Source organism: Cyanistes caeruleus, chromosome 4 (genome assembly GCF_971803275.1).
Source record: "Cyanistes caeruleus chromosome 4, bCyaCae1.hap1.1, whole genome shotgun sequence".
NCBI classification, from domain to species: domain Eukaryota; kingdom Metazoa; phylum Chordata; class Aves; order Passeriformes; family Paridae; genus Cyanistes; species Cyanistes caeruleus.
In genome coordinates, this window is record NC_141704.1 from 59189343 (window position 1) to 59321268 (window position 131926).

The 131926-nt window shown below is 43.8% G+C and overlaps 2 protein-coding genes and 1 long non-coding RNA gene across 8 annotated transcripts; 1 reads left to right on the forward strand and 2 right to left on the reverse strand.

Annotated features, from left to right (window-relative positions):
- The first annotated feature begins 27282 nt into the window (after positions 1–27282).
- Positions 27283–100296, forward strand: RASSF8 (Ras association domain family member 8). 6 transcript variants are annotated; one of them, XM_086885005.1, is made up of 8 exons: positions 30985–31291; positions 31590–31662; positions 31985–32354; positions 63349–63429; positions 79862–80057; positions 91988–92877; positions 94832–94976; positions 96058–100296. In XM_086885005.1, the coding sequence occupies exons 5-8, from the start codon at positions 79955–79957 to the stop codon at positions 96177–96179; spliced, it is 1260 nt and encodes a 419-aa protein (XP_086741131.1). In that variant the 5' UTR covers positions 30985–31291; positions 31590–31662; positions 31985–32354; positions 63349–63429; positions 79862–79954; the 3' UTR covers positions 96180–100296. The 6 variants fall into 6 exon arrangements, with proteins under 6 accessions (XP_086741129.1, XP_086741130.1, XP_086741134.1 ...); XM_086885004.1 differs by lacking the exons at positions 30985–31291; positions 31590–31662 and adding an exon at positions 27303–27402; XM_086885003.1 differs by lacking the exons at positions 30985–31291; positions 31590–31662; positions 31985–32354 and adding an exon at positions 27283–27402.
- LOC111929840 (uncharacterized) lies at positions 78455–83292 on the reverse strand. Its single transcript, XR_015285688.1, has 4 exons — positions 82577–83292; positions 82308–82394; positions 81962–82194; positions 78455–80217 (listed from the first exon to the last, which is right to left on the reverse strand). It is a non-coding gene; the product is annotated as an uncharacterized LOC111929840 (long non-coding RNA).
- A 13345-nt stretch (positions 100297–113641) lies between the features above and the next one.
- Positions 113642–117933, reverse strand: BHLHE41 (basic helix-loop-helix family member e41). The gene is made up of 5 exons (XM_086885010.1): positions 117720–117933; positions 117399–117462; positions 117009–117116; positions 116690–116801; positions 113642–116565 (listed from the first exon to the last, which is right to left on the reverse strand). Exons 1-5 carry the CDS (start codon positions 117779–117781, stop codon positions 115553–115555), a joined length of 1359 nt encoding a protein of 452 aa, XP_086741136.1. The 5' UTR covers positions 117782–117933; the 3' UTR covers positions 113642–115552.
- Between the last annotated feature and the right edge of the window lie 13993 nt (positions 117934–131926).

The following is a 131926-nucleotide window of genomic DNA, read 5'->3' on the forward strand; positions in this document are numbered from 1 at the left end:
CCTTTTCTTTTTCTTTTCTCCAATCCCTTTAAATAGACTAAGAATGCACAGAGGGACGATAAAGTTCATGGATACCTTCGCAGACATTTCCTAAGAGAAAAGGGAACATGCCCAAACTTCAGAGTCTAAACCAAACAGGAAGCTAGAATTAACTAAAGAAGCCATTTTCTGAAGGAATTAAGGGACTGAGGCACACTTTCCTGAAAGCAGCTTGGTGTTTTCTGGTGGAAGTGACTGTTGCAGCCAGACAATTGCTCCAGGGAACTCTGCTTGGACCACCACTGTCTCTTCTTGCAGGAGCAGTGCCAGCCCTACCTGACCTGTCCTTCCATCTGCTCATGTTCCAGCAGGGCACCCTGAACCCACCTCTACCCTGTGACTTCTCTCCTGGGAGTCAAGCACCTTCCCAGTTCCTAACAGCACTGTGGAACCTGGCTCCTCACATTTCTCCTAAGGTCCCATTTCCTCAGGCAAAAACAGCGTCAAATCTGGGCAAATAACGTGTTTTTGTGACTCCCATATACTCATACAAATCCCTGCAATACATTTTCTGCTGTGGCACCTGGTCTCCCAGTGCTCATATCAAATTAAACTTATCCTTGCAATTTTTAATGAAATTCATCCATAACCTGGTACAGACACTTGAAGCTTACATTGGCTCAATAAATTAGGAAAAGGCAGAATAACAAGCCTTGGAACCTGCAGAAAATATATGTAGAGATTACCAGTCAAAGAGAAAGGGAAGTCTTTAGTCAATATTCCTGAGGCAAAAGTATTAAGGTATATATATTACCATGTATATATCATATTATGTATAATAATGAGCTGGCACAGCTTGCTGGCAAGTCACACTAAAAACACACACATTAAGAACAGCTGTCTCAGTTTTTTTTGAGCACTCGTCTTTCCCTGGATATTTTTACTAACCAGCAGCAATCCAAAACCTGTAATCCTTGTAATTTAACACTATTTGTTAAGTTAGAGATTATCATATTCAAAATATGTTCTTTCCTGGCTATGACAGGCCCTATGTCCTACAAAAGCTGCTTGCATGTAACAGCCATGCAAACAGGAAGAAAGATGGGAAATCCAATTATTTAAATCCTCATTCAAATGAGGCTGAGGAAGCCACAGCAATAAATCACCTCAAAGCACAAAATACACTTTTATGGAAAACCCAGGGTGGGTAAAGCAGCAGGAGAGAGTATGAAAATAGACCCTTCCTGGTGCCCCCAAAGAGGAAATTTATACAATAGGCAGATAGGGGCTAATGTTTACACAGGTACTGGAGCATGATTGTTGCAGTTAAACCCAACTGCTATTTAAAATGTCCAGTGACTGTTTGTGTTAAAAACTCTGATTGCCAAGTGCCATTTCTCTGATGGGGAAGGCCTCAGTAACATAATTTACATTTCCCTTGCCTCTGCATCCCTTCTTAAAGGAAGTGTTCAGTAGACATATGACAGATATTCAGAAAGACAAATGATTAATAATAAATTATATTCCTCACTGTCTCAACAGCTTGGCCTGCAGCAGGATCTTTCCAGAGGATGTTTAAAACCAAAGAGCATCAGCATTTTTCAGCAGATATACCATTATCTGGCTGGTTCTCTATTCCAAGGATAAAGACTGTTCCCAACATTGAAGCTGTCTTGGGAGCACTGATGAATGTCATTCTTCCTGCAGAGGCTCAGTCATGAGAGTGGATGTCAGGGAACAGGACACTTTGAGGCTCTGCCACCAGACCTCATCTGTCTGAGCCCCAGATGTCCTCTTGATATGGCAGAAATAAGAATTAGAGCTGCACTGAAAGCATACGAAGCCTAAAAGGAACCTCGGGTAGAACAGATGCTGTTTGCAAGAAAATACCTATTTATGTATAAATGTTTGGGATGTTTGTAATAAAAAATCACACAAGCCAGACAACAACAACAACAACAACAACAACAACAACAACAACAACAACAACAACAATAATAATAATAATAATAATAATAATAATAATAATAATAATAATAATAATAATAATAATAATTTGTATTTTTTAGCAATGAAAATCCAAAGCTTTTCAATGAAGTCCAAGGGAAAAACAAAAACTATCTTCCTTCCCTAAAACCTTACTTTAGTTTTGTGGAATAAAGAATCAACAATAATAAGAAAGTAAGTCTTTGACTAACCCAAATGATTCTTATTGGTCATAGAGAAACACTTTGGCTGAAAGGCAGTATTTAAGAGTCAAATGCTGTTATGGATCAGCTCTCTCTTGATAGCATAGCTATGCTGAAGTCGTGGTCCAGCTGACAGCATCCTGACTTTCACAGGTCACACAGGTGGAAACAAGGTCAAGTTGTGTTGAAAGCACATTAAAGTCCCTCATTGAACTGTTTTTCTCCCACTTACACAGGCAAGTTTAAACTGAGCTGTGTCAAGGTTAAATGAGCTTGAACCAGTGACCCAGACTTTAAATCAAATGGAGAGCCTCTGGTACCTAAAACCTTTCTGTCAGTCCCCTGTTTATTAAATATTTTTTTTCAAACACAGTTCTCACTAGCTTCAGTTTCAGGCACAGTTTCAGGCACCCTGAAAAGAGTGAAGAACCTGGAGTTATCTTAACAGACCATTAAAACCAGCGCAATGTCATGTTTTAAACCATTTCCCTATTCCACCATGATAAAGTAGCCTTACTGAAAGAAACACCACAGCAGCAGCTACAATTACACAACACTAAGAACATCCAGTGTGGGTCTGGACACACAGCAGCACTGAAAATATGTCAGCAGCTTTGGGAAGGAGAGACAAAGGGATCTTCAGAACATGAAAGCATTTATTTCCTAGTACTTTTCCAAAATAGTTCTAATGGATGTGGTGGTTACATATTCTTCCCCCTCAGGGCTATAATTTGGATTGCCCAGGGTAAATGATTTTGATAATGTTGCCCTGGCTTTCTGTGGTTGGAAATAGAGCTATTATTTCCAAATGGACTTTCTAAACAACAGTGGAGATGAGAGGCCATCAAATGAACATCTGCTGTGAGCCTTGGGGACACTGACTGGAAATGATATCAGAGGTGTTGTTTGAATAGGCAGTCAAAAAAATACCCATTCTGATTAATGTGTACAGGCATTAGTATCAATCATCATTTCCTTCCCAAAGAAAGACCTTGGAAACGCAGCACTTGAACCCAGCTGTAGACACTGCTTTGGACATGTTCATAATGTCTCTTTCAAAACAGAGCTTGCTGGGCTACTTTTCTTGACCTGTCAGGAGAATAGACAATAATGTGAAGTGTCCTGAATGCAGCTGATTACTCTAAACTGTATCTACACACAGAACAGAAATAAAAGATATTTCTCTTTCCCAGTAGAAATCAGCCACAGGAACTATTTATTCAGGGGAGAAAAGGGGGCTGGTCATTTGACATAAGTCAGCTCCCTTTGGTGTTTGCAAAACAGAGCAAGATCACAACACGCGAGCAGACTGAAACTGCAGCTGAATAAATTTATAGACTTGTTTTAAAAATAAATTGTAACATCTACAAGCAATCAACTGATGGTTTTGGTCCACTTCTGTCTAATCAGTGCTTCAATTGATGCGTCTCCTAAAAATACTTCAAATTGAAACTGTCAGATGTTCACAATATCTCTTCTTCTGCCATTAGATAATATGCAATCAGTGATTATGGGCAGCAATGAAGCTCCTTAATTCAATGACTACACACCACCTACTTTCCCATTTTGCTGACGGAAGATCCAGCTGTTTCTGGTTTGTATCAATGCTCTTCAATGATTGGCAAGTATAGTTACAAGACTAAAAATAGGAGCATTCTGCGTCCCACATCAGTCACCCTTTTGCAGCAAAAGAATTTTAGAAAGTCCTCGACCAGACCAGAAAGAATGAGATTTATTTTTAATAAGCACTAGACACACTGGTAATCACTGGGATATATTTTCTCCTAGTAACAAAAAATGACAACATTACTGGTGGATGAGTTGGCTCTTGGGCTGCTTTTCTTCCAATAAAATTATCCTATACAAGGAAACTTTTATCCTGCTGCATCAGTCTTTGAGCCAATACCTGCCTGCAAAGTGTCTTAGGATTTGGACCCTGGAAACAAACAGTTCAGTTGTTTTCTCATTCACTGTGCCAAAGCTTCTTCTGTGAGGTTATGTTCACTGTAAATAAATAAAGTATATGGGAAACTCAAATCAGAGAGGGCAGATTTGCCTTGAGTGATGCTGGGATCTGTGCCTTTCTTGATGTGAAAGGTGGTGACACATGCTTCAAACTCAGGCAATTATTGCTGTGACCAAAGACTAATCCCAACCCATGGATCTCACTGGTGGCATTGGGTAAGGATGAGTTAGTTAGCAGCATGCAGGTGTCAAAAAGATTGTACAGCAGAATCAAGTATGCCTGCTTTGAGGATAAGGAACATTATTAACTTTAAAATGCTGCAAAAAGCTGTTTGACCACTGAATTCCAAGAACTGAAGACTCTTTTATCCATGGTGTGTGCACGACAATGTTGAACACTGTCTCAACTCAAGGCAGTTTTCTTTAATCACTATTATTTTTAGATTGCTGTAAATATGGGTGCCTTGAAGCAGTGACTGATTATTTTAAGCATTTATTCCGGGGTTGTGCAATATGCTGAGCTCCATTGGTGTGTGTGCTTCTAAGTCCCCAAAGCTGTCAGCTTTCCTGGGGTGCAGGTTTACAGTCTGTGATGTGCCCAAGTCTTTCCCTCTCCTTCTCCCAGCCCTGCCACGCTGTCAAGGCAGCGAGGAAGCAGTGTGGAAAGCTGTGATGGGTTTTGGGGTGGGGACATCTCCTCATGCCCTTCCAGCCTCCTCACTGCCGTGAGCAGATACCAAAAGGGCTCCAGTCTAGCCTGAGGTACTTTATCTGACTTGTTTCTAATAAATACCACAGTCCCAACAGCAAATTCTTGCTGAGAACTATTTATGGTCAATTCACAGCCTGAAGAATAAATGCCATTACAGAATTAAAATACTTTTGAATTACAAAGCTGAAGAAATTCTGTTCTGCTTTCAGGGAGACCATACTAAATAAAGACGTTGCCTTCATCACAGGGCCTTTACTTGCAAATTCTTTCAAGGGGAGGAAGCAAAAACAGCACCAGCACTACCCCCAGGGATCTGCTACAGCGTCTGCCAGGTCAGCAGGGTCCATAAGATCCCCAGAGCCTGACCAGGAGCATTAAACTTCCCAGAACTTACTTCTCCTTAGAACTGGCCTCAGTCACCTCTGTGCTGTTGGTTGTCTCTTGTGATTGGTTTTCTTTCCTTCATCCCTGTTGGGTGTAGATTTGCTACAAGGAGTAAATAGTACTGAGCCAGGAATGCACCCCAAAATAAAAAAGAATCAGTTCAAAATACATTTAAATCTATCTGCAAGTCACAGGTATGGATTATGCTTCCCTTTAAGTCTAGCATTTGTGCATTGTGTGTTCATCTACCACACTGGCACTCAGAGGGCTAACAGGAACTACTTTCTAGTCTCTGTCCCAAGGACTAAGAGGCACAGAAATATGGGAGAAACCAGCAAAGGAACAGGGCTGTCCCAAACGTGGCAGTGTCAACTCAGAGAGATTGGTGTAGCTCAAAGCTGTGGTAAAGACAGTGCTGAAATGACTGAATTTACCCATGACAGGACAAGAGGGCTTTCCCCACAGATAGGTTCAATTTAAGGGACAAAGGTCCCCCACAGGAAGTAAAACCACATTCACTTCTGCCAGAAACAGGTAAATTCTCAGCACTATGGCAATCAAATGGGAAACTGGTATTTGTGGAATTGGATTGGAGGTTTAAAGGTACTTTAGGTCTGCCTGCTTCTTTGTATACCTTTTACAGCAAAGTCCCTCCAGCCTAGGCTCAGGTTTTGCCCAGGTCTATTCTAGATGTATAATCTACATCTGACAGGCACCACTGTTTTCCTTCCTTCCAGCCACGTTTGGAGCCTTTACACAGAACCAGATGAAGCTCCATGTGCTCATTAATTAGCCTTTGCTCAAATGAGATTTTCCTCAATTATTAAACCTGCTTCCCTTTGCCCCTTCCCCATTTGATTATTTTCTATCTTTATGCTCTTGGGAGATTTTCAGAGGTCTTGTTGTGAGGATTACAAAGGCAATAAGCAGATTATGGAGAAGCAGCTTTTTGGTGTACCCAGCATAATACAAATTAGGAGTGTTTATAATTTCATTCCCTTATCAGTTATTGCTGTGTGTATGCTGAGGTACTTTGAGGTCTCTAAATAAACTGAGAGGGACAAAGGTAACTGAATTATTTTAACTGGCACATTAAGGAACACACTTGCCAAATAAAAGATCATGTATACAATGCTGCTAATTAGCAAAGTTCATTTTATTTTTTAAAGAAACTGTGGGAAAAGGAGTGATCTTGTGCAGAAGGACACAGGACATCTGCAGGTCAAATTTATCTGTCTGTGAAAAGAGGACTGTGCCTGACTTTGAAGACACTCTGGTTTCTTTAGGTGTTAAATTCTTCAAAGCAAGGAGTGACTTCTCACCTAGCCCAGAAGAGTCAAAGTCTGAGCTTGATGAAGAAAACATTCATCTATTGCTAATTAAGAATAATACCGTTTAATATTTTTCCCGTTGCTGGGAAATTTACTGCATGCATTCACTTCATAGTGAATCTAATTTAAAGTAAAAATTCACCACCCTATCACCAGGAAGTCCAAAGAATGCAAAATTGGGTATTTTATTTCAGTGTCTTCCACTTTTGTCTTTGTGGCCCCTGCTGTGTTCAGGTGCCCAGACCTACTGAAGGATAGACCAGCTACTCAGGGAGCAGAACCTGTTCTGGTAGGCAGCAGTTCCTCTGACTCCAGGCATTCCTGTAGACAGCTGCAAAAAGAGAGGGGGAAAATTAAAAATTGATTGCTCTATCATGAAATAAATATATGCTCTGGCATTTGATTGTCCAGCAGAAGTGGTCAGGCAGCTATTTATATCACTAAGAATGTCAATAACAAGGTGCGGTGCACTGCAATAGGGGTTTGTTAATGAATTGATGAAAAGACAGTTATTTTTAGATTGTGAATAGGTCTGAGGAAGTGAGCATACAAAATTCACTGTGTTCAAGTTTACCAGCATTAAAAGGCATTCCCCTGTCTTCTGATAAAAACACACAAGTGTAAATGTCAAGCCAAGCCAGTGATGCCCTCTGACTTCTCTGAAAAGGCCTCGATTCTTTCAAAAGAGCACTGGGAGAATAGGCTGAATGACTAACTGGGAGATTGTGCTCTCTGGAAAATCCCAGAGATGGTGTTGAAATTCCCCAAGGGCAGGATGAGTAGAGATGCTGGGATCTGCACAACAACAGCTCTGCTTCGCTCCAACCCCACATCTGGGGCTTCAGGAAGGAGAGGAATAAGGAAGTCTTCCTCTTTGGCTTTTTCCCCCTTGAAACCTGAGCTGATTTTTAATGTATGTTCATGTTTTCCCTCCTTTTCCTCTCCACCTCCTGTTCACAAGGACATCAGTATTAGCACAGGGATGACTGCTGAAACCCACACTGCCCTGTCCTAGGTAAACATTTTGAGTTGGGAGGGTCAGAATCCATAGCCCCTGTGCTGACCCTCAGAGGCTGCTGCACTTTTTAAAGCCCCTCTCTGTGGAAGGAAGCACCTGGTGCCTGGATAAGACTTACAAATGTCTGTAATTCTGTTTGTTCATCCCTGTATTCCATAACCTTGCAGATCGTGCTGTCTCACTGCTCTGTGCTGGGAAGGGATGGGAGGTGTTCCAGGTGAGCCTGGAGACAGCACTGCACACCTGTGGGGTACCTGGGTAAAATATCCACAGGCAGATATAGGTTTTTCAATACAAAAATATATGGAGAGCACACATGCCTATGTCTTTTAATAGATACACATTGACAAGGTGTTTAAGGTTTTACATAACAAGTCAGCAATAAGAACATTAAAATATACTATAATTCAGGCTATTAGAAAGGATGACTGGGACATGTCCACCCCTGCAGATTTTTCAAGTCATGCTGAGGACATGCAGGATCATGCAAGGCTGCCTGATGATGTTTTTAGCAACTGGGACAGGTACCTCCTGGTCCTTTCTTTCCAAACTGGCTCAGCATCTCTTCCTGCTCTCAATGACAGTGACTGGGGTGCAGCCAGGCTGGAGGAGCCTCCCATCACACCCTGAAGACATTACTTAATACTTGCCCTCTGAAAGCTCCTACAGGTTAAGTCTTCCTGATGCCAGGAATTCTCAGCTGAACATCAACACAGCAATAACCTCGTACTCTCCATCCCCGAGGTGAACCCGGGCAGATTTGTTGTTGGTTACTAAAGGCAACTCCTCCTGATTGATGGTTTCCAGGAACTTTCCATCAGCAGGGTGGGGCAGGGGCTATCCTCTTTCCAGGGCTCTGCAGACAAACAGAGGCTATAGGAGAAAAAGAGGGAAACTGAATGACCAAAAAGGTACCCAAAGTCGTTCAGACTTCTGTTTGTGAGTGCCTTGTAACCACAGCAGCAGCAGCAGCAGCAAAGGCTCTCTGTGGGAGTTGGTAAGTGATACCAGTCGCCTGCTGTATAAAATAAAGTCAAAACAGAACAAAACAAAAAGTTCGTAAAACTCTTTCAGATCCATCCATGTTAAACTCCCTGCTCACTTTCTCATACTAAAGTCATCTTGGAGAGACAAATCTCTTCTTAAATATTTATCAGAAGAAAAGGGAAACGGTCTGAAAGAGATTTGCACAAAACCTGTTTATCAGTCCCAGGCGTGTGAGCTGATCTATCAGTCCTGCCATGGCTCTGGGAGCAGTTTCCTCTGCCTGGCTCATATACTTCAGGAGATATGGAAGCATTTCTGTGTGCACTTGAAATGTTGTTCTCCAGATTTATTCTCCTAGTATTTTTCTCTAGCACTCTTATTTGTCTCTTTTAAGGTCTGCTTTACATTACCTAGTCTCTTTGTGTTCCCTGCAGATGAAAAGCACATGCATTTCCACTCCTCCCTCATCATAATGCTGCCTTCTGAAGAAAAGCATCTCATGTGTTCTAAAAAACCATTATTATTATAAAGTTTTAAAAAATCTGTTGATGACTCATTGGGAAATAGTTAACAGCATTATTTTCCCAGCTTTGCTTTATACCCATTCAATCCTAGATCTTTCTGCCAAAATGATGCAAACTCTTTCTTGTAGGTGGGGCTGACAGTTCTATTGTTAAGATTGTTCAAGTATATTTACCAAACATTTGATATTTTAGCTAATATTTCCATGCTGAATAACTACATGGGAAAATCTTAGCCAGAAGTTCCTCTTATCTCTAAGACAGGGCTAGGTTGCATTTTGCCTTGTCAAAATACTCTGGTAATCTTTTTCAGAGAGGCCTTAACGCCCTTAGCCTTTGGAAAAGGAACACGAAATTTGCCTTTTTGAAAGCTTGCCCCAATTTATCGACATTAGGAAGTTTTGAAAAACTGCAGGCACCATTTGGCCAGATCCAGAGACCACATCACTCTGACCTGCTGAGTTTTTTGAAGGGCTATGGGATAAGAGAATGGAAAGGTCCCTGCCTGGCTCCTTCTCCTGGCTGGGTTGTCTCAGCTCCCTCAATGTCACTCCTCTCTCTTACAAGGCCCCTTCACACACCTCACTAATCTCACAGAAAGGGACTGGATGAGCTCTGTCCTAGCAGTCAGAGGTAGGTCCAAGGGCTAAAAGGCTAGGGGTTGGAACTAAAAGATTTTTTAAATCCCTTCCGACACAAACTATTCTATGATTCTGTGATTCCTGCTGCTCTAGCTCGTGGACGGGGCACCAGAGCAAACTGTAAGCCCTCCTTCCCTCCTGCTTTCCCAGGATTTCTCTCCCACTGAGCCGCATGAAGAAGGAAGCTACCAGAACTGTACAGCAGTGTGAGAAGCAAGATAAGGAACAAGAAAAGGAGATTTGGTTGTGAGACAAAACCTGAGGCAGAGAACGGAGTACAGAGGTTGTCTGGGGTGGGGAGAGGGAAGCTGGGCATGACATGGGGGTCAGGATGTGGCCCCTGGGACCTCCCTGTAGTTTGAAAAACCCACCCAAGGTGATGGGAGAACTCACAAACAACACTTGGCTGAATATCATCCCAAGAATGAAAAGGGAAAGCTGGAAAGACCATGCTACAGATAGGCAGGCAGAAAACTGGGCACTAGAACACATCCCTCTCTGGAGCCTGGAGAGGAAGTCAGGAGTCCACTGCTTTTCTTCTGTCAGCAAGTATCTGCTCCAAAGTGTGTCCTGCCTTGCCAGTGGCAAGTTCACAGTTATTACTGGCATTCCATAAGCCCAAAGAGCAGAATTGTTTCAGCAGGAGAGGGGCTCACTCTTCTGCTGCTGATGTTCTGTTAGCGGGGCTTGGAAGGGCAGAGGAGATGCTAATCCAGTGTAAAAATAGGAACTTGAAACTCAGAAAACTCCTGTTCTCAGTACAGATAATCTTGCTTCATGTTCCTTATGCATATCACAAGGGTCACCAGAGTAATGGCTTTTTATTTCTGTCCTTGTGACCCTCAGCACACAGACAATGGTTGTGCAACAGGGACCTGTTTGGTCAGGTTTATTTAATGAGGCCATTGCTTTCCTACAGCAAAAAAAGTACAAGGTCATGGAAGTAAAGACATGTTCAGAGTGGCTCAGAGAACAAGGGACCAGATAAAGGTTTCAGTGACCATGTAGCTTTTCCTGGCACTTAAAAAACTCTCTTTTCAGAGTAGAAATGATCTTTTATAATGTTAATGCTCAGTCACACCATTATCCCATACCACCCTATAAGCAGTACCCAAAGGTTTAAAAGCAAATTGGACCCCAAATCTGCCATGTTGGCTGCATGTTCCCAAGATTTCCCTTCATTTAGCAGCCATGAAAGGCTGTTTGAACTAAGCCATGGGACCAGCCACTGAAACAAATGAACAGATGAAACAGTGCTCAGGTTCCTGCAGTTCTGCTTACACTGCTACATTTCAGCTGTGCACGCCTCAGCATGGCTGAGGACCACAACAACCCAATCACTTTCAAAACTCAACAAAATGATGAAAATCAAAGGGCAGACCTTATCTGAGCAAGCCCAGCCAACTTCATATAAGCTACCAAGCACTTTCCAAGAAGGAGCAATGCTGGGTCCTTCCTCTGATTTTAACCTGTGATTCAGAATTGAAAGCCTCTGTTTCATTTCATTAATCTCTTCAGATATTTAACCTTGGAGAAATCTGTTTTCCCAAACTGTAACAATTAACAATTCCTTTCCAATGCCAAAATGTATCTGTAGGTTTGTCTTTTTGCCCACCAAACCAAACAAAAGAGAGTCATCCAAACCTTTAGAAAAACAGCCAGGTCAAGATCTTCAGGTCATCCCTTGGTGAGTTTGGGGCTGAGGGACAAATCTGACCTGATATACAGAAGAACCTCCAGTTTTTTTGAGTACTGCCTTCAGGCTGGATGTAGTTTAATTAAACCCCTCCACACTGCCCCTCACTTGTCTCCCACCCTCCCACATGTCACTCTGTGTCAGAAAGGGCCTTGCTGCTTTCCCAAGTCATTAAAACCCTGTTACTGCCCCAGCCTCTGGCAGGACTGCAGAGTGTAAGGACGGTGACAGTGTCCCAGGTTGTGGGACAACCCCTGGCTTGTGATTTTCAGTTCCCGTTGTATCCAGCTTGGAAGAGATTATTGTGGTGTTCTGCCTCTTTGCATCACACAGCTCATCATCACTTCCAGCTGCTGCTCTTTACAGTCCTGCAGTGACTATTTCTCTTACTACCATGTCAGGCACAGAACTTTCACCCCAAATCCCTTCCTCCATCGTCTCCCATTACCTGCTAGGCCTCACCAAGGCTAACACCTCTTCCCTGCACTGCCTCCCTTCATCACACAGATCACCAAGTCCCTCCATCCCATTTTTCTCAGCCTTTCCTGTGCTGTGTTTTATAGGCTAATATATCACACTGCAGCTGTAATATGCAGAGTAGCACTTCACTGCATAATTCCAGAACTGGATGCATTCATCTCTTCCCCAGTCACAGCTCAGAAAGCTCCTCTGAACAGATGATTAGTGAGTCAAGAAGCTTATTAGAAGACAAACAACACACCAAGGTAAAAGCCATAAACACAAAGCAAATTGCTCATGGCTGTGGTTCCTTCTGGTGCCAAGAGGAATAGGACCTTTAAAGCTGTGTTTAATGGCCTGGTCCTGGCTCTCTGTGCTCTCCTCAGGTTGTCATTCTTGTAGGCTTCAGTACAGAGCAGAGTTCAGCTTTTCTGTAACATCCCTGAAGACAGCGTGGATCTGTGCCTCAGTTTGCACAGGTCACTCTCTAATGTAATAATGTCATGTTCTGATGGTCCTGGATGGAATCCTTCCCCAGGTTTTCCAAGGTATTCAGCAGGAAACAAGTGTGGAGAGCGTCTCCTCCCCCCCATATTATGTCAATACAAAATTTTGGTTTTAACATGGGGTTTATACAATGCACAGAGGACCAACACAAGGTGTGTACCATTAGGGGTACATAATTACCAACAATAAACATTCAAAAATTGTAAGCTAGAACTCAAAACATTATGCAATTTGCACTCCAAAAAACCTCAATACTAAACATTTAAAACTGATGTTTTTTAGCTTTATCTAACCATAGGAACGAGACCCTGACTTGTATAGTTGTTTGAATGACGCCAGGACAAAGGGCTCTAGAGAAAACAATAAATACTTTGAGATATGTCAAAGTTACAGTTTTTAACCTGTGATCTGTATGTTCACAGAGTGTTTTTAAGGGGTCTGTAGAGGGTAACTAAGAAAAGCAAACCTATTTTCTGCAGTATTAAATCACTATACAGGAACTGACACTTCCACTGGAAAAGAAAGGTTTTAAGGTGCTGCAAATTGTAAAAGGTTGAAAAACATGTTTCTGGTGATTCTGACTGGAGCTTTCAATTATTCAAGTGTGCGAGGGCCCCAGTTCTACTGAGGTTAACTGGGATTTGTTCTAAATCCCACAGGTACTTCGGAAAGTTCAAACCAGAGTTTCTGGATGAATGGTTCCAACTGTGTACAATGTGCAGAGCTCTGATTTTTTTCCTTTTTTTTCCTTTTTTCTTCTTTTTTTTTTTTTTTCCTTTTGTCCAGTGGAGGTGTAAATCCCTATATATAGAATTTAGGCCTATGTACAGCAAGGCAGCATTTTTTGATTACATTCTGCAGCCCCTTTCCTGACAGTCCCTGAGCCTTGGCATTTCCACACAGGCTGCCTGAGCTTTTATAATGACTTGCTCCTGTCCTTCAGCTAATATTTCTGGGAGGGATTTCAGGGATCTTTTCTGGCTTGGGAGTAGTTAGTTAAACTGTCAAGGAAATGATGAATGGAATCTGCACCCATGTGTTACCACAAAGATGCCTTACAGACATTTCCTCAGATCTCAAGGCATCTGGCTGGGGCTTTCTTACGTCACCAAATACAATAGAAGAATAGTAATGATTAGCAGTTGTATAACAGCAGCACATTTCTCCAAGTTCTTTTTGCTTGGATGTTTATAAAGCTCTGCTGGAAGAGAAACAATAGTTCAAATACGAAAACTAGGGAAGAGGTGAAGTTTCTTGCTTAAGCCACAAATCCATCTTAAGTCAGTGCCCAACACACAATTCAGATTCTGTGCTCAGATCGAAACTTCCAAATGAAGGCAGGTTTTTATAAAAATGAGTAAAAGCAATTTTAGTTTCAAAACCTGAAGATATCTTGACAGTAGCACTGAAAAAACACATTCAGATCCTTTGAAAGCTGTCTTACAGTTCAGTAATTATGTGTATTAACTTTTCTGTGTGTCTTTCTCACATTAAAAGTTGCTCAAACCAGAAAATGAGCATGAGAAGCAATAAATTTAAAAAAAAAAAAAAGAAAGAAAATTGAACACCTGAAACTGTGCAAAAAGAAAACAAGTGATTCCCAAATTCCAACGTTTTCTTGGTGTTCCAGTTTTGCTTAAGGCTAAGTTACTCCTTTCAAGGAGTGACTTTCCTTTCTCCTTTCAAGGAAACATCCACAGGAAGGGCAAGGTTGCTCATGCTCTGAGTCAGGGTCTGTCACTGTGTTCCTGGGCGACCTGCCCAAATCCTGCCCCTGGGCAGGGCAGGAGGAGGCTTTGTGTCCCTGTGGTGTGGGATGATGGAGCCTCGAGTAGATCTTGCATGGAAATGCCTTTGCTCTGGCCTCTGGAACAAGCCTTTCCTGCCCCATGGCATTCCAGCCCTTAGTTCTTAGTGATGCCTCTTTGCGATTTAGGGAAAAAGCAGATCACAGTTTAAGTTTCTCAGGCCCTCTCAGGGGTTAAAAACAGAGAATGTTTGGGGAAAAGGTTTGTGCTGATGGTGCCTGTTGGGAGCCAAAGGTCTGGAAATGATTTGTGATCTCAAAACAGAAGACATCAGGTAGGGTACTCAATGCTGAACTTCGAGGGTGTTACTCTTAAATCCTGGAACTGGCTTAGAACTGCAATAATTAACAAAATAATTTCAGCATAAAGTGTGGGGTTTTTACACTCCTTCCCTCTGCCCTGTCCCTGTAGCCTAGTTTGGCATTGACAGGAGGGAAATCACTGTACACATTTCCTGTCCATGGGAGACACTCGTGCTGCACAGCAATGGCGTCCCTGCATCCCTGCCAGCCTCCACTCCCTGCCCCACTCCCAGAGTGAGGCACTGGCAGGAGCTTCCCTGTTTACACAATCCTGCTGACAGAGGCCAAGTCCAAGCCCAGAGCAACTGCCAGGGCCTCTCACGCTGCCTTTGCTCTTTCCTCCTCACTCTTAGCCATGGGTTTTCCATCCTGGTTTGCTGCAGCAATCTCTGCAATTCAGCTTTGATTCCCACTGAGATTTTTTTCCCCCTCTTTTTTCCAGTGAACAGCTCAACTCGATATTTCCCAGTGACCTGCAGGGATAATCCCAGCATGCTGAGTGAGGCTGAGGGATCAGACTTGCTCCAGTTCACATCTGTCACCTCATCCCTTGGCTGATGCTGGTGCTTCCCAGAGCATTGTTCCTCCAGTGCTTGTTACACTGAAGCATCTCTCTCCCAGGCCAAGTTTTTAGCCTCAGTGGCTCATACCCTTGCTGATGGAGTTTGTGTAGCCTCCAGGTTTGACTTCTGAAATTGCTGCTCACACGTTTTGCTGATATCACATGGACTGAGAACATCGCCACGCTCCTTTCACCACAGGTGATCTGGGCACCCTTGTATCCCCACGGGGTCATTTTAGTTGCAAAAGTCTAGCAGAGATAACTTAGGAAAGGGTTATATACACTGCAAACCTTCCCCAGGTCTCCTGGCAGGCCGTTTGCTTGATGGGGCACCCACTCAGGCTTTTTGCACATTTTTGTGATTGTGAAAGCTCTTCCACAGAGGAGCTTTTTATTTGCACATGGCTGGACAGCACTTGGCACATGCTAAGTGGCCTTAGTGCCGCTCCTGTGATGTGCTGCAGCCTTGCCCGGTAAATAAGATTCGATGTGTTTTTCCTCTGCTGATTTTTTCCCTGCTGTAGGCTCCACTGCTGTGTCTCTCCAAGCCACCTTCCCAAAGGATTATTGCCACTGGTCCATGAGGAACAGGCAGCTCCATCAGCACAGCTGTCTCACCGTGTGCTCTTATCAGCTTGGCTCATCACAGCAAGACCTCTACAACCTCCCTGGAATTTCTGGCAGATATTATCACTTCCCAGGTATAATACATTACCTTTTAATAAATTAGTATGTGCCTAACTTTAATGACCCAGGGAAAAGTAATCTTTAAATTGATGGTATCCTTTTAAAAGAATTTAACCAAAGATAAGTCTTATGTAAATTGTGCAGTGTGTTAGTTACATCCACCTTGAAATTACTGAACAGGCAGCCTCCAGCTTGTGGGAAATTCCAATTTTTTAAAGACACAGCATAGAGAAACGACAGTTCCAACTTTCCCTTCCATTGCTCCATGCACCACCAGGGGTGTTTGGGTCCACATCCCCTCTCTGGGCTATTTTGCTGCTGCATAATTAAAAAAATGTAATTCTGGAATTTTGTACTGCAAATTCATTCACAGCTGCACAAACAGCACTGCCCATCTCAGGGTCATAAAACTACCCTCAGTCACAGTATGGGACTCACATGAGCCCTGCTCCTGGCACAGTTTGGCCCTGACTGTGCAGGAAGCTCATAACAGATCCCATTCCATGTACCCATGTAAATTTGTCAACCAGTAACTGGCAGAATGGTGCTTCAGGAGCAGAGCGTTCACTCATTTTGTCTGTTTAGCTCACTGGAGCCTATGAAGGAGTTTAATTTTTCATACCCTTCATTAAAAGAGACCACGGGGAGGACAAATGAGCAAGCAGAGCCATAAATACATTACAGATGTGCAGAGTTTTCTTTGGGGGCTCGAGTCAGAAGTGATTTGGCTGGAGCTGTCTGACACTCGCACTGTGGCGTGGCTGTCGCACAGAAGGATTCCTCCTGTGGCACAGAGGGAAGGGCACAGAGTGTGCAGGCCCAAGGCAGATACCAAGGGCGCCTGATTGTGCCTGCAGACTTTTCCAGTGCTAGAGGAAAGCAGGGATTTTCTCTCAAGAGCTTTGAAAACTAAGGCTGGTCTGAGGGATTTCTGTGGCTGCGGCAATTAGGAAGATGGAAACACAAAAATTCACTTGGCAGGAAGCACAGGGTTTTGCTGACACTCCAGGAGTTTTCTCACAGGATACTGAGTGAAAACCATTTCCATCACATTCCCAGGTGAAGGCCTGCATTAGCCTGCCATGCAAGAAAGCAAATCATGCCCTGCTTGGGCTCTGAAACCATTGCCAAGCCCTGAAGAAAGAGTAGAGAAGGTGAAATTGGCCCCTTAATTTCCCGAAGACTGATGTGATGATCACACAGAGCCCTCAAAAAAGAATCTGTCAGTGTCACATGTTGAGCAGGGGACTCTTGGTTCAGGCCACCCCTTCCCATCCCTCATCCCCCTGCCTTTTCTCTCACGTATTTACACCGCAGGTTCCTGACCTCTCCTCTTCTTTGGGCCCGTGCCAGGCACAGTTGTTTGTCCTGATGTACAATTCCCCTGTGGGCTATTCCTGGTCCAAGGGGCCATGGATCAGGGGAATGACCCACAGGGACAAACAGCCCTGGCCCTGAACATCCCCTCTGGCTGCAGTCTATCCAGGCAGGCATCTCCCATGGGATGATCAGCACCAGCACTCTTTCACTCACATGGAAAGTAAATACTGACCATGAGAAAACAAGTTAAAAAGGAATACTTGCTCAGATTTGAGGCATGCCCTCCCTCAGTAGAAGTTCACAGTACCAAGCAAAAATGAGACTTCTGAGAGCTCCATTCATTTCATGGAAGAGATGCCAGGTTAGTCCTGAGGGCACAGGGTCTTGTGGGTATCTACAAATTGCTTGTGTTTAAAAAAAAAAAAAAAAAAAAAATCAAAACCATCTCAGATACTTCATGTTGGCAATTCTGAATTAAAGCATTGATTTTTTCAAAGCATTCCGTTTTGTAGTTTTTTTCAAGCTTATTATTACTTTGAAGTTTATAAACACTTAATACTGGAAAAGAGAAAAACACCCCTCATTTATCCCAGAATTATTTAGATCCTTGTTTTCATGATGAGAGTCTTTGGCACGGCTTATGGAAGATGAAATATTCACAAAGTGCAAGGCATAAAGAGGTGCATGACTTTGGCAAACTTTCCTCAAAAGGGAGGGGAACGTTGTTTTAGGAAGGGTGCCTTTGGATGAAAGAAAAACAAAAAGAAATTATGATGAAAGAAAACAAAAGCAGCTTCACAGCAGGATTTAACTGGCAAAACCCAAACAGCATCATCTTCTTAACCCTCTCACTACTAAGAAACAAAATTCTGTCTAAACCAAATTTTCCTTATAGTCATTCTGTCCCTCTCTATGTGTTCCAAGTAACAATGTCCTGTTATTCCCCTCCTTCACTTCTCAGTCTACAGGAACTATTCTTGCATGTCCCAAATGCCTCTGATTTCATTGCCAGCCTCTAAAATATTCACTGTACCATCTGGAACACCATTTCTCACCTGAATGTAAGCAAGAGCCTCTTTTGAATTGGGAGATCTGCACAGCATCTCTGAGATATGCCTGGATCAGCTGCACTATCTGAGTGCAAAGGGCTTATCATTACTTTACAAGTGGTGTTTGTAGAGCTCTGATAAACAGAATGATTATCTTATAGCAGCTTGGCTCTTCCTTTGTTCCTGTCTTTGGCTGAAAGGCTGGGTAATTAGTTGAGAAACCCTCTTCTGCTACAATGCCTACAAAGAGGGTCTTATTCAAAACCTGTTTTTCAGATTCCCTCAGCATATCAAACCTCACACCTCTGCCGTTTGCACACACAGGTCGTAGAAAACAAATTTAAACTGACCAGGAACAAAAGATCAGTCCACCTCTTTGTTTAGGCATGACACAAACCCAGCGACATGAAAAAGCAAACAAACAGCAGAAGTCAGGAGTAGGTCAGAAAAACAAAGAGATTAGAGGTTACTTGTTATTGCTTGAAAGAATAAAAATCGGCCTGAATCAATTTACTGCGTGTTTTCAGCTTTCCTGCTTGCCTTTCCTTACAGAGCAGACCCTTGAAAGCAGCTTGGAGCTGTGGGTTTACAGCAGGGAAGAAAAATACATCCAGTCAGTGTCAGAGGGCTGTGCCAGCATCACTTGCACCTCCCGTGCCCACATTTACATAGAAAGTTCCGGTGAACAAATTAAATGATGTCTATGTGTTGGAAATTTCTACCATGTCACGTTAACAGATCCGTTTTACAGCTGAATTACTCAGAAAAACATCAATAATTTAATAATTTTTCTGGTTTTTGACCAACTATATTTGATGCTAATATTTTTCCTGCTGTTTAGCATTACAGCCCTTATTCTGTTTTTACACCACTTTCATCCTCTTTTGAGGAATTGCGCTGGTGGGCTGCCTGACATAAAAAGACATAATAATAAAAAAATGGTACAACAATAATCAGATTTCAAGGAAATTCACTTACATAGCAGACTACCAGGCAAATGTAGGTACTTAAAAAAACAAACAGAGCCATTCTCTCTAAAGCTATTACTTTCTCTCTTCCTCTGCTTCCTCTAATAAGAAATTAAAATCCATCATGTTCAGGACATTGGAATATTCATCATTCTGTTCACTGGAGGGTTGTGCTTCAGGAGTAGTGGAGGAAAAACAAATGAAACCAGTGCTCATTTTTACTTGGTATACAAAATTAAAGACCAGATCCTCATTGAGTACAAATCATTATAGCTCTTTTTTGAAGCAATGCTGAACACGTGGCCTTGGACACAAAATGAAAATGACCCTTCTCCAGGCATTATGGTTATAAGTATGGAGGGGTTTTTTTTCAGTTATATTTTCACATAAGAGCACGATATTTTCTCCTGGGCAAAAATAGATTATTGCAGATCAGAGCTCCCTCTCACCCAGGAGAAGATGCCACTTGCCTTCAATCACCAGCACACAGCCCCAGAAAGTTCCCTCCCAGCAGGATTCTGCTCCTCCTTCTTGCAGGAAAGCCCATGGGGATCTGTGTCCTTCCCACATAGGGACCTTAGATAACCACCACCAGGATGGAATATGAGCAGCAACACCCCAACTTCTGACATCCTGCTGCAGCTCACCAGTCCTTCCCACTTACAAGAGATGTGGAGCCTCAAAAAGGGAACTGGCTGGGCCAGTTTTGGCTTGGTACTCAGCAAAAGAGCTGCTCTCACTAAAAAACTGCCCTAAAATCCTTCCCTAGTATACAAAAGAGTACATTGTGTTGGGATTATTTCCCAGAAAAGGAAATTAGCCTGCCCTGATCTCAGGCTGGGCCTGAGCTTACACCGCCACTGTTCCAGGACTGGCTTGGGTATCCCTACACCATGCTCCAGCTGTTCCCTTGGGCATATCCTAGCCAAGGCTGTGAGGGAGGCTCTCCCTTGTATCAGGATGCTGGAAAACGCACCTCCCTCATGCTCCCTGGAGAATGAGTGCTGGCTGTGCAGAAAACAGCTGGTGAGAGGGGATGCCAACCTCTGCTCCCTCCTGGGCCAGCAAGCCTCAGCCAAGATGTGGGATGTGTGGAGGTACAGCCTGGTTGTGACCCTGCTGCCAGGACTGCTCAGATCCATCCGTGCTCCCAGAGGACAAGGAATCAGGCTGTGGCACAACAAATTTGCAGGACTTGTGGCTTGGGGGAAGAACACAAGGCACAAACCAATACTGAGAATCTCCCACCCTGATTCACCACTGAACTGTCAGCCCCCCAACAGATAATTAGAAGCCAAGACACTTGACTGCTCAAGTTTAACACAGAAAACCCTAATCCAGCGAGGCCGTGCACAGGTCTGTAAATGAATGCGGGTTTCTGGATACAGCATCACACACGCTTACACGACTTCTGAAGATTAACAAAAAAGACACCATGTAAAAGGAAGAGAAGGGACAAGGAAAGCGCCAGGAAGAAAATTTTCAACCCAATAACAACCAGTTGATAATGCAAATATCTGAAACCTACTTTGCCAATTTCTTTGCTCTTTTTCAGTTTGAAGTAGACAGTAAGTGAAACGTCTCGAAAACAAAGGGCTTGATGAGAGGCAACAACAGGTAAAGCCAGAAAAGAGCTTTTCACAGCTCTGATTTCCAAGAACTTACTTGCAAGGCATAGAACTATCCAATTATCCTAAAACAGTCATCCAATTTGTTTCTCTGTGGGGAAGCTTGGCTCACTCAGGTCATAAGGATCAGGAAATTAGTTCTTTGTTGAAAGAGGGTATCTTGCCCTCTCATGTTTCCCAACCTACCACAAAAGCAAGGAGTGAGACTGAGAAAAAGACTTCACAAGACAACAGGGAAACTCTTTTTGACAAAGAAATGAATGTGCTGAACTCAGGTTAAATACAGACCTTGCAGAGTAAAGCACAAATTTTTGCTGCAACACAAATTGTTGCAAAAAATGAAAAAAAAAACGAAAAAAAAAAGTAAATTGCTGTAGGACAGCCTAAAACGTGTATGACAAAGTTTCTGGAGGTGCAGTGAAGTGTCAGTGTTTACTCCCAAGCTTTTCCAAAAATCCCTGAGAAGTAAAAAACTCTTATTTTTTCCCATGCAAAATTCTTAAGATGGAAACCTCAGCAGCAATACTTTATTCTGCGCTGGGTTCTTTTCTTTCTCCATTTTAATGTGTGTTTTGAAAGCCCTCTAGGCATCTATTTGCATTTTCCAAAAGCTTTGGGGATCTGGCCCTAGCTTACTTATAAAAATGGGGTTTAAGCTTGGAAATTATTGAGGTGTTTTTGAAATTTTGCACTCTTTGTATTTTAAAGTATATTAGCCTCGATTTTGCTGCTTCAGGGGACAGGTAATTCCTATAATTTTCAATAGAGATGAAATACTGTGCAGCAGGAGAAAATCAAGGGTCGAGAATTTATTGACAAGGTCAAAATTTGAAAGGGGTTTGGTGTTCCTTTTTATGTGCATGATGAAAATCTGTGCATAATAGAAAATCAGGCATGTCTTTTGGCACACCTGCCAGTTTCACAGAAGAGTAACAACAAAACTGATTTATAAACTGAAAGTGGATATAGTTATAAATATATTTAAATATATTGCTGATGAGCTGTATCTTACACTGGAAATTATAATTGTCCCTCATCAAAAGTAACAGTACCATGCCAGACCCTTTAAATATTCTTGGTTTTTGAACTCCATGGAAGGATATCTTACTATCCTAAAGTTTTATATCACACCTGGAGAGAGAGAGAGAGAGAGAAGATACCCCTGTTTCACAGGAAGAATAAGACAAAAACACCCATCCCAAAGAAACATTGGAATTACAAAGGCTTTACAACTTTTCTGTGCATTATAGAAGAATATTCCTGTCTAAATGTCCTTGATCAGAGAAGGGCACAGATTTCCAGACATGCAGCAAATTAACTCCTGCATTAAATATTACACCCATTTCAAGGGCACATTTCCAGGTTCCTAAATTAAAATCTTCTCCTTGTTATTCCCTCCTAGTTAAGTCAACTATTTTTGTCCCAATCATTGGATTTCTTTTAAGGTGTGAGTTTTTTTCTCTGCTGAGCCAACTCTTCAACAGAAGACTTGTTTTAAATAGTTCGATCTTCAGATGGTTTCTCAGTCTTTGCTTGGTGCAATGGTTCTGTCACCATCTAGGCAAGAGAGATGCAAGTCCTCACAGAGATATTAATTTGTTTTAGCTGATATCTGGTCACTTTCTCAGAGACACAGTACATCATTTTATCTCTTCTGAAATGCTTTAGATTTATAGTGGTACTTCTTTCCAGGACTTGGCAAAAAGGTGAAGCAAAACACTTGCATAAAACTTAACAGACAGTGCATTTTTGTTGTCATTATGTTCAAATTAAGTATCCGAAGACTGATAGTGGTAATTTCTCCTCCCTTATTATACAACATTTAGATTTCCTCTAATTTGCATTTTGGTTTCAGAATTGTCAAGGTTCACATCTTTCTCGCTTTTCTTTGTAACCATGGCAACTACAAACTTAGTTTTTTTCTCTAATGAAAGCCAAGAGTCTTGTGCAGTGATCTAAAGAAGACAGAACTTGAAGAAAAATACTTTAAAAAATTACGGTTTACTATTGACCATGCCAGGTAACTACTGATTTAAACAGGCCTTTAAAACATGGTTTAAAGGTGTTCATCCAAATCTTATAATCTTATGGCCAGTGCACAAGGATGAGGTCTGCTACTGCTGTTTCACTCCTCAATAACATTCTCCCACTTCAGACTTCAACACGTTCCTCTAACTTGAGTGAACTGGTGCATCTCTGAAGGAAGATGACTTTTTACTAATCAAGAAAAATCAGAGGAAAAAAGCCATTTATTAATGAACAGACAGAACCAGGCTCACCTGATTCCCATTCCTGTGCAGTAAACAGAAGAGCCACACTCATGAATATTGAGTATCTTGCCTGCCAGAACTGTAACTATCCCTGAATATATTCGTACTGTGCTTAGGCTGGACCCAGGAACTGGGAGAGCTACTGCTGGTACTGACAACAAAAATAAATTTGCTCTGGTTGTTTATTCAAGGCTAATTCCCTAGTTAGTGTGAGTTAACATTCACAGCCAGGTCAGATAGAAAAGGGAAGAATTTGGTTTGGAATTCTTTTTTGAGCTCATTTGGATCTCTTCCACAGAGCAGAGTCTTAAAATCTGCAGTCTCTGTGAGTATTCAGAATTTGCTGTGTGAAACAGAAATAGAACCTATTTCCCATCTTAGAATATCTGTCTTTTGAATTTCAACCATTTGAAGACTGAGATCGCATTTTTCTCTATATTGAACACAGCACATCACTCACACTCAATGCACAGCAAGGCAAGATCTAGAAAACACAGAGGAGAAACAACCAGGAATTATTTCTCCTCAGGCTCCAAGAAATAAATATTAACTGAAAAGAAAAACAAAACTAAGAAGAAAGAGTTTGAAGAATGCATTTAAATTTTAATCTGATGTTTGTTTGCTTCCCCTGAATATCAGACAGCAGCTCTATTTTAAAAGAAACCAGCCTCTTGAAATGTTCCTTTTACAGTTAATCAAATACACCACTGGACATAAATTAACCCCACTCCAAATTAGCTTGTTTTTCTGCTTGTTGGGTATCAGTTCAGATTTATTTGCTATGGACCAAATTCAGCAAAGTGCTTTGATCATGTAAGCAGTCCCACTGAAGCTATTCACATGCCCGGATATATGTACACAGTTAAATCATTTGCTGGATCCAGCCCTACTTTTCGTCAAGAAAACATTTGCAGGGACAAGGTTTGTTCTGTTCCAACCATGAAGAGTTTCTTGCAAATCCATGACAGTGAAAGCAGCGTTCATCATTTGTCACTGGCCACACAGGGCTGTTTCTCTTCCTCAGTGAGCCAGATTTTATAGTCTGGATTAAATTTGAAGAGCCCACCAAGACACTGTGTTTCTTAAGGTGAAATGACAGTGGCAAGGGCAGAGGTAGCCGCTGATAGATCAAGGAGAGGAGGAAATTAAGAAAGCTCAGAAACATTCTCTTCCTGGTTTTGTTCAAAAAGGCATCATTCTTGGAAAACTTACATAACCAAAAGGCATGTGGGCCTGTTTTCTCCTTTCTGTGCTCATTAAGAACACATGTGTAAGGCTCTGCAAGCTTTAGGCTGTGTGGTGTAAGGAATTCCCTGTGCAACTAGAATCCAAAGGGTGGCTTACTCCTTTTCTGGGATACTTCAATAACCTCTTTGGCAAAATCAAAGCAGGATCTTTATGGGAAAACTGCTTTCCTACAGATCTGAAAACTTCTCTGGCTAGATCCTCCTTACCCTCCTCCGGAAAAGTGTGGGAAAAAGGATTGAGTGAAGGTGAATGTGACACAAATTATTTGGGATTACATTAAAAGTAACAAAGTTAAGAAGTGATTGGGGTGGGCACCAGGAGTGAAAAACTGTCACAGCAGAGTCAGCCCACACCAGCCTGAGTTCCTGTCCTTGGCTGGTACAACTTAGCATCACTCCATAACATCTTCCTAACCAATTTTCTAGGGAAACAAGGCATCTTGTTCTTTCACAAAAGAGCAGATGGACTGCTATGTTATATAAGGGAGGTATTTGTACAATTTTAGCCCCATTTCATGACTGGATTTGAGCCTGGTTCCCCCCATTTTGCTCCAACGACCACTGTCATCTTCCCCGTGTTAGCCTTGGTCAAATTCATGCTCAAATTTATGCTATTGAAGCAACACAGAAATTCAATTTCCTCTTTTTGCCACCACCTCATCTTCCAAAAGAGTTACATTTTTGATGTACAAGATCACTCTTGAAAATGTATTTGATGCCCTCTCTGGACGTCCTGTCATATCAAGCTGTGCAAAAACTGCTCTGAAAAATGCACAAATGCTATTTTGAAGCAGCAGAAATGTGTTCCCTTCAATGACTTCATAACCAAATTGCAGAAGGGAAATAGGAAGAAATAAGACATTAGAATATTAAAAAATGCCAGTGCTCAGCCAGCAAGTCAAACACCACAATAGCACTGAGCATAAACATTTTATGCCTTGTTTGCATGTGCTGAACATTCAGAAATCTCTTAAATGTGGCCACTAATTTCCCCTCTTTAAAGGGGTGTTTTTAATTCACTAAACTTTCTCACAGGAAATTAAACAGAAAGTGTATAAAAATTATTTGTTGGGGTTGAGAAACTAATTGATGAGTGAACTTCGAGTAGAAAACACTATTTGATGTTGTGGCCCCTGGTTCTGCTGAACACCTGGAGCGGGCAAACAGACCTCAATGACTTATCAAGTACTTGTTTTCAGTAAACCATTAACTCCTTCAAAAAGGCTTTTCTCCTCCTAACAATAATTTCCCAGGTCATATAGCTTCAATAGCTTCCCAGATCATTCACTCCATAAGAGTCCCTGGGAAGCCAGAATTTTGGGAAAATTTCTCCCTTGAGTTTTATGGCTTCTGTTGTGTTTACAGGCTTCATGAAAAACAAAAGGAAGCAGTGGTATATTCTGAGAACAGCAGCCCTTGGGATCTTGACAGGTATGTTTGGTTAAATATTTTGCAACAAAGAATCTACCTACAATGGCTTTTAGGATGTTGTCTGACATTTTTGAAAGTCATAGTAAAAAATACGTAGTGCAAACAAATCTCACCCAGTAGAGTGGAGAACTGGTCATCAGCACCATTCCTTTTACCTTTTATCCCTCAAGTGTCGTTTTCTTTAAAGTTTCTTAAACGGAAGGTGAGTGTTTGTGTGTAACTGACCACAGAAAGCACATGGTCCCCAAGAGAATAATCTAACTTTTACAAACACACCTTCACTTCATGTTGTGCTCAGGGCTCTTCTCATACACTGCTTAGCACCTCTTCCTGTAAAAGAGGATAAAAAGGCCTAGACAAAGAAATAAAAGTGACAGCCTTCTGAAGACTTTTTCAGCAGGAACTTCGGAGGTGTGCTTACAAAAAATCTGCTTAGCAAAATGAACCCATGAGAAAAGATGCGATCATAACCCAAGATCCAGACCTATTAGGAATATTTGTACAAACATCCCCAAACCCAAATCTCACAAATATTTATTTGCTCGTATCTAAACTGAAGTTATGAGTGTAGTCTTGAAAATGTCCTCCATGTAGCACCAGCACAGAGTTGTGTGGAAGCAAAACCCTGCTCTCGGCTGAAGGACCAGGAATTAAAAAAAAAACACCTCCATAAAAACTCTTCGGGATGCTCAAAGCCCGCAAGAGGAACAGTGATAGCACAAACAGGAAAAAGAGTTCTTTTGATGAGATTCTTCTTTAAATGACTGGTGTGTCGTGGACATGGCACAGGCAGTTTTGGGAAGGCCACAAGGCCGGGGAAGAGCAGGGACTGACTGCTGCTGCTGCTCTGCTGCTGTGAACCGAGCGCAGACCCTGCGCCAGTGCTCACAGACAGTGAAAAATGCCTGTGCATCACAGCGAAGTTCATTTCCAAATAGGTTTCGGATTTTTTTAATGGTCATTTTCCCAAAACTGATTAAAACTTCATACTCAAAAACTTTTTGCCCCAAACAGCCGCCTGCAGTCTTTGCTGCTCTGAGGTTTATGAGGTTGGGTTTTGTTGCTTTTTCGTTTTTTTTTTCCGGGGAATTTTCCATCATCAAAATCCGAATCAGCCGCAACACAGCACGCTGTCTGCCGGTTAAAATCTCGTGGAAAACAGCAGAGCAACCTGAGGTCTCCGGCGCGGCCGGGGCTCGTGGGCTGTGGAGGAGGGCGGGCGGCTCCGGGCACGGGGCTCCCCTCAGCCGAGGCTGCAGCGCCTCAGGCTGCCGGGGCCCCGGCTCCGGGCACGGGGCTCCCCTCAGCCGAGGCTGCAGCGCCTCAGGCTGCCGGGGCGGCGGCTCCGAGTGCCGGGCACGGCTCGGGGGGCTCCACTCTGCCGAGACTGCAGCGCCGCCGCCTCCCGAGGCTGCCGGGGCGGCGGGGGCGGCTGCGGCTTTAAGAGCTCCCACAATGCCGCGCTGGCGCCCCGGTTCCGTTACATGTCTCCCCCGGTGAAGGGGAGCGAGGGAGCGGCAGGAAGGAGGCGGAGGACGCCCGCCCACCCCCGCGGCGCGGCGGGGCCGGGGGAGGAGCGGGGCAGCAGCGGGGCAGGGCCGCGCCGAGCCCCGGGCGCTGCTCCGGCCGCGCCGCCCCCGCGGGCAGCGAGGCGGGGCCGGCGGCCGCTGGCGCTGCCCGGGAGCCGCCGCGGGACGGGCGCCCGGAGCCGCTGCCGGCACGGCGAGCGAGGGGACGGGCGGTAAGTGCCGCTGCCCTACCCCGCTCCCCTGCCCCGCTCCCTCCCTCCGTCCTTCGCTCCCTCTCCCGGCTCCGTGTCCCCTCTCCGGCAGCTCCCGGCTCGTCCCCACTGGGGGGGTTTGCTACCCTTCCCTGCCCCCTCTTCGCTCGCCAACTTTCCCGTCCTTCTCCCCTGTTTCCCATCTCCCTTCGGATTTTCGTGGGGTTTTTTCTGGGTTCTTTTTTTTTTTTCTTTTCCTGTTTTTTTTGCTGTTGTTTGTTTTGTTTTGGGGTTTTCTTGGGGGTATTTTGCATTTTCGGCTCTGCCGTTGCCCCTCTCGCCTCTCCCCAGCTCTCTCTCACTCGCTTCTGTCCTTTCGCTTCTTCCTTCGCTACTTCCCCGGCTTCCTCCGGCTTTTCCTCTCCTGGCATTCTGTTTTTCTCCGTTGGGCATCGCGTGGAAAAGTAAGGGATATTTCTCGGTGTCCTTGAGGAAGGGAATTCAAAATCTACTTTTCTTACACAGGGAAATCCTTGTAGTAGTTTTCTTTCCCCTTCTCTTCCTGTCCCCGGAAAGAAAATTAAACCTATTTTTCTCCATTTCTTTTCCCTTTTGCTACGTGGACTGTTTATTTTGGTCCTTTTTTTTTTCTTCTCCCCCTTCTCCTGGTAGTGCAGGTTTGTTTCACGATTAATCTCTTTTATTCCTTCCCCAGCCCCTCCTCCCTTTTTCTTCCCTAGTAAGAAGAAAGATTAGAAGAAAATGTGTTTTGCCAGCAGGGAATGCATGAGACGTTTTGGTTAGGGTTTTTTTTTTTTTGCTTTTTTTTTTCCCCCTCTCGTGGGGTACTATTGATGAGAAAAGCTTAAGCAAATGCAGTGCGGTAGGACAATACAGAGGCATGAACTTTAAAGGGTAAGGAAATGGATTCTGTTGCTTGTTTTCTCCAGCTCTGTAGTGTTGTTGGGGAGGTCTGCTCCAGGGTCCGGATTGGGGTTGTGTTAGTCCGGTGTGTGCCAGCCTGAGTTGTTTTTTTTGTCCAGCAGAATGATGATTTAAATGCAGTCCTAAACTGCATTTAAGTGTTGCTCGTGGGTTTCGTCAGTGTGGAAAATGAGGAGGCGGGGGAAGGTTAGAGATTTCGGTGACCCCTTTGGAATTACACCTGTCACACCTTCCATCCCCAAACTGCAGGTGTGTCGGAGATGGACACATTTAACAAAATCACTGGAAACTGCTCGCATCCGTGGCAAAAAGTGCTGTCGGGGGTTTAGGAAGTCTGGTTCGGACCTTGTGAGTTTCTGCTACAGCTCTAGTCGGCATCACACGTTGGAATGGAGTGTTCGCCGGGCTGTGGGGAGCGAGCGAATCAATTGATCTCTGCAAAGACACCTGGTTAAGGGCGTTCGGGCTCCCAGCTCATTGTGCTGGGGAGCGGTGCGATTGTGTGAAGTGCTGTGAAAGTCAAGGGCTCTGTCTTTTCTCAGTAGAGAATACGTAGCTTGTGAACGAAGTGTCAACTCTTTTGGTGGGAGGTGGTTCTTCTTTCTGTTACATGGCCTCTTGTGATAGATACTGTTCCAAAAGATGAACGGCAAATAAAATCAGCCTTACTTTTTTTTTTTCCCGCTTTCTTTAAAGAAGAGAGAAAATTTAATTTCGGATTAACTTTTTGATTGATGATATCTCATTGGAAAGTAGGCTAGACATGAAATTGGAAGTACTTTTCTGTGTCGTAGAGCACAAAATTTTTTTGATACGGGATGAATTGCTGAGGGAACTGAAATGACTGCTTGGGATTCATCATATTTAGTTGTGTCCCCTTTAGGACAACTGAGAGATAAAGGTGGTTCACTTCTTACAGCTGAGTAATCTCTCCATCTTTTCCACCTTTGCGAGCCCAGCAGAATTTGATCTGTTGTTTAAATTAATCTTTCCTAGAGATGAAAAAGTTTGGGATAGTGGGAAATAGGAGGAGAAAAATACCAAGTCATATTTAGCAAGAAGTTTAAGTCTTTCAAAACTAACTTGAACTGTTACTGGAAACACCAGCAACAATTCTGAAGAGCCAAATTAAGGTGATTAATATAACTTCTTAAAATCTGTTTGAGGGAAGCTCTGAGAGGGAATGAAGGAGATTGAGTTGTTGAAAGTGCAGAGCTGAGCACTGAGGGTGCTGGGTTCTGTTCCTGCTTCTGCCATCGCAGGGCAGTGTGACCTCCTGCCTGAGCTGCCTTCCTGCCTGCACCTCCTGGGATACTGAGATTTCCCTGATTCCCTTAAGTGCTTTTTCACATGATTTATAAGAATAATTGCGTGTAAGTGTTCAGTTGTGGTTTTGATTGCTGATCAGTTAATAGTTTGGCTCATGCTAATACTCATTCTTGGAAAGTTGTAGGGATCTTGAGCATCACCGTTTATTTTGAGTGAGCCTGGATTTTTACATTGCTGCAAAGGTTTTGAGACTGGGGTTATTTTTATCCCCTGAATATCTCTGACAGTATCAGTGCATTCTTTTTCTATGGTCCCTTAAGTCTGCCTCAAGCTGAATATGAAGGACAGCATTGACCTCTCCAGAAAGAAATTGTTAAATTGAATTACAGGGTGGAAAACTGTCCTGTGGGGACTGGGCTGAGGACCCCCCTCAGCGTGATGCTTGCTGTTCCTGGTAATTTTATTTTGTGAGGTCTGTAATTATGAACTTAGCTTAGTCCACCAGTTTGCTTTCTAATTTTAGGATTTTTGCTTGGGTTTTTTAAGTCTTTTAAGACTTCTATCTTGACATTAAATGTGAATGTTTTATGGTTTTCTGGGGCTTTTTTGAATGTCTGGGTTGTCCTGTAATTCTTTTTATGGTGGGGTTGGGACTTTACAGTGTGATTAGATTTATTACAATCTCAGTGCCTGCCTTCCTGTAACTTTTGAGACTGGGATACTTAGTAAACGTGAGGCTCTAACCTGTTGATTGTCTCTCTTCAGTGAAAGGGAGACTCAGCTCTGCAGAAAGTTGTTATTAGGCAAGTATATGTGTGTTTGTGTGTACATGTGTACGCATGCTGTCCTCCACATTAACTTGCTGTCCTCCTGCAGATGCACATAGCCAGCTCCAAGATTCTGAATCTGGACAGTGAATCTAGTTTCAAATTCAGTTTCATAAATGACTAATTCTTCCTACCCTTCCCATTCCCCTTCAAAGCTTGTGGTGATCTCATGCCTGTGACAGGAGCGGTTTTCCTGGCTGATAAGGGGGATGCTCATGTTGTTTTCTCCCTTGACTGTTCTGAGGGCTGTATGTTATCTCCCTCTGTGCTGATAAAGTGTGGGGAGGGGGTTGCCTGGTCTGTGTGTGCCGAGCGGTGCCATCCTGCTCCATCTCTCTCTGGTTTGTCACCTGTGGAGCTGAGATCACAGAACTTGTTCTGCTTGGGAAGGGAAGGTGGGTTTGAGCTGTAGGTACAGGGGTTTGTCACATCTGCCAGGGGAACCGCGCACCCCTCTGGGTTGTTCCTTCATTTGGATCTCTGCAAGCATCTGGTCATCTTTGTGATGACATAAATAGGGAGAGTGTTAATGTATCCGAGAGGGCTCCAGGACAGGCGCTGTGAGCTTTCAGATGGCAGGCGCTCGAGAAATCCGCTTAATTCACCTTTCTGCTTTTGAGTCACTCCTTAAGGAGGGAGGACTCTGTTTACTTTCTTGTTGTGCTTGGAAAACGGGCTCACCCACAACAAAAGACCCTGTAATGCTTGCTGTAGTGTAGGATTATTGCACAAAAGCATCTTACTGTGCAGCGCTGTGGCTGCACTCGGTGTTGTATGATAACACATGTTTCTCAGCTGTTGTTGATTCCTCAGTGGCACAGACTTCAAAGGAATGCACTGAAAGAGAGCTGCAGCCAGGGAAAAACGGGGTTTGTTCCAGTGGCCTGTACCATCCATCTGTTTAAATACTTTGCTGAACTGTTCCAGAGTGTGCAGGCATCCAGTTAGGACTGGCAAGCAATTACAGCTGGGAGTAGAGCCTGCTGCAAAGAGACCACCTAGGGGAGGCTTAAGTGCTACCTCCCTCCTGTGGGTCAGAGCCTCTCTGCCCTCCCAGCCAGCCAGGGGAGATAAGGCTCTTCATTTGGGGTATCTTTCAACATGACATTGTCTAATTCCTAATGCTGTTGAGGATTTATTTATTTTTACTCTCCATGCTATCTTTAGCACAAGAAGAGAAGAATGGTAATGAGGACAGACCGTCATCTCTGTAGTCTCCTCTGTGTGGGTAGCAAGTTAGGTCTGTAAATTAAATGAATAAATATTTATTATTAGATAATTCTTTTTTTTTGCTGTTCCCAAAATGTGTGGTATAGTTCATAGAGAGTGATCTGTTGATCACTTGTGTCTCCAAAGGTAGTGATATACATTACTGGATTAATTTTATCTCCAAAATATAAGCAGTAAAGTTACATCAATTACTTGCTCTTTCAAATTGAATTCAGGGACTTCACAACTTCATCCACAATAACTGAGAAAACCCCGGTGAACTTGTGCATTATAATACAGGACAATGCTGCCAATTCCAAGTGTTATGAGTTATGTTTTTACTTAAATTCCAGTATTGGAGTCTGCTGTGCAAGACACGTCTACACCCGTCGTTGCTGACTGAATCTTCACGTCACGGCCTGTGTGTTCTGTGTAGTCCCTGATAGTGCAACTCAGGGGAAATACTAGCAGAGAGGCTGCAAGTAGTCTGTGGATACCCTGTGAAGATCCCCGAAGTTTTTCTGTGTGGGACTGACATTAATTTTGAGGATTGGAATGAGCACTGCAGATAGAGCAATGGTTTTTTCAGCTAAGAGGGTTTAACCTTCTTTGTCAATGACAAATGCTCATGTAGATGCACTAAGAGGATATTTGAGCTTGGAAAAGTTGGGAGGTACTCCAGGATTTGTTTTTCACCTGCAAGCAAGCAGCACAGCTTTAAAGGTAAGCTTGGATGTTGTTCTCTGCTGTGGTATTGCTCCCTCCATAGTAGTGATGTGACATCTATGCCTTTGAAAAGAGAGCTCTTTCTCTCCATGTTGGCGGTTGTGATGGTTTCATGGTGTTTTGGGACGTCAGATTTTAATGCCTTACTACCCCTTTGAGCAGAAGGGGGAGGGAAACTTCTAGAAATGTGTAATGCAACTGACTTTCAGCTTCTGCCCTTGCTCCAGGCTTGACATTGTAGTTTGAATTTATTTACTTGCTTTGAAAGCTGTACTCGGTGTAACCTTGAGTTTTACTTCCCTTACTGCAACAGTACCTGACGTGTTTCCAGCCTGTACCTTGCTGTGCCTCTGCATTGTCCAGTTTTAAACTGGCCAGGCTGTCAGTGCTTTCTTTGGATTGTGTTCTCCCTATGAATCTTCAGAGCTGGAACTTCCTTTTGCTTCAAGTGAACTGGAAGTGTTTTGCTAAAATATTTTTGGACTCCTGAAGTGTTTGTCAATGCTTCCAAGCTGTTGTTTGAAGGGAGTTTGGAGTTTCCAGAAGAACCTTTGGAAACTCTAGGTTTTACTGACTGTCAGCAGTTTTGTAAGCGTTGATAGAGGCTGTAATTCCACCGGGCAGCCAGATGTTTTGTGTCTGTGCTGAAGTGGGGAGACAGCATGGCTTTAAGGGTTGAAGGGTCTGCTGTTCTTGTTACAGGGCTGTTTGAAGATCTTCAACAGATCGGATCTGCTTTCTCTCCTCTCCCTTCTGCTCCCTCTTGCCATGCCTGTGCTGAGGGTGATTACCTCTTTCTGAGTAAAATGGCATTATTGAGAGCAAAGCATAAACTTGCTTTCTAAAAGATAGATATTTGCTTGTCAGTCTGTGTTTCTTGAGTACTAAGCTTGAAGCTGTATAAAAGCTGCATGTATCTTGACAATTAGTGAATTTATAGCAAAATAATATAGCAGATTAATTCTAACATTAATTCTGACCAGTGTGGCATTAAGTGAAATTTAGAAAGAAATCAGTTTTCCTTGCAGACAGAGGAGAGAACACTCACTGATGCAAATCCCCCAGTTCCATATTAAATTGCACCTTTTTTAGGTGCTTAAACACTTGCAAAATCTGTGTCTGTCTTTGTCTTTTGCCTTCACTATGTGACATGTGAGGGAAAGTTAAAAAGAACTCATCAGTGGCTGCACATGTCAGAGTCTTCCTTGAGAAGAAAGTAGGAAGATGCCACAGCTGGTAATATTTGAAGTCGGTATTGGGAATCAAGAGAGCAAATGCTTAAATGTGCCATTGCAGCTATGTAGCTGGCAATACTAACTAGCAGTAGTACCTGGAATAATAATTCCATCTGGAGAGAAACATTTGGCAGTGGTTGAACATCCTTGTCCTTGCCCACCAGGAAGTGATTGTGGTGATTTTTTAGGTTTGGTTTTGTTTTATTTTTGTTTGTTTTTTGGGTTTTTTTTTTAGACAGCTTGCCCTGGGCTTCATCCATACCTCCAAGTCAATCCAAGCAATTGCTCTGGTTTCATTGGGAGCAAGGACAGAAACTTTGAATAAGCTGAGTTGGAGACTTTGTATTTTGAGCAGTGGAAGTGGCACAGAGGAGCACAGAACTAACAAAGAACAGTCACACTGAATACAATGCAGAGTTTTCATGCAGTTAATGGGATTGGAATTGGTAACCTGATACTCCAAAGAGATAACAAAGGCTATTTAGCATACAAAGGAACATAGATTTTTATATTTTTTTAAAGAGTTGGTGGAGTGTAGCAGAATCTTTTGTCAGAACTCATTCTAGTGAACAAGTTCTGGCAGAAAGTGACTGAATTAACAAGAGTTCATGAAATACTCTGAATAGAAAAGGAATTTTCTTTTTTACTGTGAGCGTTCTTTCGCTGCAGTACTTGTATTTGCTTAGCAGTTTACCTGCTTCCCTCATGTCCTGTGAACTTAGCCTTTGTTTCAAACTGAAATATACCATAAATTAAAAGTCTTTGGCTTTTCTTCTTCCAAGAATGTAAGAGGGGAGCAAAACAAAATTAAATGTGCAAGGTTGTACCCTATGTTCCCTTATTTTCCAGGAACAGACCAGAAAGAGACCAGCTTGATACAGACCACAGCAGTGCTACTTGGGGTTAAGCTGTCCTACATGAGAGCACAGAGAGCTCTCTTTAGATGGTTTTTAGTGCAGTGAGGATGGACATCTGTGATCATCATCAGCTGTGAGAAAACCCAGTCCAACCTCATAACTCAAGAATTAAGATCATATCCTACTTTGGGCCTGCTGCTTGCCTCCCTTGTGGTTTTAGTGAATCAAAGGAACTTGCAGTCTGTGTGGGCAAGGCTGGAAGATAAGAGGCACATACCTTCAGGAGGCGGTGTGTGCTACAGGAGGAGAGCTGTGTGTGTTTGCTGTTGGCACGTTCTCTGTGCCATGGGTTGGTCATTTTTCTGAGGCAGAAATTAAGGGCAGAGGCTCACTTTTCTTAGGTGGGGTGTGAGAGAGCTGAACTTGTGCCAGCAGCCAGAAATTACAATTTAAAAAGTACTCTGGTGGTGGGTTTGATTTTACTTCAACTCTTAGCAAGACAAGGGGTTTGGGTCTATTAGGACTTCCTGGTATTTTGTTTGTAACTCATTGCAAAGCTCCTCATCAGCCTTGATCAGCAACCTGAGCTGGTGGAAGGTGTTCCTGCCCATGGCAGGGGCTTGAAATGAGATCGTTTTTAGGTCCCTTCCAACCCAGACCATTCTGTGATTCCATGGTTCTGTGTTGGATTTGCAGTGTGCCTTTTGAAACATGGGGCTCTTTCCCAGCCCCTGCTGTTCTCCTGCTGCCACGCTTTGTTCCTGTGCTCCCTGTGTGTGCCTGATGGCACTGCCACCCCTCTCTGCCCTGCCACCAGGCTTCCTAAACACTCCCTCACGACTTTGCGGCTTTCCAGGTGCCTCTCTAGTTGCAGCACAGCTTCTGCTTTTGGATGGGAGAGAAAGACAGCGGCACTTTCCCTTCCCATCTCCCAGCCACAGAGCATTCCTCCAATTCCTCTGCTGCTGAGCTATTTGGAGTGGAGCAGGGGGAACACTTGCTTTGCTGTTTCCTTGTCCAGGAGTTGGGTTTAACTTGCATGAAGCACCTGTCCTGTTGTGATCCTGACATCCTGTCAGTGCTCATTTCCCCTGTTCCTTGAGAGACGGTGTTTTTATTGCTGGCAGCTCTCTGCCTTAGCCTTCTAGGGAGGCCCAACCAGAAATTTTCTAGAATTCTTCCACTCTCTCCCTCCCCTTGTCCTTCAGTGACCTCTAACCACATTTTTATCTTTCTTGACAAGATGCTTAGTTTCATTTATCAGCTGCTTTTCCCTTCATTCTTCAGCTTTTGATTATTTTTCCAGGAGCTGCTTAGAAACATTAATGATTGCAGTTGTGCAGAACAGTTAAATACAGTCACATTCCTCAAGGTTTTGGTTTTTTTATTGTACTCTAATACTAAACTGCCTGTGGCAGGTAAATATTTTTTATGTACACTACTTGTCATGTATATCCATCTTCAGCAGAGGGTAAGGAACTGCAGTTGGCTGTGTTTTCATATTACAATATACCAATATTACTAGCTGCAAGACACCTATGTTTCCCTCCCTGAGCATAAACTAGTGTACTATGTTCTGACTTTTTTAAAAGCCATTTACATTTTCTAAATTTGTATTTGCACACTGTGAGATAAAAATTTGGCATAAATAGAAGGAAATTGCAAATACACTTTCCTGTCTTACCCTAGTGGCTTCCTACGTGCTTGGCAAATGCTCTGTCACATCTAGACAATATTATTTTGTTCTAAAAAACTTAAATATTACCTCAACTTTTATAAAAATGTTTGCTTTAATTGTGGATAGCAGAGTAGAGGATGACTGGATTTATTTTAATATATGCTGCAAGGGTATTTATTTCCTATTTTGCAGTGCCCTTCATGCTTGTCATTGTAAGTGTATGAGCAAAAGCCTAAATAATTGGAAATCTATATGCTTCCTGAGCATGGTTTACTTTAATAGTCCGCAATGATCTCTGGACAAACTGTATTTTATTTCAAAAGACCTCCATTATCCTCAGCTTGACCAGTATGAATGAGAATAGCATTCAATGTATACACCATTTTTAAGAATACCCTTCTTTTTCTTGCTGACATGGACATAAAGCATGTGGTAGGGTGAAGACAGTTCTGTAATAGAGTAGGAAATTAAACAAGAGGAAAGAAGAGGGTATGGCTTCAAGTTTATAGAGAGGAAGTTTAGATTGGATATTTGGAAGAAATTGTTCCCTGTGAGGGTGGTGAGGCACTGGAAGAGGCTGCCCAGAGAAGCTCTGGATGCCCATCCCTGGAAGTGTTCAAGGATTTAATGAAGAAAAGAATATTTAAATCTCTTGTGATGATGACATAATGTGTAGCTGTAGCGTTGAGCCTCTTCACTGCTGGGATTTCCAAATACAATGCAGATGGGAATCTCTGGTCTGATTTTAGTATTGGCAGGGGGAGTCATCTGAGTTGCTCCATTTAGACTTCAAACCTTAGTACAAAATTACATTGTGAACTTCCTTTGGACACTCGACCACTACTTATCAGCAGCTTTTTTTCCCGAAAAAATGAAAGGTGTGGCTACTAGATGAATAATTAGACCTTAGCAGTTGGTAGGTGCGTGTCCCATTCTCAGTGGGCGATACCGTTGGCATTCCCAGGATAATGTCCCTGTAATGAAGTCCAGCTCAGGAAGAAGTTCTTGATTAACTTGTGTAGCAGCATGACAGCCTCTGTTGCACCCTGAAACGCCCCTCAGCCAGGCTGGAGTGACAAAGGCACAGATGTAGAGTGATGGTGGCCAAACAGTGCCACCTGCGAGCCACCCTGTGAGTCACCGAAGCCGTGTGTGCTGTGGCTGTCACATATCCGGGGGGAAGTGCCTTTGAGAGATAAGCTGATTTACCTGGCACCTCGAGTGGGATAACAGCAGGCACGTAGCTGGGGTACAGCTTCTCTGCTGGCAAGAAGCTCAAGCAAAGGCAAATGTGACCTGGGCTGTTCTTATGGAATACTGAACATTTTAAGTGTCAAGGAAAGGTTCATCTTTTTATGGGAAGAGCTGACTGGAAGAGTCAGGTTTGTTACGAGGTAATTGGAGGCAGCCATGAGTTGGTACTTGTATCTTGTGGATTGCAGGAGCTGGGAAGGGTGTCAAGTGTAAGCCAGCAGCTGGTACACAGATACTGTGTGGCAAATAAACCACTGGCTGTTCTTCCATCTTTTCTTGCAACTTCTACTTTAGATTTCCCGCAGGATAGTAACTCTAACGCCAGTGCTTCAGTGCTGTTTGAGCATACAGAGCTTTTTGGGAGGTTTTGTGTGTTCTTGTGTGTTCAAAGTAATCTTGCTGTACAACCACTGGTTTAATTTTGCTCTGTGTTGTGTTCTTCTCCCTGTCTTCCTGAGTCCTGCGATGTTTTAATACAGTCCTGTACTTGTTGAACTAGGAAAAGGGAAATAACTATAGTGCTCCAGTATGGGTCCTTTTTACTACATCTGACATTCAAGTAAGACATTAAAATCTAGGCAAATCTTGAGTTTGATTTGGTTCATTTTCACACTCCTTTTCCAAAACATGTATTTTTGTCATATGATTTCCTGCAGTGGATTTATTTCTGATGTTGAGAGTTAACACAGACCTTCAAAAGACATCACAAAGTAAAGAATCAGTATTAGTTTAGAAGCTTTTACTGATTTTTTTTTTTTTTTTTTTTTAAATTTTAATTATACTGTAGCAAATTGGTTGGAGTATCCTTTGGGAAATTCTGTACCGTCAGTTCTATTAAAAAGAATTCTGAGTTCTGTTTTGCTGTGCTGAGCTCATCTTCAGGGTGTATAGCTGGTTACCTTGTAGTTCTTAGCACTCTTGAGGTGCAAATGGTGTCTGTTCTTCAGTACACACTAAACCCTGTGGATGTGTTGAGATATGTGCTTTCTGTGCTTTGTTCAGGTGACCAGGCATGTCCTATTTTATTTATAAAAAATAAAATATTATTTGCTCTCCTAGTACCTATTTGCTCATTGTCACCAATTTCACAATGTGTGTGAACCAGAGGCAGAGCTGATGAATTGTGCCTGCATTTGCTTCTTAGGGAAATTTCAGAGGTTTTGTTTTTTTCCCATTAGCATTTGCCAGATGTGGGTTTTATTTGAAAACAAGAAAAAAAAAAAAAGCTTAAAGTATGAATTTATGTAGGCCTGTAAAAATGTGTGCCTTTGTCAGCTTATGCTATTAAAAATATACTATATGTAGAAATTAATCTGTTGGTCTTCATGTAAGATGCTCTTACACTCATTTAATAAATGCTGAAGCTTATTTGAAGCACTGAAAATGTGTGTAGAGAGTGAGGTAAAGAGTGATTGGGTGCAAGTTAATTTGAGCTATCATCCCTGAACAAATATTGTGACACAAATCACTTAGGTAAGTTTGCTTTTATGTGTTTGTATGTTTGGGTTTGTCTCTAGGAACTGATTTGTGTTGTGTTTTGGATAGAGGGGACAGCAGAGCAGTTGTGATGGCTCATATTAAAAATTAGTGTGCAAACTTACGTAGGTTATTTCTATGAAATTCCAGTTGATTTATTCCACCTTGTGCCAGGCTGGGATAAAACCAGTTGCTTTCTTTGAGTCACCTCTGGTTGTCCACAGAGCTGAGGCTCCAACTCTGCCTGCAATGATGTAGTAATTTGTGAGCACAACTTGCTTAAATATGTATTCAGCATCAATAATAGGGGATACTTTTTTGTGCTTCATTAAAAACTCTTGGAATGCATTGGAAACTGGAGTAATTCAGTGGCTCTGAACTTCATTAACTGTAGAAGTATTTAAAGAAAGCGATTTAAGATTTGTCACTGGCTTAGGGCTAGGGGGAGGTCTCTGGGGTATGTCATTATTAATGACCATACGTAAAGAAGGCTTTAATTTTCTAGGGAAGCATCTTCATCCTTTGAGTCAGTTTTCAGACCCAGCTGGTGAAAGCAACTTGGTCTGAATAGAACACTGGCCTTGCTTTGAGCAGGAGGCTGGGCTCCAGCAGCTCCTTCCAGCCTGAAGGGCTCTGGCTTTTGGTTTATTTTCTTTTTCTTTAAGAGGTGTTTGTACCACACAGCCACTGTCATCTGTAATGGGATTGCCTTGCTGATACTGCCAGCAGTTAAGCCAGAGGGGTAAATAAATCCTTGCTTGTAAGTTATTTTTAAAGAAACCTCTTTTTTGCTTATCTTTACAGTGTTTCTATTGGATAAATGCAGAACATGTAGGATTTTCTTTGCATCTTGTTTTCTAACTGCTGCATAATCTTTGTTTAAATAGGTTGAGTAGGGCAAGTTATTACGACCTTCCTCTAAACTGTAGGGAAAGTTCTCAGCTCTCCAGGGACTGGATTTTTATATGGAATCTAATGATTCTGTACCTGAATGCAACAGACAAACAAGCTGTGCTTTAGGGAAACTTGTCACAAATGTATATATTGAAATTATTGTGTTGGAAAAAAGTTACAAACCTAGCAAATATTAGAGATGATAAAGAAGAGAAGGAAAAAATCTTCTATCCAAAATGCTTCTAACAGGATGCAATATTTGCATTTATGTGATGAGACCTATAACAAGGAGTTAAAATGCATGTTTTTCTATAGGAATGTTTATTTACATACTTGGGTTAGGTGATATGGAAAAATACATGCTTGGTAATGTAAATCCAGGATTTCAGGGCTGCTTGTTCACACACCAGCTTGCTTTGTGGAAGGAATAGTAGAGTGTGTGTTTGTGTCTGGAGTTGTCATGGAGGAGCCTGTCACTCCCTGGTGGTAACTCTGAGATTTAGAGAGCCACCACACTCTGGACCCAGCAGGACAAATCAGGCTTTCAGCTGCAAGCTTTGAAGTGGCAGCAGAAGAAGAGATTTTTAATGAAGTTGAAGGGGAATAAGTGATTAATATCCTGTGCTTCACTAGGTGCTACATCACTAGAATTTTTTCTTGAAATGAAATCCTTGATCAAACCATTCTGCTATCTCTTTATTTGTTGAGTGAAAGGGTTCCCCTTTGGCTCAAGTACTGTCATATAATTTTTATATAGTTGATGTTGAGTAGGTGGCTTGATGTACCTTTTTCATGGAAATCTGATTTTCTTCCTTTCAGTTAATTGATTTTTTTTCTTTTCTGGTAAAGCAATGCTAGAACATGCTATGAAAAAAAGGACAAATTAATTAATTCTTCACTAATTTTTACTAGGTGAAGTAATCTTGATAGAAGGCAATGACAGAAGGAATAGAGATAAATCAAACTTTGCAGGAGTAAGGAAACTCACTGAGTGGTCAGGTTTGACTGTGCAAAACCAGTCAGCAACTATAGCATCAGTTCTTAGAAATTTTGGCAAATACCTGAATGTGTTTAGTTATTTATGTAAAAACACCTGAATTGCAAAATCTTGAGTTTCTTAATTTAAAAACCAGTAAATAACAAGTTAATTTAATAGAACTTACATGGTGAGTTAGGGGAGGTTAAAAGGGAAATGTCAAGACAGTGGTGTGTTTTTGGCATCATCTGCTGATTTAGTCACGTACATCAATAGTTACCTACCTACCTTAATGACAACTTCTGTTTTCTAAATCAAGATTAGATAGAAATTTGGAGTCACTGTGGTATCTCAGGTGGGTTCTTGAGAATTATTTTGGTATCCCTTCCTGGTTTTGGTAAAATGTAAGACTCCATTTAACTGCTTGCTTGCTTGTCTTGGAAGTTTATGGTTTAGCTCCTTAGTTTATTTACTAAAAAGTGATGATCTGTTGGAATTTGAGCATGGGGCTCTGAATATGCACATATTGCACTGATTCTGCAGCCAGTGGCCCGGTGCCAGCTGGGGTGGGCAGAGCTGGAACTGAGCCACTGCTAAACACCTCTGCAGTCACAATCATCCGTGCCATGGGAAGCTGCTGTGCACTGAGCACAGGGGGCTGACTGCAGGAGTAGCACATCATTTGGATTGGATTAATTTTTTTTTAATTTTTTTTTGAGAAAATAGATGGGAATAGGAGGCTGAATTGCAGTAGAGGCTGTGTCTGTTGGGATGTGGATCTGCAATACTTTAGAGTGGAAATAAGCCCTGTGGTGTTTGGGTGCTGCCAGCCTTACACCAAGGTGCAGGCTCATGGCCAGAGCTGTTGTAAAAGCAGTTGTAGCAGCTCTTGTAAGCAGGTCCTGGAGGTCGCTGAGGTGGCATTCTGGGACCAGTAAGCCCTAATTACTGACCACGTGTGGGAGTAGAACCTGCTGGATCTTGGAGAGCCTCCTGCAGTGGGTCAGCTGCACACCATAGTATTGATGATACTGCATGGAAATGCACTGGTGTTACTGGGAGCTTTATTTTTTTGTAGACAGTGTTTGAAGACCTGGGAACTCTGAGCTTGTCATGTGTTTCTGTAGCATGCTTTAGCCAACTTTCAGCCATTTGTGTCGGTAGCCTGCTGAAATAAATGGCTTTTTGATGATGTGATTTTCTTAAAGGGATCAGTTGATTAAAGTGTTTCTTAAAAGTTCACCGGTCAAGCAACACTTAAAAATCCTGTCTTCTTTTGATGAGACTTTAAATAGCAGAGCAACTGTGTGCTTGCATCTATCCTTTTGAAAGGGGAAAAAAGAAGCTTCCATATTTTCACAGCAATATTTTAAAAATACCTATCATTGCCTGTGGAGGTTTTTCTAACTGTATATTTTCATGTGAGAATTTTGCATTTCCTTTGCAGTGACAATTTACAGTGGAAAAGCATGCTTATTTTTGGCAATCTTCTCAAAAGAACCCAGATTAAGATCTTTGACCTACAGCTGTTGTAAATGCAAGTCTTTTTGTTCTAAAGCCTTGCAGAGTTGTTCTCTTTTCGTGTTAATTGATTAAAATGTGTGCTGGGTTGGCCCAAGTTCCTCTTGCTAATTGGGTAAAATGAGACCCCAGAATAGATAGACAAATCAACACTGCAGCCTCCTTTTGGGGAAAGTTGATTGTTATTTTGATGGACTCTTTTTGCCTGTTGTGGGTGCACATATATATATATATATATATATATATATATATATATATATATATATATATATATATATATCTGTATTTGTGTGTTTTAGCCTCAAGATCCCTAAGATTGACACTGCACTTCACCATGTCTGTCTCAATGTTACAGAACAGATGGTTAATTCAAAACCAAGAGTATTAAAGCTGAGTAGCTAAATCTGATCTCCTAAAAACAAGGTTGCCAAAACAAGCTGCTGTATTTGATGTAGCTGCTGAATTGGTCTTTTATTTGCTACAAAGGCAAACCTGAGTCCAATGCCTAAATGCAAAGCAGTTGGTAATTTCCAAATTTTTTCAGCTTTTTCCAGCCCGTAACTTGAAGCAGCAAGTTGCTTACATATTGTAGGGGTTCTGGAAGAGAAAAAGGCTCGTTTCAAATCCATTGTTTTTTCTGGGCTTGTTGGTGTGGTCCTGGGTTTTTGAAGTAGCAAAGACAAACTGCAGCAGTGGAATGAGGCTGATGCCTGTTTTTCATGTGCTGTGATTTGCTTTTTTCCTGTATTTAGGTGGTCAGTGAAATGAGAAGAAAAGGGCAAATTGTCAGAAGAAAGGATTTGCCTGTAAACACAGTAATCCTTTTTCTGGTTGTCATCAAATCGGTTAGATAATTATAGACAGGTTGTGCTAGAAGAAACCTTCAAATGTCGAATCCAACCTGCATACCACAGGTCCTGGTTATTTCTGGACAGGGCCTAATAAATATGTACTGATAGAAAAGGGATTAAAGCATTTATTTCCTGGATTTACCCTGTTGGGATTATTTCTTAGGGACACAATTTCACACTAACATTCTTTCCTATTTTCAAATGAAACATGAGCAGGCTGATGCTCTTTATTTCAGTACTTGGGGGTTTAAACGCTTACAATTCTCATGTGAGCTACTGAAAGTCATAGTCACTTTTCAGGAATCTCTGACCTTGCAATCCATTTTCCTGTGGTGGATTCATCTTAAAAAGAGTGCTGTATGTGACTTTGGGGGGGTTATTTTTCACTTACATGGTGCTGTAAGATGAGCTCTTACATTTTTAGGACTACTTTATCTTGAATGATAAGGCATGGCATCAAGGTAGTGTGAACATTGTATAAAAATTGGAGACAGCAGCCAAGTTATTTGTGTATGTTTCTGCCTTGATAAATGCCCTAAAGTTTTTTTAAAAAATCAGGCTTCCTAATCTTTATTTGCTTTTGCTGCTTCTTTTAATGTTTAACTCTGTGAAAGGTGTCAGGCACAAACTGAATCCTTCCTTCTCTGATTTACACCACAAGTTTTGTGGACAGAATTGCACTTGCTGCATAAGCATCTGAAATTTTGTATTTTTTTGGGGCAGGCCACTATTTGCCATAGAGAGGATATTGCTTTACTTGGTTGCATATTTAAATGTCAGGGAAAATCTTTATTTCCTTGGGACTTTTGGGCTTTTATTAATGAGTTCATTTAGGTACTTTTTAAATTCTTCTTCTTCTCATTGTCCTGAACCCTTTTATTTCAGGGATTTTGCCAGCTCTGTTGATGCCATCAACCACATCCTCAGGCTTCTGGAGGTGATAGTCTTAAGAGGGGGGAGTTAATTTGAAATCTCTTTGCTGATCTGTGGCTTTGGGCATGGGTTAGGTGTTCACATCTCAACTTGAAATGTCCCCTTCAAACATGGTGGAAGAAGTGCAGGAAGCAGAGAAACCTTGGCAAGGCTTGGAGAAAGCGCCACATTAGGGAAGAAGTTGGCAGAGGCACTGAAGTGTCTGAGAGCAGATGGAGTGTTGTCATCAGCTGCAAAATCAATGTAAATACTTCCAGAAAATTACTCTTCCTCTGCTCTTGCCAAACAGAAGGAACAGGAGCTATAAAAACCATTGGCAAATTGTTTTAGTTGCCAGTGAGCACCGTTGCAGTAGGAATTCTCCCTTGCAGCACTGGACAGCCCCTGCTGCAGGAGTGTTGCATTACTGGTGATGAAATATACTTTTTTTTTTTTTTTGGTCCTTGTCTGAAGATTTACAGTTGGAAAATCCCACAGTTCTGCTGCTGTACAGTTCTGTTAGGTCGTATCAACAATAAAAATGAGGATTTTGTTACTGATTGTGCTGTATGACAAACTTCCCTGCTCTGGGTGGTTCAGCATGGGGCTGTATAGCAGCTATTTCATGTGTATTAGCATCACATAACTGGGAACCAGTCTGTCCTCCCAGATGCACAGTTTTGGGATACTGTCATGTTTATAAATGTGGTTGGCTGGCTGCTGCTGAATTGATGGCTCTGGTGCCTGGTTAGAAGGGGCTGGCAACCTCTAAATGAAAATGAGAAGCCACAAGGCAGGGTGAGTTACTGGATCACAAATGTGTGTGTGGCATTTGTGCCTCTCTTGACCCCTTATTACCCAGGAAAATGACTGTTGAAGTAAAGTGTGGAAGATGGAGAGCGGTTGGGTTTTAAATTCTGAAATCCCTGTTTGTACTGATCCAAATTCCATTTCCATGGAAACTGGAAGTTTAGTGCTCTCGCTTGTCAACTTCAGCTTCTGGCTGGCTTTGGGGAGACTAAAATTGTTCACTTACACTAAACCTTCCAGAACTGAGAGTCGCGTCAGGATATTAGCACCACATATTTTGTGGAGACTGGAAAATGATAACTATAATTCATGCATTTCTTTTCTGAGAGATGCTTAAATTCATCTGCTTACAGATCAGAAATCTGAATGTTCAGAGCCTGTGCCATGTCACCTAATTGTGGAATTGCCATGTGCATAATGTGTAAGATCATAGTTTCTGGTGGGGATGTTTCTTTATTGCTGGTGTGGTTTTGCAGGTGCTGAAGCAAGCCAAATTCATTTAATTAGCTGACTGCAGTAGTGCAGGTGTTCTCCCTTGCTGTGCACACATCATCTGCAGCGACAACTTTACTCCTAAAGACATCATCAATCCACACTCTTTTAAAAAAGCAACTCTGGGGCTCATCATGAAGATTTTCCGAGCTCTGGTGCTGCCCTTGCCAGCAAAACAGAGCTGCCAGGCCAGATCTGTCTGGAGTTTGTGCTGACAGAAGGGCTGTGCCAGGCCAGGGAGGGAAGCAGAAGGAGGCTGAACTTTCTGGGAGAAGCCCTGAAGGAGCTGATGGCTCTTCCTGCCTCTGAGTGGAATGGAACTGGTGAGATTGTGGAGACACTGAAGAATGTACCACTATGATGTGGAGCTGAGAACAGAAACCTGCAGTTCTTTGGTCATTCAGTAAGAGTGGGAAGGTAACTTTTCAGCTCTTGAAGCTTGGCTGGTGTAGTGAATCTCCTGCTAATGGTTTAGACATACTTGTATCAGGGGTTCCACTTTCATTTAGAGCTGCTTTGGGAGCATTATAATCACTGCAACCACCGTTTGAAAGCAAGTATTCTTTATGGATTGGCATTTCTGTGTTTCTGTAACTTTAATGTGCAAGAAGAGGCCACAGTAACAGTATATTGAGTGTGAGACTTGTAACCTGAAATTTTTAAACTTTTTTCCTGATGTAGGATAGTAGCGTAGAAGTAGTGTAGTGGTGCCTTTATGGGCTATTAACTCTGTTGGGGTGCCAATCCTGCATGTAGCTTCACCAGAAACAGTGATGCCAGTTCAGCTTTCAACAGGTGGATTAAACTGCAAAGTCTCCTCTCTGGATTTTAAAATATTCAGCTGTCAGTCAGGGCAGGTGACCTTCTTCCCTGTTGGTGCCATATTGCTTGAGCATAGCTGCTGTACTAGATGTGTTTGGATATAAATGTTGAAGGAGAGAACTCCTCTCACTTCTTTTGTGCAGTAATAAGGCAGTTTGAAAGAAGATAGTCTCTTTTTGGTAGGTAAATAAGACTACTTTTAAAACAAAATTAAAAAAAAAAAAAATCCTAAGCTTTCAACTTTGTAAATAAGTTACAGCAAGGTCCCATTTTGATTTTGGAAAATGAGTAAGACAGAAGCACTGCCTGAGATCTTGGAAGAGATGTCTTCCAAACACTTAAGGAAAAAATAATTTACAATTAAGAACATAGATGGAATTTTGTGCATTTTAAGGTTTCTTTTATTTAGCAGAAGTATCAGTTTGATCATTTGTGTATTTTTTTCTTCTGAAGCTCATTAGGTCAGAAAGATAAGTAGTATCAGGAATGAAAAGGGAAGATCATTTGACTTGCGTATACTCTTTTGTCGTATGCTGGAATTTGCTGGAGATCCATCTTCCTGCCTGGATTTCTTTAATTCCAGGTGTTTTTTTAGGTGCAGTATGGCAGGCTTGTTTAAGGGGAGGAAGATGAAGCATCACCACTCTGATGGCCTTGTCTGTCTTCAGGTAGAAGGTTCCAGGTTCATTCTAAAACTGGGCAACTCTTCCCTGCTGTGATGGCTGGAATTTGACTGGAACTTGCCAATATAAACCAGGAGCTGTGAGAAAGAGAGACTTGAATTTTTCTTACAGCACAGATACAGGGTTATGAGTGAAACAGCCAGAAATTAGCATAATTAAATAATTCTGATGCTACCTGTAAAGCCAAGAAATCTTATTTGTTTTTATTAAGAAATTTGCCTTCTGTTTGAAACGTGTTGCCATAATGATAATTTGGCAATGGCTTCTGCTCTCTGTTCCAGCAATCAGTAAGTCTAAAAGCTAAAGATAAGTTCTAAAAAGGTACATGTGCAAGGTAATAAACCTTTACTTAGGGAGAACATTCCCAAACTACCTACTAAACCACCTATTTACTTGCAGCTAAATGCTGGAACATCAAATAATCCAATGGAACTTCTAATCTTCTTTGAAATGTTACTGGAGGAGGTGCTTTAGCATAAAGAAATTCATTTGTTGTGCTGGTGTTTCTGATCTTGTACATTAATTTAAATGGAGAAATATAGAAACCTGAATGAAACTTCAGCACAGTTACTCTTCCCATGTCATGGGTGTTATTTAAAGGATAACACAGGATATCTGTGTGCCCAGCTGGGCAATTACTCAGCTGCTTGTTTCATGCCTGGTACTCAGTTCTCCTATAACTATTTGACTTCTCACCACTTATATAGGTCACAGATTTAAAGGAAAAAATAATGTAAAAAATCAATAATAATGAACAAGATGTGTATTAGTGCATGAAAGCCTTGTGTGATGGAAGTGTGTAATTACTGACTAGCTGAGAATCCTGTGATATTTCATTCTTTTTAGAAGTAGGAGTTATATTATGTTGTTCTCATTGAAAATGGTTTTCTGTCTGCACTGTTTAATGCAGTTAGAGCATAAAAGATTGTTTACCAGGCATTTTGTTACCTAGGCTCTCTTCAGTGTATGTATGCAGGTAAACAACTTCAGAAATACAGCAAGGCTGAATTCTTGATCACCTTCATGTCATATGTGTGGATAATAGACATAAAAGTAATCACACAGAAACAAATAAATAACAAAATCTGTTTTCTGATGCTAGTAGTCAGTTGGTGAATGCTGCAAGGAGCTCCTTTTCCCACCCAGAATCTTTGAGCTGAGATTGTCATTCACGTCATTCTTGGATGCAGTTTGCTCACCAATAGTCACTCTCCTTCCATTATACTCCTTATTTTTAGAAGGCTCAAGGAGTTATGTTGTAATTGAATTACTGTAAAGAGTGTTCTGATCCATCATCTAGCACACACTCAGTCCTGGTCAAGTGGCTTTTAATGGAATTAAAAATAACCTCATTAGTACTCGGAAGATCTGTGTTTTCCCCAGAATCATTGTTTAAGGATGGAAAAAACCAACAGCATGTCATAGTGTTGTGTTGTAACACAGCTGAGTGAAAAGGGAAGCACTCAGGATGCTCTGGGTCACAGATGTTTGGCCATTCTAGCCATAAAACAGGTACGGGCTTGTACTTGAGTGTAACTGGTTTTACTTTGTGTGAGGGCTTCATGTACTGTGCTGTGAGCAAAAGCAGACAAAAGCACCTCACTCATCCCTCTCCAGCCCACGGGGATATTGGTAGGGGCAGATCTGCAGTTACATTTGCTTCCAGAAGAAGATGGTAAATTCTGACTCTTGGCTTGGAGGAGATGAAGAGCTCCCCTTGCTGATGACAACACCGCCTTGGGTTGGAAAACTGGTTTTGCCTTGTGACTTAGCTCTTAATCTTATATTTCTAAGGTTTATGTAGACCATAAACCATGCTATAAAAATAGCTTTTGGCCTTTCAACTAATATGCATAAGAAGTCAATTCCGAAGTCCTTAGAATAGTAATTATGGTTGGTTTATGAGCACATGTCTTAAACTGATGGATTTCCCCTGCACCTCTTTATCATAGTATGTACACTGTGCATAGTTCCAAGTTTATTTTAGGCAGTATGTATTTAATTAATGTGGTTGGCTGAACAGAATCAGCCTCTATGCTCCAAGTGATAATTCCTTTTGGAGCCTAAACAGCTATTTGAGATATTGTGTCCTACTTTGTTTTTAACGTGAAACATTCTTAGAGCTTAACAGTGGTGTCAAGCCACTGCTTAGTCTGTTGTTTTCATTCATATGGAGTATAAAAATGGGATATTCCCTTCTGTAACTGCATTGGAACTTGCCTTTTGGGGTGTTTGGTCTCTGCTTTTACGTGGTGCAGACATGCTGGTCCTGTACTTGGATATGCATCTGTTGTAGCACTGAACTGGATTGCACGTGGATTACTTCTTCCTGCTGCAAATGGAGATAAAAGATTTGATCTTCCTCTTCCGACAGCAGCAACAGCTACAATAGTCTGAATGATGGTGAGCAGATTTTAGGAAGAAACTTTTCCCTGTGAGGGTGGTGAGGCCCTGGCACAGGTTGCCCAGAGAAGCTGTGGCTGCCCCATCCCTGGCAGTGTCCAAGGCCAGGCTGGATGGGGCTTGGAGCAACCTGGGGTAGTGGAATGGGTTGTGAGAAGATGATTTTAGGGTCTGTTCCAACTCAAACCACTCTAATTCTTTGATGCAGTGTACCACAGGCACTCCTCTCATGTTTTTCAGGCTTTTGGGTTGGTTTTGGGTGAGGCTTTTTGTAGCTGTGCATTATTGCTGTAACTTTAGAGCACCACCTGTTCTGCTTTATACTTAGGAAGAACTTCCTGAACTCTCTGTTCAGTCTAATTTTTGCTTCTTTTTGGATAGAAAAATGCACAGGGGATGTTTATTTTCCAAATACACAGCTTTGTTTTGGTGAATGAACATCCAGTTCTAAATGGTGCAATGACAATGATCATTTGTGTGGGGAAATGATGGTCTGGGTGTGTTTAACCCTTCAGGTTTCCCTGTGGGGCTTTACACCTCAGACTTGATCTATGCTGAAGCTGCTGCTGTGGGCAAGGGCTTTTCTAGGACATAGGACTCTGCCATGGTAAATACTATTACATTTAAATTATATTTTTGTTTCAGCTATGCAATAATATCCAGTGTATGAAACACTCTTGTATTCAAGTGCCAGGTGTCTTGCCTTTACTGCATTTGTCAAGTAATGTAAACCAACTCCACTTAATTTTGGGTAGGAAACAAGCTTGAAATGGAATAACTTTTCAGTTGGATTGTTACTAGCTTCCTACACTGGCAGAAATAAAATAATTATTTGTCTGTTAATGGCAAACTGTGAAGAAAATGCTGATTCCGATTTTAATGCATTTCCAAAACTTATTTATTAAGAGTTTCATAACAGCATACTTACCTGTATACACTCCTTTTTTATTATGAGTTCTTTTGGAGGTGACTGAACCAATATTTTTGTCCTATATTAAATCCATCTTAAAAATATTTTATGTAGCAAAGAAATAATTTCATGGTGATGCCAGGTCACTTAGTAAAATCTAGCAATTGTTCTCATATGGGGTATTATGTCTCATGCAAACTATGTGCTTTTCTACATCAAATTAATCTCAAGGGCAAGAAGGACAAAAATGACTGGAATAAATAGTTGAGAAGTATGATTTCTATTTACAAATAATAAAAAAGGAATGTCCTTTCTAAAATGTAATTGAGAAAAATTAATAACAAGAGTGTCTGGTTCTATTAATGTTGGTCGTGTTTGATAATTTTGTTCCTCTGCTACACATCAAATATAGATAACTCTTGTTACTCCTAATTCTCATCACAGTTGGACATGGCTTTAAAAAATTTAGCTCCCTCCTCTGAAGATCTGGGCTAATTAAACTTTCATTCATCTTCTGAAACAAAAAAAGTAGCGTTACACTCTGCTCTTGCCTTCTGCAGAGAAGGAACGTGGCACTCCAGGGCTGTTCTGCTGAACATCTGGATTTCCAAAGCCTCTTTCCATCAGTTGCAAAGTTGTTTCAGGTTGTATAATGTGGTTTTTTTTTTGTCCTGCTGAACTCCTGCTCTGGCCATTAGTGGCTCTCCCATTTTCCTGAATGCCTGAAGAACAGAGTTTCTGTCACCAGCACAGTGGAGTGAGGAGATCTTGACTCCTGAAGTAGCACATTCTCCTCATGTTGTGTCAAATCTTTTTGAGGTTTGGTTCATGGTGTGGCTGTGTTTAGGTTTTGGTTATTTTGGGGGTTTTTTGGGTTTTTTTTGGTGTGTGTGGGTCAGCTATTAGATGTTTGTATCAGTTCTAACAGGCTGTTGCTTGTGGTCAGGGAAGGCTTGCTTCTGAAAATGCTGATAGGAGGCTGAGATAAGCTGTGAGTGAGTCACGTTTGATTCCTGTGTAGCACAGCTGTGAAAGTCTTGCCTTGCTTTGTTTCATGTTGGTTTTTTCCCCTTTGTTTCTGAATGCCTCCCATGAATGTTTGAAAAATCTGATTGAACGCTTTGCCAACCACATTGTTGTAGTCCTTTTGCCAGAATTACTAGCTTTCCTGTGATGATCATGTACATACAACATTATTTGGAAACTGCTTACTTGGCCTCTACATCTCTTCCTTGGTGCCTCGCAGACCTGAACCAACACAAAGAACAAGGAGCTACAGTGCTCCTGAAAGAAATTTGGTAAAGGAAAGTAGTACTAACCTAAACTGGTAGATTTTGTGAGCAAAATAGGTCTTTTTGGTGACCTATTAAAGTTAAAGTGCTTCTGCATGGCACTGTTATCCCATTGCCCTGTGTTTTCTTTAGTACAGGGCATACAAAGGGCAAGTCAAAATTAGGCCCTCATAACCAGTTTGTAGAACACTGTTTTGTTTATGGAAATCCAGAGGTTACCTAGTTAAAAGTAGTTTCTGTTGGAAACTCTGATACTGGAAATGGAGAGGAGTCTCAATGCAGGGAGTTGGTGCTGTGGCAGAGGAACAGTCTACAGTATGGAATTATTTAGCTATAATTGATCAGGTGAAAAATGAATTATTTTTAGAGCTTCTGTCAGCAAAGAGGATTCTCAGTCACTGCAGCTGAATTAAATATTGTGTGCAACTAGTGTATTATGTTACAAGGAATGCTGTAGGTTGATACTTTTTTATAAAGTGAATAAAATTTTCATTGTTATAGATGTGTCTCTTCCAGCTGAAGAGATTGCCTGAACTCAGATGTTGTCCAGTTATTATAAACAGCAATGTCTAGTAAAAATGCTTGAATGTGGCTTTTAACTCAAAAAATTAAGATGTTGTTAATGTACTGAGAACTGGCCCATTTTCCCACCATGAAGTAGGATTTTTCACTTAGTATTTGGCTAATCTGAGAAACTATGTAAATGTCCTTTAAAGCTTTCGATAGTTCTAATGCATAACTATGCTAAGTCAACTGAGTTGGTGTGTTCTTAACATAATACTTAAGGATTATGATTAATAACTGAGTGTTCTTTGTGGTTTTTTTCACAAAGCACTAATTTAAAGAATAAGCTTTGCAGATGGCACCCAATGGTGCAACAGGAAAGCAAACAAAGAAGGAATACAAATGCAGACCTTCTAGTGATATTAGATTCTGCCCAGTGGAATTTTAGGTGCCTATATGGCATTTCCATAAGGAAATATTTGCCTGCTTAAGGGCATCATTGAGGCTCTTTGAGGTAATTACTGGTTTGTGCTGGTTTCTTTGGAGGTGGAATTGTCTTGTGTCCTTGTAGGAATTAGCAAAGGGATGAACAAACCAGGCAAATTCATGGTCTGCATGTGTCTTGAGTAACTACAGAAAACTTAGTGAGGATTTTCTTGTTCAGCTCCCAGCTATCCTGGCATGGGTTAAGTACTCCCAAGAGCTGGGCTTTTTGTTCAGGTGATTTCACCACTTGCATTAAGATGTATGAATCATTAAGAAGAAAAGCAGATGTTTTCATTAAATACTATTCAGAGAGGTAGTGCTATCCTGTTGGTTTGTGATGGAGTTTGGTCACTTATGCAGGTCTTGTGCCTACAGTTTGGTTGTTTCTGTGTCTCAGCTGTCCAGTGTTGTTGTGTACCCACCTGCTGTTTGGATGTAGTAGCAAGAGAGTAGTTTTAAATGAGTTTGCATTAGACTTTTTATAGAAACAAGCTGTGCATTTCTTAGCCTCCAAAAGCCTTTTAACATTGTTAGACTTGGTCATTTTCAAAGAAGGTTAAAATATTCTATTTGGCCTCTTTGTTATATTTGCAGTTTCATTGATCGTTGAGTGTTAGTTTCAGGCAATATTTACACTTTGCTATTGACTGTTTTGTAAGTTTTGTGTGTAGGTGGAATCCATTTGCCCCAGGGGAGGAAGCTATCCTAACTAAGGCTTTAATTAGCTGTTTCTTGGTTTTTACTGAAATTCTGGAAATTGAAAGTGTGAGAGCTCATCAGAACTGGTGTAATTTGGATGGGATCTGAGACAGTGTTAACTAAAATTGCCTCCAAATCCCAGCACAGGAAGGACAGGGAGCTGCTGCAGCCAGGCCACAGCAGGGACACCAAGGGCAGCAGAGGGATGGAGCAGCTCTGCTGGGAGGAAAGGCTGAGGGAACAATTGGGATTGTTCAGCCTGGGGAAGAGAAGGCTTTGGGATGAGCTCACTGTGGCCTTGCAGTGCCTGAAGGGAACCCACAGGAAAGATGGAGACTCTTGACAAGGGTCTGCAGTGACAGGACAAGGGGAAATGGCTTCACAGTGACAGAGAGCAGGTTTAGATTGGATATGAAGCAGAAATTGTTCCCTGTGAGGGTGGTGAGGCCCTGGCAGAGGTTGCTCTAATGTGTTTGCAGCTCTTTGGCTTTGGGCTGCACAAGTTTGGAACTCCCACATGGTGTTACACTGCATGGGACCTTTCCAAAGGGAATTTGGTGGGGTTTGCTGACCACTGCCCTCAATCAAAAGAGAGACAGTGCCACAGAAGTGTGAAAAGAGTGTAACAGATGCAATGGACTTTATTGCTGCTTTTCTTGATCTTGATTCTTTTCCTGTTTTTTCTGCTGATGGCAGCAGATCTCAGTCCCGCTTTTGAACCCTGAAGAAATTTTTCCATTTCTTCAGGCTTAAGTTGGGCACATAATTTTGGGTAATGAGTCTGACAGTCCCCTAACAAAACCAAGCAAACAAAAAAAAGTAAATAAGCTACTGGTTGTTCAACTGTAGGGAAGAGCCTTTGAATAAAAGTGTTGTCTTCTGCCTCGGTCTGACTCTGGGGTTAATGTGAGGACTTCATTAGTCAATTAGGAAAATTTAAAAAATAAAGTATTTCCTGCTTTGAAGAGCTTGTGAAGAAAAAGCTTTGGGGATATGAAGATTTTCTCTCATTCCACTGTTCCAGTACTTGGAGAGTCTGGTTATCTAGAATCACAGACTGATTTGGGTTGGAAGGAGCTTAAAAATCATCTTGGTCTACAGCAGGCCACAGGCAGGGATGCCACTAAGCTTTATTATGTTTGTTTTCACTTTGCTATATTTTTTAACCAGCCCATTATCTTCTTGGTTGTGACAAGCCCTTATGTGGTTACTTTCCTTTTTTTATTTGACCTAGTAGACTTGAGCGGTCATCTATTAAAGCAGCTTTTCCTTGTCTCCCATTCCATACCTTGCATCTCACCCCCAAAAATCTTTCAGAGAGTTCAAGTACTGACTGATAGGGAGGGGTCATGTTTGTATAAGAAGACTTGGGTTTAATGTTTACATTAGAATTAATTATTTACCTTTAGCAACCCCATTGGTGTGAGATGTGAGGAGCTGGATTTTAACAGTGACAGCATCAGCCTGTGCCATGAACTGAGTCATAGAACAGGACAGTAAAGTGTTGCTTTTTTCTTGGTTATTAGTGACTTCTTAAGTGTTGAGTTGTGTTGCCAATGACAAAAATGAAGTTTTGTAGCAGATGAATCAAGAACTTATGTACCTTTATACTATCAAATAAATAAATAAATTTCAGAGACTTTAATGCATAAACTGCATTTCCTGGTAGCTGATGATGTTTTGGCCCTTTTATCTCCCAAGTGCTAATTAACTACCAGTAAGTGTCCAACTAGAGATTGTAATTAGTTCTGAAACTGCTGTGCCTTGATCACTTTCTGCAGGGTTTCTCCTAAGTTAAAGTCTCAAGAGAGACAAATGCCGTGGCTTTTCTTCCTACTGTTTGGGGAGGAGGCAGTGGATTGCAATAATGAAATTAACTTTTCTCTCTCTCACATTTGCCTTACACTTGCACCTGTGTGAGGTCCAAGTGTACTTGGAATTTGTTGTACAGAGGGTTGATTAAATTTCCTTGGACAGAGTGCAGTAAATCCAGCAAAAATCAGCTTCGTGTTTGTCTTCCATTGACTCACGGGTAATTGCAAGGAAAGAAAAAGGAAGTTTGGCATCTTGTGACTACATGATGAAGTGAGAGATTAAAGCTCCACATGAAAAGAAATCTGTGATTATATAACAGCAGTAGCTGCTGTAAGATGTTTATTTATTTGGTTAGTAACTAAGAAATGGTGTATTATAATCCCCATAATATTTCCTCACACACTCTGGGAGGGGAACACAGTGGCACAGGACAGAGGCGTTGGATGAAGGACTGATGGAGAGTAGTCATCTTCCCCAAGGACAAATGCTCGTGGAGGAAGCTGGAAATCTGCAGGCTTTCAGGCCTGGCTTTGCTCTCTGCAGGTGCCATCTGTGACTGTTTTTTACAGCCATGAAACACGTAACAGCTGCACACTTCACTATTTTACCTCTTATTAGCCAGTGTGTGCTTTCAGTTAAAGATATTGAAGTTCATTAGATGGAAGCTATTTGCAGGCACAAGTTACCTGGAAGAAATTATTGCTTAACAAACCTACTGTATTATTCTTATACTGAAATAGAGTTACTTTGTGGGTTCAAGATAAACAAGAAAATGACATGTTGTTGTCCAATTTTCCATATTTTACATACATTAATGAAGTTTTTTTCAAGACATCATCTCATGTAAAGATCTCTTAATGTATTGATGATGAATATGAAGTCTCTTTGGCCCTTGAGCACTTCAACTTTGCCTTGTGTACCAAGGTGAGGTGGGGGTCTCATGAGTGAAAGTGATTTGTCCTGGTGATGTCCTTTCCTTGTGGATGATCCACTGGCATGTCCAGGGAGGAATTCACTGGCTCCTTTGATCCTCTCAGCAGTGGTTTCATTGGCTCATGCATATATATATATTGCTGGACCCTTTGTGAGCTTCTGGCTCTTACAAATGTGGATTTGATTCCTGCCCCAGTTCATTCAGAACTGGGGGGGTTCCATGTGGGCCAGGTAGAAATGGAGCAGGCAGGAAGAATGGTACAGTTCAGAATTTCCTGCTTTCCATGGAGCTGTGTGCTTTGGAAACAGGCAAAAGATGAGTTTGTGAAATCAAATGGAAGGCTGCAGCAGTGCACTTGCCTGCGTGGTGGCAGTCACAAAAGACAGCACTGCAGACCTTTGGAACAGGGGCTGGATTTCTGTGGCCTGCCAGGTTTTGCTGCTGAGAGCACTGTCTTAACTGCTTTGCTTTGTCCTGTGCAATTCTAAGAAGTCTGGAATCGGGGTTGTTAGCAGTGGCTTATGACTCCTTGCCAAGAAAAGAGTAATTGAAGTTAACTTTTAAACCCTCTGGAAAATCTCTGGTTTAGGCAAGAGCTGTCTTGTATTGAAAGGGTTATTTGGAAATCCAGAGTGATGTCGAATATACTGCTGATGTTACAGACAAGACTGACTTGACACTGGGTATTTTTGCTGGCTTGGGTTAATTCTAAACTGAACCAGTTTGAATTTACAAACAGTGACTGTTTAATCCTGATATCTTAATTATTAATGATTTTATGATATCTCAATTATATATGCTCCTGATGTGGGCTCTGCAAACTAGCCTACCTTGGTGCTCATACAAAACCAGGCCAAATCATCACACAAAGGGATGCTGTGTAAACAACCCAGAGAAGTAGAAAAGAAGGGCTTTCACTTGCAAAGATAGCAGCAGTCTTTCATTATTTTCAAAAATAGAACAGGCTCTCAAAAATTGACTATAGATTCTTATTATGATGTGGAAATGGAAATTGTCTGGCAGTACCTAGAAAGTGGAGCATTGTTTACTTAGCAATTGCAATATCAACTGTGAGCAAACTGGAGGGGCTGATGGTTTCTGGTTGTACTGCAGTCACAGGCTGCATGGTGAGCCACTGCTTTGCCACCAGCATAGTGTGGCAGGGACACCTGCTCAGTGGTAAAGGAATCATAAAATCTGAAGGGACTTTAAAGCTCATGTTGTTCCAACCCCCTGCCATAGGGAGGGACACCTTCCACTATCCCAGGTTTCTCAGAGCCCCATCCAGCCTGGCCTTGGACACTTCCAGGGATGGAGCAGCCACAGCTCCTCTGGAAAGGGAGATTTTGGATCATTTTTCATTAGCTCTACATGGTTTTAACTACACAAATGGAAATAAACCAGACTCTTATTCCACTGTGTTTTTTTCAGTTACTGTCAAATAGACTTACCCTCAAGGAAAGAAATGAAAGCAAATGCCACGTCATTGTACTTCTATTTTTATGTGCTACCCCTTCTATGTTACCTAAATACCTGGATGACTTGCCCAACTATACTTTTTCAGAGATGTGCATGCTTAATGACATACATGTTTTAACTTGAATTGTTCCTTTAAAATGGCTTCCTGTAGCTCTATTAATTAATAGTATTAACTAGTATTAATAACAAGAGCCAACCTCCAACCCGAACAGGTCAGTGGGTGTGTGAATAACCAGGCCTAATCCTGATTTCTGCTAAATGCTGCTTGACTGTATTAGTCTCTTGCTCTTTTTCTTTAAATATGCTTACTCATACCTGCTTTTTTGAGAACCAGTGCAAAAAACACGTAGTCATAGGTAGGTATGGCAGGAGTTTGCTGTGTTTGAAGAATTAGTAGTCAAGTGTGAAATTGTGCAGGTGAGGCAGGAATGTAAAGTGAGGAAGCTGCTCTCTTTAAATCAAAGGGCAGACTTGGGTTGACTGTGAGTGAAAAAGAAGTTTTCAGCAACAAAGCAAATTCTTGCCATGACTTTCTGTGTTGTTCTGTTGAATAATTACCTTGTGAAGTGAGCCAGACTGCTTGGAACCACAGTGGTGTGGCCAGAGCAGTGTTTTGGGAGGGAGTCCTCTGATCAGCAGCTTGTTGGAACCATTGTGCTTCCAGGGCTGCTGAAGGAAGCAGAGGAAAACCTCCTGTCAGTGAGTGTGAAACCTCAGTGCCTCCTGTGTTGAAAAAAATGAAGTCTTCTAGCTGAGAAAAAGAGAAGCTCCTGGTTCCTGTGCAATTCCTCTGGTGTTTTCCAGGCGTAGCTGTGGGGATAAAGGACTAGAGTAGGACGTGCAGGTGAGTCTGTGGGTGAGCTGTGATGGTTCCCTGCTGTATAAGACCCCCTTTTCATCCTGGAGTAATGGTTCCATGGGCTTTAATCACAGGGGTTGCAAAACAAAGTGTTAGTTCGGAGGAAGAGAAAGCAACGTGCTCTACCTGTGAGTATTCTGCTCTCATGTCCTCTGAGCTCATGTGCCAGGGCTCCCCTAGCTGTGTCATTTAAACAAAAAGAAAATAAATTACTTCAAGTGTTTTTCTTCTTTCTCTTTTCTCAACAACTGGAACTCTAAAGGCTTGGAAATGTATTAAATTAATTCAGTCCTCTTGTTCCTGGAAAGCAAATGCCCTTCACGTATTTGCAAGGAGACAAATGACAGGCAGAACTCTGGAGATCTCAGTCAAGACTTTTCCTTTTATAACAAGCTGCTTTATGGTTTTAATTTCACTCTTCTTGGTTCATGTGTCATGTTTTTTTGTAGCACTTGCTTTTCAACACCACAGAGCTTAAACTGGGATACAGTGTTTTGAACAAATAAGAAATAAGGAGTAGTTTAAGGCTGAATTTGAAGATAAGCATTTTTTCTTCTCTTCCTGAGAAGAGCTAAATAACAGAGCAGTAACAAAGAAGCACCTTCTTTTCTGGGATGTAAATGGTGTTGCCTCTGCTAACACAGGGTGTGGGACTTAATGGTGCAGTGAAGTCTGGGCTGGACAGGTCCTCTCAATTCTTTTTCAGGTGGTGGGTTGCTCAGGGAAGAGAGGCAATAAATTTTTTTTTCATCTTGTTATGACTGGCCACCTTCAACAGTCAAGTGAGGACATGAATAAATGGCTGCACTGACTCTTCATGTCAGTGAAGACATGAAGAGCTTGGTGTTCTTTATATTCTCCTAGTAACATGTCTTGCTTCCAGTTTGGATCAGTTTTGTCCCCACAGGTAAGAGCAGTAGCCAAAGCAGGGTGATCAGATCCTGTTAATTTGGGAGCACCTGCTGTTCATTATGAGTAGGGTCAGAAAGGACAGAAGAGTGAGCTGGCAGGAGGGAGAACTGCCTTCTCCTCCTCACTGGTGTGTCGCTACATTTTCTTGTCAGCATTTCTGTATTCTGTTTTCGCACCTGATACAAAGACACATCTGGCACCTGCAGAGCTCCATACCACAGGCTTGTAAATGAGACTCCAGGCCAGGATGCTGCCTGCACTTACTGACTTGTGACAGGCAAGCTCTCTTCTTGCTAGAAGCCAAACACCAATCCCAAGTTTATTTTTACATCGGTTATTATATAGCTGCTGAAGGATGACTTCTGATTGCCAGTGATGAGAAGATAATTGGGACCATCTGCCCCAGATGTGGTAAAAGGCCTCCCTAGCTGGCAGCACCCCATCCTCCTCACCACCCTGTCCAAAACAAACACACCTTTCATCACTACCTCCAGGCATTCACAAATCCATCTGTACTTTGGATATGATACTGTTTCTTTCTAGGCTGTGGCCTCAAGGCTAGTAATTCATAGTGGTGTAGGCTCCAGCTGATACCTGCAGTCTTTCAGAGTTGTCCTTGCCTTGATAGGAACAGAAGCTAACATCTTGCATCTCCCATTACCCACAAGAACTGACTGAAATGTTCTGACCTTGTTAACATTACAGATGTGTCTCTGTGGAGATAAGGACTCAAACTTTCTAAGCTATTCTTTCTGTATGTTTTTTTCTTCCTTGTGGCCAATTGTTACTTAATTCAACAGACAGGGATGTAATTTCAAAGATTTCCTGCTTTTAATCAAGAATGCTGTTTTCCTATATTTAAAAAAACCTCAAACACCACCTTCCCCCGCTAGCCCCCCAAAAGAAACACTCCAAGTTTTGAAAAGTGAACTTCACACCTTTTTTAATGCTCTTTCTCTGTAAGGTCTTTGTCAGTATGATAAACTGCTTTGTGTTTCCTGAACTTCATTTAAACAGAGGGTTGTTTTTGTTCACATGAATTGAGGAACAGTTTTGATCATTCAGTAAGCTGTAGACCACCTGTGAAGAAAATAAAACATGATTTAAGGTAAAAAGATTTGTTACCATGCCAATCTTGTTTCCCTTCCATGTGAGTGGAAGGGTCACAGTTGCTTTAGAAGTATGTGACTGAAAGGGACCACCTGAGTTGGAAAGTTATTTCTGGTTCTTCCCAATCCTCCTCTTGCACTGCAGACTATTGACTAATAAAAGTTCAGTCAAAGAAGTTTTGGGAAAAGCCTCCATGGGAACAGATCATCAAAACAGGCAGTTTGCATTTACAGCAGTCCCTCAAGTGTATGTTTAGTTTGGTGAAAGAATGAGCCTGGTTAGGTTTGGGTTTAGTGTTCTTCTCCCTTCTTTCAGAGGAGTAGATCTTTCCACCTGCTGGAAAGGGAGTTTCCCACCCACAGGAGGTAGAAATCTTACTGCTCTCTGTATTTCCACCCTCCCACTGAGTTCCCTGCATGTGCAGTGTGTATTTCCTCCTGATCTGAGATGCACATTGTCACCAGCACCGTTTCACCAGTGTGGAGGTGCCAAAACAGATGGATTGTATAGCAGGTTGGTCATCTTACCATTCACCTTAAAAAGAAACCTGACCTCTGGGGAAGTCCTTTTTTGTGGTATCTCTTAAAAGAAGCTCTTCCTCTGAGCTACTTGTGGCATTTGCATCTCCTCAGAGCCTTGCGGGAATAGACTTTTAATGTCTCTTATTTTACCTACTTCTGTTAATTATGTTTTCTTTGTAACTTTTGGTTTTTTGAGACAGTATGCCAGCAAATTTAGGCAGCAATTTATCTTGTATCCTTTCTAAGTTTCTATTAGGCTGGACTACTTTCTTGTTGGTTTGACTGATTTGTCTCTATTCCTGTATATCTTTGCATTTTCTGTGAGGATCTCCTTCTACAAGTACAAACTGGAACTGGGGTTGCAGTGTGAGAACAAAGACCACTTTAGTATTTGCCTTGGGACTTTCATGAAATAAAATACATAAAACATCTCCATTAAAATGTCTGGATTGATGAAGAGAAGGGGGGAAAAAAGCGCCTTTTCCTCCAGCAGTGGCTTGATTAATGGATTTATTGTTTGTACAGATTTTGTCAGGAAGCCATATGGCTTGAGGAAAACAAAGAGGAAGTGGCTGATGTTGGGAATCTGGTTTAATAGGGGTCCCTAAGGACAGAATGTGGCTCTTATCCTTACCTCCTTCCCACTCAGTTTGCAGAGTGGTCTGAGAAGAGCTTTAGGGTTTCAGTAGAGCTGCAGATAATGGAGCTCTGTTGAAGTGGAAGTTTCGGTCCCTGCTGCTGTAGATCAGCACCACGGCCACTCCATTCTCAGGTTCAGAATCCACTATTCTTTGCCTTTTGTATGAAGTGTCCTGGAGTAATTAACAAACAATAGTAATTGAAATGTTTACTGTCTGTGTATTGGCAGTTGATCAGTTTGCAGTAGATAAAGATAACTTTTAGCATCTCAAAGCTGAGTTTTCATAGTTTAGGATGAGATTATTTCTCTCTTCTCTCCCTCCCCCAGCAAAATTCAAGCATCTGTGCCTCTGGATTAACTAATTCACCATCTGTATCCTAAAACCAGATTTATTTTCCTAATCTAACATGTGTAAGTGGGGATTGGTAAGTAACTGGGGTTCAAGCACTGGTGATTTAACCTGATGTGGTGGGTTAGATGAATGTTCTGCATTTTCTATGACTGTTTGACCCTACTTAGTACTATGTGGTGAATAAACCTGAGTGGAGAACTTAAAGGAATGTTCTCTAATGGAACTGCAATCAAATACATTATAGAGATTTAACAAGCATATCTTCCTTCTGTTAAATTACAGCTTCTCAGCTGAGAGACATAAACTCACCAAAAATTATTCTGTTCATTTCAGGTCTAGAGTAAAAGGCCTATGTGAACCGTTAGTAAATGTTAGTGGGTCTGCAGAGTGGAAAGCACAAAACATCACAAAAACATATTCTGGCAAACCAGGAATTTAATTAATACTGGTTTATGGATGAAAGCTGCATATTCAGTTAGTCATGGTGAAAATTATGTGTGCCTGAGACTTTTGGAGCTCCTGAATGTGCTATTGTGGAGTTTTAGGCTGTAGTGAGAGAAGCAATTACTCCTATAGGGCTTTGATGCATCATGTGCATGGTCCAGTATTTTACAGACCTCCCTTCTTTCCAGATATTTTATAGGTTTTTGTTGTTTTTCTGAACTCTTATGATGTTCTTATGCTGGAGTTGGTACTTCTTACATCTATCCATTGGAATGATGTTAGGAGACAAACATTTTGTCTGGGCAAAATTCATTGTCTGACAAGAGTAGTAGAAGAGATGCTGAAATACCAGTGGAAAGTTTTTCTGATGTAGAGCTGTTTTTCCCTGCTGCACTCTATAAAGTTGCCATGTAGAGTTACACAAAAAATATATGTTCCTTTAAAATATTATCCAGAAAATCTTTGGTTGTGAAGTCTTAAAAATAACCACATCTCGCATGTTCTCCTTGGCTGTGCCATAATATTAGGCAATGTCTGTCACAATGATGCTGTTAAACATTGTTGTAGTATGCATCCCTTCCAAGCTGATTATTAGTCTTAATCAGCAGTTTGGGATTTGTTACCTTTTGCCCAGTTTGTTTGGCTGTTTGTGCATGCATTGCTCGTGATTCACTGCTGTGAGGGAGTCAGGGTGTGCAGCTCCAGAGCACTTGGAGGGTTTTACATCTGGAAGCGCTCCAGTCTGAGGATTATTTTCCTTAAAAAGAAAATTGGGAAAGAAGATTATTTCACAATCTCCTATATTTACAATTTACCAGTGGTAGATGCTTGTGACTACCTAATACAGTGTTTAGGGGATTTTGGGTTTTTTTTTCTAATGTTCTGGAAAGCTGTTGAAATGTTGTTTACCACATTTAATTATTTATAGCAGGAACATGTCACATCAGGTATAAGAACCAGCAAATTAAGAGCAGTATTCCACTTCTCTTTTGAACTGACTTTTGAAAAATAGAATACTGCTTGTGTATACCAGGCAGTTGTAGATCTATAGGTGCCAGGTGAACATTTGTGTTCTTCCAAAACATTAAAGGAAGGAGGGGGAATAGGAGTTAATCCTCAAGAAGGTTGTTTCACTTATGTATAGCAATATTCCTCCTTTTTTCCTTCTAGAAACTGCCCTTGTAAGCAGATTATACGCTGATGCTTGGAGCAGCAAGTCGAGCATAAGCAGACCTCTGTCTTCATCTGCAGGTAAGAATTCAGCACCAAAACCCTCCAAGAGAGAGTTTGCCTGCTTCCTTCTGAAAGTACTTGCACATAGAGCATTCTGAAAACTCTCATGCCTAAAGAATTACAGAATGGCCTGGGATGGAAGGGACCTTAAAGATGATCTCCTTCCACCCCACAGCTATGAGCAGGGACACCTTCTGCTATCCCAGGTTGCTCAGAGCCCTATCCAACATGGCCCTGAACACTTCCAGGGATGGGACAACTTCGTAAGTTCATCATTCCCCCTTTCTTCCTGTGACTAGAAATCTGTGCAAGATCCCAGTCCCCCTGCTCTATACAATGTTTTCTCTAAACAGTTGTGTTCTGGGCAGACCTGCCATGGCCCTGCAGAATTTCTGTCTCCTGAATGGTATCATCTCCATGGATATGCATCTTCCTGCTGTATAAGAGGGAGGCCCACAGCTAACTTGTCACTGGGGAGTGTGGAATGAGAGGAAGCTTTTGTCCTTGGCTCCTCTGCTTGTCAGATGATCCTGGGCAGCAGATCTTCACTTGAGAAGGAATATCTTCACCAAAAGGCTTGTCAAGGAATGGGCTCCTCAGGAAGGAGCAGTCACCATCCTTGCAGGTGCTCAAGCAATAACTGGTGCTTCTTCTTTGGTTTGGGTGACAAGATGGTGTTTGGTCAAAGTTTGGACTCCATGATATCGGAGATCTTTTTCAACCTTAATGATTCCGTGGCTCACTGTAAGGAGTTGTCCCCAGCTTAGCCACTCAAACATTGCCAAAAACCAAAAAAAGTTGTCAGGAAAAGTAAATAGTAGCAGGTAGTGTTTTTCCTGACATGATGAATCCTTGATACAGGAAAAATATCAGAACTTAGACTAAAACATATACTTTCAGATTACGCGTTGGTTTATTTTTCGTATTGGTTTGATTTTTTCAGTCCCCTGTTTCATGATGAGGCTGGTGAAGCAAGTGAGAAATACTGAGAATGCAGCTTCTTCTCTTGCTTGTCACCATTTACAGGCATTGTTTAACACTGATTTGCCTTTTGTGCACACATCAGCTTCTCTGTGATAGACTTCCATAGCAATCACACACCTTTTTCATTTCTGTGTGTATATTGCCATTTTACCACTCCTTCTATTGCAAATGCAGCATTTATAGCAGTATTCTGTTGATAACTGAAGCAGCTGAGGCACCAACAGAGCTAAATGAATTAAAATGCTTTGTTCATTTGCCACAATGATAGCTTGTCACATGCTCTGTGTATCAGAGGTACAGATAAGGATAAAGGTACAACAGCTTTATCTTACTACAGGAAAAGCTGAAGGAAAGCAGCATAGGATGGATACTTCCATTATCCTTAATACAGTGTAGAACTAGTAGAAATATCAATGCACATATATAAAATGCACTCTCTGTGGTGAAGAGGAGCTTTGCTGAAGGGTGGTACATGTGTGTGGATGCATCTGTCCATATGTACAGCACCCAAAATGCTGTGTTGCTAGAGTCTGGCTTCAGAATTGCCATAAGTTGCCTCATATTTGAGAAGTGTTTTGGGTTATTCATTAAAGTACTTTCAGCCCCACATTCTAGGCACCTTATGTGTCTCTTTAATGCACATCAGTGGATTGTTTCTAAAGCAAATATTTCCAGAGCATTAATTACTACCTTCAGCCAACAACATCATCTTGCTAAAGGGGTGTGATGGTTTCTGTGGGTCTGGTACCAGCCATGGGGACAGTCCTGCTGAAGCAGCACACAGAATTTAGACAGACACTGCTGCCTTATTTTTCCCAGGTGACACTTAGCCAGAGCATATATACATATGTATGTTAACCTGAAGCTCCAGGAAGCTTGGAATGTAGTGGTGTTGAGCCAGGTTTTCTTCTGCCAGGTTAAAATATTTAAGAATTTGTTGTTGACTCTATTTGAATAAATTCCTTTCAGTGGAGCGAGTTTGTGGCTGGCTGCCAGGTGACTTTAGTGTCACTCCTTTATTTGTCACTTTGAAACAAGTCATGTGAGTTACTGTCTCTGAATGATTTTATTGTATGAGAGCAGAAGGTATTTGCCTGCTGGAAATTCATCAGGATGGTGCCTGCCCATCCTCATACAGGGAGAGTTACTTATTTACCTTCACTTGTTTTGAACAAACCAGTTTGTTTTTTTTGCCTCAAGCATCACTAATGTAATTTGTTGTTGTTACGTGACTTTATTTTGCTGTCTGTTTGGGTCAGTCTGTAGTATGTGTTTTATTAAAACTTCTTTTTCCCCAGCTGAAATCATGGAGTAATAATAGATTTTTTACTTTTAAGGAGAGGAAAAAAAAAAAAAAATCAATTCACTTTTAGTCAGTGTTAATCAATAAATAGAATAATGAAAAAAGGAACAGAATTTATTCACTCTGGTAGCACAAGTGGACAGCAAATCAGAGGATTAACTTAGTGAAATACTTTTCTTTCAATACTTAAACTTTAAACATGAAAAGGAGACAAAAATAGACATAACTTTTTCTTTGAAGTTCAGAGTAGGTCTAACAATGCTTTAAATTGAATTAACTCGCACAAAGTCTTAAATACAGTTGACAAAAATTGTTTTGAGACCCACTTCAGAGGCTTTCACTCATGGGATGCCACTTCATGTTTTTCTGCATAGTGATACTGCATTTTCTGGGATTTTGGATAAGTGACAAAACCAGACTTTGTTGGTTTGTGAGCACTGAGATGTGATTAGTATCTGCCAGCTGTTTTGTGACCTGTGTTTGTCATGATTTAGATCCCTTTGATACTTCTTCTGGCTGGGCAAAAAAACCTGTGTGCTCCCTTCCAGAACCATAGAAGCAGAGTGCAATTCCCTTTTCATCTGAGTGCCCCAGCTCATGAATCAGAAAATGCTCCATTCCTGGAGCTCCTGATTTCCTGCCCTTCACCTTCCATTGGTATCCACTAAAAGGCATTAATAGGTGGGAGAAGTTCCTGGGTGTTCCCTGTGAGGATCTCTGGCTCAGGGAGAGTTTTGCTCTGACGTGCTGGTGAGCTCTGGTTGAGGTGAGGAATAATTTCAAGGGAAAAGCATTGCCTCTCAGGTTCTCATTGTGTCTCCTGCCTGTCTCAGCTTTGCTGGGTGCACACCTTTCTCCTTCTGCCTGGGCACTGAGTCACTGCAGGAAAAAAAACCAAGATTTCTTTGACAGTGGTCTCACTGGGATCCTTGAGTTTTGCTGCATCCCTTGCATTGCAAGAGATACTTTTTATCTCTTGTCTCTCTTCCTCACTCCAGAGCTGCACACTACACAAAGTGCTTCTTGTTTCCTTGCTGTCTGTGTTGCACTTGTTCAGACGGGTGGGGCAGCTGAAATTGAAGATACCATGGCATGTGCATCCATTTCTTTCCTCTTCCTCACTTGGTCATATTTTTATTATGTGCAGCTTCTTGCTTCCTCATTTAAGGCTTCTTTTCCTTTACTTTATAGTCCTGTGTAAATCTGTCCTTACATGAAAATCGGATCTTACATCCACATTTGAATGGTTTCTTTGTATTTGGAGCAGCAATGCTTCTCGTATTTGAAATGCATTTCAAGTTGAATACTTTGAAAGTGTTTATGAAGAAATACAGTGGTGCAATAGTTGGGGGAAAAAAATTTTCTTCCAGTGGTTTTTCAGAGTTGGGATTCATCTTGTGTTTGCCAGCTGAGGGCAAACTGGAAACGGAATGTAAGTGGAGACAGGGCGTCTGGAAAGGAGAGAAGTATTGATAATAAATGGCAAGGGGGGGGATGGTGTGTGGAAATGCCACTTAGATGAAGAGATGGTAGTCCCTGGCTTTTCTGCTTCAAAAATATTTGATTCTTGAGACATAGGTTGCTGCATTCAAGCCTTGGCTGCTGCAGGCAAACCATTTCCTCCTTTTTATTCATTAATTTATTAAGCTTTGGCAAGGTTTGCATCTTCTTACTTGCTGTAGAACAGTGGAAAAAACAGAATTATGCAATTCCTGTGGACTCTAAAGTTAAAATAACTTAGTTTGTGTTTTATTAATTTATCAATCACTAGGGAATTCTGCAATATTCTTATATTTGTAGTAGCAAAATGTGGAAGATCTCACCTCATGGGTGTTTAATGATTCACTGTCATTAAACATTTGAGAGGAAAAATGTGCTCATTACCCAATTCAAAAGTTTTCCCACTTTATTTACTGCTGTGTAAACATCAAACTGTAGTTTTTCCCAGCCTGGAACTGCAAAGATAGTATTGTTTTTTGCACTAATTGCAATGCATATTAGTCATTTCTCTGTCTGGCAGGAAAGAAACTCAGCTTTTTGGAGGCATGTCATTCTGATACAATCTCTTCTCTTTGTTCCATGTAGGTTTGGCAGTTCTGTAGACTGCTTCCTACAAAGGACAGTTGCACAATGTTTAAATATGAGAATTTCTGGGCTTTAAAGAAATAAAGTTTTGAATTGTATTTGTTAAGGAAACATGGTTTAGTATTTGATATCTTGGAGTGAGGAAGAAAAAATAGCAGCTAAACAAAGTGTAATGTATCTCATTTGTCAAATTGCAAAAATCTTACAAATACCTGCAAGTTAATATTCAAGTCATTCATAACTAAATAGGAAGAGAAATGTGAATGTCTGGCTTACCTCACTCTCTAAGTCTGGCTTTGTACTTTTATAAATAAGAATTTTATAATGAATAATTTAGGGTTTCTTTCATACAACTTTTTCTAGGTCTGAGGAGACTCATGTAGTTGGATTTTAATATAATGTTATGTTTTGGATGTTTTTATGATTTAAAACATATTGTTAGTGCTTTAAATTTTGCACAGTTTTAAATGTTTATTTGCTTACTGTCTTATGATTAGCACAAACTTTGTGTGGGCAGTTCCCCTTGAGTTCTTTCTAGTATTTAGATTGCTTGCTAGGTAACTGTGCTTAATAAGCCATTCTGGCCTCCTGATGTTACCCGGTATTGTACATTTCCATAGCTGCATATCAGTAAAGATTAGAAATCCCAGCAACCACTTTTTACTTGAAAGAAAACCGGCCAGGCTGTTTTTGTTAAGCTCCCTCACACAGTTCTAAATCCTTAACCCTGTCTGTTAACTTGCTCAGTGCTACCAGTGGCTCTCCAGACTGCACAGCCTCTCCTCTGTTTCTGTGGAGAAACAGAATCCACAGTCGCTGGGCTGTTTTCAAATAAGAAAGACCAGGGGAAATGAAAAATGTCCTAATCAGATCTCTTGTTTTTGGTTTGGGGCTTTTTTTTTCTGCTTCCAAAGAGAAATGCAAGCTGGGCTTTGTCCTTCATAAGCAGTGTGATGATAACCCAGAGAGTTCATCACAACAATTCATGCAGCAGTGCTGAGATGCTGTTTTGTTTAACTTGGGCTCTATGTCAGGGAGGCTTCAGGAAGAATTTCTTCATGGGTGATTAGGGTGGTTAGGCATTGGAAGGGACTGCCCAGGGAGGTGGCAGAGTCACCATCTCTGGAGATCTATAATGAAAATTGGATGTGGCACCTAGTTCAGAAGGTGGTGATTGGTCAAAGGTTGGACTCAATGATCTTGGAGATCTTTTCCAATGTTAATAATTCTGTGCTCTTCAGTACCAGTGTCTGGCACCCCAGACATCTCACAAGTTCAGAAAAAATGGTGAAGACCCACCATGATAGGAGGAATAATGATACAATTCCTTCTGGAGGGGGTGAGTGCACTTCCAGAAGGTCTTGATTATGTTGCCCATCTTCTGGGTGCTATTCAGGAGCTCTTTAAAGCAAAACTGTGCTTGTCTTGGCCTCTCTGAAAGGCAGCAGAACCCCCAAAGAGAAGGTGCACCCTGCCCAAGCTGTAGAGGTGAATAGAGTAAGCTCAGTCAGACTGAAAAGCAGTAGGGTCTCACCTGCAGAGCCTGATTGTGATTTGCATTGTGATTTGGTAGGTGCTGTGCAGTTAAAGAATGGAGTGAAGGAGGATAAAGAGATTTAACCAGTAGCTTGGTGAGTTGCACTTCCATGTGCATGTCTGAGGTGACTGGCGAGTGAGTCATGAAGCGTTCACTGGGTAAACTGAGCAAGTGAATAAGAAGGGCAGAGATCAGTGTGGAAGGACTTCCTGAAAATCAGTGGATCAAGTGAAGAAAGGGGAGAGCTGCTTTGCCCTGCCTGCATTTGGCAAGTCTGCTGACTCCAGAATTCTGTGCTGACATCATTGTGCTGGGCAGATGGACACAATGGGATTGCTGAGGGTGCAGTGAGGAGGAAGATGTAGCCATTAGAGCTGAGATGAAAGCCTGTGACTGCATGGCCAGCAGTGAAAGGCTCTGTCTCAGAAAGTGCAAAATGTAGATGCTGAAAGTAGTCTGAAAATACAGGGGGGAGTTAATACATTGAAAGTTGTGCTGGTTTAAAAATTGTTGCCACAGAGAAAGAAGGCAGGAGCAGGAAAATGAAAACTTTTTTTCACCCCGCTTGCCATATTTAATTTGACCTAATATCTATTTTCTATTGGCATTGCTGGCTGTGACTTCTGTTAATTGCTGTCAGTATTTTGGCAGAGAATCATGTTTTTCCTGAAGAGCTCTTTGCTGGGTCTTTCTATGAATGTGATACGTGATCTTTATAAACCTTCAAAGGGGAAGTTTATTTATTATGACGTTCAAATCTGCACTTCTCACTTCTCCCAGTGAGTTTTAGAGTTTAGGTGAGTTTCAACAAAACTTTTAGAGAATTAGTAGTTTAGAAAGTATGAAGTTTGTAACAGTTTCCCTAAAATTAGCTGAATAGAGAACTTAAGTATCCTCACCTCCTGAAGTAGAATTTGGTTCCACATCCATTCTGTGCAGTGTGGCCAGCTGGCCAAAGTGGTGTAGGCTTACCTTAGAGCCGCCTCTGGCACTGCCACAGAACTATGGGAATTCAGACTGAAAACTATGGGAATTTCAAACTGAAAGAGAGGGAAATTAGGTGAGATGTATGGAAGAAATTGTTCCTGGGGAGGCCCTGGCACAGGTTGCCCAGAGCAGCTGTGGCTGCCCCATTCCTGGAAGTGTCCAAGGCCAGGCTGGATGTGGCTCTGAGCAAGCTGCGACAGTGGAAGGTGGTCCTGCCTGTGGCAGGGGGATGGGAATGAGATAAACTTTTTCCAGCCCAACTTGTTCCATGATCCCATGAATTAAGTAATGTACTTTAAGTATTTCAGCCCATAAGATATTGGCTGTGTATTATGATTACCTCAAATTTTGCTCTAATAAAATTAACTGAGCTCACAATTGTCAAGAGAGGGGAAATACTTAAATGATCCAGCTGAGTCCTATAAATAGAGAATAGAAGAAGCAAAGAAGTTCTTTTGTGCCTGGGGAAATATGGAAGTAAGCACAGCCAAGTGTAAATTTTATAAAGTCATGGGTTCCCCCCACTCATTTATCTTGCTTAACTGTTTAAATACTCCTCGTAGTAATAAGTTCTGTTCTGTATTGCAGACTTTTCTAAGTTGCCAGGAGAGCAACTTGAAATTTCTTGGGTAATGTTTAATGAATAATGTAGCTGCTCACTGAATAAAACTTTGAGATGATAATTTTTTGAACAGTTATGTTGATTAAGGTGAAAGTGCCTCACCTTGTTTCTGTTTCAGAAATTGCATTTCATTACAGTGAGATTTCAGTAGTTGTGTCATACCATAGCTTTAAATCATGTGCTTAAGTGACTTTTAAAACTTCTATTAATTCAAATTTAAGTAGATTTCAGTTGCAGGATCCTGCAACCTTCAGTGCAAATTTGGAAGGGGAGGAATGGGCTCATTTGTATGCAAGGTTCACCACAATATAGAGGAAGAAGGTGTTGTGTTTTGGTCCATGTCTTGAAACGTGGTAAGTGTAACAAGTTTCTTGAATGGTTTTGTTTTTGTTTTTTTAGAAATTTGCCTTCAACTCACATTTGAGGTGCAGGGAATCTCTCTCTGACAGCTGAGACTCAGGGTGGCTGTAGTCTAATGACAAAGCAAATGCTGCATGTGGGCTGAAATGTAAAGATTCAGCCCTACAAAACTAAGAGTTAATGCAGGTCTTGCCAAAAGGGAGCAGATGAGCTCATTGCCTCATTAGTGTAAATATTGGCAATTACCCACGAATGTCTTCAGTCTCTCAGCTGGGCATGAGTGTTTGTGGACAAGCCACGAGGGGAGAGGGGAAAAGTTGAATGGGTGGAGCTGTGTCTTCCTTGGAACCAGTTTGGAGAATGACCTATTTTGTCTCCTTTGAAGCCAGGGCATCTCGAGGTCTAAGGCATCTTTGAAGTAAGGTGTGTGTGTGTTGTAGATTTTGTATAAATATTTCTCCTGCAATGAACCAGCTTGCTTATTTCTCTGTTCTTTGTTTTCTTTCACTCCCACACACTACTTAGACCATATTAGAGATGTATAGATGTGACTTCCACCTAACACGGCTGTTTATTAATAAAGTGCTGTGCAATAAAACTGTTTTCTCAAATGCACTATATATTTGCTACTAATGAGGAACAAATACGTACATGGCTTGGAAGACATTACAGTGCAGTAAACATCTGCCTGTTGATTGAGGTGATGAATCAGGAGATGTTCGTTTAACGCACACTTTTTTTTTTGAGCTGTTTGTCACAGCATTTATATGCAGTGCAGGCTCATTGGCTAATGTATCTGACAAAGGATATTCCTCTACCACAGAATAAATCTGTCCTAGCTGCTGTCTGAACCTCTGCTGTGCTGCCACCAGCTATCCTGCTGGAGCCAGTCCAGATGAGGGACTGGCCAAGGGGGTTGGAGGGATGGAGCAGCTCCGCTGAGAGCAAAGGCTGGGGGAATTGGGATTGTGCAGCCTGGGGAAGAGAAGGCTTTGGGGTGACCTCACTGTGGCCTTGCAGTGCCTGAAGGGAACCCACAGGAAAGATGGAGAGAGACTTTTGGCAAGGGCCTGGAGTGACAGGACAAGAGGCAATAGCTCCCAAGTGACAGAGAAGAGGTTTAGGTTGGATACAAGGAAGAAATTCTTCCCTGTGAGGCTGTGGTTGTCCAGAGATGCTGTGGCTGCCCCGTGCCTGGCAGTGTCCAAGGCCAGGTTGGATGGGGCTCTGAGCAAGCTGGGACAGTGGAAGGTGTCCCTGCCCATGGCAGGGTTGGAACTGGATGGGCTTTAAGGTCCCTTACAACCCAAACCACTGTGTAATTCTGTGACCCAGCCCTTCCTAGAACACTGGTCACCAGTGAGGCTTTCTAGGATGAATCCTCTCAATCCTGCCTCTCTAGGATTGTGATGTTTCATACGGACAATTTTGTTTGATAGTAGCTAAACTTGAGAATGAAGAAAAGGAATGCTTCATGTAAAATGAAGGTGATACTTCAGTCTAAATCCTGAAGCACATTCAGAGTTGGGATTTAGTGAGTAAGACTGCTTGAATTGAATTCACCCTTGTATCACAGTAACTCCTGTCTCAAGAGCTGAAAGAAGTGCTGCATCAGATATTGTTTTGACTTGCTGGTACATATCCTCAATATAATTCTCTTAAGTTTCAAATTTTTAAATTTCTGCTTTAGAAACTCTCTGACTGAGATCTAATAGTAGCAAGATTCCTTGAAACTCTGACTTGAGTGCTGTTACCAATTCCAAAACACCCCTGGATTTTTGTAACACTAGTCCATGTGGAGTTCAGATGTTGTTTTTAAATCTAATCTCAGGGAAAGGAGAGTATTAATTTCAGAGTTGTTGTTCCTGTTGAATTAATTCAAGTGCAAGGATGTCAAACTTACTGTTAAAAATGCAAGTTATGCTCTCAGCAGTGACCAAATACAAAGGAACTTCAGTCAGCCATCTGTCTCCTTAACTCACCTGCTGGCTCATTTTCTTCCCAGTATTTTGTCAGGATTTGAAAATGTTTTGCAGCGCAATTGGGTCAAGCCTGGTAGCTCCAAAGTGTTACAGACTGTGATAGGAGTACTATCACTCCAGCCATCAATCTGTGTTTGTGACAGCTGGTTGGAACTCACTTTTCTATGAAGGCCATGAGAATTTTGGACACAGTTCATAATTGTGAAGGTTTGTAACTATGTCATCACTTGTATCCCAAGTTAGATGAATGTTTTGTGCTGTGCTGCAGTTAAATCTTTATTAAGTGGTTTCTCTGGTTTCTTCAGATTGTCACATGTAATTGATTTAGATTAAAACACTGTGCAGAAGAAGTCCTAAAGGCTTAACATGCTTGCTGAAATCAGATATACGTCTTAGAATTAAGATAGTGAAGACAAAAATAAAGTTTCCAAGGTGAAATAATTATTTCAGGTAATAAGTGAATAGTTGCCACTAACAAAGTGTATCTTTGCAAGAGCTGACAAAAAGCGTGGCTGAATGCTTTACCTCCTCCTATCACTTCTCCATCCCCAAAAGAAAACAAATTAATTCCTTCTAGCTAATTCTCACCAATACAAAGAGAAGAGACAGTTTGTTTTTTCTCTGCTGTAAAGATTGCAGCTCAAGCAGAGATTGTAGCTCAGGGAGAGTTTGGGAATGTTCTGTAATTAGGCAAAATACCAGTTGCAGCATTTGTGCTTCAGAACAATGTTTCTTTCCCTCATTTTTTCCCACCAAATTGTTAGCTGTATTGCAGCAGGAGAAATTGCAGTGCAAGCAGCAGTTCCTGTTCAAGGCAGCTGAGGGTTCCTGGATGGAAGTCAACTGGTGATTTGTCTGGGAAACTGTGACTTGGGGAATTCTGGGTTATCCAGAGGCACGATTTTGTGCAGCCTTGGCTGCCAGAAACAACTGCCTGCATGTCAATGCTTGTACAAACTCCTGTGTTGGTGCTGTGCTGTCCTCTCACAGGTGAGGGGGTGTGTGTGTGTTGTGTGTGTTTAGGTATCATTTGTGGCATCAGGATTCTGGCCTGTTTGACACAGATGTCAGGCTATCATTTGGCCACTCTCATGGAGAAAAATTCCTTGGTCTTAAACTCTCTCAAGCTTGTTCTCAACACTTCTGTCTTCATGGTTGTGGGACCTCTGGTTTATTTGTCTCAAGCAGTGCTTATTATCTCAGAGCATTCTTCTGGAATAGCAAATGAATAACCTCCACAAGGGTTAGTCCCACAAAAAACACGCTGGATGCTACCTCAGTGTAAACACTCTTTTTTTCAAAGTCATGGGCTGATTTCAAACCCACAACCTGTTGCTTTCAGATAAAAGTTTTGCCTGCTGAAAACTTTCACTTGATATTTTTACTTCAACCTGCCATGAAATATTTTTGCTTGTTTACTGATGGAAGGCTGCATATCTTGTAGGGTATTTCTTCTTCATCAGTCTAAGGGAGGAGGCTTCTTGGTAAGTAATAGGGAGGTTATTTCCAGTAGCCAATTCTGTATTCGCAGTTAAATTCATCTGGAACATGTTACTTGGCTTCCTACCAGGATTCTTCTGGTGGGGAAGACCTTCCAAATGCATCCCTGTTCATGCTCTTCTGGATGGTTTATAAACTCTTTCTGGGTAGCTGGACTGGCTTCTTTGTGCTCATTTGTTTGGTATTTTCCAATCAAGACTTATTGGCACTGACTAATTATTCTTATTAATGGCTCATAGCATGGGTAGAACAGGCTGTTTGTCCAGGGCCCTACCTGGTGTCATAATAAGGAAAAACAAGGAGCACAACATGGCCATAGTGGACAGGGAATGGAAAATAAAGTGTAAATACCAAACTCCAAATGATGTTTGGTTATTGCTAATTACAGATGAAAGCACCCTGACTTTCAAATGTGCTAAACAACATGTTGGTGACTTGCTGGGGCTACAGACAGTCACTGAACTGGTTGGTCAAAATTCTGCTGCAGCAGAATTTTAGCCTTTATTTGAGGTGCATGATGCTTTCAGGTAGTCTGAACCTTCTAAAAAGTAGAAATAAGGTGAAATTGCCATCTTAGTTTTTACCTCTCAGGTTTCCTTGTGACTTAGTGCTTCTGGCAACCTGTCTTGCTAGTGTCTGCTTACTTAGTATTGTTTGTTATTAAATGCTAGAAAAATCCTTTGCACTTAGTCTGATCAGCTTGTCTTTTGTGAAGCTTCAGCCTTTTCTATATTTTGTAAACATGTTGTGGAGAGGTAGCTAAATATAGCATAATATAAGCATAATATATGCTATATATATATTTGTATGTGTATATATGTACATATATATATCTATATATATATATATGCTGGATTTTTTTTTGTTTAAAAACTGAAGAAATATCTGAAAAAGTAAGATCAGATCATCAGCCAGTTAGGATAAAAGAGGAATTTTGGGAAAATGCTTAACTCATGGTAAAGAAGGGAATTGAGGAGGTTTCAGGCAAGGTCATGGAGAAGTGGGGGAAAGAAGTGAAATGCCAGATTTCCAGTGCTTGGTTCCAAGCAGAACTATGTGTGGCTGTGGAACTGATGGCTGACAAACTGAGGAAAAGCTGTGATCACAGGCGTGCTTTGGCTTGTGTGCCTCTCAGTAAATTAGTTTTGCATTCCTATTCCCAGTCATTGCTGAAATAAGTTATGCATAAGGTGAACTGGTTTTGAATTTATGGGATTGAGAAACCTGAAGTGAGATGATTCTCCCCCCACCCCCCAACCCCTCCATTGTCTTCAGAAAGAGATTTGCATGATAATAGAAGTAAGGCTTATTTTGCCTCCTCTAACATAAAAGCACAGTATGCATTCTGGGCACAGATTTCAGGTTGAAAAATATATTTGGGGCTCTCAGATGACCCTAAGTGGGGGAGGCAAATCAGCTTTTACTGGTATGAAAGTTAACTGTCAGCAAATAAAGAACCAAATACCTATGAAGGAAAACCAAAGGTTAATAAAAAGGTGCTGCAGAGTTCTATTTGGGTAGCAGAGATAAGCACATGGCCATAAAAAATTCTGGTTTTCAGACCTCTCTGTGAATTTCTGCACAATCCTAGAAACAAAACAAGTCCTAGATCTATTTTTTTTACTTACTACAGATGAGCTTTGCTTAGAAACTCTTATGAGACACAATGATTTCAGCACAGAGATCAAACATTTCTGATGTATATTCTTAGTGGCAGGTCCCAAAGGAATCCTGTAAGCACTTGTGGGGCACATGGAATCCCAGGATTCATGGAGGAAAAGACTTCTGAGATCATTTGGTCCAACCTGTGGTTGATCCTCACCTTGTCAACTAAACCAGAGCACTAAGTACCATGTCCAATTGTTCCTTGAACAACTCCAGGGATGGGGACTCCACCTGCAGCCCTTTTATTAAAACACTCCTTTAATTCAGCCCTGCCTGTTGGTCTGAGGGATGCACATACCACAAATTCTTTATCTTATTTAGCCTATTAAAACTATTTGTCCTGTAAGAAATGAATGGGGATGTTTCCCCTGAGCTTGAACTGACTCAAAGGCACTTTGTTCAGATCATTTGCAGCTTTGGTGAATGCCTTCTTCAAACTTGGAAGTGTCAGCAAATATTTCCTTATTATATGATGCTTCTCTTTAGTCTTTGCTTTTTTTAAAGATGGACTGTAGGAAAACAAATGACCAAACCTGATCTGCACTGAGCACAAGCACTGTACATTGTGTGCTGACTGGGGGAAAAATGCATTTGCTGGCTTGCTAAATTGAGATAATACTGTGGATGTTGACAGACAGAAAAACAATTAGAGCTGTCGGATGCTTTGCTGACGTGTGCGTTGTCACATGGAGAGATGGCTTGGTTGGTGCCAGGAAATCTGAACTGTTCAACCCTCAGCAAGTTATTAAGTTAATTAATAAAGTTCCTTACAGCTGGGCTTGGAATGTGAGGTATGTTTATTTGTGAAGACAACTGGTCCAAGAATAAATAGCCGAGGTCACGGATGAGGCCTGTGAGGTGTTTTCTTCACTCACTGCTGTGTTTAAGGCTGGTAAAAGATTTTCTTCTGCTTGGTTTATTGGTACATTAAAATAGTGTTAACCTGACTGAAATGTTTCTGTGTTTGTACATGGTTAATGCTTGCGCAGGTAGATGTTTTCTTTGAATTACCCAGCTTTATGTGGGAAAATGTTTTTCAAAACCTTTTTGGGTTTTCAGGTGCTTGTTCATGTCTCAGACTATTTCTGTATACACTGATATTCTTAAAAGTGATCACTTTTCTACTGAGTGTGCAAATCTGTTTCAGTTCTGGTTTTACATACAAATTTTAGATGTGCTTCTGAGCAGGTAGCTTTGGGTAGGGATTTTGGGGGGGTGGTTGCTGGCCTGACTTTACTTCTGGGTGCTTTTCTGTGAAAGCTCATCCTATTGGTGTGGTGGGACCCTTGTGGCTCTAACAGGTTCTGAGGTTGTTGCTGCCCCACCCTCAAGTGAGGATCTTCCAGGTATCCTCTGCATCATGTGTCAGTATTTGTCATCTGCTGGGTGAACTGTTTGGTTGTAGATGGGAAGTCACTTTTCCCCTTAGCTTGGGGGCTGCAGTGGTGTATCTTTTAGATGCAGGAAGAGCTGTTCACATCCACAGGGGAAAGCAGCTCTGGTTAGACTGTAAATGTGAACAGCACTAAGTATTTGAGTAGTGTTCTGTGCACCGTTTCTGCTTCCACGTGGTGCAGTCCCATTCAATCCATCAGCATCATCAGATTCCATGCTTCTCGTGTAACCCTACCTTGCCTGTCTTCACTAATCTCCCCTAAATAATTTTCAGATTTCTTTTACTTCATCCCTGTGTTATCCATTTTCCTGGTACTTAATTCTTAAAAAATACCGTCTTTAATTTTATCACTTTATCCATATGGGATTACCTGAGTACATGAGCTTTTTTTATCATGTTATCAACTGATTATTTTCTCTCTAGCTGCTTAAGCAGCCCAGCTGTTTCATTAGGCTTTCTTTATTTGATTTTGGTTTCTTGTTGTTGGTTGGTTTGTAGGTGGTTTTTGGGTGTTTGCTTTCTTGTTAGTTTCTGGGGTTTTTTTTACGGCTTAATCATCATTATTGGTGGTTTGGTTTTTGTTTCATTTTTGAGGGAATGTTCTGTCTTTTGAAGACAACGATTTTTGTTTGGTTTACTATGAGGTTTTTTTGCTTGGTATCATCGCAGTGCCTATGGAAAAACCTAGGAAAATACATTAGACAAGATCTGGTTTCTCACAGAACCAGCACAGTGCTGGCAAGGGTTAAACCACCTCTACAACATTTCCCCTGATGCATCTCCTTGTTTTAGAGGGAGAGAGAAGCAAGCTGTCTGCTCACTTTGCTTTCTGGGTTCTGGTACAAAATGCATGGGTTTGTTGGGAATAGGAACCTTCAGCTGCTTCTGCTGAGAGACAAAAGTTGGACTCTCATGGATGGCTGTAATTAAAAATGTTTCTCCCTTGTTTTTCTATAGCTCCATCTGCTAGAAATTATTGAACAAACACTTAAAGCATCCTTACTAGTCCCTGGAAACATTCAGACAGCATATAAAGGAATAGGGGCACCTGTTACTGGAAACTGTTATGAGTTTATTCTGGAGTTGTTTATTTAGTGCTATTTCTCTGGGTGCTCTTTTTGTAACAACTCATAAAATTTTAGGAAATAAACTGTAATGAAACTTTGGGTAAGTCTGCACAAGAGATAGACATGGTTAAAGCATGGGATCCTAGAATGGAATCATAGAATTATTGAGGTTGGACATGAACACCAAGTCTAACCTGTGCCTGATCCCTACCTTGTCACCCAGCCCAGAGCACTGAGTGCCACGTCCAGTCATTCCCTGGACACTTCCAGGGATGGGGACTCCAGACCTCTCTGGGCAGCCCCTTTCAATACTTGACAAACCTTTCATAATGAAATTCTTCTGGATATCCAACCTGAGCCTTCCCTGGCACAGCTTGAGGCAGTTCCCTGTAAGCAGAGCCCAACCTGCCCCTGGCTCTCCCTCCTGCCAGGCAGCTGTGGAAAGCCAGAATGTTCCCTCCGAGCCTCCTTTTCTCCAGGCTGAGCTCCTTTCTCAACTCCCTCAGCTGCTCCTCATCAGACTTGTGCTCCAGCCCCTTGTCCAGCTCTGTTCCCTTCCACGGACAGGCTCCAGCCCCTCAATGTCCATCTTGCAGTGACAGGCCCACAGTTGGACACAGATTTGAGGTGTGGCCTCACCAGTGCCCATGACAGGTGGACAGTCACTGCTTTGGTCCTGCTGGCCACACCATTGCTGACCCAGCCCAGGCGCCACTGGCCTTCTTGCCTGCCTAGGCACAGCTGGCTCATGTGCAGCTGCTGTTCACCAGCACCCCACATCCTTTCCTGCTGGGAACTTTCCAGCCACCCTGCCCTTAAAACGTGTGGTTGTATGGTTCCTGTTGTTTTTAAAGAAAGGAGGCTGTGTTGGCTCTCCTACCTGATAGATGTCAAAGAGAAATTGTCAACTTTTCAAATTGCTGATTCCTTGCTCTAAACACCAGGCTTTTTCTCTGTTCCAGCTGCTGCGGGAAGTCACCTGCATTGTGTCTGGTGCAGCTGCAAGAATGACTTGACTGATTTGCATTCATGGCTCTTGGATGATCTGGTGAACCATGGAGCTCAAAGTATGGGTGGATGGAGTGCAGAGAATCGTGTGTGGGGTCACCGAAGTCACAACATGCCAGGAAGTTGTAATAGCCCTTGCTCAGGCTATTGGTGAGTACTGCAAGATGGGAAGTGGGGTGAAGCTTTTTTTGTGAAGCTAAACCCAGGGGAGGTGGGGGAGCACTGGGTACCAGCAGAGCAGAAAATGCACAGTGGGATGATCTTGCAGTGTAAACTTGTAGTCTTGGATTTTTCACCTGCCAGAGAGAGACTGAAAAGACAGAAAAGAAACATTTTGAAATATATAACCTTTCCTTCAGTAAAAATTTATTCTCTAAGTAATGTTAATTATGCTGCCATTGGTTGTTGTAAATACAGCCTGGACTAAGGAAGGTGCTAAACTGTCAATATTCTGAGTACCAAAGAAAATATGAAAGGAGTGCAATATAATGGTTAGCTAATGATGTTCATTGAAATTATACCCATTATAAGTATCTTTAACTGTATTTGGAGTAGTATAGATCAATGAAATAGATCCTTCAGGGTCTCCTCTGACTACTGCATGCCACATAACTTGCTGCTCATGAAAGTGTAACTTGGAAGTCTCCATGCTGTTAGCCCTTTGCTGAAAAGTTCAGAAGAGAAAAATAAAATCTTTCAGGCTTCAACACAGGAAAGTCTTGTCAGATATTTCTCAGTGATTAAGAGCATCCTGAATAAACTTCAACCTCATCCTGTCAGTATTTCTTATGCTGATACTTATTCTTCACTAAAATGTTATAATTGGCTTTACATATTATTTAAATTTAGGTAAATACATACTATTAATTGTAGGTAAAACCTATGTTTTACCTAAAGTTAATAGTTTAAAGGCAAGCTTCTGCATTTTTTAGTATGCCAGCAGTTTTGCAAATTGTATTAGCAGTCTGACTATTTGAAAATAATAATTTTCTCAATAAAAAGCGAGTTAGGCCTATGAATGTCAACAAGGTATTCTCCCTGTAAGCACAAAATCAATTTCTCTGAAATGGATGATTATTTATTTAAATGTTAAACTTCTAAACATAATTTCCATCTACGTACATCTAATGGAATGAAAGACTGGCACTTATTTATTTTATACTTTAAGAGGATTGAACAAAATGCTGGCATGTGCTTAGCTATATGCACCAAATACCTTTAAAAGCTTCATTTAAAAATTGTAGAAAGTCAGTTTTTCTCTCAAATCTTGTAGTTGATGTTAAACTATTAAATGTTTCTTTACTGGTTTAGTTGAAGCTTTTTGTTTAATGGTAATTGGTTCATCAGTTGCTTCCATATCTCATTTTCTGCCTGCAGTTTTTTTGGGAAACAATTCTGCTAGCATGATCATTTTCTAGTCATGATTAAGTGATACATGTTTAGAAATAATAAAGCAGTTTTGATACTTTTGTTCTTCACTTTGCTTTCAACATCCCTTTCATTCTGTTTCCTTTGCCTTCTCCCACAGAAATGTCAGACTCACAGTTCTAGACAGTAATTTAATGTTTTCCTGTGTAATTTCTCCTTGGGTTTTCTTCTGTACCCTCAGTTGTTAGCCTGAACTCTGTAAAGACTCCCTCAGTGCTGGAAACACACAGGTTTTGTCAGCTCTGCCGACTTCCTTTTCTGTAACACGTCACCAGTTTGTCTGGGACAGGCGACTCTGCTTCCATGCTGAGATAAATTTTAGCTGCAACCACAGCCAAATCAAGATAATCCTTTGGAAATTCCTTCCCAAGACAAATACCCTCTCTAGAAAACCCCCAGAACAATTCCCCTCTCACTGGGCCAGCTAGGACAGTCTCAAGCACCATATAAATTACACCTGTATGTCTTTGGCAGGGAGGGCTTTCCCAGCCCTCCTGTCAGGCCATTCATCAGGACAGAGCCATCTGGCTGCCCCTGTGGTTTGTCTTTAGGTCCCAGCTTACCAGGAGTAATTGTCACTCAAATTTGAATGGGATTCTATGAAAATGGATCCCTCTAGCTCTCACCTGACATTTGGTGGTGGAAAGTAGCCAGTCTTAGTTGGCTTCCTCCTCACTTGGCTCTGATGGGATTTTCCACTTTGCAGTCTGGCTCCTGCAGCGGTCACATAACTTGGCTGCACTCAGGATTATTTTGTCTGTCTGTAAAGTTTGTGAGATGCTCATTTTGTTTTATTGTGCCTTACAGTTATTACTAGGTCCTTGACTTAAAGCATACAACACAGTCTTCTTCACTGAGCCTGAAATGTGAATTGCAAGAAATATATTATTTTCTTCAAGTGCAGAGTCTGGAATATCTGCAAACTGGCTTATTTTATAGCCACTTATGCAGGAAAGCACAAACCAAAGATACCTGGATTAAGATATCCAGAGTTAAGAAGCTTCTCATGGACAAATGAAGCTGCCTCTATTCTAGCCATGTGAAAAATAAAGCTTTGTCCTGTATTTCAAGTATAGGAAAAATCAAAATTAGTACAGAGCTGTGGTTAGAAGACACACTTTGGCAGTATCTAACTCTGCTGCTCAAAGCAGGGCCAGGCAGAACAGGTTGCTCAGGATGGGGGCAGTTGGGTTCTGAATGTGCACAAGTGTGGAGATCTGGCTGTAGCAGTGCTCACTCACCCTGGCAGTCAGTGTGTTGTCCATACACAGAATTTCTTGTACTTTAAAAAGTGCCTTTTGCTGTCACTTGATCAAATGCAGGGCCCTGTCTCTTGATCTCCTGCTGTGATAAAAGCAACAAAAAGGTTTCCATCTCTGCACTTACCAACTCTTCCCCCTTGTCATGAAAATTCAGTAACAACTTCAGGATACACAAGTTTCTTGGGGTATTTTATTTTTTCTTATGTTCTAGGGTTATTTTAGCATTAAAGAAAAACAAGTTCTGCTGGGCTATAGAGCCTTTGTAAGAGGTTCTGTCCGATATTTAGTGTCTAATCCTTTGGCCATAGCATTCTGTCACTTAACTTGTCCATCTAATGCTCCTTGATTCCTTAGAAACTGAAGCTCTTCCAGTAGAAAGTCTCTTTGGGGCTGTACTCCTGATAAATAACATTTGTGTTACCTGTTCTTGAACTGTGAGTTTCTTCCCTTTCCCCTGCTGCCCATCTCTTGATCACTGCAGAACAGGAAATGACTACCCAAAGGAAGAATTATAGGGGTTTTTTTTGGTTGGTTGTGGGGTTTTTTCATTTTTTTTTTTTTTTTAAATTTGTTTGGATTGAAGTTAAATATCAATCTCAAATGCCCTCTCACCTTTAAAACAAAAAAGGGGGAAAAAAAAAAAGGAGTATTGTGTCCTTTGGTGCCCCAACAAAGCTTATTTAAAAAAATATGTATGTAATTTATTGAATGCAAGAGAGAATAATATACTGGTTGGTTATAACTTGGGATACTAAAATTGTCTGTATCTGTACTTAGAAGGAGTTGGAATTGCCTTAGCTGGAGGGTGGGTCACTGGAATGCTGTTCAAGACAGACATAAAACTATTCAGTTACAAGTTTCCAGAGAGTGAAATCATCTCTCACTGGGATCTTGAAGAACACTCGATACTACCTTTTATGAGTTTTATCTAGGTCTGCTTTATATTCTTTTTAACTCAAGCTGTTTGCAAGGGACAAAGAACACTTGGCTTTTTAATACAAATAAGAGAAGTGATTGTTTCATCATGAGAAACAAAGCCCTCCCCAAAACAAAAATACACTTCAGCACACAGTTTAAATAGAGAAGCATGAGTCTTTTTTTTAAAAATATTTTTGCCAGGAGAAATGAGTCTTTCCAAGAATCATCCTTGTCTCTTTTGATAATGTGCATTTGACAGTGCATTCTCCACTAAGTTTTCTGTGCGTTCTGTAAAAACCTAAATGGCTTCATAGAAACATTGTTTAGTCATTTTGATTCCTCTTCATAATTTGGACAAGTGAAAAAAAGTAAAAAGAGAGTTGTTGATACTTTTAAACTTTGTGTGTGATGAGATGATTGATGAGTGCAGACAAAGTCTGTTTTGAATGTGGGTGAGCATAGTGGCACCTTTCAAAAAATCATTTTAATAGTGAAGGGAAAAGCAGATGTATCCTAAAACAAAGTGAGCTAATCATTTTAGCTGATGGTTTAGGCAAATGTAGTTTAACTACAGATTGTCTTTTTCTTTAAATTGGCTTTTACTGGTTGTTTTCCATTCAAACATGAAAAATAAAAAGTCACCAAAGAAATGTGGTGACAAATAGTGCAGTCACAAGTACACTTGTCCTGTTCCTTCAGAAGTGCTGCTTTCCCACTTCCAGCTCCATGACGATTTTTATTGCATTTGTTGTGATTTCTTTCACCCCTGGAGCCTAGAACACATCTCCTCTACTCAGAATGATATGTTTATTTCCTAGAAAGAGAATATTTCAGTCTAGAAACAGGAAGCTTGAATTTCTTACGAGAAGAGACCTTCTGCCCTCCTCCCTGCAATTTTCTGTGGCAAATAATTGAATTGGCAGACTTGCTTTAAATAGTGCTGTGGATTTTGGTGCTTCTGGCTGGAGAATATGAGTGGCACTTCACTGAACAAGAAGTACAGCTGTCTCTTTTTAAAATTAAACAAATGCAGAATTAGGATTTTTTTTTTTTTTTTTAATTCCAGTTGAGTATTTTTCCTCAAAGATAAATGGAGTGTATTTGTCAAAATGTCAGTGCTGTCTCACATGTGTTAGAGCATTTTAAGGCTCAACCAGAGTTGTATCTGGAAAGATCGAACCACTTCTTTTGTAAAACCGTATAGTGACAGGACAAGGGGGAATGACTTCACACTGACAAAGGGGAGGTTCAGATGGGATATGAGGAAGAAATTATTCCCTGTGAGGGTGCCAAGGCCCTGACACAGGTTACCCAGAGAAGCTGTGGCTGCCCCTGGATCCCTGGAAATGTCCAAGGCTGGGCTGGATGGGGCTCTGAGCAACCTGGGGTAGTAAGAGTTGTCTCTGCTAAGGATCTGCTTAGAACTTTTGTTTTTTCAACCCCAAGATGTCATTCTCTGTCAGTTCAAACAGTGAATTTAAGAAGGATAATAAGTACAAGAAATCTGTGCTTTGTGGTGATCCCATGATGTGATCATATAAACTTTCTGGTTCAGAAATTTGGTGACAGTAACCCCACCAAGAGGGACCTGGATTGCTGGATTGTGTTTTGCCACATGTTGCTGTGTGACCTCAGCCAAACTTCCACATTGTTTCACCTATTTAGGACACAGCTCTAAAATAGGTGTGGTACCTCAGGGAGCTTGGAAAAAAGGCAGTTGAAAGTATGAGGTGATGATTGAGAGCTTTGTTCTGTCAGGTTGTGATAAACTCCTGCATACTCCTTTTTTGAGAGCAAGGGTAACAGTAATGAGCTATGGCTTCAGTTCTGGTAGAGGCAGGAAGAGATGGCTGTGCCTGGAGAACTCAGCAGACCTTCAATGGAGTCTGTGGGTATTTCTTCCTAGGACTGGACTCCTCTCACTCTTTATTTTCTTTTGTATTTCATACCTGTGGTTGCAAAATACAGCATGAGTTAAGAAATCTGAGTAATGTGAACTCTAACCTCTATTTTGAAGGTTTGTTTTTGTTTTTTTTTTTCACTTGGGTATTTAATGAGCTCTCAGGTAGCCAGAATTACTTTTTTTTTAAATTGCTATGGATGTTAACTGAAGTATCACATAATGAATGAAATGTCAGCTTCATACTTCAAAGATACTGAGTTCAAATCATCCTGAGTTGATTATAATTGCCAGCAATTACCTTCCTGTCAGTGCTGTTAAAGATACAGGAGTTAATGCTCTTGTCCATTTGGTAAGGCAGAGTATTTTTACCCACGTGTTTCACATATTAAGAGTTCTTAGAAGATTTTTACCCACATACAGTTACTTTTTCTTTGCACTGCCTTGTTAGGGCTGGAAGGCTGTCTCTGGGAAACCAAGTGGGTCAGGAAGCTGTATCCATGTTGTGGAGGGTGTGTATTTTTCAGTGCTCTGGGCAGTCTGGGTTTGGCTTGAGCCGAGTGTTGGCAGGTCTGGCTTTACCTCCATGGAGACCTGAGTGCAGGCAGGTCACAGTGTGTTTATTCTTATTATGCACTGTGATAAGTCTGGGGTGCTCATTCAGATTCAGCTCAAGACTGAGACTAGTGCAACTTCCCTTTTAGTGTGGCTGTCTTAAAACTTCTGTCTTAGGTGCAGATTTTCTTTTCTTAACTTATTTTTTTTTCCCCCAAGACTGTCCAGAGTGCCACCTTGCAGGGCAGGCCCTTGGCACAGCTGCTGTGCAGCAGAGGTGATGGGACCCCTGGGGAAAATGGGAGCTAGGAATATGCCTGACAGAGAGCTTTCCTGGCACTGAGTGCATCCTGGTGGTCTCAGGGAAAGAGGAGAAACTGGGAGCGAGGCTGCATTGAAGGGTTTGAGAGCAAATCCTGTGAGGAGTGGCTGAAGGAGCTGGGGCACTCAGCCTGGAGAAAAGGAGGCTCAGGGGGGACCTTTTTGGCTCTGCACAACTCCCTGACAGGAGGGTGCAGCCAGAGGAAGTTGGGGTCTGCTCCCAGGGAACAAGGAACAGGACAAGAGGGAATGGCCTCAAGCTGTGCCAGGGAAGGTTCAGGCTAGACACAACAGGGATTTCTTCATGGAAAAGGTTGTTAAGCATTGGAAGGAGCTGCTCATGCAGTTTTGGATTCCCTGTCTCTGGAAGTGCCCAGGGAATGACTGGATGTGGCACTCATTGCTCTGGGATGGGTGGCAAAGTGGGTATCAGGCATACCTTGGGCTCAATTTTCCAGCCTAAATGATTCTATCACCTGTGGTGACACAGACCTGCTCCTGCCCACCCCAACCCCTTTTCTAGAGAAGGAGAGGTACCCTCCTGTTTAAGAGTGCTCCTCTCACCACTTTTCCCAGAAATGAGACCAGGGCAATGAGTCACCTGCTTGCACTGACTCACTGCTGTAGGTCCTGGCTCTGAAGCATGGGCGACACTTAATGGAAAGATGCATCTTGCTTGGTGCTTGGCCTAAACATTTGTAGCCTGATGGGAATGATAAGGCACAGGTACATTTTTTCATGGTGTATATAATACTACCTGCATAGAAAAAAAAAAAAAAAAAAAAATGTAGTGCCTGAAATGCTTTGCTTGTAGAGGATGATAGACATTTGGGTGTGAGTAATGGGATGAATCATTTCTGTCCTGAAAAAGGGAACTGATGACCTCTCACTGCCAAGAGTGTTGCTACTGCTGCTTTCCTTTGGAGTTTCATTTTCACTTTTGGCAGCAGAAGTGGTTGCTCTGTCTACTATGTCAGCTGCAAATATTAAAGCATATAGAGAAGCTTAAAGTGAGTAATGTTGTCCTATTACCTTCATGGACTGTAACTTAAAAACCTACCTCTTGAGAGTCTAAAAAAATGTTCATTACCTAGTACCTATATTTCATTAGTTTAATCACTGTTCATTGTGATGGAATCTATGTTTAAATTAGCAAATTACATCAATCCCAAGCTAAGACTACAGTGGTTGGGCACATAGCCTGGGCACTTGGGTCCAGAGCTTGTGTTTGGCTGTGCAGCAGAGCCAGATCTAGGACACCGAGTGCATTTTGCCATTTAATGTCACAAGATATCCAGGTTCAAACCACTCATGACAGCTTTTTGCAGGTTGTCAGAACATCAGCATTCTGGAGTCCATATATATTTCCTTTTTTGATGTCTCTCAATTTTGAAATAAATTATTCTTTTGAAGGTGTTCCTGTATTAATAGAACCTGTGATAGGTTTGTATGCTGAGGGAGCTGCAGGTGGAAACTTAACCTGTTAACCTTGACACTGCCCTTTGTGCAGCTGCAGTGTGCTTTAGGGATGTAAATATGTATCTGCTTCTGTTATTATCTTCTTGTCATTTGCTATCTTCAAAACAGATACAATTTCTTGGTGATTGTTTTAAGATGGTAATACCATATGGTACATGTAGGGTCCCCATTCTGGGGACCATGTAGTAACCACAGAATCACAGAATGGCATGAAATTTAAAGGACCCTAAAGATCATCCCATTCCAATCCCTTGCCATGGGCAGGGACACCTGCCACTATCCCAGCTTGCTCAGAGCCCCATCTGCCTTGGACACTGCCAGCAATGGGGCAGCCACAGCTTCTCTGGGCAACCTGGGCCAGGGCTCAGCACCCTCACAGGGAACAATTTCTTCCTCATATCCAACCTAAACGTTCTCTGTGTCACTGTGAAGCCATTGTCCCTTGTCCTGTCACTCCAGGCCCTTGTCAAGAGTCTCTCTCCATCTTTCCTGTGCGTTCCCTTCAGGCACTGCAAGGCCACAATGAGCTCACCCCAAAGCCTTCTCTTCCCCAGGCTGAACAATCCCAATTGTTCCCTCAGCCTTTCCTCCCAGCAGAGCTGCTCCATCCCTCTGATGCCCTTGGTGTCCCTGCTGTGGCCTGGCTGCAGCAGCTCCCTGTCCTTCCTGTGCTGGGCCCAGGGCTGGATGCAGCCCTGCAGGGGGGGCTCAGCAGAGCCAGGCAGAACTGCCTTTCCCCTGCTGCCCATGAAGTAGCTGGACCTGAAATACAGTGCGGAGGTTCTGTGCTTTCTCCAGCACTTGAATCCCTGTTTTCTGAAGAGGAAACCAAAAAACGTAGCATTGCTTGTGCTGTTTTTGCCTGTCTGGATGGTTTTCTCTACCATTCCTATCAATACTAGGCTTTGTAGTCCAATATGTTCTAGTTGCAGTTAAAGAAAAGTTTTATTTCAGAAGTTTTAGGGGTATTCACTGCTGAACTGGTCACTGAACCTTCCCTGGAGATACTGCAAAATTCTGGGTGGGATTCAATATAATACTCAGCTGGGAGAAACACACTGCAATTTAAGGAATGCCATACATTGCTGATACATGGCCATCACCTGAATGCAATTGTAACTTAGTTTTTGAATAATAATAAGGTTGCATGAATGAAGGTGGACTGAGTTCTGCCAGGTGCTTTTTGTGTTTAGAAGCTTGTGACGACACACAGGGCAAGAAGCAGCATGCAGGTGTCGAGCTGCTCCTCATCAACAACCCAGGCAAGCTGCTTTCTCCCTGTCAGTGGTGGCTACACATCAAAACCAGCAGTTTGCTACAGGGACGCCTGTGTTCTGAAATACTCTGTCATTAGTTCTGAATTAACTCATTCACCCTTTCATTTGTGAATTAATCCCCTCTAATGCAGGCAAACATCACAGTTGTGGTTGTCTCGGTATTGTTAATCTGCGTCATGCACAGGCTGAGCACTAGACCTGGGCAATGATCTCGGAAGAGAACAGCTTTGTTTTAGAGCAGTCCTGAGCCCCAGGTGTGGTTGTTGAACTGTGCAAGTATTACTTCTACAAAACACTTTCTTTTATGTGGAACTTGAGTGCTGAGTTCATTATTTAGGGCTGCGTGTTGGTTTGGAACCCTAAGTTAAGATGAAAATACTTCTTGGCAAGTCTATGCTTAATTCTTTAATTTACTTTTGGTCAAGGTTGTTAGAGCTTTATTTTCTTCCCCCCTCTTTTTTATTTTCCTTTTTTTCCTTTTGTCTCCTGTTACATTTCTTTTAAGTAATGAATTTAATAGCAGAGTGAATAGAAACTGCTCTCTGCTCGCTCCCCTAGTGGTACCTACTTCAGTTTGCAATTTCAGGACTTCTTTGAACTTGACTGCTTCTGACACAACATGAACATTAGTAGCACAACTATGATTACAAGCTGGAAACTTCTAAGATGAACAAAACAGAGCAGTGAAGTGCAGCCTTTGTCCTGGGGTATGTTTTTATTTAATTTCTCTTATTGTTCATATGCTATGGCAAACAGTAGTAGGTTTATTTTTCCTGTAACAATACCAATGCCTACTACAAACTACAAGTCTTCATGGATCAATTTGCAATATTGTGAGTTAGCAAAATTCTCTCACTTTATACCATATACCTTTATAAACTTAATTTTAAAGAATTTTATTAAAATAAGCCTTAAATATCTTTCTGAGAGTGTTTGCCAAGCATGTTAGTATGCTGATAGGTTTGGGGTTTTTTTTCCCTCTTTTTTTTTTCCCCAGTCCCTACCCCCAGATATAATATTATACATTATATAATAATTAATTTATATGGCATTCAGGTTGGTGGATTGCTGTTCTCATGCTGCCTGCCTTGTTTTGCTGACTTTCATCAGCTAAATCTTTCAGCCCTCACTCCTAACTTGGAAGTGAATGTGGACATTTTGGTCTCTGACTATGCCAACCAATTCCTCTGGGATGAGCCAAAGCCACCTGTTCTACAGGTGGTGCCTCTGCAGACAATTTTTGTTCTTATTCTTTGCTTTGGGAGTTAATTGTGAGAAAGGGAGAGCACAGGAACATTTCCAACACAAGTAGTTGTAGCTCCGGAAGCTCTTCAGAAGGCAGTGTCTGATTCTAAAGGGGTGCACAGTGCGTTAATCACCACAGTGCAGCTTGTTTCCTATATACCTGAAGTGAGGAGTTCATGTGAGTGTTATGACTGGAGGTCACAGATCTCCAGCCTGAGATTAGGATGTTTTTGTCCTTTTGAGAAAAATGTGAGGATTGGGCAGGTAGTACAAGGTAAGGGAACACACTGAATGCATTACCACTGATAACTACATTTCTTCCAACTCTTCCCTTCTATAGTTGCATATATGACAGATATTTCAGGCTTTTATGTGCTGGAATAAATAACTTGAATGATCATTCCTCATGAAAATGAATGTGGGTAATGCATTAAAGTAGCTAATGATGTTTTTAAGGTTAATGGCAATTGTGGAGCTGTTCAGAAATTCATTGGCATCAAATGCTTTAAAAGCAGTTGATCTTTCCCATCTTTTTGTAAATAATGTTGTAGCTTTTAAGTGAGGTTACTTTAATAGGGGAAGCTCTTCTGGAATGGGAGAATGCTATATTTCAGAATAGTGTGAGTGCTTAGAAAAATATCCCATAAGGGGCACTGGAGGAGGAAGACTGCTGAGCTGAATTTAAGTGCGTTTGATAAGAGCAAAAATGAAGCCATGAACCTAAGTAGTATTGTCAATAGAGCGCTCAGAAAAACTTTCAACACTTAGAGGAAAGGACTCGAGCTTCTTCCTGAAGGCTGAGTTGCCCCAGTGGGGATTTGGGAGCTGCTGTTGCAGATGACAAGATTGTGGAGGGACCCCGATTGCTTGTTTGCAGTTTAGGCAGCCTCTGCTGCTCTCCTCAGTGAAGATTTGTCACATCAGCAGCACTGCCATGGGCACCACAGGCTGTGGCCCAGGCTGGATCAGCGTCTGAGGGCACGAACAGGGGACTGAGGCTCTGTCAGTCATTAACAGCTGCCTCTGATTGATGGAAGTTTAACAGCAAACACACTGCCTCCACATTTGACATTTTTACATGGCTGTATGAAAAATGTGGGACTCCTTGTTTTCTTGGTCTAGAGGTTTGCATTGGGTGTATTTATGTGGTGGTTACCAACACTGCTGGGTCGCTTGCTTTATTCTTTCCTGTGAGGGTGGTGAGGCCCTGGCACAGGTTGCCCAGAGAAGCTGTGGCTGCCCCTGGATCCCTGGCAGTGTTCCAGGCCAGGCTGGATGTGGCTCTGAGCAAGCTGGGATAGTGGCAGGTGGCCCTGCCCATGGCAGGGGGGTGGAACTGGATGATCTTTAGGTCCATTCCAACACAAACCGTAGTGTGATTCCATGAATAGGGTCCTCCCAGCCTGGCGGCAGCCCCGGGGTTGCGCAGTTCTGCCGGTTCTCACGGTGTCAATCCTTCACTGCTGCCGCTCCCGCCCTGCGCAGAGGGGGTTTGGAGGCGAACTCGGTGATGTGCGGGCACCGTGAGTGAGGCAGCGTCTGCTGCGACACGGGCAGGTGCTCTGAAGCAGCCTGTGGGGGGCGGGAGGGTCCCGTCCCGCCGTGTCCCGCCGTGTCCCGGTGCCGTCCCTCACGGGCGGAGCGCGGCGCGGTGGCGCCCCCCCGCGGCCGCGCTGACGCTGTGCTCCCTTGCAGGGCGCACCGGGCGCTACACGCTGATCGAGAAGTGGCGGGACACGGAGCGGCACCTGGCGCCGCACGAGAACCCCATCGTGTCCCTCAACAAGTGGGGACAGTACGCCAGCGACGTGCAGCTGATCCTGCGGCGCACCGGGCCCTCCCTGAGCGAGCGGCCCACGTCGGACAGCGTGGCGCGCATCCCCGAGAGGACTCTGTACCGCCAGAGCTTGCCGCCCCTGGCCAAGCTGAGGCCGCCCGGGGACAAGGCCATGAAGAGGAGAGAGCCGAAAAGGAAATCCCTCACCTTCACCGGTGGCGCCAAGGGGCTGATGGACATCTTCGGGAAGAGCAAGGAATCCGAGTTCAAGCAAAAGGTGCTCAACAACTGTAAAACAACAGCGGACGAGTTGAAGAAACTGATCCACCTCCAGACGGAGAAGCTTCAGTGCATCGAGAAGCAGCTGGAGTCCAACGAAGCCGAGATCCGCTACTGGGAGCAAAAGTACAATGCCAGCCTGGAAGAAGAAATCCTCAAACTGGAGCAGAAGATCAAACGGAATGAAGTGGAGATTGAAGAGGAAGAGTTCTGGGAAAACGAGCTGCAGATCGAACAGGAGAATGAAAAGCAGCTGACGGAGCAGCTACAGGAGATGAGGCAGAGGATCCTGGAGTGTGAGAGCAAGCTCAAGGACTATGTGTCTCAGATCCACAACATGGAGAGTGGCCTTGAAGCAGAGAAGCTACAGCGGGAAGTTCAAGAGTCCCAAGTAAATGAAGAAGAGGTCAAGGAAAAGATCGAGAAGGTGAAGGGAGAAATTGATATTCAGGGCCAGCAAAGCCTGAGATTGGAAAATGGCATTAAAGCGGTAGAAAGGTCTTTGGGCCAAGCTACCAAGCGATTACAGGTAAGACTGTCTTTTTATCCATAGCTAGAGACAGTCAAAGACTGTGACAAATTTTTCTTACACAAATCTGAAGCCCATGAAAGAAAACACAAGAAAGTTTCCAAAGTGAATCAGGGTAAAAGGGGGAAAGTGTTGCTTTCATTTTCAAAATGCATTTCAGTTTGTGGGTTGTTTTTTTGAAGAGCAGACAGTTTTTATTTCACCTGTGTTTAAACTTGCTCATTTAAACTGTCTGAGAAGAAAAGCAGTAATTTGCACCATCGTAGCCTTTTCTGGGGATAAACTTATGATCTTTGATAGGTTTGTCTGCCACCAAAAGAGATGAATTACAAACAACAGTCCAAAAGCAGCACCTGGAAAGGTACAGAGCTAAAAGTAAAGTACCTGCAACCTTGTAGGGCTTTGGTTTTAAAGAACAGCATCCCTTTTTTCCTGCCTGACTCGCTGATGCTCAGGATTTTATTTTCTCTACACCTCAGGCATTTGTGGCACATGTGTCTAAAGAGAATCCAGTCCCTGTTTCCTTGCTAAAGTTAATGATATAAATTGGAACGTGATAGAGCATGAAGGAATAAAGGAACTCCAGCTGCTGGCTGGATGAGGTGGAGGAAAGATTGGCGCTCCTGAGATTTTTATGTGCCACGTAAGGTAGTCCTAAGGCACCATGCTGTTTGTGGTTGGAGTTGTAGTTCTTCCTGATTCCCAGGATTCACAATTAGTATATTCTGCAGTGGCATTAAGGTGATTCCACTGTGAATATGTAAGAGGATTTTGTATCCTTACTCCTACCTTAGAACCATGTCAGTATGAGCTTTCTTTACTAGATGATGAGGGGGAAAAAAGCAATCTTCTAATCCAAAGCAAAATGGATGAAAACTGTAAGCAGTTTTGGCCATGTTTATCTATGCTAAGTTTCTAGGCATGCTGTGCTTAAGGATTTGCACTGATAGAAAGGTTCAAGTCTTCTTTATGTGTTTTATCTATCCTCAGTCACATTTACTGAGGCTATGATGGAGTTCAAAATATTTCTGGCTTGGTTCTTTTCGTAGTCTAGGTTTTCTTGGGAAAGTTCCCATTCAGTTCAGATCTTCCAATCTTGTTCTAAGCCTAAAGGTGCACAAATCTGGAAGTCCACAAGAAAATAAACTGAGCTCTGCATTATGAAGCTTGGCAGGGGAGGAAATAGACAAATATTTTATTGTGTACCTAAAGTTATAGATATCTGCTAAAGCGGCTCAGTATCTGTGTGTGGGAATAATAATAGTCCAAGACTGTTGTAATCTAGCAGAGCTGTAAGTTTTGCATATTGTGACAGAAGTGCATAGAAAGATCCTAAATGATCATCTGTGCTGTGAAGGGGTGGGGAACCAGCCAGGCTTTGGCTTCATTGCTCAAAACCCTTGCAGAATGAGAAGGTTCTGGCCAAAAAAGTTTAAATAGAAAATACAAATAATAAGAAGAGAAAATAATTTTACTCCTTTTAAAATCAGAATAATTAAATGAGCTGTCTAGGCCATACTAGACACTTCAGGAAGAAGTAAGACTTGGTGCCAGACTGCTGCTGCCCAGTTGATTATTTTTTCAGCATTCACACTATTATCTTTATATGCTGGTGTGCCAAAGTTTTTCTCGGTGGTACGAGAAACAGCTGCTAGTCATCCGAGAAGCAATATAAAAATAAAATACATTAAGAAAAGCCCAATTAGGGTCATGGGTTGGACTTCATGATCTCAGAGGTCTTTTCCATCTAATTGCTTCTGTGATTCTAGTAAGTGCTAGTTGACTCACTTTATAAAATACAAGATTAAAATACCTTTCAATTTTTGAATTTGCATTTGAGCTTTAAAAACTCGAGGCTTTCTCATCAAAAGGAGAAGCGTTAGTTGCCCGGCTGTCAATATGGTCATGAAATGCTGCTTTACTTGCTCAGCAGATGTTTTCTGTTTCCTGGCAGGACAGGGAACAAGAACTGGAGCAACTGACCAAGGAGCTGCGCCAGGTGAACCTGCAGCAGTTCATCCAGCAAACCGGAACCAAGGTGACGGTGCTGCCGGCAGACCCCATGGAGGTGGAGGCCCCACATGTGGAGCTCGAGAGAGGTGCAGCCCTCGGAATGCTTTCAGAGGGAGGGAAGGAGGGAGAAGGGGCGGGCAGTGCCTTTACTGCTGCTTAATGCTGGCACTCCTGGCGAAGTGAATGCTCCCTTAGCGAAGGCATTAGTAAAACACTATGAGAGCCGCACTGTTGAATACTTCTTTTCATTCCAAAGGTTTAGCAGGCTCTAAATAAAGAGCAGCATGTGGAGAACTTCTCTCCCACTGTGCCGGGGCATGCGTTTGTCCCATCAGCAACGCATTAAGCCTGCAGCTTTCAAGAGTGGCCGCCATGGCTGGCTGCCAGCACGGAACGTGATCGTACCTCTGACATTGCTGTTCATCTGGGTTCTTCTTCTTCTGGTGGGGAGGTTGTCAAAGCGGAAAAAGGAATGTGTCTGGATCCCAAGAAATCCCAGACAGCAGCCACACGGGAATAGGAGCCAATCCAGCTGGGCTGCCAGCCATGCAGAAGCCCTGCACAGATGGCTGTTACGGCGGGTGCGAATTGACTTTGCCCCCAGTGAGATCAGTGCAGCCTGCACGTGCCCACATCTGCATTCAGAATTCCCTGGGCAGAACCACGGAGAGTTTTGAATGCGTGTCAGAGCTGCAGCACCAGCACAGTCGTGTGCTTTTTCCAGGGCTCTGCTTCCAAGGGGTTCTTTGTTTTGGCATTCTCCTGTGCTGGGTCTGTCCCTCTGCTCAGAAAACTTTAAAACCAAAAGGCACGGGGAGGGCAAGGGGATGGGGAGAGAAGAAAAGACAACCAGGCCTACAAATGCAGCACTTGTATGATGAACTCTTTTAAGTGGACAGGAAGCTGAAGCTTTGAGTTATGTTACAGATTCAAGCTCTTCCTGCGCATCACCACATAAGTGTGTGTCTGTGTACGTGTTTCTCATGGGAGGGTAATTCTTCTGTGTGGGTTTTGTTCTGTTTTGAAATAAGTAGGAAGTGTGCACCTTAGATCTTCTCACTTCCTATTCAGGCACTTCAGTAGTTTGTTACACGTGGAATTAGTTTTTTGTAGGAGGAGAGGTGTACCCCTGCTGGTGACTTTTCTAATTGCCTTTTTCTCATGCAGAGCCAACCTTTCAGTCTGGGTCACTGAAGCGCCCCGGCTCATCGAGGCAACTCCCCAGTAACCTTCGGATCCTACAGAACCCCCTGTCATCTGGTTTTAACCCGGAGGGCATTTATGTATGACAGTACATACCTCTTCTAGAGAGGACCTAGCAAGGTACCCTGGACAAGATACACTTTATTTTATTCTGCCAATGATGAATGGAAGAAGTTTGTCTTGTTTTGTTTTTTTGTTACACCACCGTGTGATTTTTTTCTTCTTCCTCCAACACTACTTGGAGCCATACCCTGTGCACTGATGCTAAAGAGACAGGAACTGTCTCAGTTCATAACTGGCAAGGATGACCTTGCTGTCAACACAGCTTGAGTGCAAAAACCTTCATTGTTTTTGCCACTTCAGAAGTGTTTGGGAAAGTATTGTTCCTTGTATAGGCATAAATGGAAGACTGAGAGTGAAGGAAACTGTGTATGCAACTTATCTGAGGTTTAATTTATTCCCTTTAGTCAATGGACCTGTGAATGTTGACCTTTTATATTTTTATTTTTAACTTGTGAATTATCACGTATGGCTGTGTATCAGTCTGATGAGGTGACTTTAATTTGTGTGTACCAACATTCCCCATCTGATCAAGTACAGCAACCTGCAATGCAGAGTTCTGAGGGGTGCTGAACCATTGCAGTGGTTTCTCACCACTAACTTTGTTCATTTCTGTCATGGGTCATCATATGTCATGTTCCATCCATTGCTACCTTTTAAGGCTTGAAAAGTGAGCTTGTGGGATTTACTTGCTATTGTATCTGCCTTGAATGAAGCACCTAGTGTTCAAAAGATTTATGGATTTTAAACCTTGGCTTGGTAAAAATATTTCCAGCATATGATTGAGGATGCACTAGTTAGATGATATTTTATTATATAGAATGTATATTTGAAATATTTTGCCACATTGTATATGCCTTTTGAGAAAAGAACAATGTAAGAAGTTGTCTTCATATATCTTACCAAAAGAGAGTAGGAGGCTTTCACTGTGTGTGATTTTGTACTTCATTTTTTTCACTAGCCATTACAGTGTTGTTGTTTTGTTGCAAATCTTGCTGTTGGAGGGGAAGAAAGACACAACACAAATAAGTATCCACTTCCAACCTTCCAGAATCCACTCAAGTTTGGTGAAGGGAAGAATCCTGGCAGAGTCCTGTGAAGTTCATAGCAGTTCTTATTGATAGGAGTGAGGCCAGGATTTCATTCAGCTCCCTGGTGGAGACATTTGGTCCCTTTGAAAGACAGTCACTTACAGAATGTAAAGCTTCCAAGCAGAAGATTGACACATTTGGTGGCCATTTCTCACAAAACATATGAAAAGAGAACATTATCACATCTTGATGTTGCTCTAATGCAATCAAAGCTAAGAAAGAATTAGACAAAAAGGGTTCCCTGCAGAAAGTATCCACTCCCAAATAGATCGTTGGTTGCAGGCCTTGAAGTGAGATTGTTGCAGGGGACACCAGGTTTGTGGAGAAAGGGACTGGCATCAGTGGAACACATTGTAAGCGTTGGGGGCTGACCTCATGGATGAGTTAGGGATGGGCCTTCCCTAGATTAGATTTCCTGTTCTAACAGCAACTCACAGCATCATCCCCACCTTGGAGATGCCCAGGGAATGAAGGGGCACACTGTGCCCTCACTGCAGTGCTGAAGACTTGGGCTCCTGATGTCCTCCTTGGCAGGGTCAGGATTTTACCACTACTAGGAAACGCCAAGCTTTTAGCCATAGAGAAATACTCCTAGCATCCTCTTCTGTTGATTCACTGATGTGCAGATAAATGTTAATTTAAGTCTCTTTTTCTAAAAAAGGAGCTTCCTGACAAATGGAAGTTTTAAAAGATATAGCAGAAGATGAAGGATTCTTGAGTGTTTAATGCATTTTTTTCTTTTTCCTTTCCACTTATTAATGGCACCATATATTCTAAAAATGCTGCTGTATTTAGATTAACAGCAACAGATAAGGCTGTGAATATATAAAGGACCTTTCCAAATGGACTCTGAATTTTTACTGTTTAACTTATCAGGCCATTTTTTTTTTCATCTTCCCTTGTGAGCAAACTGGAAAATGAGATATTCCTACCTGAGGAACCTTTGCAGTGCTCACCCATTTTACTGTTAGTTTATCACAATTCTGTGCTCATGTTTACTGTGCCCATAACTTTGTATTAAAAAAAAAAAAGAAAAAAGAAAGAATGTGTGTATATATATATATATATATATATATAAAGTGTAAAATATACATAGTTTGGGGACAATATCTGTCCAAGGTACTTGAGCATATATGCCTTACATTCTGGGTTCAATTTACAGAAATTAAATGGCCCTCTCCAGTGGATATCTTGCATCTTCAGCACCTCTTGATGTTAGAGAACTGAGGCACTCAGCACCTTGCAAAGTCTGGCCCAAATTATGCTGCATCGGGGTGGGGGGAAAAGGTCTTGTCCTGAGATGAAGTATTTTTAAAGGAGATCAGCATATTTACCCCAGCTAATGATTTTGTCATATTCTGTGACTGGTTCATCTCCCACAGATGTCGGTTTGGGCTCTCTTTCTCTGCCAGGTTATTCTGTAAGACAGAAGGAGAACAAAAAGGATTAAAAGGAAGAGTAAGAGCAGCTTTGGAGGGCTTGAATTACAGCTTTTTCATAGAATCAAGGGAAGTATTTGCCTTTTGAGTAATAAAGTAGCACCTGCTGACTGTAGCAGCTGTTGGACACAGGGGCCAGCCTGGAGCTGGCTCAGGAGTGACCACTGCAGCACCCCTTGAGTGGTCCCTCCTTGCCAGGGCTTTGGCACATGTCAAGGTGATCTGAAAAATGTTGGCAGCTTCAGCCACTCCTGTGGCCAAGGAGAGGCTTTGGTATCCAGACCTGCCAGTTGTGAGACACTGACAAATTCCCCTGCCCCCACCATACTCCTCTTGCTTATTGAATTTCACCCAGGCTGAAGTTCCGTAGCATTTTCACCCTCTCTGTAAATAAACCAAAAAGAAATGGCATGCCCTTGCATTAAATGTGAATTGACTCATGTGTAACAGTCAGAAAAATTCCTCACACTACAGCATTTAGAATTTCGCTTCTGATCAACTGCAGAAACTCACTCTTTCTTTACAACTGTACAAAAAGTCCATTTTCAGAAGTGTTCCAAACCTCCTGGGGCATTAGCAGAAAGGAAGCTACACTTACTAATTTTAACAAGTGCCATATTATTTATTGGGCAGCATGATAAAAATGGGGTTTTTTGCTTGCATTATATAGTTGAATACACAAGCACTATTTTCCAGTGCACAGGGAATTTATATGGAGAACTCCTGTAATTTATTACTAATGGAAATTAACTGTGTTACCTCTCTCATCCATGAGGATACAGTTTATTTTTGCTGGAGATGCTAAGTTGTTAGGGGAAAAGAGGGGGGTGACCATCTGAAAAGCCAGTAGGTTAAGGCTAAGGTGAACTGAATGCATGAGCAAGGGAGAAACCAAGTCCCACTCTGACAAGTCAGCTCCCAGTTTCTTTCAGTGGGACTTAGGTTCCCAAGTGCCTGAATTGCTTCTGGAAATGGTATTTTAGCTTTGAGATTGCTTGCTTTTCTAAAATCCTGACAAGCTTGGAGGAAGTTCTTGAAGAAGATAACTACCACTACTAGCATTAGCAATATGCAAACATATGAGGTAAGAGGGAAGAAGATCCTTCAGTGAAATAAAAATCTCTTCTTGGGGCAGCAATTGCCTTGTTTTTAGCATGAAGAGTATTGCATTATTTTAGTGAACTGGGATCATATGATCAAAGGAACATCGATCTTGTAATTTTTAGTGAGTTACCTTGAAGCATATAAATTCCTGATGTGCATTAACTTGAGTGAATTTGGCCTTAATGATACATGTAAATAACAAAACTGTATTCAGATATTTTTTTTTTCCAGAAAATAGTCTCTAATGGTCTGTACTGTATTAAAAAAAAAGTGTCGAAGTGTTACTTTTATATTACACCTCATTTTTTTGTTTTGTTTTGTTGTTTTTCGTTTGTTTTTGGTTTTTTTTTTAGAACATTGAAATGTGCATGTTTATTATGTTTGCTACAGTATTTTAATGTTTTGGATGAAGGCCATCACTTGTATGGAGATGACAAAACAATCATTCTGTCTATTTATTCAGTATTGCTGCTTAAAGTTTTCAAAATAAAGCTTTCAATGCCAACATAGTGACTGATTGAAAGCTGTTATAGCTCTCTTCAGGTGGGTTTTTTTTTCCTATGTTTGTAGAAAACTAAATAAGTGAAGCTTGGTGTATGAGCTGTTATACCAGCAAGGAATTACTGCAATAATACTGGGGAGCTGGGTGTAAGTGTGTGTAGTCAATACCAATGTAGGCATGCAGTGAATGCCTTTAGGTCTCTAAGTGGAGTGCTGAAGAATGTTAAATCTCTGTGGTCTTGCAAGCACTTTACACATGTGACCGAGTACTGGTTAGAGCTTTGTGCCCATGTGTGATGCTTGTGAGGGCAGAACAGGGGGGTCACAAAGGATCAACTCAGAGCCCTTTGAACCACACTGGATTTAAGGACATTCTTGAGTGTTTCACAGATGAGTTTCTGACTGGGACCTAAAAATGTTATGATTCAAAACCCTTTCAGTTGCAGCAAGGATGCTTCAAGTGTAGCTGGTACCTCTGAGAATTTTAGTAATTCTGAAATGGATCAAGTGTGCCTGCTGTACTTGTGAAGTGTGTCAGAATGCTGAGAGCATTCACCCTCACCGTCATCCCGTGAAACTGCTAACTAGGGGTTCTGGTTGGAACACTTGAGTTGCTGATGCTTTAACCTAGAGAAGCAACACAAACTGTAAAACACGAGTGAGCGTTTTATTACTGCTCCGCTTCAATGCAAGATGAAAATCTGTATTATATGTAACTATATTTTTTGTCATTTAAAAAGCTTCTATTTTTTATTATTCTCATGAATGGTTGACAAAAAATATTGGAGATGCTCCCATACAATAAATTCCCCTCTGAAACTTTGGGTCTTTACAGTTCATGGTTCGCTGGGATTGCACCGTTCATGTCGCGCATGTCTCACAACAGAGTTGTTGGAACTCTGTCACAGAATACCGGGCCTGAAGGCAGGGCTAAGGCCAAACTTGCTCTGTCCAGCTGAAACAATTCCAGAAATAGCCCTGTGTCCAGCATTAGGCCACAGGCACTCTCCTAAATGGCAATTTCCTTGAGGTGTGGGGCCTCTATGGCAGACAAGAGCTCCTTTACTGTAAATGTGCTGTAATCTCAATCAGATCAAGCCCAGGCACTGCAGGAGGGAAGAGGAGCTTGTTTTCAGCTGAGGAACTGTTACTAAAATTAACAGTAACCCTGAAATGACAGAATTGGTCAGTGACTCAGGGGAAGTGTAACTTAAAGCAAAGAGGCAGAGGTTCACTTGGAGGTGATCAGGGAGAGAAGCTGAATGTACAGATTCTTCCCACAACAAATGCAGGGTGCCCTGATGCTTCAGGGAGCAGAAAGAAATTAATCTTTGAACAAGAAGCAGAAGGCCTTTTAGGCCAGATTCAGGTCTAGGTACTGTGCTGAGACCAGACAGAGTGTGAAGCTTTCTCGAGATCATTTGAGCTAATCAAGGCTGGGAACTTGATGCAGCTGGAGACTTGTGATTTAAGCCATCCAAATGCAGTCCTTAGTCTAATATCCCAACAAATGGATTTTCCTAAGCTAACAGGAGCCTAATCTTATTAGATGTGAGGAGAAGTGAGCTAACAGTAGTGGCACTGTTGACTGGCAATAGGACAATGCCATGAACTCCACTGAAGCCCTAGCACGTGGCACTGTTGTTGTCAGGGCTGTGGAAGTTGTGGAGGCCCCGTGCTCCGAAAGGTGCCCTTTCCTGCTCCTGTGCCAGTCAGCTGGCTGGCTTTTGTGGTAACTAAGGTTTCCCAGTGTGCTCAGCAGAGACAGGGCTACAGCTGATGGTTCTGATCTTTCGCTTTGCCTTTAAAGAATGAAGTGTTGTATTTGTATGTGGCTGCTGCACCACTAGCTAGCTCAGTGTAACTGGACCACTAATAAGTTGCAAAACCAGACCAGATCAATGATCCATTTTGTTCAGAAGCCTGAATTCTTCTGCCTGTCATGCCTGTGTCAGCTAGGTAGTATTCCTTTATAAACCAAATTTTTAATGATTGTTTCAACTAAGATGTCTGGTGTCTGAAGTAGGGCTCAATGAACAGTGGTCCCCATTAATTGCCTTGCTTGAAAATTATATATTTGCTACCTTTGATATTGTAGCTAATGTTAATGAGTACTTTCTGGGTCAGACACTGCTTCATCATTAACTTTCTCCAGAAATACTGGATGGAGACAATCTCAATTGGTCTGTTTTGCTCCCTTTTTCCAGCATACAGTACCCATCCTTCCCCCATCCTTTGCAGTGAGCTCTGTGTGCTGTCCAGGGCTGACTGGAAAGGAGCCTCTTTGGCATCTGCTAGTGCAACAAGGAGATGATGCAATCAGAGCTGATAAACTTCCTGAGCAACCTCACCGCTTGTCTGAGCAACTCAGGCACTGTCAGTGTCCTTATGCCACTTCTGGCTCTGTGTGTTTCTCCTTCCTTGCTGCCACACAGGCAGCCCTGGAGCTTCACCCCCATGGAATCTGAAGTTTGATTTCTAGAGGCTTTTTGGATCTGAATGGGTGTGAAAAGGCCACAGGGATCTCTGGAAGAGTGAGTGTCATCACAGTGTCATCACACTTCTGTTCAGACATCTGGAAACTGATACAGGTGAAATACCACTACACCAGACTGCTTATTGTTTCAGCTACATGCTTTGTCTTGTTCTACCCCTCTGCAAAAGGAGGAAGATAGTTGGTAATTGGAGGACTTAGTTGGAAAACATAGCATAAAATATCTAATGTTCAATCTTGGGTCAAGTTGTAGGGAAGAAAGATTTTCTGTGTTTTATTTTTAATGAACAAAAGTTCAAAGAAAAAACATTCAGAAGAGTTTCAGCTGGGCTTGTGGAAAGTGTACTTAAAAACCCCACCTTATCCAGTGCAATACAAATTAGTGCCAGTGATTACCTGCCTGGGTATTTTTAAAAGGAGGGCTTCTGGTTAAAACAGAAACAACAACAAAAAGAAGAAATAAAAAAAAAAGGGGGGGGGGAGGGGGGGGAGGGTGATGGATGGAAGGGAGTAAGATGTGGACTAAGTAGAACACCTTTAACCTGATTTGTATTTGCCCTGTAGTCCCTTCCAGTGCTGGTGTGATGGAAAGTGAATCATGCAGCTTTGGAGCCAGTCACATGGTATCACAGAAGTACCATCAGGAGCTATTGCTAAAATGAAATTCAGGCCAGCCTTTAAGTGGGAAATAACTGGAATTTCTTCGTGGTTGCTTGTGGAGCTTCTCCTAAATTACTACCTGTCACAACTTTTATTGTGTGTATCAAACTGCTGTTGATGAAATGTTATGTGCCCAGAGCAGATGATTTGGCTTTAGCAGTCCCAATCAGCCTGAGGTGAACTTTGATCGGTGAGGTGGAACTGGCCCTCCTGGCACACTGAAGGGAAACCCCAGAGTGCCAGCTGACCTTTGACAACATTTTGTTGCTACAATATTGTCTTAAGCGTTTCCTTGACCTGGCAGACCTGCGGCGTGGCTGCCAAGACTATGACCTGGATTCTCCATTGTCACATCGCTTATGTCGCACACAAAATGAGCATGGAGGAGACGGTGACAGAGCAAATGAAAAAGGCAACAATGCCCATTAGCTGTAGGGCTGGGATGAAAGATTATGCCAGAGGCAGGAACCAGATAATCAGGTCTCCTCGACTGTGCCAACGCTGCAGTTCCCAGCAGGCCCACACGAGAGGGCAGCAGAACATGCAACAGCCATGCACTGCGATGGGGGAAGCAGGTTTTCTAGGAATGCACAGCACGTGATAGGGAATCGTGTAAGACACCCAACATTCCAACTTTAAATGTGTTCTTTCAGAAAGGACGCAGTAATACTTACAGAGAGATGTGTCTTATGCACAATGTCAGTGTAACTGATGCACAAATAATGTCATTCCTGCAGTTTCTGAGCAGGCCTGGAAGCTTTCTGAAACCTGTACAGATGTGGGTTGAAACATTCCATGTCAGATACTGTCCTGTGCCTTGGAAGCTCTTGTTTCATTTCCCAGCTCTGGCACAGATTTCCTGTGTGTGACCTTGGGCAAGCTACTATAATCCCTGTGGACCAGAGTCCCCAGCTGTAAGCCTGAGATAATACTGCCTCATCCCCTTTGACTTTGTCGATGTATACAGCAGACCTCGTGAGGAACAGCATCTCGATTCCTATTTGTTTGGCAAATAGTACTGAGCACAACGTGGTCCTGAACTTGGCTGTGCCATCCAGATACTGCAGCATGAAGTGTATTTTTGTATCCTACCAAGAAGTCGCTCAGAGTTAGCTTTACCGTGCAGTAAGAGCAAGATGCAGGTGTGCTGAGGGGAGCTGGGCATTTCTGAAGGTTAATTCTTGTTTAGTTTAAGTAGATTTCTTTTTCTAAAGGGGTAAAAAGGAAAAGCAAGTAAAGGAATAAAATTTCATTTCAACTTTTGCTCTTTTTGCAAAGTGCTGCTATTACCAGAGGCAGCCTAAATCCTTTTGCAAGTGCTGCTTGGGAGTGTGTTGTACCTAATCGATAGAAACAGTTGACTGAACAGGCTGAGATTTGCTTGGTGGTCCTAAACGTTCCAGTGTTTCCACAAGTCTTAGGACGTTCTAGCACTGTGCATGGAACCAGTAACGAATGTACCATGCCAGGCTGCCATCTCACAATTTTCCATTGATACCCAAGTGCCCTTTGGTATTAGTGGCTGAAGAGATAAAGCACACAAGAGTTAGATTTGTAGGAAGGTGCCTTTTTTTTGTTGTTTGCCAACTCCAAAGTGTTTTCTACATGCTCCAAATAATTTTAATTAACTAACAAATACCTCAGCTGCACTTATATCACAGTCTTGCCCAGATTGAGCACCCTTCAGCATGTCTGAGCACAGAGAGTCTCTGCTGCTCAGTTCTGAGGTCAAAGATCATTTAAAGATGTTGCCATCTGAACGCATTTGAAATAATAATTAGCGTAGCTGCTGGCATCTGACAGGGCAGTAAATAATCAGTCCTGCAGTACCTTATCTCATGTCCTGCTCAGTAAAGTTCTTGCTGCTACCTTTGTACATTATCTGAGGAACTTTACAGTAGGAGGCAACTACTTCTAGGAACATCTCCCTCCTTTGGTAGGAAGAATGGACTGCCCCCAGGGTGCAGTCACACGGGACAAGCACATAATTCAGGTTTTGTGAGCAACTGCAAAAGTGGGAGCCTGGGCAGTGTGAGTACCTTAACTTCCCTGTTCAGTGAGAGAAGACATTTTTACCAAGGAAAAAACTACTTTCTTATGTTACTATGACTATAAAAATGATCCCAGACATACAATTTTTATATATGAACATACATATAGGTGCATGCAGTCAACTCATTAGATGTCATTATCCCTTTTGTCAGCTTGGGAAACTAAAGCCCAGGAATGTGCAAGGCTTTGCCAGGAGGAGTACAAGCCCTTCATCTCCATGTACTGACTTTTGTACATGGGTCATTTGCTGAAATGTCTGTTCTGACCAACAAAAAGTTGTCCTGCAATGGTTCAGTCAGGCTGGGGGTCACCTAGCCTAACACTCTGCCTTGAGCTCTATAGATAGAGCTGACTGGGCACATGCAGCTCACTAGTGAACTACCCTTGGTGTGGCATTACCAAAATAACCTACTTGCAAAGGAAGCTTCCCCTAACCCTTCACTCAGGTTAAACCTCTTCCTGATAGCAGAGGATTTATATCCCTTTCTAATGAGAGCACTTCAAAAGAGGTGAGACTTATTCTCTCCTTTAGCAAGTGTTGCACCAGGTTTGACCAATAAAGATTTTACCTTTGAGATCTAATTGATTAATCTGTCTCAAACTTAAAACTTTGCAAAATCAGTATCTTCATTTACTGTTGATTTTAGCACACTGGTTTCAGCATATGCAGGAGTTCAGCTCCTTGCATGATTTGAGTCTGTTCTGATTTCCTCTTCAGGTAATTCTGCCTAGTTATTATATTATTATGTTATTGCTTCTGCTGTCAGCCCTAAACTACCACCATGCTGCCCCAGCCCAGGCAGCTTTGTTCCTGAAGGTACAAGTGGTGATCTCAGTGAAAAACAAAAGGCAGGGATATGCTGTACCTTCCCACTGCTCTGCCAGGCAGCTGAATTGTCCTCTACTCCTTGGAATGCACTGCCCTGGGGTTACTAAACTCAAGCAAGCCCATGACATTACTGTGTACTTTTAAAAGCAGGTATTGCAGACTCTGCATGTTCAGCAATCGTAGCAAACAGCTGGAGTCCTGGAAATGCCTTCTAGGCCTGGCAGGACGCTGATGGGAGTGTGCTTCCCATGGCTGGCTCCTGGGGCATGGCACACAGATTGCTCTCAAAGGTCATTTTAAATAACTGTACTTACCTCATCACTTAAAACACCGGCATTAGCCCTGTGACCAGTTAGGCATTTTTCAAAGCTACTTCACGTTTTGCAGACATGGATTAATCTTCTTGTTCTTGTTTCTGCACTCTCCAGAGCAAACTGCACTCCAAACACAACTTCTCTGCTGTGCCAAGGAGCAGGAACTTGTGCAGCCCAGGTTCATACAAACAGATTTTCCTTCGCAGACAGACTAGGAGTGCCCAGGATGATGACAGCTTGATAAGCAAAGGTAGCTCCTTCTCTCCTAGAGAACAGATGCTGAAGGGAACACAGAAAGCCTTAACTCTGGCCCTTGTCCACACACATTCCCATACCCTTCAGTTACCTTTGTAGCAGCTATTAAGGAATTTTTTTGCTTATTCTACACACTTTTCTAATTTTTAAGCATTTTTTTCCTAGTCATGTTGATTCATTTGCCTCTACACGTTTCATTTCTGACTTTACTCTGGGAAATGAAGTCCTGATGGCAGTGAATTCTGCATGACAGACCCTGTGTCCAAACCAGAGCATCTGTAAGAGTCTGCAACACTGGAGAAAAAAAAACCCACCTCACATTCGTGGTTTCGATTCCCTAACTCCCAGCACCTTCTCGCTGGAACAACAGAGGGCACCACTCCTCACACAAAGCGCTGGAAGAGGAGCAGCCCTGCCTTTGAGTCATGGTGCAGGACCCAGGGTGTTTATTGCTCAGTAGGTGATTGGGATTGAATATTCTTCCTCCTGCGAGGTTCACCTCTGCATCTCCTGCTCCCTGTGCCAAAAGCTGCTCTCAGAGATGTGCACACTGTTCCTCTTGGATCCTCTAGGACCTTGCCCTACTTTGCACAGGATGATTAAGCAGTTACAGAGAAATAGCTTTAGCCTGTTTGATTAGAACCTGCACTTGGGGAAGAGGAAACCACAGTGCCAGCTCCTACTTCTGCTCCCGTGAAGATCTGGTTTTATTCCAGTGAGTGTACAATATAAAATGCATAAACATGCAGCATATCAGGTCTGGAGCCTCAGTTTCTCCTCTCAGGTGGCTGTGTTACCTTTTGATCTTGTTGTTCCGTCCAACAGGTGCCACCGCATCAGTGCTGCTACCACCAACTTTTTGGAAGTAAAGGGACCTACAAGATGCTACAGGAAAGATGGAGGGAGACTATTTACAGGGCCTGGAGTGGCAGGACAAGGGGGAATGGCTTCACACCGACAGAGAGCAGGGTTAGATTGGATATTAGGAAGATATTCTTCCCTGTGAGGGTGGTAAGGCCCTAGCATAAGTTGCCCAGAGAATCTGTGGCTGCCCCTGGATCTTTGGAAAGTATCCAAGGCTAGGTTGAACGAGGCTTTGAGCAACCTGGGAGAGTGGAAGGTGTCCCTGCCCATGGCAGGGGAGTGGAACTGGATGGTGTTTAAAGTCCCTTCCAACCCAGGCCATTCTAGGATTCCATATCACAGTAACAACATTGTTATTTCAGAAGGATCTGAGTTTAAAAGCAGCCTCTACTAAGGTTTTCCTTGATTCATTAACCCTCCAGCTGGTGCCCTTGGGGGTTGTAAACCTCCTGATCTTTATTATTTTCTTTACAGAATTTGCATAATATGTACGTAATGTTGCATTCTGGTTGCTCAATGTGCATCGAGCAAAACTCTTGAATGCCAGGACTCTGAACGCCTTGCAGCCCTTTCTAAGAGGACAGGAGAAGTTTAGGTTGGACATTACAGAATCACAGAACGAGCTGAGTTGGAAGGGACCCACAAGGATCATCGAGCCCAACTCCTGTCCCTGCACACACAATCCCCTGTGTATATTCCATGCACACATGATCCACACATCGTATGCCCAAGAGCTGTCCAAAAGCTCCTGGAGCTGTCAGGCTTGGGACTTTGACCATTCCTGGAGAGCCTGTTCCTCTGGAGGAAGAACCTTTTCCTGACCTTTACCCCTCCCCTGACACAATTTAGGGCCATTCCCTCAGGTCCTGTCCCTGGTCACACAGAGCAGAGATCAGGGCCTGTCCCTCCTCTTCCCCTCGTGAGGAAGCTGCAGAACTGCGGTGAGCTCTGACCTCAGTCTGCTCTTCTCCAGCTGAACAGACCAAGTGCCCTCAGCTGCTCCTTGTGTGGCTTCACCTGCAGGCCCTTCACCCTCTCCATGTCCCTCCTCTGGACACTCTCTAGCAGGTTAATCTCTTTCCTACATTACAGTGAGCAAAACTGCACACAATAATCAGTGTGCAGTTACTCCGCAACAGTGCAGAGTAGGAAGAATTTGTTCAGGAAGAAAGGATGATCATACATCGGAATGGGCTGCCCAGGGAGGCGGTGAAATCGCCGTCCCTGGAGGTGTTTCAGGAAAGGCTGGACGTGGCACAGGGTGCCGCGATCTTGTTGACGCGGTGGTGTTCGGTCACGGGTTGGACTCGACGACCACAGAGGACGCTTCCAGCCTAACTGACCCCGTGATTCCGTCAGAGGAGCACCAGTCCCGGCCGCCGCAGGAGCAGCCATTCCTGAGGGGAGGTGGGGCCGCGGGCGAGGAGGCGGAGCGCGAGCCGCACGCCAGCCAATGGCCGCCGCTGACCCCGCCCATTGCCCCCGCCCTCCCCTCAGCGGGCGCGGCCCCGCGCGCACGTGCCAGGCAGCGTGCGCGGCGGTCACGCGGGCGCGCGCGTGACGGCGGCGGCGGCGGCCTGAGGGGCGGGCGCGCACTTCGGACCGGGGCGGGGGCCGGGAAGCGCCGGGCGGGGCGGGGTGGGGTGAAGGATAGCGGCAACGGAGCAGGGCGGAATCGCCAGGGAACCGGCCGGGCTGCTGGGGACTCTCTGGCAAAGTCACTGAGAAGCGTCTCTGTGGCTGCCTGCGGTGCTTTCCGGGAATGCCGTCCGCACTGACGCGCCTGGTGGATGCGCAGGTACTGCCCGAGTGCTCCTGCCCTCCGGACAAACCCAGCGTGCACAAGTGGGACAGACCTTTTTTCACAGCATCACAGAAGCGTTCAGGCTGGAAAAGTGCTCTGAGATCGTCGAGTCCAACCTATGACCGAAGACCACTGTGTCAAGCAGACCATGACACTGAGTGCCACATCCAGTCTTTCTTTAAAATCCTGCAGGGTCAGTGACTCCATCTCCCTTCGCAGCCAATTCCAGTTCCAATGTCTGATCACCCATTCAGTGAAAAAAATTTCCCTCATGTCCAACCTAAACCTCCCCCCGTGCAGCTTAAGACTGATGCCCTCTTGTTTCAAGTGAAGCATATAAAGATTTTTCAGCTTTAGTTATTTTCCAGCCTCTCAGTCACGTGCAGAACAAAACAGTTCAACTTCCATATTAAAAGGACACACTCAGTTTCTCCTACTGGTAGTCCTGCAAACACTTCTGGAAATCTTGCTGCCGAGATAAGATGTAGAGTCTCCCTCACTGGAGAGATTCCAGAACCATCTGGATGCAATCCTTTGCCCTGTGCTCTGGGATGGTCCTGCTTGAGCAGGGAGGTGGGACCAGATAAGCCTCTCTGGTTCCTTCCAACGTGACCCATTTGTGATTCTGTGAAGAGAAGCCTTTTTTCCCTGCATTTCAGGCTGCCTTATTGCTACAAAGTCATGCTCTTGATGGTTTATGACTCTTTTTGATGCACATGCTCATATTCCAGGTCTTGCAGCTGGAACCTAGGGCCCAGCCTTATGAGCTTTGCTGGAAGCTGTGATCTCCATGCCACAGAAATGCTGATCAGGGTCGCTACTCACAGGCTCCAAACCTGGAGCCAGTGCAGTGCATTCCAACCAAGTCTATAATTATCAGGCCCATGCAGAAGGGCTGCTGCTCCCACCCAGATGGGCTCCTTTGCAAACAACATCATATGTAAGGAAGGCTGTAGGCCTGCCTGCCACCCACAGGGCTGGAGCCTTGGCAACCTTGTACAGTGAGAATAGAATCCACTTCAGCGTCTGTCAGCTCATCTGGTTCTGTGCTGCGGGTATTAATCCAAACACACTTGGGGAAACAATTTTCTGCTGAGGAAAAAGGTGCCATATTTACATGGCTCTTTTCCTGAGGTTATTCCCTAGAAATTGCTTCGCTGTGAGAGTGCCTTGGTAGCATCCTTAAAAAACATCTAGTGAAGAGCAAAGTGAAAAAACCCAAATGAACAATCCACGGGGCTTTATGGAGGCAGGAGAAACAACTCTCCTTGGTCCCTATGACCCGGTAGAGGTGCCTTGGATCAAAGTCCCTGCTTGCTGAAACAGAAGGGAATCTCTTCTCTCCTGTCCCAGGCATCCTCTGGGGCCGGCAGGGCCACGCAGGGAGGGGAATGTTTGCGGCAGCGGCAGCAGCAGGTGCGCTGCCACTGGGTGCCCCGTGAGTTCAGCCAGGCAGAACAGCCTGTCCCGGGCAGGGCAGCTCCTGCAGCCCGCGGCAGCGCCGTCATCGAGGCTGCCGTGAATTTACTGCTTGTGACAGATTGACAGCCCTGCAGGCTGAAATGCTGGGGCCACGGGAAGGATGCAGAGAGCGGAGCAGCTCGCCCTCGCTCACATCCAGCCCACACGTGTCCGGGGCTCACGCAGCTGCTGCTGGCGGCAGGTGAGCCACCGGCTTCTCCCTGCTGCATCCCAGCAAGCTCGGAGCCTGCAGGAGAACCGGAGACAGGCAACACATTCAGACTTTCCTGAGTGAAACTGGCTTTAAAAAATCCAAGGCTTTTTTTTGCAGAGAGGAAATGCTGCATTTTTGTTACTTTCTTTCTCAGAGGTTGTACTTCCGTGTTCATTTCTGCAACTAGAAGGCAGGAAACTTCCCAAAGAGGGGAGGGATCACATGATTCCAGGAGCTGAGGTTTGAAGGGAAAAGGAAATGCGTTGCAAGACCCAGGTTACAGGGCAGGCTAGGAATTTAGAGGTGCTGAAACACACCTTGCACACCAGGCTTGCTGTCTGTCAGACATTCAGTCTGCCCTGGCTAAAGTGAAAATTAAACAAAGAAAGTCCAAAACACAAACTCAGGACCTACTCTGAGGCCCATTGTGCTCCAGGAAAGGATTCACATGACTTAAATGGTAAGTCAGGCCTTTCTCAAACAGGGCTCATAGTCAAGTTCTGTAACTGTAACCCTTCCAAATATAAAAATTCCTTGTCCTTCAGTTGGAGGTACATATTGGCTTCTATTGGCTTAACAATCCTAAACATCTTTATTTAACACACTCTAATGGAGCCTGTCATGCCACTATTTTATATAATATATTTATATTAGATATATATTATAATCTGTTTGTATATATAAACAGATTATAAAATCTGTTTTCAACATTTATTACTTAAGAAATCAAGCTTGCATCACTTACCTTGTGGTTTATGGGACAACAGAATATGGATTTAAGTGTAAACAGTAAATGTAGCACCCAGTCTTGCACACTCAGCACTTCCATAAGGGAATGTATATTTAAAGATGGGAAGCGCTTGTCCAGTGTTTCTGTGATTGTTTTTAACCTCAAGGAAATTCAAGACATACAAATTGGTTTAGGCTCCAAAGGGATCCGGGGAATCCCGGAATTTAATAATTAAGGCTGACACTAGAGTCCCTCCTGTCATTTACCTTTTGCCTCCAGCAGCAGTGGGTTATCAACCTCAATTACAAACCCTTTTTTCCCCATGTTTGCTTTTGTTAGGCATTGGGATTATCAGAACACACATAATTTGCCTTTATGTTTTATGTCATAAAATGTAATAGATTTCACTGATGCTGCAACTTGGCGTGAAGTCGTTTGGCACATTTGATTCAAGGCCTAATAAAAACAAGTCTTGTTACTGTACATGGTAAATGCTGAAACTGATAAAGCCTTCTAAGAATCTGGGTTTATGGCCCAGTGAAACCTAAACCGATTCATATTCCCAAAGGAAGGAAATTTGAAGGAGACCGAAAGCCTTGCTCATGCTCAGGTTTTAAACTGTGCTCTTCAGGACGGACACAGCTTTTTATGAGGTGCTTGTGGCTCCACCGTTTGTCTTTGTGATCTGGCAGGAAGGGCTTTGTGCTCAAACTCTGGCTGGAGTTGGAATACACGAGCACCTTCATCCCAGCCTAAGTGCTGGCCTAACAAGTGTTAAGCTGTTCAAGTATGAAGGTCAGCGTTACTGAGGGGAAGGGATGCGCCTAGCTCACTTTTATTCCTGTGACAGCGCAGGGAGCACAAACAGATCCAAAGACAGATGGAGCCAGACACAGATTTTTTCCCATTTCCCTACCTAGTAATTTACTTCTGCAGGTAAAGTGGTGCACTGTAGCAGCCTTTGGTCCATTATTTATGGAAAAAAAACAACTGTCTATGTGTCTATTGGTATTTGTAGATAGCCCGCCTGTATCTCTAATTGGAATTAAATTTACTACAAGTTCCATGTGAAGACACCTATTTCTTAACAATCCTACTCGAGTAATTTAAAAATAGTGCTTATTTTTCATCCAGTTTATAATTCGTCCTGTATTTTAAGGGATTGATGGAATTAACCCGATTCTTAGGAGCTTTTTATTCCATTCCAACTTCATTCCTTGTCAGTGTAGTCAGCGGTATTGGAAAACCAGCAGAGGGAGCACGGAACGTTCCCTTCATCTCTCTCTTACGTAAACACTGGCTACTGTTTGAGGGGTTCCTTTAATTTTATTTCCCTGCAAGAATTTTTTGCATGGAAATGTGATCAACAGCTCTCCTATTTAATATGTAGAAACCTTTAGGATGTTGCATTTCCACGCTAGGAATGATCTGCCTGCTTCCACCACTCTATTCCTCCTCTTCCTCTCCCCCCACCACAAAAATACTCAGTTTTCATAAAGTATTTCCAAACTGGGACACCCATCATTCATTCCTGCAGAGATTATGATACGTCATTAGATTGCCAGGCAAATCATAAAGTTTGTTCCTTGTGAGCAAAGAGAGGTCCCATGCAGCACCAGGGCTGTCAAGTGTTAAAGATTAGTATTTTGCAAAAAGAAGAGGGAAAAAGGTAGATGTCAGGAAGAAACCTGTGTTCCACCATTCACTTTCTGAAATGTGCACATATCAAACCAGAGCTTGCCAGAGAGAGTTAAAGGAAACCCAGCAAATTCAAACCCAGATTAAAAATGTGAATTAAAATCATCATCAGCCACACAATCATACAGTTTGAAGCTCAATGCACCAATTATAATGAAATATCATTACATTTTTAATTAGTAGACAGCCCCATTTTGTGTATTAAAGTTTTTATTCCTTAGTAAGAATTTTTTTAATCACAAAATAGTGTGGAAATATTTAGATAATAGAATTCATGGAGTGCTGGAAAATACTGAATATAAAGATTGATTTCTAATATATCACATACTAAACTGTTCTAAAACAGCTGGTTTCTTGCAGACAGGATTTATTTTTTTTTTAATAATTTAAGACAGCATAAGCTTGTATCAAGCATAAGCATTGTAACAAAAGTGCAACTTTTTCAGCAAGTCCTCCCAAAAGATATTTAACTCAAAATATCATTAACACATATTTTTCTCCCTACAAAAATAGCATGTCAGACATCATTAATTGGATGTATTAACAACTATTTACATACAGCCACTCTGTAGGCTAGTAAGATTTTTTTTTTTTTTTTTTTTTTTTGTAACGTTGTTTAAACACAGCGTTTCAGGCAAACAGTAGCAACAGCAGCAGCAGATGCACCAAACGGACTGACGGACCCCGGACACACACATGCTCCTCGCCAGGCTGTGGTGTCTCACCTCTTACATAACATTCAAGTGAGATTTCTCACAGTGCTACCTTGGCAACAAACTAAAAATATCTAGGCAAGGTCTTGGTTTAAGCCTTATTATAAAAGCTTTATCTGTGTGATTATCTGGCGTCTGGTTTGTCTCCAGAAAGGGAAATCTCAGTATTTGAGCATGGGATGAGGGAAGAAACCATATGGGAAACTTATCCCAACTGGTTTAATCATTTCTGATTGCACAGCGAGGTGTTTACCTACGGCCTCCAGTTTGTGTCACTTGGAATTTAGGAAAAAATTAATTCAGACTGACAAGCTGCTCTGTGTTTTCTTGGGGGAGAGAAGGGGGTTTCTTTTTGTAGTTCAGTGCAGTAACATTCATTTTATACAGCAAGGTTTGGGGGGAAAAAAAAAATCTCTCGGGGACATAATTATATAAAGATGGGGTGAGAACAAATACACTTGCCACACCTGTATACCTTAGCCAAAAAAAAAAATAAAAATAAAAAAATAAAATAAACACAAGGTTATGTAATGGGTCTGACCCTCTTCCCTTGCACACCCAAAACTTGCTGGAGCCAGCGGCATCCCCGGGTGCTCAAGGCACTGCAGGTTTGGGCTCAGGGTGCATCCTCCATGCTCCGGTTCTCCATAAAGTGCTAGCACAGGTGCTGGGCTCTGCCCTTCCTCCCTCGCCTCGTTCCCCGCCCTCACCCTGAACCCATCCAGGTCTCCCGGACAACAAGTGCAAGTTCCCAAGTGGGACTTAGAGACACACTGTATAAACCCATTCCAAATAAGGTGCCACAATTAATTACTCTATATAGAGGGGGGAAAAAAAAGTATCCTTACTATGTTTTCTTCCTTTCTCGTCTTCCATTTTTTTTTGGTTTTTTTTTTTTTTTTTTCCTTATTTATGCATTTATAAAGCCAAACATTAAAAAAATACTGAGTAGCAAATTTTATCCTCGACGGTCCTCTGCGGCGGCCGCTCCGGGACCTGCCGCCCCGGCAGCGGGACTCCCCCGGGCCAGGCCCGGCACCCCGCGGCCGCCAGCTCCCGGCGATCGCCGGCCCCGGCGACCCCTGCCCTCCGTAGGATCCCGGGGGCGCAAGTGCCGGCCCGACGGTCCCTCAGTCCGAGGGGAGGGCAGCGGCGGCGGGGAGCCCCCGGGACGTCTCACGGGCCCTCGGCGCCGGGCTCCTCGGCAGCTGCGGGCTCGGGCTCCTCGCTGGGCTCGGCGGCGGCAGCGAAGGGGTGCGGGAGGTGGGGCGTCGGGGGCAGCCCGGCGGCGGCCGCCGCCGCCTTCTCGGCGGGGCCGAGCACGGAGGAAAGGCAGGGGAAGGAGGCGGCGGCGGCGGCGGCGGCGGCGGCCGCTTGGGCGGGGATGCCCGGATAGAGGAGCGGGATGGGGGCGGCAGGGTAGAGATACTTCTCCAGGCTGCTTTTATCCAGGAAAGGCTGCATGTAGGCGGCGGCGGCCGAGGGGGAGATGAAGTAGAAGGGCAGGCAGAAAGGGGCCGCCGCCGGCTGTCCGAAGGGAGCCCCGCCGCCGCTCGCCCCCAGGGCCATCAGCGAGCCCAGCAGGGCGGCGTCGGGTCTGACCAGCGCGGCCGCCGCCGCTGCCGCCGCCGCCGCCTCGGCGCCCCGCGCCGCCAGCCCCGGCGGGCCGGGCATGGGGCTCCCGCCGCGGTCCAGCTTCAGTCGCTTGGGCGCCGGGGGCACCTCGTCCCCCGACGGCTCCTGTTTGATGGCCAGGGCGGGCAGCGCTCCGCCGGCCGCCGCCGCGGGGCCGCGCTCGGGGCGCGCCTCGGCCTCCCCGCCGTAGCCGCTATCCGTGTCCGTGTCGGTCTCGGCGCTGAGCTCGGCGGCGTGAGTCCGCTGGATGACGGGCACGCAGTTAGCCTGGCCCTCCGGCTTGTGGCCCGGCGCGCAGGGGGGGGCGGGCGGGGAGGAAGAGGAGGAGGATCGCTTGCTGAGCGGGCCCGGCGGCGGGGAGAGGAGCTGAGGGCCGGGGAGGAACTGCGACGAGATGGAGTGCAGGTGGCCGAGGAGCTGCGCGCATCGCTGCTCGCGGGGGGTCCAGCTCTCGAAGCGGGAGAGGTACTGCAGCACTTCCTTCGCGCACGTCTGAAAGCCCGAGTGGAAGGCGTCCAGGTCGGCCTGCACTGGAGACTTCATGGATCGCTCCCCTGCGGGGGCGACCGAGAGGGGACGGCGATTACCCGCGGCTCCGGCATGGGGTGCCCCGCTGCCCGCCTCCCCCCGCTCGCCCCCGGTGCGCCCCAGCGGCGGTGCCCCCCGGGCCCCGCTTACCGTTCTGCAAAGCAATAATCTTCTGGTGCTGCTGCTCTGTTAAGGCTGTTAGCGCTTTCAAGTGCTTCAAAGTCAGTTCCAGCACCACCGCTTTCTCCAGGTGTCCCAGCGTCTGCAAAGGCAAGGGCAGGGGGCGGCTTGGCTACCTCCCGGCACATTTTGGCTACAGCCAAACGCCGCCTCCGTTAACTTTGGTCAGAGAGCGGTCCCCGAGGCATTAGGGCCAGGACGGCGGGACGGGAGCGGGCACAGGCAGCCCAGCCAGCCAGGCTGTCGGCGCCTGCATCCGCATGGCCATATACGCTCCTGGGCACCTTACCGTCAGTTTCAGATGCTCGGGCAGTAAATCCTTCAGCTGGGCAATGCATTCGTTAATCCTGTCTCGCCTCTTCTTTTCTATCAGTCTATGTGGCAGTTTGTACGTTTCCTAATTAGCAAAACCCGGAAAAGCCAAGCGTTAGGCAGAGTCCCTCGGAACGCCGATCAAAACCAAAACAAATGTCATGCGGACCACATGCCGCGCAAATTATCGTCAAGGCACCGCTCTCCCCGCCGTGCCAGCTCGCTCGTAAAGCCACTTGCGATTCGGGGGGCAAGTTGTATGCGCAGCCTCCCGGGGATGCTCTTGGGAGGGAAGCTACGCTGCAAAATTCAGCGACCCCGAACTAAGCGGTTAAGCGAGAAGAGAGCCCCAGAAACTTATTCTTACCTTGCTCTCGTCCCTCTTCACGCCTCTTTTGGGTTTGCACATATACAAGGCAGGGTAGTCCAGCCTGGAGAAAAACACAAAGATCCAGCATCGGCAAGTGCAGCCTCAGCTTGCCCAGCACCTCCTCGAGTGGGCACACGGGCGCCGAGCGCTCTGCCCGAAGGGCCGGGCGAGGGCTCGCCCGGGTCCGCCAGCGGAGGGAGGCGGCGAGCCCCGCGCCCCGCCGGGGAGCCGGCGCCGCTCCCAGCGCTTCGCAGCACTTTCTCAAGAAGACGAAACGCCGTAGAGATACGAGACGGAGACGCTGCCCCGGCGCCTTACCCTATAAAATCCCTATGCTCCAGTAGCTGCCTCTCCGGCAAGCGGGAGATTCCTTCATCCATGTCTGGCAGCGGCTGATGTTTCGTCGCTGCTTTTGACTGAGCCTGCGGGATGCTGAGATCAGTCTCGGGAGATCCGCGAGCGACGCTGCGCACATGCAGCCTCCGTCCCCCCTCTCCCGTGCAGTGGCCAAAAGTGTGCGGCGGTTCGTCCCCGTCCCCCCCACCCCCCCCCACCCTGCAAGTGCCTCCGCCGCCGCTGCCGCTCCCCCCCGCCCGCCTTCGCTGCGCTCCCCGCGCACACGCCCGCAGCTCCCGCCGCCGCCGCCGCGCCTGCCCGCGGGGCACGCGCGCCGCCAGCCAGCCCCGCACCCGGCTCACGTGCGGAGCGGCCGGGGGCGGGACCGGGGAGGGGACGGGGGGGTCCCGCCGCCCGCCCGGGGCCGCCCTGCGAGACAGCGGCTTTCCCCCGTGTTACTGCTGCTGCTGCCGCTGTCGCTGTCATCGTCAGCGTTACCGCTGATGACTGCCACTCTCGCTGTGTTTTTATGGTTTTTGTGATTTTTGTAGTTTTAATAATTATGAAATAATTTTACTTTTATTATTGTATTCTAATTTATTTTTATTATTATTATTAGTGTCCGGAGAGGAGACGCGCCGGTGGAAAACGTGCCCGGGGGAGGAAGGGGGTAATAATCGAGCCACTCTTTTGAGGGGGTGGTTAGGGGGTCACGTTGGCCATACGTTTTCTATAGATTTCTATAGGATGCGTGGGCACGAACGGGCGCACACGCGTGTTACTGCGCCGAGCGCTCCCTGGCCCCTGTGCCGCAGCTCTCGTCCCCCGGTGCTCCTGCCCGGCCGCCGCTGCTCCCGGCAGCTCTCCCTCCCGACCTTTGGACGGGAGCCGGATCTGCCTGCAACGCCAGACCGCGGCAGAAGCGCGTCTTCTACATTTCTCACGTATAGAGAGGCGCATATACGTAAAAATATGTCTGTCTCTAATGTAAACACATCTGCTGTTGACGCTGCCCTCGGGCAGCCCCCATCCCTGCGGGGCGCAGGGGGTGACATTGGCAGGGGATTTGCACCGCCGCAGCGTGACCGGCCGCAGCAGCCCCGGGACGGGGCGGGGCGGGAACCCCCCCCGCCCCCCCGGCCGCGTCCCAGCGCGCCGGGCGCGCCCGCGCAGCCCCCGCTCCCCGCCGGCGGCGGCGGCACCGACAGCCGCCTCCCTAATCCCGTCTCACACTGGTACGAGCACAGGGCCGGCAACGTGACCCGACCTGCTGCCACATCACTGCCGCCGGGCTGCACCGGGCGGCCCTGCCCCGCCGCCTCCCGCTAGCAGGCGGCGGCACCGAGCGGCACCGGGCGCCCCCGGCTCGGGCTAGCGCGGCCCGTGCCTCCGTAGCCCCGGGCAGCCCCGCGCCCACCGGCCCCCGCCGGGCAGCCCGCCAGGACCCTCCCGCCAGCAAAAGGACGGCGTGCCCGAGGGAAGGGGATGCTGCTCTTTCCCATGGCCCGGGCAATTGCGCTGTCTGTGCGTGCGTGTGTGTCCCCGCGTGTCCCCGCGGGTGCGCCGTGCCTGCACGCCGGCGCGGCATGTGCGGCCCTGCAACGTGCGGGGAGCGCGGCGTGTGCGGGGAGCGCGGCGGCCCCGGCCCCACGTGCGGGGCGGGGAGAGCGGGCACTCCCGACACCGCCACCCCCGCTCCGAGCCGGGCTGCCGGCTTTCTCTCCCGCTGTTCCCGGCGAGAACCGCAGGCGGGCAATGTCAGCTCAGGCGATCCATAGCGACGTGTTTATCCCCATCGCCAGCGCTGACCGCTTGCTTTTCATTTGTTTCGCTCCCTTCCTTCCGCGGGCTCCGGCTCCTGGAGGTGCGTGACCTCCAAACCCGGGCTCCCCCAGAATCTGGCGGCTGGGGGAGGCGGGGGAATTACCCCAATAAACACTAAACACTCCCCCGCCTGCCAAAACAGAGACGGGAACCTCACATCATTCCTGTCTAACGACCGTGCTTCACAGGTAATCTGGCCCGGAGGGTAACTCGTGATTTTTGTCTGCGGGGGGGTGTGGGGGGGTGGAGGGGTGGCTGCCGAACCGCACTGCCCGTCTATAAAGTGCGAATGAGGTTTCAGGAGCAGCGAAGGCTCTGATGAGGTGTTTGAGGCTCCTGCTTGGCAGGCAGCAAGCGGCACTGCGGGCTTGTACAGCTCTCTCCCTGTAAACTTGATGGCATTTCCACACCGTCCGTGAAGCTAAAGCGGAGACAAAAATAAATAACATACATGTGTGCCACGTGCCTATAGGTTACAGGGGTGGGGAGTCAGAAGGAGGGGCTTGTGGACTGCTACAGAGGTGGGTGGGAGAATCTGCTGCTGGTGAGAACAGCAAATAATTGCATATGTTCACGGAGTCATAGAATATTCCGAGTTGGAAGGGACCCTCAGGGATCCTGGCGTCCAGCTCCAGACTCTGCACAGGACAATCCTACCAAGTGCCTGAGGACGTTGTCCAAATGCTTCTTGAGCTCTGTGAGTCTTGAGGCCATGGTCACTTCCCTGGGGAGCCTGTTCCAGTGCTCAACCACCCTCTGGGGAAAGAACTTTTTCCTAAAATCCAACCTAAATCTCCCCTGGGACATTACCTCGGGTAAGCCTGGACTACAAAGCAGTTCCCTCGGGAAGGGGGACCACAGACTGCAAGAGAAACTTGCTCATCAAGGACATATTGATTGCCCCAAGTCAGTCATCCACACTGGACATCCAAGGTAGACCTGTGGGCCCGCTTGTTAGTCAGTGGAGAGAAATAAGCAGCTTCAGCATGACATTCCTCTCCTCATCACTGGACTGGTCCTTGAAAAAGCATCAAGAAAATAGCCCAAGTAAAAGAAGGAGCTTAACCCTGAAATAAAGCACATGGAGACCTTTTGGGGGAGTGCTGACTCAAAGGGAGCTTGAACTCTGAAAGAAAACAGTTCCCTGCAGGTGATTGCTCCCATGGGCAGGAAAGCAGGGCTTTGCACAGTTTCTGTAACTAACAGACGGTGGGGAGCAGGGGAGGGTGAACCTTTCTGGAGCAATCTCCTTGTGGAGCACCTGGAGCATTTCTGGAGCATTTCTTTGCCAGCTTCATCCTCTCTGGAACAACCTGCAGCTCTTCAAATCATGGAAAGAATGTCCAGGGTGAGGCTCAGCTTCTAGGAGAAGTCCTAATTCTGAGATTCCTCTGCAACCAAGTGGGAGCGGAAATTCGAAATTGCCAAAGACTCAAAACATGAGCCGAGACAGCTGGAGACTTTGCAAAAAGGAGTTCAAGCAACATCTGGAAACTTCTAAGGGTTTTATAAAAGGTCACCTGCAGACAAGGATAAAAGACTTCAGTGTCCAGAGAGAGTGCAAAATTCTTCTGGAAGATTCCCAGTTTAAAGAGGCAGGATGGATCAAAGAGGTGATCAGCAGCATGTGTATCATGCGAAAGAATGTCTTCCATAAAACAAGTGGCACAACAAAAGCTTTGGCCAATTTATAAACCAAGATGAACCACAGCAAAGAGTTAAGAAATTAAGAAAATTGGTGAGAAAAATAAATAAAAGGCTTGCAGATTACTGCAGAAAAAAAACAGCCTCCTGCTGCAGACAAGAGCTGGCCAGCACACAGCCTACCACCAGCATCCACTAGGATTTCCAGTCTCCAGGAGGAAGGAATCAGATTATTTGTCCCATCTGAATCGGTGCAAAAGCCATGGTGTTTGAGGAAAATACTTCTGGGAGATTTGTTCAGCTCCATCCATAACCACAGCATGAGGGAATGGCTCTGAAATGGGAGGCCTAGGAGCCAATTTGATGGGATCAGCTCTTATGTCAGTGAGCACTTGCCTTCAGGAAAAGAGATTAAATTGTCCAGTCTGGCTGTGTGGCTAGAATCAACCATCAAATTAGAGAGAGCTGGTCAGCTGTGTGCCACAAAGTGGGGGACAAAGATAATTCAGCTGAAGGATCTGGATTATTTTGGTTGAATAACAAGGTATTCAACCAGGTGAAATTGGACATTGACCTATTAATATATTTTTCAGTAAGAGAATGATCAGATTGAGATTGGGGAAAAAGAGAAATGCAAGCACATAAAAACCTGAGCTCAATCAGAGAAAAGGTCCTGGAGTCCAGGAGGGGATGCTTCAGGAGGAGCAGACAGAGCATGGATATAATGAAAGCTCCCTCCTCATGTCTCCCAGGTCCTGGTGCCCGGCAGGGCAGGGACTTCCTGAGTCAGGAACGATATCTCTATGTTTAATGGGAAGCCAAATATGCTCTAAGAGGCTGAGGAATGTGCCAGGTCTTTAAATCATGGGCTGCAGCAGAACATCAGGCCAGGAAGCAGACAGTGGTGAGAAGGCGGTCAGTCCTGTCAGCGCAGCTCTGTGGCTCACATAGGGACAACTTCCACATCAGAGAGTACCACACACACCCAACATATGTAAAGCAAGAGAGACAGGGGCCATGCAAAAACAGAGCTGAGCTCAGAAGCAGAAATAAATAACATGAGTGTGGGAAGGTGGTGGGTCAAGACAAGACACAACGTGCAGTGAGCCCTTTGCAGAGTTGCAAAATGAGGAAATGGGAGGAGATCCAGCTGGGGGACAGAGTCAGGACCACATTTTTGTGAAGGACTGGTGCAAAAACCTTACCAGGGTTACACTGGTCACAGGCTGGTACTTTGGCCCATCTTAGGCCATGTGAAATGGGTGATAACAGAGATGGGTCAGTCTCCCAAACCAGCCCATGGGTTAACAGTGATCGAGCTAACCAGCTTGTAGTGGATAGTGGTGACAGGAAAATGTAGACACTTCCAAACCTGGGAAAGTTGGAAAGTCACTGGAGCAGTAAGTGAGGCATGGTGATGTCCTGATAAATATCACAAACTGTGCTTTACCCTATCAGTTTGGAAATTCCCTTTAAAGGTGTGTTTCCAGTGAAGCTAATTGTTTGCAGGTAGCTGAGAACCTGTCTTGCCTTCAGGGACAGTAAAAAATAATGGTGGCTCCACTCTGAGGTCACTGCTGGCCCTGACTGATGGGAGAGTCTGAAGCCTGCCTGGAATCCTGTGACCTTCATTGACTCTTCCCCAGCAGGTTGGTCAGATCTTGGGTATGTGATAGAGAAAGGATCTCCATCTGTCTGCTGGATGCCTTCCAGGAACACCAAATCAACCAGGAACAAGCAAAACAACATTCCCCCTAAGTTTCCCCTCCGAAGTCCCGGGAAAGGAGCTCTGTCTGTCTCATCATGAAGGCCCCTTGGATGATGGGTTCAGTTTGGCCAGTCACAAGAGATCTGAAAGCTGTATATCAACAGGCAGAAAAGACAAAGAAAAAAAAAAAAGATGGGAAAACTGCTTTCTCACAAAGCCCAACCTGGCAATTTAGTGATGGCTTATGTAAAGCCCCAGCTGCTCTGGAGAGGCTGGTGGGAAGGTAGGGCACACCATGCCAGCAGGAGGCCTTGGATGGCCTTAACCTTCCAAGAGGTCTGTTGTGCTTAGGCTATTTATGGGTACATGCTGAGACCTTTGGACAAGTGGTAGGTGCATGGACAACATGGCCCGTGATAAGTTCAAGGCTGACAGTCTGTAGCTGGTCCCAAAGAAAAGGGAGTTGTTCCAAGAGCAGGTAACTTCAGCCTGCTGCACAAACTGGTGATGGGGAATTTCCACTGAAAAAAAAGCAAAAGCGAGACTGCCTGAGCTGGCCCACTCCCCAGAGCTGCAGGTCCACAGGACTCTGCTCCTGTTACAGAAGGAGATGTGTTGTTTGTAGATGTGCTAACATTGCAAAACCTTGCTTGGGCATAGTGACAGAGGGAGAGCATTTCAGTGGCCAGCAGAATGAGATTTAGCCATTTCCACCTGCGCAGTTCTTGCCAGTGGTTAAATTTACTGATGAGCTCTGCTGGTATTTGCACAGGAGGAACAGTGTAATCAGTGTACTGATTTGTACAGGGGTGCAGGCCGTGAATCCCTGCACTAGCTCAGGCTGTGGGATTCCCAAATGCAATTTGCCCAACTCTTTAGGAAAATGGCAATTTTCCAGCTGTACAATTAACTACACCTCTGGTCATAGGTGGAGTGGCAGGGATGCCTAATCCAGGCAGAACCTCTGGGGTGCTGTGCAACAGTGTCATAAACAGTTGTTTCTTCAGAGGGATGAATGCAGAGAGGGACATGCTTGTTTCCCCTCAAACCACTTGTAGACGTGCAAATACTTCCAGTTTACTCAGGAGAACCAAGGAAGGGAAGTGCCAGAGGAGAAATGTGGGGTCCTGAAGGTTCATCACAGAAAGAATCCCAGTAGGATACAATTAGAAAACGAGCTGGGAAATTCCACTGTCCTAGAGCGCAATATACATACATTTGGAGCACAATGGAGTGTTGGATACCAAGAGAAAAGCATTCTGGTCAAGGTGGAAAAGCCTGGAGTGAAAGGTGGAATAAGGCATAAAAGTTTAGTGCATGGAAACAACCTATAGAGCACGTTGTTAGGTGATGTTTGGAGCAGGAAGTTCTGAGATTGTTATTTTAAAAGCTGGCAAACATTTTAAACCACACTGTGTTTCTGTACATTTCTAACAAGCCTTAGCTAAGCTAATGGAAAAAGTCCTACACTGGTTAAGAGTCAGGAAGGATGTAGAAAATGCATGCAGGAGATGAATGTCCCTATTGCAAATAACAGTCCCACAGAAACACAGAGACACCCCATGAAACAATATCTGACAGACTCATTCCATTAATGGGCTGCATTGCCTGGTGTCCTTGGATTTCTGTCTGAAGCAGATTCTAAAGGCTGCAGACTATTTCACAAAATGCCCTGGAGCTTGTCTGTTAGCACACCAGTGCCAGATGTCCAAGTGAAAGATGTCCTCTCCCTCCAAGTCCTAGGAGGTATGGGAGGATTGCACAAAGCTCAAGGGAGAAACTGAATCCAGAACTTTGCAGCACTTCTCTGGGGTGGTTGGGATCCCTAAAACAGCTCCATGTGACCACAGCCTGAAGGGTTAGTGGTAATTTTTCTTTTGCAGACTCTTCCAGTCAAATGGCTTGCTCCTCAGAACTGCCTCAAGTGGTAACACCCAGCGTATTCCAGTCCTTTGGGAGGCCCCAGGAGAAGCAAAGCACTTCCTCACCATTTTGATGAAAACCTAAGGCCTTCTGCATGCCTTTTTATGGACTTCTGGGAGAAGAAGAAAGAGTTTTGGGTCATGCATAGAAGCACATGTTCCTTTTTTTAATATTTTTTAAATCAAGTGGAAATCTGGGATATTTTACAGTCTTAGAAGAAACAGTGTGAAAGTCTTTAAAAGGATAAACCTGGAGCAACACTGTTGGACTTGCTGTATAAGGCCATATGGTACTGACCTGGATTATTATGGATATTACACACTACAGTGGGGTCCCAGGCTGTCACAAGGCTCATTAGGAAATGTAGTAGGAAAACACACTGGGCAAACAAAACTTGAGGGTTTCACTCTTCCTCTGTCCTTCCTTCACTGCATATGCAGCTGTGGAAAGCTGAGGCTGGAGAAGCTGAAGCACAGATCCCTTTCCTCATGGCTAGCTACAAAGGGGCAGAGATTTGCAGGAACACTGAATGCACCTTGAGAGCACTCTGGGAGTGGCTGCCTGGAGGGAAATCAAGGAGCAGAAAACTACGAGAAAGAGGAGTGCAAATGTTTTGGATTAGCGATAAGAAAATACCTTCCTGAAGCACACAGTGTAATTACAGTAAATAAGAATGTGTCATTCATCACTTCTTAAATTATTTTCCCTCATTCACAGGATGGTGGGTTTATTAGAGCCTTGTCATTTTGAGCTCGTTCAGAATAAAGGAGTAGGCTGAGAGGTCAGGTGTGGGAGAGAAGCCAAGTCCTTCTAAATCCAAGTGTGCAAGACAGGAGAGACAGTCTCCCTCCTCCTTGCAACAGAAACCACCCCATTCCAGACACTTGGCCGCAGACAGGTGAGTGCTGAGAAGATGTGAGAGAAGTCAGAGGAGAAGCCCAGTGAATGTTTTTGGGTACAGATGCTATTTGGAGCAGGCTGACTCTGAGCAAAGAGCCCAACTGCTGTTGTATGAATCCTCCTGGGTTCTAGCTGGGAAGGGCTGAGCTTTTCAGCTGGAAGGACAGGAGGAGAAATCAGGGGATATGTTGGTACCTGTCTTCTTCACCCCAGATCTACCTGGAATGTGCAAGCAAGAAGTCCTCTGCACTGTATAAACAGCACTGGACTGGAAAGCCAAAGTGTTCCATAGGCATAGGCAACAACTGCAGTCCAACCCCAGATGATAAGCAGGACAGCACAGAGCTCAGCACAGACACTCAGGAGAAGGGACAGGCACATGTAATGATCACTAAACCCCACTGTCCCAGAGAGAAGGATAAGTCAGCCCTTAGACCCATCCTAGCTTGTCAGGACGTATCCAGGATACCTCTGGACCTTGCACCAGCTGGGAAATACCCCCTCAACCATTGCACCTGAATTCCCTGCTCTCTCCAGGGTGCCCTTTGCTCCCAGAGCAGATGGCAGCTGGTCCCCTGTGCTTGCAGTGTTCCCTGGGGCGTGCAGTGCCACAGGGAGCTACCCCATGGTGTGTGGGGCTCTGAAGCTCTTGCAAATCCTTCTGGCAGGGTCACTTGCCTGCACTGTTATTCACCTCCCCGGTGTTTTGCCAGGCTGCTGCAGCTGGGGCGGGAGCACTGCCTGCCTGCGAGCAGCAGTGGTGGCAGGCCTGGCAAGCCTCCCTTCTTCACAGGGAGGCTCTCCTCCCCTCGATGAGCAGGTTTCCAGACAGCTGCCTTTTATGAGGGAGGATTTCAGGAAGGCTCTAAAATCCAGCCTCGTTTAAGTCATCTCCCAGTCCTGTGCTCTGTGTCCTGCTGGGGAGGCATTGCATGACCCAGCTGCCGGCAGCCAGGCTTTCAACGTGGCAAGGGGCCGGGCTGTGCCTGGGCAAATGTTTTCTTTGTGCGGTCAGAAAGCAGAGCTGGGCAGAGGCGCCGTGCCCGAGGCACATCCTGACGATGAGCCCCTGCCCACCCAGGCCACGCTGGGTCCCGCTCTCCCACGTTGATGGCAGGGACAGCGAGGGTGGCGGTGACCCTGGGTCTTCCCCAGGCATAGTGCTTTGATCTCAGGAGCGGCAGGGACACTCACCCTGGTGGGGAGGGATGTAGGGTGCCAGAAAAAGAGCCCGGGGTGCATCACAGGATGGAGACAGTGCCACCCACATGGCCCACCTGTGGGATGTGCTGGCACATGGCTTGGCTTTAGTGTTGACCCCTGGGCAGAAGGTGGTGTGCAGCCTGTGCACCCCAGCAGGACCACCAGGGACCCCTGTCTGCAGCCAGGCATTGCTGAGGTTGCTATTCCATCATCCCCACACACGCATGTGCACGCACCCCACAGCTGTGAGGGTACAAATCACTTTTGCATAAAAATGCTTTGCATCCCAGACCCCAAGCACAAACCTGCCATGCCCGCTGGTGGCCTTGGCAAAGAGAAAGGCATTAAATCCACCAAACCCAAGGCTTCAGCATGTGCCCATTAAAGCTCATGAATTTATGTCAAAGTTGGAAAATGTCTGTGTTATGAAAAGGTCAGTGTTCTGTTTTATTGCCCTTTGCTTCTTTTGCTGTCCTAACAAGGTGTGAGGAGGAAGCCATAGGCTGGAGGGGTGCAGGACTCACGGAAGAGAGCAGGTGAGGCGTGACATGCAAGCCAGGCAAAGCAGTGGGTGATACTCACCCCACCCTCCCCCTCAGAGCAGGGTGGGCAGGAGGTCCCCACAAATCTGCTCTGCTGGAGGAGAAGAAGCCATGCAGCCATTTCAGTACTTTCTTTGAACTTTACTCTGTGACTTTTCTAAAACAGCTGTGGCCAAAATTCAGCCCACGGATCTTGGCACACAGTCCAGGCCTTTGCAAGGAGGTTTTACTTATGGGATTTCCTGTATGGTACAAGCCACTCTTTAAAACCCCCAGTGCAAGGCAATAAGACCTGGAGCAGCACAGTTTTTTTCCTGACGATCAGAGGCACTGTGAGGTACAAACACCTGCACCTGCCCTTGGAGCTGAGCTGAGGTGAATGCTCAGCTGGGCAGAGTCAGGCAAGCAGGACCATTACCACATCCCCATTCATACCTATCCATGGTAAGGAGATTGGAACTAGATGGTTTTTAATGTCCCTTCCAATCCAGGCCATTCTATGATTGCATGATTCCTCAACTCCACAAACCTGAGACAAGGAAGCTTAGAGTTTTTTAATTACCTTCCCATTTTTGTAGATTAGCATTATAATTCCTGTTATATTTTTCATTTTAAACACCTTTTTTTGGTGTAGCCAAAATGATTTAGAGGAGTTTCTTGAAACTCTGCAGAAGGGGGACAGCAGCTGGGTGCTGGCAAGCGCCTGCAGCAGGACAGTGTGTCTCCTTTATGTCTCCATCTTCTGTGAGGCCAGTCCATCCACTCCCAGGGGCACTACCCTCAAAAGCTGGGGGTTTTTTAGCCTCCTTTCTGGGGCTGTCCACTGCCAGAGTCCCCTCAAAGCATTTGGATGCAGCTCAGGGTGGCAAAGTCCACACTGGCAGTTCAAGATCCCCGCTGGCACCAGAAGTGGATGCCAGAATCAGGCAAATTTCAGATCTTCATGCCTGGGGAATTCAGACCAGATGAGACAAGATGCAGAGACTTTATCCATAGAGGGAGGATAAAGACCCCAAGATGCTACATTGATATCAATCACCCTGCTTTTGCCGTTGTCTAGCAGCTGGAACCCTGGCAATAGGAGATCTGGAGGCAGTTTCCAGCCTGGCCTGTGTGCCTTAGGGACCTATAATCAAAGTTTTGATTATTAGCGTAACATGGATCATAAAGAGGAAATAGAATGAAATAAAATGAAAGCACAGCTATCAGCTTCCCTTGAGTTTAGCTTGATCTATTTTAATTTAAATGGAAAACGCCACATAACTTATCTATAACACTCTAAAGCCCTAGTCAGGAACATATTGCCAGCGCTAGATAGTGGCATGTTTTAGCAGCAATATGATGGACATAAAGCTCTTTAATGCACCCAGAAAACCAGACCTCAAATGCTCTGTGAGGAAAATCATTTGGGCCTTGTCAAGAAAGTGGGGAGTTGGGGGCAGGAAAAAATGTACAGCAGCTGGCACAGAGTCCCATTGTGTACCTTGGCATCTTTTTCTCTGTTTCTGGAAGTTCTGAATGGCAAGAATAGAAAACATCCATCGCAAAGGTGCTCTGAGGCAATTTTGTGCACGTGAATCGTTTCGAAAGCCCTGGGAGCCTTGCCCAGCTGTCATACAGTGACCTCGGACAGGGGGTCATTGCAATGAGCTCCCAGTGTCCCTTCAGCAAAATGGCCAGAGGAGCTTCGTTCCAGTGCAATTTGCACCGCGGTCCTGAGGGCAAAAGCTCTTGGTTTGATGGGCTCCTCCCAGGTTGTTTTCATGCCCATGACAGATTGCAAGTGGAATAAAATTCCTCTTCCCCTCAGAAAAGGCTTTGGAGAGGTGTGCAAGACTTGTCTTCTGGAAATGCCCCCTCACGTGGAGCTGGCAGCCAGCTAGCAGGGACCATCCCCATGTCCTTGTGCCGTGGCCCTGGGAAGGCAAACCTTTTCCAGCTCCCACCAGCACACTCGAGTTCCCACTTGATGTGGAAAGCACCAGGATGGTGTGGAGAGCGCTCCTCCAGTGGCCTGGCACCGATATCAAAGGCAGGTACTTGGTCTTATTTCCCACTCGAGGCAGCTGCAGGACGGCGCTGCTTCCCTCTGCAGGGGGAAGCTCGTGCACGGGGCCGGAAGCCATCATGGAACAGCCAGCTCAGGAAGGGGCCAGGGCCAAGATTTTGTTTTTAACCTGTTTCTTGTTTATTTAAGCCTTTGAGGAAGACGAATAAAAGCAGCCAGTGAGCGAGGCGAGCTGTGTCGCAATCGGAGCTGCGTGTGCTGGCTGGGTCGTAGCGAAGGTGGCCTGTGTGACAGTGGACACCGCCTGTCTGGCCACTCCTGAGCCCCACAGACCCACCAGAGGCTTGCACAGCAGCCAGGCTGCTCAGAGAAGGTGTCTGAGCACATCCAGCAGGTGCTCTGGCTGGCTGCAGGAGAGCTGTGCTGCCTGCCAGGCAGCGCCGTGGGATCGGGGCGCTGCCGCTGCTGCCGCTGCTGAAGGAGGAATTAGAGACACAGATGTTTTGGTTATTTTGTGCAGAACAAGTTAAAGTAACTCGTTCTCTTTTGCAGAGAGGCAGTCCCAGATGCCTGGTCCCAGCTAGTGGTGCCTGTGCTACAGGGCTCACTGCCTCCTGCCCCAAGAACGGGGACAGGCCTGTCCTACAGAGCGTCTGTCCCTCTGTGCAGCACCAAGAGATGCAGCACTGCCACATATTTGATGCTGCAATGGGACAGCAGCAGATTTGTCATGATCGGCCAATTTTTGTTGGGGTTCACATATCCCTTGCCTCATTCAGGCTCCAGGTTTTGCTAAGGGCAGGCGCATGTTCCATCAGAGCAATACTTAGCAGTGAGAGCAGCAGCCCAGGTACAGTCTGTGGGGGAATGTCTGCCCCCTCTGTCCCATCTGGACCGGCTGCTACTCCCCCTGTCTGCGATTTCACAGTGCACTGTTTTGGGAGAACACTGCCTTGAGAACCCCCAACTATTCCCACCAGGTCTCAGCAACATGGAGCTGGCAGCTGGAACTGTGACTGTGATCACTGGGATATAATTTGAATCAGAATTTGACTGTAGAGCTGGGAGATAAACCCACAGTTTCCTATTGCAGAAAATGTAGACTCAGGTAGAGGCGTCTTGTTTTTAACAGGCAGAGGATTAGTGCCTGTTTGAAGCCATCACAATTTTTAAAAGGGTAAATAAAATGTAAAAATTTGATTAAGTGAGAATGTCATCATGGGCAGGGTCTGAGAGGTGCTTGGGGTCAAAGTACAATGTGTGGAATAAAGTGTGAACATCATGGGCTTGGACCCTCTAACTTTCATCAGTAGGAGCTACCTTTACCTCTTAATGTCATTCTGAAAAAGAACCTATAAGGGGCACTTGGTTTAACCCATTTCAAAGAGCTCTAAGCCAATATTAGTATGCTTTTCTGAAATGCTCCTTTCCTCTAAGAGAGTAGATGGACATGTCACAATCTAGTTGTAATTCTCCTTCCAAGTTTGCTTAAAAAGTAAATGAAGCCATTTCAGAAATTCAGCTGACCAAAAAGAACCAGCTCTGGCCAGTCATTTCAGGCTAAACTAATGCAATTATCATTCTTATCCATATTGTCATGCAGTTAGTCCCGCTGAGCCTAGCACTCAGCTGTCCTGATTTTTCATCATAAATTCTCTTTGTTCCTCTTCAAGTATTACTCCTGATTAAGGTCTGCGATTCGAGAAACTTAATGTCAGATTTTAAAGTGACAGCTGATTTTTCTTTGAGCAAGTTTGTTTTGTATGGATAAGCTTTTACACAGCATTGACTTATCTTTGACTCCTCTTTACCTTTCGGTTTCCTTTGTAGATATTCTTCTTAATGTCTCTGAGAAGATTGTTGAGCTTGTGCTCTCAGAAACAGTAACAAGCCCTCTTGCAGGTGTTGTTGTGCAGCGGGGGGCAGACATGAAATAGAAGCAGGCACCAGGAATGCAAATTCCCGCTGCAATTTGGGTCACATGTCCAAAGGGAATTATAATTCCTCACATGCTTTCTCACGCAGCAGGATGCAGGACCAGAGGCACTGCTGCCTTGGACTGGGCTCTTCGCTCATCTACTCCACTCTCCTCTCTCTGAAGGTGCCCTGTTGCCAAGTCCTGTAAACCCAGAACGAGAAACACCAGAATGGCCAATCCTAACTTGCTTATAGGAAAATATTTTCCTAACCCTAGGCATATATCACTTGGCATGTCCCCTGAAAAGCTCTGGTTTATATCCCTTCTGCTTGATTATCTCCAATGAGGTAACTCTGGAGATACCCACAACCTTTATAAACGCCCATGCATTTTTTCAGACCTCCTGAGCTCTGCGTCTCGGCAATCTCCGGTGGCAGTGAATCCCAACTTTGCAATGCTCTGCTGAGCACATCCCCATTCTTCCTGCCATTCACTGCTCATTTTTAAAATCAAACCAAG

Bases quoted from the DNA above. Each gene is read 5' to 3' on its own strand.
- RASSF8 (XM_086885003.1), top strand. From the start codon at position 79,955: ATGGAGCTCAAAGTATGGGTGGATGGAGTGCAGAGAATCGTGTGTGGG. The intron at 92,878-94,831 runs GTAAGACTGTCT...GTTTCCTGGCAG, and splicing joins AAGCTACCAAGCGATTACAG to GACAGGGAACAAGAACTGGA. The intron at 94,977-96,057 runs GTGCAGCCCTCG...TTTCTCATGCAG, and splicing joins ACATGTGGAGCTCGAGAGAG to AGCCAACCTTTCAGTCTGGG.
- BHLHE41 (XM_086885010.1), bottom strand. From the start codon at position 117,781: ATGGATGAAGGAATCTCCCGCTTGCCGGAGAGGCAGCTACTGGAGCAT. The intron at 117,463-117,719 runs GTAAGGCGCCGG...GTTTTTCTCCAG, and splicing joins GAGCATAGGGATTTTATAGG to GCTGGACTACCCTGCCTTGT. The intron at 116,566-116,689 runs GTAAGCGGGGCC...TCGCCCCCGCAG, and splicing joins GATTATTGCTTTGCAGAACG to GGGAGCGATCCATGAAGTCT.